We start from the raw sequence: 141,999 nt of genomic DNA, 5'->3' as shown, positions 1-141,999 counted from the left end.
GATTCAAAGTTGGGTTCAGCAACACAAAACACTCCCTTGAATTTGTTCAGTACGAACATTTGTATTTGCATTTGTGCATAATACTTTCTGGCAACAACACCCTCAAAAAAGTAATTTTTCATTGTACTATGTTTGACTGGACACTTGACCTCAACAATATAATCATCAGTGACTGCATCCGGGGAGCCACCGATAATTGGTAATTTGCAACTGATTTTGAAACCACATTCTTTATATTTGTGTCCCAGTTGGTTTGCTAGTACCTTTAACACCAGAGGTTCTAAAAGCCGACCTCGTTGCATAGCCTTTGTGTCTGGAATCTTGGCTGCCCCTAAGATGACTTCAGTCAATGTTCCATCCAATGTTTTGCAGTTAGCTGCCTCGTATAGTTTGGATGCAGTAATTCTGCCATATCGCATTTCGTACCATAACGGGCAGTTAGCCTGCTTTCTTGTTAATGAAAAAACTTCCTCGAAGATATTTGGAGGAATATTTAGATCACATGTAATAAAATTGATGAAATCTGTAGCACTTGTATTGTGCAGGTTTCGTGTTTTCTTAAAAGCAGAAATCATCCTGTGCATGGACAAACAGTCAGTGGGCTTCGGATCCATGTAAAGTTGAGTCAGTTGGCATCGAAGCCCCTCCTTAAGACTCCTTTGGAGTACTGCTGCCAGGAAATCTCCATTACCTTTTTCCACGCTTTTTACTGCGTTCTTGCCAACTTGGGATGCCAGAATGAACTTTTGGGAGGTTCCGACACACGATAACTTTGATTTTCTCCAATAACAGTCGACAGATGTCGACGCTGGTTCTTCACTTCTCCTATGGAGCCATGTTAGAAATGCCAGTGCATGTTTACAGCCACCTGAAAGCAAAATGTTCCAAATATAAATTATTTGTCAACAGGTAGCTGGCAGAGACCCTCGCAATGATTCTGTGTTTGTTACATCACACAAGAGTTTGCTCTTCCCCACATCTCCATAGGGTAGAAGAGTGTAGAGGTTAGAGGAGAGAAACATATTTTACAATATAGCGACATACAGTTCAACTAACCTCTAGAAGCTGCACAGTCTTGACATTCTAAGACTTGTATTTCATCTTCCATCTCATCACACAAAAGTACAACAGAGTATGCTTTTTGGCGGACACGGTGCTCGGGGGTTATTTTTGCTTTCACTGTGCAGATAGGACCTTCTCTTTTTACCTGCACATACCCGATAGCATTATCACCATAACTTTCACGTGCAGACCTTTAAAATATATAATAATAACACGTTGAAAACAAAAGACAGTTGCATATAACTGAATGTTAACAATTGTCTTAATAATAATAATTGACGGAAACATAATATATAAGTACATATTAAATGTTGTCAAAATATATAACATAATATTCGTATATTAGAAGATACAGAAAAAATACTAACCTTTTTGTTTTGACATTTCTAATTTCGCTTCCAATGAAATTCATATTATTACTTAGAAAAGTAGCCATCATAAATGAATCTATGTTCGGCAAATTGTCAGACTGACCCTGAACAAAACCTACTTCAATCATTTCCAAATAATATATGCTTAATTTCTCAACAAAGTTAGCGGACTACAATACAAACAGCCAAACCCCAAACAAGTGTCAATATTCAAATTCACAAGTCGCCGGAAATCAAGGTGTTGCCATATAAAAAAAATAATCAGTGTGGAATTTTACAAAAATTAATTCAATAATATTGGAGACGGAACATTTTCAAGTGGTGACGTCACAAGCCAAAAATAACAGATTTATTTATTTTATTTAAAAAAAACTATACATTTCAAAATTTTTTGAGTAACATTTTCGTAATCTTAGTAGAGAAATCTATCCACTCATTTTTTTCCAAGTCATTAGAAAATCCTTGCAAGTGGCCTATTACTAATCATATAAATAACTTCTTCAGTGACATTGGTCCAAGCTTCGCTAATAATCTGTGCAGTGCTAATAAAACTAGTGAGATGTGTCTTGTGAATGATTTTAAATCTGAACATCACGTTACAGGGGACAATTTTTATTTTAAACCAACTAGCATTTCTGAAGTCACAAATGTGATAAATGATTTAAAAATGTCTTTCTCGTGCGGTATTGATTCTTTAAGTGTTATGGTGTATAAAATGCATGTATCCGAATTAGCTGGTCCCATATCTCACCTTGTAAATATTAGCTTCGAGAGTGGGTTGTTCCCTTCTCATTGTAAGAAAGCTAAAGTAATTCCCCTTTTTAAAGGTGGAGATCGTCTAGATGTCAATAATTACAGACCTATATCCTTACTCAATACTCTTTCAAAAGTAATAGAGAGATTGGCTAAGTCGAGATTGGTATCATTCTTAGAAACATATAATATACTCTCTAGCAATCAGTTTGGTTTCAGAGAGAATATAGGAACAAGTGATGCAGTGTTGAGGGTATTGTCCAAAGTCATTAGTGCGTTAGACTATGGAAACAAAGCTTTGGCTGTGTTCTTAGATCTATCAAAGGCATTTGATACGGTGTCCCATGGATTACTCCTCAAAAAATTATCTTCTCTTGGCATTCATAGTACAGCACTAGGCTGGTTCACATCCTATCTAAGTGATAGAACGCAACAAGTAGAGATAAATAATCATTTAAGCAATAGCAAACCAATCTCTTTTGGGGTTCCGCAAGGTAGTGTGCTTGGACCAATATTGTTTTTAATCTACATTAATGATTTGTGTAATTTAGATATTCCAGGTAACATTGTTAGTTTTGCAGACGATACTGCTTTAATATTTGAGGGTAAAACCTGGAGAGATGCTTTTAACAAATATGACTTAGGATTAAGAGCAGTAAAGAGTTGGCTGAATAATAACATCTTAACTTTGAATACAATAAAAACTAAATATGTGACATTTAGTATATCATCAAAAAGTCAGCCTTCTGGCACTCATAATCTAATTATACATAATTGTCTGCTAAATTGTAATTGCCAACCCTTGGAAAGTGTAGATTGTATCATGTATCTAGGTGTAAAGATTGATAAATTTTTAAGATGGAATGACCATATCGATATGTTAACAAAAAATATCAGGAGACTTACATTTATTTTTAAAGAACTGCGACACATATTGGACAAAGAGAAATTAAAAACTGTCTATTTTGCCTTAGTCCAATCTCGACTTTCTTATAACATAGTATGCTGGGGATCATGTCTAAAGTCCAATGTTGAACCACTAAATATTACTCAAAAATTGATCCTTAAAGTAATGTACAAAAAAAAATTCTGTTATCCATCCAACCTACTTTATAAGGAATGTAATGTTATGTGTATAAAACAGCTATATATCACTCAAATACTTTGTCGATTTTTTATCAATATTAAATTTGCTGAAAGAACACAACAAATGCGGACAACTAGAATTAGCTCTACATTGAACTTTGTGGCTGTGCATACTAAAACTTCTTTTGGTCAAAGAAATTATTTACATCAGGCACCAATTATGTTTAATATTCTTCCAAATCATATTAAGTCTACCAATTCCTTAGTTAAATTTAAAAAATTAATTAAGATTTTTGTATTGACAGACAATTGTCTTAATATTTTTTCATCCTTGTCCTTTCTTAAATAATAAGATTTTATATAAGTCCCATTTACTAAAAACTGAATGTCACCCTATCTGTCTTTATTATCTACTTTGCTTCTTCTTTTGAATAATGATTAGTTATGGTTCAAATATTGTTACAATATACTGTCAAATTACCCATCTGGTAACACATCTAATACTTATTTTTTTCTTTAATTTTGAAATATTTTGTGTTTGTATGTAGAATTAATTTATGTTTGTGATTACTCTTATGTTTGCTTCACTATAGTGTAAATTGTTAACCTCGATACAGGCTCAGTCCTAGTGAGGTTGATTTTTATGCGAAAAAAAAGTGTTTTATGGATAGTGAGATGCAATAAATAAATAAATAAATAAATTCTTCTTCTTTCGTATGGTGGGGGGGTCAGAGGGGGACATCTAGGTCTGCGAGCCAGTCTAGGGCCTCAGGTGTCACCATGTGGACTTCATCAATCCTGCCGGGGAATGAATGGAGCGGGCATTCATTGACCACATGTTAGGTGGTCTGCACCACACCACATTCACACATCGCCGACTCTTTAAGGCCCCATCTGTGCATCATGTGGGCACAGCGGCTTAACCTTAACCTATTGATGGCGGACCAGGTTTTGCGAGGCAATGAGAACCCAGGCTGTCTCTCGGTGGGGTCCTGTATGTGATGGGCATTTCCCACGTTGGCCATTTGCCACTCAAGTTTCCACCTATCTTCTGGGGTGAGAGGTAATCGGAGGAGCCTCTCTCCTTCCGCCCAGAAGGGCTTTCGGGACTTACGGCATGCCGGGTGGGAGACGACATCTTCGTGCAAAGATATTGCGCTTTTTTGCAGCGCCTTCTTGTATTTATTTATTTACTCATTTTCGAGAAATCGACAGTTAACATTAAATCAGTTTGTACATAAGTATTATATGGTAAAATAAAACCAATTATGGATTTCCTCCTTGTGACTTTACCTCTACTGAGACAGCATAATATGGAATAAGTTATTTAAATTTGTGAGAAAAGAATATGAATTAAAAAAAAATTACAAAACAAAAGGTTATATATAACAATACATTTATTCCCTCAGTGTTGCAATTTCTCGCCTGATGTTTGGCGGGGTTATGTTTGCAAGTACGGGGAGCCAAGGGAGAGGAGTAGATTTTAAAGTCCCGCTGATGGTTCGCATTGTGGCATTAAGCTGAACGTCTAGCATGGAAGTGTGGGCGCTTCTAGCCCATACTGGAGCACAGTATTCAGCCATTGAGAAAACCAGGGAAATGGATGCTGTTCTGAGTGTGTTGGCGTCACATCCCCAGCTAGCTTATTAACTAAATTCGACTGACAACACGAAAATACCTTGCAGGCAAAAATTGAGTATGGGAATTGGAGATCAAAAGAAGTGTAATACGCAATAGTGAATCAGCTACACATTTTTTATTACATTATATAAAAATACATAATTTAGTGTTTGTGTGGATTTAAAAGAAGCCGGCCAAAAGTCCCGCAACACTGTTGCACATTTTTTTAATTACTTCATTAGTCACAAATTCACTGTCGAGGATTGCATTACTGATGGCATTTGTTTCTCTTGTGTTACGAGCGTTGATCCAAACCTTTCCGTTCATCCCAACGGTCACCTCAAACGGTATTTCTCTAGCCAAGAGAGTCAGTAGGGGGCATTTCTTGTTGAGTATTTTCCTTAAGAGATTAAGACTGCAAGTGAAGACATTGCTAAGAACTGCGAGCTTTCCGTGGGAATCTATACAAACCTGATCTGGTTCCATATCTTTATTTGCCACCACAAGATTAGCAAAAATAGCTTCACCAATTGGTAAGACAGGGAAGCAGGTTCACTAGCACCAATATCCACCTTGAATATATGTATTGTTTGTGTGGATTTAAAAGAAGCCGGCCAAAAGTCCTGCAACATTGTTGCACATTTTTTTAATTTCTTCATCAGTCACAAATTCAGTGGCGAGGATTGCATTACCGATGGCAATCGTTTCTCTCGTGTTGCGAGCATTGATCCAAACCTTTCCGTTCATCCCAACGGCCACCTCAAATGGTATTTCTTTAGCTAAGAGGGTCAGCAGGGGGCATTTCTTGTGGAGTATTTTCCTAACGAGATTAAGACTGCAAGTGAAGACAAATCCATTGTTGAGAACTCCGAGCTTTCCTTTCTTTCCGTGAGAATCTATACACACCAGCTCTGGTTCCATATCTTTATTTGCCACCATAAGTTTGGCAAAAATAGCATCACCAATTTGTACATCGGGTCTGTTCTTCTTTGTAGCATTTTCAAAGGCTAAGTAAGACAAGGAAGCAGGTTCACTAGCACCAATATCCACCTTGAATATATCTCCGGACTTTTGTACAACTACTCCAACAACATTCTCCCCGCGGGCTGGAACATATCTCTTCTGGTGATTATCGACCCAGAAGGTGTTAGGTTCTTTTTTCTGAAGGACTCCAGCTTTGCACGTGAATATTTTGTCAGAATCTCGCTTCAAGCCCGGCCCGAGAATAATTTTGATTTTTGAAGATAAACTACTAATTTCAGACACTACGTCTCCCGGCAACACAACATCTCCTGGCCGGACGATCATTTTGGAAATAGCTTGGATAAATATACGTCAGTTTGTATGGAAACAAAAGATTTTAAACAATCTCAGAATGTTTTGTAACTCAAATTTGTGCTCGTTCAATTATAGAAATGTCAGATTTTGTAGGTTATGTTTGATTTTGAAACGTTTTCATAGATACAAATTGACATGTAGTGTTTCAAGGAATATTTGACAGTTATATATATGACAGCATAAATATACCACTCTCGTTTTAAGGTTGACCATAAACAAACCACTCACAGGTTGACTCGGTTGACTAAACTCAACTATGACTAAACTTATGAACGAGACTTTCTATGCGCAAATTGGTATTTATAGCAGTTTACTGTGGGTGGTTTATTTATGAGTTTACTTAAGGCGATCCGCTAGTCAAAAATTATTTCGCAATCGGGAGCGACCTGGCGTTTTATGAGGGATTATAGATTATACAATACTTGAAAAGACTTGACGAGGCTTAACAACCAATAAAAGAATGTCCCCGTCAAACCTGTGAACGCCCATAACCGCACACCGGTAAATTTTGTATAAAATACAAAAAATATAATTAAATTAAACAATTATTTAGGATTATCAAAATATACTATAAAATTCGTAGAATGCGTAACTTCCATTTATCAAATTTTTCAGTAGGCACAAAAAACTGTTTTACTACTGTTAACTACACATTATAAATTTTGAAATTTAACACTTTTTATTTTTATGTGACACCTCACAAGAGTGCCTCTGTCCATACAATGTAAAGACGGTATAGCCACCCGTTGAGTAGTGTTGTGGGGCGGGTTAAGGAAGGGATTCATCAATACGGGGTTTTAAGAGGTGCGGAATATATGAAGAAGGTACAACAGTTTCCGGTAGATCGTTCCACATACGACCCGAGTCACACAAAAACGGGTCAAAGAAAAGACCCGTTCTTATGAACCAAGATCAACTGCGAATGGGTATTTCACTGCTGATAGTTTTTTAAAGCAGGATCCATTAAAATACTTGTAAACAGGCTCAGCATGCCTACATTATGGGTGTGCATCAGATATGTTTACATCGGATTGATTCCCAAAAAATTCCCGTCTGCAATGACATTGATCATTTGAACAATAGAAATTTAAAGGTCAAGAGAGCAAAATTTATTCATTCACGTGTGATGGAAAGAATTCAAAATAAATTGTTAAGTTTTAGTACCTTTTTTCATTCGTCTCAATTATGATTATCTACATTGTCAAATAAATTTATTAAAATTATCCGAGTAAATATAAATATACCTACGCATTCTAAAAGAAAAGTTGCTGGCATGAATTCATTATCAATTTGCTCTCCCAGGGAAGTCTTTTTGTAGATGGGTCGAAATCCTCTCCCGCAAAGGACTCCCGCAAGGGTCCGTCTTATATTTACACGATCTGGAAAAATCTATTAATCTCATGTGCAACATACTCCAATATGCTGACGACTTAATGTTTTACCAAACAATGTATTTCTTCCATAACCCGAATGCGACTGGGTTACACTTGTTATCTAGCCATCTTCCCTGGTTCCACATAGTCAATTCGCCTCACTTTGATTGTGGGTCAGAAGACACTCTGGACCATAATTTTTTGAGTATCTTATCAATGACCAATTTCAATATTTCACGCATGAATTGGTAAAACTTGAAATTAAATTACCTACCAGTATACCCTGCCTTCTTAATGTCGACACTCCCCAAATTCACAATTCGTCAGCAAAATTTTGTTCCATAATTAAACAATGTAATATGGTCTAGTAGGTGGCACACGCATGATGTACCTCATTTTGTATTACGGTGAGATATATGCAGTGGCGGATCCAGGGGGGGGGTCACGGTGGTCATGACCCCCCCCCCCCTGGGCCCCAGCCCAGGGGGGTCATGACTACCTAGGTCCTGGGCCCATCGTTTTTGGAATAAATTCAGCATAGGTAGATGCAAGTTATTTATTTTCACCGTTTTTTTTAAAGTCTATGTATCCATAAATTGATGTATCTAATGTAGAATATTTTCATTTGAGAAATTTTAGGTTGACGAATATAATGCTTAAATTCAGTATTGGTAGATCAGAGTTAATATTTTATAAGAATAATTTTTAAATATATGTAGCTGTGAGCTGTTCCTTGAAAATGTCTAATACTGAGATTTGTTTGCCGGGGTTCGAACCCGCGATATCTATTGTATTTGTTTTAATTATGCTCTTTTAGGATAAATTCAGAATAGCTAGATGCAAGTTATTTATTTTAACCTTTTTTTTAAAGTGTATGTATCCATAAATTGATGCATCTATTGTAGAATATATTTAAACCTAGCTGTGAGTTGTTCCATCATCATTTCTAATATTGAGATTGGTTTGTTGATTTGTTTCCAAAAAATTTATTTGTAAATAAATTTTACAAAAATTTTAGATGTGGAAATTTGATAAAGTGTATGTAAATTTGATAAAAGTACATATACCTAGTTTTGTAAAAGAACGTATTAGTTACATTTTGTTAATATATATACATATTATATTTAACTTAATCAAGTTTCTTTTTATTAATATTTATATGTACCTATTAATAATTCACTTTCAGAATATTTTTGTTTGGATTGTAAATAAATAAAATCAATTCAAATTTTATAAATATTTACTTTTATTAGCGTTCCCCATAGTTTGAGGATTGTCGATAATATTGACTACGCTGCCGGCTCGGCCGCTGCTGGCAAAATAGAATGGACGGTATTCATCAGGGGCATTTAACTAAGCTTTGGCCTCGAAACTCATTTGAAACCGCCACGCCCACCTCAAAATTCTTATAGAAAACGAATAATATGGCTAAAAGCTCAGATCTCATTGGTGAGAACAGAAGGATTGGTTTGATCTCTCGCTCTCTACCATAATGACTCGTGTAACAGAAAGAGATGACGGAATTTTTCCGTTTGACAGTTTCAAATCATTCAAACAAAATGAGAGTGGTTTATTTATACACGCGGGTTGTCATTTTCTGCTGAAATACTGTCATTTCCGTCGAAAATATTGCGTGTTAAAGTTGTTCGTGATAAAAATACAATATAAGCCAGTATAGTGTTAGCGAGTTACAAACATATTATATTCAACCTACCTACGTAAGTTCAAGTTTAAAGTGAATTAACAGTTTTAGGTTATTCGTTCGGTTTTTTGAACAATGCTTCATACTTGACATATGTCTTCCTCCACAACGTATAAATGTTATTTATTATATCGATAAACTTATTCATGTTATTGATTAGTGTTATCCTGTATTATCTTATTGTTTTGGTGAAATTAAAGATTTTTAAACATTTGTAACCATGAGTTCATGAGGCTGAAAAATGTCGGAATTTTTCGTCGTACTGTCGGACAATCATGTTTTGGAAATTTTCTTCAGTGTTTTTGCAAATTTCTTGTCATTTTGGGTTTCTTCTTCTCAGATTAACAAGTTTCATCTTAAGGAAATGCACTGTAAAAGTTTATTTTCTTAGTCAGATGAACCTTGCCCTTGGAAAACATTTCGACATTTTTCTGCTTCAAGGACATTTTTATTTTTATAATAGTTTTTTTGGGCTAGTGAATGAATAGAGTAGGCTGAGAGCAATTATGTTGTCTATGGTCGCATCTTTTTTTAAATGGCCTTGAGTTTCCTCTACCTTGTCTACTGCTCTGCTCCGCACGGTAGGTACTGCTTGTATATCTGTGGTTAAGTACTGTATAATTCTGTTGGATACAAAAAGCCGGAAGATATCGATCTAGAGAGTGGTATATTTATGGTATTCATCCACCAGGTAACAAGGTATTAACAAGCGTATGGAAGCATCGGCGAACGGAGATCTCGCTGGGCGCTTCTTACGTATTGCAAGCACCGCGTCATGGCAACAATATTTATTTCAAATTACTTGCCTCGTGCAAATCAGGCCAAAATATGACGGTGCAAGGCGCTCAGTTTTAAAATTTATAAAGCACAAGAATCGAAATATTTCCAGCGTTTATATTCCTCTTAAATATGGAAGTACAGTACTTACATTTATTAATAACATTTGCTGCACACGATTGGTCCTAAAGGAGTTCAAATTTTTAATTCATTCGGCCTCACTATTGAGAAGAGCACGCTGGAAGGCATTATTCTACTCTTCGATAGAGTGGATAGACACTTCATACCTACAGTGAATATTACAGTGGAACGATTCAAATTCTTTACCAGGAAGCAAAGAAATAACGGTCAACAAGCTGTTATTATTTGTCTATTTTGTCGTGACAAGCAAAGTGTTACAATAATAATGTCGAGTCAAATTCTGCAAATGCAGAATGCTACGGATATGGTTGGCGAGTGGAAACGTTTTAAGCAATCATTTCTTTTATATATGATGGCGAATAACTGCAACGAGGAAAAGGAAATTCAAAAAGTTGCAAGATTCCTACACACAATACTATGTTGAAGACACACCTGACACCATGTTATATTGTGGTGTAATAAGAACACGATTAATAATTGTAATCTGTACTGTATTGGTTGACAATTGACATTACACGAGCCTACGCCGCCCGGGCTTGCGGAGCAAAAGACAATCTTAATGATATACCTAGTGTTACCATATCCAACAATACCTACTTTTTACTTGTATATATTATTATCAAAATTAAATTATAACTTCTTGTAACTGTAACTGACCGGACCTAAGTCCTCCATCACAACACAAGCAAGCATTTTCGGCTTTCTGTGGTGGTGGTAGGAGTTATTGTTGGGTTATTCGTAACCCGGGAATGTTTGTCTTTCTTTAAAAAAAAAAAAAAAAAAACTTGACCGCGACTACGTGACCCCCCCCTGGCGCCAAAGCTGGATCCGCCCTTGGAGGATATATGATAGTATTGGTTTGCTCGAGGTTCACATTTTAATGGAGAAAAAACAGTATTTCACAATCGGGCGGGTGAACATATGGAATTTTAAAGAATATTGTTTTTTTGTTTTCCTTATCTTCATCCAAAATTACTTGGTGGTGCGTGCGTGATGCGGATTTCGGCAACTCTCCTTCCTCTCCTTCATGAAAACAACATAACGTAAAGAATGTAATTGTATAATGTGGCAAATTAAGTTATTTATAAATTGATCGTACATATTTCTTTAAAAACTTTTTTACCTGAAAAAAGCCCATGACTCTGTGCAGAAACGGGCGGTCCGTTTAAACTTTAAGTAAAATACCCATAGACATATGAATAAGAGCTGGGTCCAGACATGTTCTTTTCTCCGTACCGTACCTTCGTTTCGTACCAGCGTCGCGATCAAGAACGCTAGTTTGGACGCCCGTTCGGTACGGTACGGTGGTACGGCGTCTCGATACGGATAGAGGTACGCTCCGATCCATCGCGAGTCGGTTTTTCGACCCGTTCAAAGGCGATACGGTACGGGTCTGCGCCAGTCTGGACGTGTTCGCGGCGTGCGACATCTTTCTCTGTTTTTGAACAATTCTAACTCCCACCAACGTCGCCTTTTTTGTTTTTTTTTTTCGTTATATTATTGTGAATAACAATGAAGGACGCGCAAGCAATCGTCAAATTCTCAAACACTTCCGCAGTCGACGACATGGTGGGAGGAAATGAACACGCGATGATCGCAGCGACAGCGACGTTACGGAGATACGGGCTCTTGATCGCGACGTGGATACGAAACGGAGGTACGGTACGGACAAAAGATGATGCGTCCAGAGTTTTTCGATAGCGGCGCTGGTACGAAACGGAGGTACGGGACGGACAAAAGAACATGTCTGGACCCAGCTCAAGTAGACCTGCCCTAAGTGATTAAAAGCGTATTATTCCCCACTCCCCATACCGGTTCCATTGGAGCCGGCTGTGCTCGTGTATGGCCTCAAGTGAATTTAGAAAACGTGACGTCATCATTCTTGTGCGAACTATGGTCGAGGCATCATCGGTTCATTTTACGAAATAACACGGCAAAATGGTGGCTTGTGGTATGAAAACTTGTAAAAATAGATGTGAAAAAGAGAATAAACCCAATTGTCGTATTACATTCCATATATAAGCATTATTTTACTTTATTTTAAGCATATTCACATCGTATAATATGGATCAGTTGTAGAAACATATACTATCACATCGAGATACGTCTGGACGCGAAACACAAAGCTGGTTAGTTGCTGGGAAGTAAATTATGAACATTTATAAAAGTGTCTTAACTAAATACGTAAACGAAATATTCGACTCTGAAAATAGAAGAAATTTATTTTGCGAATTTGCGCTTTGCAAATTTGTTCATAACGTGGCGAGTAATTTGCGCTCCCATGTAAAAATGTCTATTCATTCAAAAGCAGATTTTACTTTTAAAAAGTAAATGGTGATATTATAATGCGAGATGCCTATTTACTGTCAGATTGATTTATTGACGAATCACAGTCAGCCTTACTCCCTTCGTTCTTCAACAGTTGATTTTACCCCTCATCTTTAATTTCTAGTCTATATATTCATATGTCTGTGAAAATACCAATATTTTGTCACGCGTAATTTGATACCCATATCCTATGTACCGGTGACCATATTGTTGAATTATATTCTAATTTACCTGTTTTAGGACAATTGGGTTGTTAATTTAAAATTTCAATCAATTGTTAACAACTATTTATAATGGCTTTATTAAATTTTACCATCAATCTCATTACTTTCACTTTCTTCTTGCAGTGCTATTATGATGGTCAGTTGTACAGGTTCCTATTTTTAGGAACCTTATACCTAGAGATGGCAAAATTTAGCATTAATTTTCAGATTTTTTAGCATTAAAAATTGGAAATTTAGCGTTTTATAGCATTTTGAGGCATAATTTAGCGTTTTGTAGCAAAATAGAAAAAAATGTATTTCCTGAATGTTTTTAGCGCATATTTTAAGTATTTTTTGGTAAAATATATGTTTACCTTCATTTGCAAGTATTTCCATATGAAAGATTATAAATAATTAATTTTAATATTAAATTAATAAGGAAGGATAATAAGTACGGGTCGAACACAAACACAACAAATGCAGATTGCGATTAACATCAATAGGCGTAATTTATTTCGCACAATTTGTGTAATGTCAAAAAGCAATTTTAGCCTACAGTACAAAAATATTAAATATTTACACATAAAATAGTAACAAAATTATAAAAAATCGTAATTAAATATCGATTTTTTGAAATTCTCACATATTATTTTAATACCCGGTATTTTCGGGAAATTCGCGCCTATTTCGCTAAATAGAATAATTTAGCTGAAATACGGCCAAAATCACGTTTTTCGCGTTAATTCGCGAAATAGAAATCACTGGAAACACTTTCAAATGCCTTGAAACGCAAAGAAAACTTATAAATGACCTATTTTCGAAACATAAATATTTTTTCGCGTTTTTAGTTAAACCGAAATTTTGCCATCTCTACTTATACCCTAAGATTTTGTGATCACTAATAACAATAATAATAATAATTTTATTCCAGAATGTGGGGAGGTTAGTGCAAACCCACACGTCCCATATAGATATACATATTTTTAAATAATTATAGATAGGCAATAATTAGTCATCCGAAATACTAATACAAATTGAAAATATCTGCCGAGTAAAAATAAATGCCGCCAACGGGAATTGAACCCGTGCCTTCTGATGTCCGGTCAGGTGCTCTGTATCCACTGAGCTATGTCGGCTTATTTCCAACCCGCCAAATGATTCAATATGTACTAGTACCTCAATCAACAATTACTGCTTATTATATTTTTTCACCTGTAAACAACCAACTTTATTTTTGTAGGAAAGGCTTTGTTAGTGCTAAATTTCTCACTAGATGGCGTCGAGACATATGATATCTTCATTTATTAGTTTATCATTTTATTTAGTTTATCATTAAAAAAAATAATACATATTTTTGTACAAAAATAGATGAAGAAAAATAAATTAGCAATTAAGGACAACTATGTTGGGCGTGGTCTTGAGTGAGCTTGGGCCCAGCACTCACTCAAGAGTGGCGCTTGATGCTGGTAGGCTGCGGTCACTACCGTGGTGGCGGAGGCCATTAGCCGCATCGCTCCAGTGACCCGGTTTCTCATCAGGCCGGCAAATCCATTCATCCTAGTTCCGCGAACATTATCAATGAGCTTCAGTATCTTCTGTATCCAAATATGATTCTGCAGGCGACATTATATAGGATTCGGAGTCGTTCCATCGAGCAAGTTCGGTAGTGACACCATGTCTACAGTATCACGTATACAGGCCGGTACAAAATGCGTTGAATAATAGTATCGCTGCATTTGCGAAATCTGCGGGCAATCATATTAGACACTGTGCTTAGGCTTCTCCTTTGTTGTTCGATATCGCCATCGTCCGATAGGTCCAATCCAATGATCAATAATGAGCTCCAAGTATTTTAATTTCGTACATGTACTTATTCTTGCCTCGTTAAGGTGTATGGGGAGCATCTTACTTGTATCTGGATTTTTTCCTTGGTGGAATGCAATCAATTCCTTCTTCTTCGGGTTGTAGATCATACTATACTGTTTTCCATATTCCTCAAAAATATTTAGCAGTAATCTTAATCCCTTGATCGACGGAGCTAGGAGGATCATGTCGTCCGCGTAGCTTATGTGGTTTATGCATACATTGTTAATACGACAGCCGCGATGTCCATGCGACTTGACAACTCATCCATGTATACATTAAACAGGATGGGGGACATACACCCTCCTTGCCTTACTACTCCTGACCGTAAGTACCTATATCGGCTGGGAGTATGTACTTGTCCACCGTACAACATTTTCCTGCTGGGAGTGCCATCGGGATGGTGTATTTATACACCATCCAGGGTGTATACAGGGTGTCCGGAAACTCGTAGTACAAGCGGGAAACTGGTGAATCTACATCACATTTGGAGTCGATTTTGTAGTATATATTTTTTTGATTTGAGCTTTCGTTATCGAGTAAATCGAGTTAGAAGTTGATATTTTTTTCTTTTTTAATCAAATTCTTATAAATTATTACTGAAGATCAAAGTACCCGACTAATTAAACTATTTGAAAGTAAAACAAATGAAGAAACTCGGATTTGAAGCATTATTTTGAAATCACCCTTCATTTAATCCGGTGTAATCATAAAATATTTCTGCTCTGCAGGGTTAAAACATCTGTTGTTCAACCCTAAACACCAGAAAAAACTTTAACCCTAAAATAGCCGAAAAATATTTTTTTTTGGTTTTTTTTTTTTTTTTGTGAAAATGCTCAAATCAAAAAACTTTATGTTTATTTGGGTTCCCCATGTGGTGTAGATTCTCCAGTTTCCCGCTTGTACTACGAGTTTCCGGACACCGTGTATATGGTAGCTATATTCCTAGCTTTCAATTTCTCCCATAATGTTTTATGATAGACGATCTAGTTTTTCGTTTCTTGTAGAATTCTATTATTTGGTTTGCAGTGTATATTGCCATATTAGTGGATAATCTACATTTAAAACCCATCTGGTTATCTTTAGACATTAATTTATCGTCTATTTAATTTAGAATTACTCTTTCAAATAATCTTGCGGTTATCGTTACTAAGGATGTTGGCCGGTAATTGCTGGAGTTGGTCATGCCAGGCTGTCCCGATTTCAGGATTGGATTTATAATTGTTTTCGTCATTGCACCCGGTAGATGGTTGTGTTTAAGGATTGCATTGAACAGTATTTTTAGTAGTTTGAGTATGTATCTACCTCCGTATCTGATGTGTTCAATACTTAGACTAACTCATGTCCCGGAGATTTGCCAGCCTTTGTGCCTGTTATGGCCTTCATTATATTACTTTCAGAGAGGTAAACGTTTTGTCTATCATATTCCATAATAGCAGGGACAGTCGGTACTTCATTTCCGGAAATATCTGCAAAGGTTCTTCTAAAATTCTTGGCGATTTCCTCCGTGTTTGTGGACCCATCAATTTGGCTAGCGATTCGAGTATTTTTTATTTATTTTTTTTATTATTTATATTGGCTTTCACCCATTAAGAGTGATCTTGGCCATACATTACAACATTTTTCTTATTAATAAATACAACAAATTACAGGATAAAATTGATTACACAACATGACATAACATAACGTAACATAAATAAACCAAACATAACATAACCTAACCTAACATAACATAACATAACATAACATAACACAACATAACATAACATAAACATAACATAACATACTTAACATAAACGGTACAGAGCTGGTAACAGTAGATTATCACAAAATTATAAAAATAGGAACCTGTGTACAATATAAGTGGGCGCTTTTCGTTATTTAACCAAAGATTTTTCTAAAATTAGTAGCGTTTTTTTTTAAACAGAATTATGAAATTGGCAATCTTATAAACAAACACAGCATATGGGAGTAAACAAATGTGATTATAAAACATAAAGATAAACATAACACAAACATACCACGAACATAACATAAACGCGATTCGAGTTAATACCAACTTTGAGTATGTTAAGACACTGTTCTAATTCTAATCATCTGTAATTTTTCTACTCCCATTTGCTGTAGGGTTTATAAGTTTGTCTATACCATTAAGTGTAGTTTTGTTTATAATGTATATATTCTTTTAAACCCTCCAGCGTTTTTGAGTCATATAAGACCGGGCGTCTATATTTATAAAAATATTTTTTATCTTTCTTTCCATCATACGTAATTTTTTTGACGTTAGAAAGAGAAATGATAATTTTTTCCAGTTTGCCTCGGAAATGGATGCCATTTCACACCCTCTGAATGCCATTCATAAAATCCTAAAAAGAGCCTAAATGAATTATTCATATTATGTAACAATAAGTTTAACTTTAAAATTTATGTGGTATTTTTTATTATATGAACGAGATAAAGTGAAGTTACAGTTTTTTTACAAATTCCTCAAACAAAACGAATGTGTTTTCGAAATATCGAGTTCTCTCAATTTTTCTACAATTGGAGTAAAAAATTAAGTAAAAATGTGGTTAACGTTTTTGACAACATTTTTCACGTTTGTCAATGTTTTTACGGAAAATTAAAATGTATATAGCACATTTGAAATACATAGAAAACATTGCAAACTGAACAAAAGTACTGACGGGTTAAATGGCGAAGAATGCCATTATTTTTTAATTATTTTGTGATTGCCTACTATTTTCCAACTCTTGAAAAAATATAATAAGCAGTAATTGTCGATTGAAGTACTAGTACATAAATATTGAATTATTTGGCGGGTTGGGAATAAGCCGACGTAGCTCAATGGTTCAGAGCACCTAACCGGACATCAGAAGGTGCGGGTTCAATTCCCGTTGGCGGCATTTATTTTTACTCGACAGATATTTTCAATTTGTATGGATATTTCAGGCGAGCAATTAATGCTGATAATAATTTGTTAACTCTGTACTGTTTATGTTAAAACACTCTCCTATAATCATCTGAATATTTGTTTACATTAATTTGCTGTACATATTTGTTAATATAAGTTTGTCTATTCCATGTATTTGCAGTTTTGTTTCAAACAAATTTTTGAAAAATCTGTTCTTTTGAATTGTGAAGAATGCCTGCTTTATTATACACAGGTTCCTACTTTTATAATTTGGTGATTACCTACTATTACCAGAACTTTACTGTTATTCACTGCCTGTACCTTTGTTTTCTCTCATTTACTGTATTTTTAAAACAAGTTTGTTTCTTCAATGTAACTATAGTTATATCTGTACTTTATATATGCTTTATATGGCTAAGATCACCCTTAATGGGTGATAGCCAAAATAAATAATAATAATAAAATTATCTGAGCGTAGAATAGTTGAGGATTTAAGTTGTTTATATAAAATCATTAATTCAATAATTAATAAGTATTTATGGTTCAAATATTGTTACAATATAGTGTCAAATTACCCATCTGGTAACTCATCAAATACATTTTTTTTTCTTCCTTCCTTTGAAATATTTTGTGTTTGTATGTAGTATTACTTTATGTTTGTGATTACTCTATGTTTGCTTCACTCAAATGTAAATAGTTAACCTCGATACAGGCTTAGTCCTAGTGAGGTTGATTTTTATGAGAATAAATGTAATTTATGTATAGTGAGATGAAATAAATAAACAATAGCCCTGAACTTCTTAGCGATCTCTTTCCACTTACCTCGCAAACCAACATGAAGGTAATATCTACCGTTTTATTGCGACTTCCCAATTCCAATTGTATACTCCCGTATACTCGTATATTATGTTCGCCGTATACAGAATTTGAGTAATGATTACAGGGATGTTGATGTATTTAACGTATCAATCACTAAATCTAAAAAGGTCTTAGTAGAATTTATACTGGAAATCAGAATAAAAAAATAATTCAACAAACTTATTTATGGTACTATATTCCCATCATGCATGGTGGACTATTTTTGTTTTCCGTTTATGCTCATTTAGATGTTCTTTGTGTCAAAAAAATATAATAAACATGTAAAAGCCCAGCTGGTTATGAAATTCAAAATGAATAAATTAGACTGTAGATTTGTATAAAAACAATATTTATATAAATAGATGATCACCCATATATTGAGATTCAGACAGGGCCTTGATTCCTTCCTCTACCAAAAGACCGGCCGAACAATGCATTGTCGTAAACCTTTCCCGATTTTCAGTATTTCCATGACATGAAAGCTCTTGAAAAGACCTTGTCATATTGTAGAATTTTCCTAATCTTAAAAACTTATTGTTTGTTTGTTTTTGAAGCTTTATTTAGATGTAAGCAAATTTTTTCATACATCTAATAATAAAAAATATAAAATACAAAATAAAATAACAAATAGAATCATAAAAATTATAAGGGAAAAGAACTATACATAAGAAAAACAGTTACCCCGGTTTAAGAAATAGAGTTTTAAAAATACATTTAATTCCTGTTAAGGTGACAATAATATTTGTGAGTGTATACAATTCATAATTTATTTTAAATATATATGGCACATGTTTTACGGAAAGTGTCAACACTTGAGGCTTCCTTTATTTTTTCTGTTATAGTGGCACGCTACTAGAATAATACATAGTACTTCCTATAAAGATCGAGAGTAAGGTGGATTACATGCGGTACCTACGAAAATTATAACGAAGCCGCCAGCTTACCTACTTATGACCTGAAAGGTTCTAGATTTTACCAGGCACATGCGTTCCTTATATAAACGCTGCCACATCGCGGTACCTTCCTACAAAGTCCGTCAGTCAGTTACTTATAAGAGTCAAGGTGCGACTGAGTCTCCGCTTCTTCACCGTCCATCTCCGTTTCTGCAGTATTGACCATCGACCTGGAGGATTCACCATCGATAGCGTCTACCAACTGCGTCAAGCATTGGTCCGGAGTCATCGCATCAACTACACTAACTTCAATAAACACTTTCATATCTACAACCTCTTTCATTCGTCTTACCTTACCATCCCCATAAGTACTGCCCATAGTACTTAACCGCTTCTGTGCCAAGAGCGAGTTTACTCGCATTCTTGGCCGTGCCCAGGAGGCCAGCCATAGAAAAATAGCGAGTTTACTCGCTCTTCTTTGAGCCTCTGTATCATACATATGTCCCGTTTTTTTTTAAATATATTTATCTAAGTGAAGGCAAGCAAAAACGTCGAATATTGAATAAATTTGGTAAGTCATTTAAATATCCTTTTAAGGTGTAATGTTTTTAATTTATAAAAATAAGATTTAAAAATGATTTATTTTGATTAAAAATTCACGGCCTGCTGTGCACATCTACACTTCTACCTACTGGCATTTAAAAGGTTAAGAGTATAAGGGTGGAGACACATTACGCTATATGCATCATGGCTTGGTCTATTTTAGGCAATGGGAATGTATGGCGAGCGATATGCTGAAATAGGCCAAGCCTATTTGAATATAGCGTGGTCTGTCACAGGCTTAAGTACTTATTGAAAAAGCTATTATAATTGGACATAGTTCTGCAAACTGGATCCAACTCACAAAAAGTGCATAAATACTGTTATACCACTGCGAAGAGATTTGTTTTTTCATATTCTACAAATTAGATCCAGACATTTGTATGGTATGTCAGTATAAACTTATGCTTGTGTAAAATATTACCAAGTTAACTATAATAAGATTCAAGAAGTATGAATTTAGTTCGCAAAAATAATATTGGAGTTTTACCTACCGTTAAAACTCTGATTATGTTGCTGTTCCTCAGCCAGAACATATTATATATACAGGGTGTCCGGAAACTCGTAGTACAAGCGGGAAACTGGTGAATCTACATCACATTTGGAGTCGATTTTGTAGTATATTTTTTTTATTTGAGTTTTCGTTATCGAGTAAATCGAGTTAGAAGTTGATTTTTTTTTTTTTTTTTTAATCAAATTCTTATAAATTATTACTGAAGATCAAAGTACCCAACTAATTAAAACTATTTGAAAGTAAAACAAATGAAGAAACTCGGATTTGAAGCATTATTTTGAAATCACCCTTCATTTAATCCGATGTAATCATAAAATATTTCTGCTCTGCATTGTTAAAACATCTGTTGTTCAACCCTAAACACCAGAAAAAACTTTAACCCTAAAATAGCCGAAAAATATATTTTTTTGGTTTTTTTTTTTTTTTGTGAAAATGCTCAAATCAAAAAACTTTATGTTTATTTGGGTTCCCCATGTGGTGTAGATTCTCCAGTTTCCCGCTTGTACTACGAGTTTCCGGACACCGTGTATATGTGTGAGAGATGACATGTAGAATCTTGTCTGTGTGGTCTAATAAATTCTACATCCATCCTTGTTTTGTCAATCCTGGTTGGTGATAATCTATTCATGATTGAATACAAAATAAAAGTGGGGACCAAAGCACATGAATTCAAACGATCCAAGTCACTTGGATTCTTTTAACACTAGGATGCATCGAATGATTGTTATTTTATTAATTTTGCCAATGACATCCAATCAGCATGGATCATTTACAATAATTTACATATATGTATGTATATATCAGAGATGTGCAAAATGGGTACCCAAAACCATTTGAAATGCAAAATGGAAATGGGTCAAAACTTTTCCATTTGAAAATGCAAAATGGTTTTTAGAAAAGCATTTCAAATGCAAAATGCAAAATACCTATTTGCAAAATGCATTGAAAATGCAAAATGGTTTCTCAGGTCAAACAATTAAAATAGGTAATTATAGAATTTTTAAACAATTTTGTCATTTAATAATGGAAATCAATGTAGAACAAACATATTACACGATGGTAAATCCAAAAACACCACGACTACAGATTATGAAAACACAAAAAATTTGCACGGGACTAATGTTGCCAACGTAAAAACATAGAAATCTTACATTTAATATTACAGCGTCATGGCCCCATGTTCAGAATTTGAATCAGTATTTTTTGTAATGGTATCACTCAATTGCCAGGGCTCCTACCAGGGAGCAACTTGACAAATGAAAATTATCTCTCATAGCGAGGTTGAGGACCGACTGATATTTGGGGCTTATGAAAAAAGATGAGTAGAGATAGTAGGAAGAATGTTGAAAAAAAGCATTTAAAATGGAAAATGCATTGAGAAAAGCATTTAAAATGCAAAATGCAAAATGGTTTTTAGAAAAGCATTTAAAATGCAAAATGGAAAATACCCATTTTGCATTTCCATTTGAAATGGATTTATTTGAAATAAAGCACATCTCTGGTATATATATATATATATATATATAGTACATTTGCAGCACTTTCCAGAGTGGTAGATATCTCAGTATTGCACTGATGAAAGACCACAATTCAGAATTAAAACATTCATTTTTTTTGCTTTATTCCAACTGAATAGAATAACTCCATGTACTAACCACCTACTTATAAATAGAATAACTCCATGTACTTACCACCTACTTATAAATAGAATAACTCCATGTACTTACCACCTACTTATAAATAGAATAACTCCATGTACTTACCACCTACTTATAAATAGAATAACTCCATGTACTTACCACCTACTTATAAATCAAAATGTAATAATATTATTTTTTATTTTACTACATCCATATTCTTAAATTTATTTACATTTACTGTGTATCTAATTTAGTAACGGCTATATTAGTGTATTTCATTATCTATACTTTTGTTATCAAGCTATATAAATTTGTTTATTTCTTACTTTATAAATAAAAACTTTCTTTTCTTTACCTTATGTATACTGTTATGGCACTACTCCCCAATTCAAACACGAGAAACGTTTTTCTCAATTGAATTGGGTAGTTACGTTAAAAAGAAAATATTTTATTGTAATTAGTTTCTGGAACCATATGTTTTTCTTCTGTAAATCTGTCGTATGTATGTATTTCAAATAAAAATAATTTTTTTTTTTTTTTGCTTGAAATGGCTTTAGCCATGTTTGGTGACCAGGTATTTCCTACCTTTCTCTCCCACATCTCCTTCCCCTCTCCACATACCCCAATGGGCAATTTTCACGAATACCGTTTAAAACATGCAGAAGGCTTAAAGTTTATTTTTCTGATTCTGATCACTGTACGTGAAAAATGTGTAATTTTAATATTTTCATTCAAAATAATAATTGATTTTAAAACCGATCTAATACTGTATATTCTGATATGGTTCCAATTGGCTACAACATCATTATGTCATAGAAAACGCTACTGTCTGGTAAGACGGCCATTACCGACGCTGGCCGGTGCGATGTCAATAACGCCACAATCACAAACAACAACTAAGAAGTAATTTTGACGGCAAATCAAAAATGGCATATTATTATATTAATCGTTATAGCAAATTTAATCGTCAACATAAATAAAAATGCCTTCATTATCGTAATTTTTTCTGAGAATTGCAACATCACATTACTAGTACAGATAAGTACCTACCTACAACCTGATTTCAGTGTGAAAATTCCAGGACCCAAAGGCTATTTCACACACAATCAGTCAGCGAGCTAATCTATGTAAATGTGATTGTTATTTATTACTTTGTTATCGTACCACGCTACACTCGGTTGCCGAGACTTAAACCATAAATCAAAACAATAAAAGTCCATTCTTCTTTTATCCAATAATTGAATTATTATTTTACTCCTTACATAAGAATACCTGATAATAACAAATTGCAGTCAGCTACAGCACTTGATAACATACTCTACCGGGGTACACGTAAATGAATGTTTTCAATTTGTTCACGGTAGCTTTGGGTTTCTATTTGAATCAGGTTACAAATTTAATTTTATAAATTAATCTAACTTTATTCAACAATATTACGTATAGATCAGAAATGAGGTCAGGCTAAAGTTAATTCTCTTAATAAAATTCAGTCTAGTTCTGTACATTTGATATCTTTGCAATAAGAAGGTTGGTGATTGGAATAAGGTTGTTTAACATTTGTAAGAATGTGTCAACAACGTTTTAACCGTGCACTAACTAATATTTATATTATAACCCAATCTTGTGTAATAAAGTCATTTAATATTAGCGTTCATCAAATAATATTACATTTATTGTAAGACATAAAGCCTGTTCATAGAACAGATAGTGTTACAGGTTTGTATGGGCAGTGTTTAAACAGGTGCATGTTGCTTGCAGTCAGACATATTGTAGGTCATCCACACCACGAAAGGTAAATAAATTGTGTAAAGCATTAAAAGCCTCGGAATGGGCAGTTAAATACCTATTCCATATCAGCCTTCTAACAATGGAAACTACTTGCAGGAATTATCTGAATTTCATGTATCGGCGATCAAAAGCGGAATAAAGTTAAGAATAATAGCAACAGGTATTAAAATGATATTGTGGCAGTTTAGGGCGTACAGCGAGCAGCGACCAGCAGGCAGCAGGCAGTAGAGTATATTATCAGAAGTGATAAAACTAGTTAGGCACGACTCGCCTGCGCCGAAGCACCTCGCAGGAATATAGGTTAGTGATAATATTTCATTGTTGTTTTACTGTTCATTTTACACCTCGGCGTGTCTAATCAGGTGTTTCCAGGCAGATGCTTGGGTCTAGCTCCCATTCTCCAGTGGATAGGCGCACACACGCAGCTAAAGTTCAGACACCTGCGCAAACATACAACCTACCAACCTGCCAACCTGCCAGGCAATCGTTAATTCTAATGTGCTTCATTCCGTCACGAATATTGCTGACAGCAGTGTAGGTTTATAGCCCGTAGGGGCACGCGCAGTGGATTCACCATTAAAGCATTTAACTACTGAATCATGGCTGCAGTCATTAAAGGGCAGATAAGGGGCTGTACAAACCAGCGCCCCCGATCCAACAGCTGCAGTGTCGACTGCTCCCTCAGAGGCCCACCACTCCCGCTCCATGTGGCAGTGAAACGAGACCACTTGGGCTGTCCGATCAGACTTTAACTTTTATCAGTTTGTTCGTTCGGCTCGAGTTATTTTGTTTCACACTAATCAACTGTCATCGCGAGGGAGACCAACACCAACGGGACTTCAAATGGTAAACATACATACATTATAACTTTTTGAATAATTTATTTTAATTCAATATTCTTTACAAGCAGAATGGTTTCATCATAAAGCGATTCTATTGCATATGGCAACAAATCTATATACATATTTTATATTCAACATTCAACCAATTTTGGGTCAGTTTAAAGTTTACTAATCTGTAATACATAACAAGATAAAATTTACTCTGTGGACCACTTTACTTCTATATAAAAAAGAATAAATCATTTATGTTGGGCCCCCGTCAAACTTCCATCAAATATTTCAGTTCATTATTCCGCCATTCTTATTTATACAGTGATGTGGACGTGATATACGTGAACATTCAATTCTTAGAATTAAAACTAACAAAGTGTTTGCAGAATCATCGATTGGCTAAAATTATTAAAATGGTTGCTGCAAAAAAATTGATCACATTTCTTAGTTTTTTCTCAAGACAGAATTGGGAGAAATTAGTTAAAATTTCGGCATGAAGATGGTAAAATAATTATGCAATCGTATTACTAATGAAGTTCACTGAACAAACACTGTCCACATGTTCCAAGGAAAACAATAGGCTTAGTGTTTGTTACATTTGTGTTCATGTCTTCATGCAGTCAGCAGGGAGTAACTTTGACTGGTCACAAGATTCACAACACAATACCAGTTCAATAAAATAATATTATTACTATATAATTACATTAATTCTTTTTCTACATTTAATATTCATACAAATATAGAGGTTAAAATCATGTTAAAATTAAGAGTAGTATGTATATAAGTATATCATTTTGAAAGGAGAGAATATACAGTAGGTGGCCAAATTATTAGTTAAACGTGCAAAAATTACATTGTTACCAGTTTGAAACTGTATAATTTTGTGAATTAGGTATTTCTAATACAATTAAAAATATATTCTTTTATTTTAAATAATACGTATTTCAGAAAAAATACAATACAAAACGTTTAGAAAAATCTTTTAATATTTAGTAGAACCTCTCTTGGCGTCAGTCACAGTTACCCCATTTATACAAGACGACACCTGTTTGTTCTAGCAGAAGTAGTAACTCCAGCTTCGTTTATAATTTTTGTCCTTTGCACTCAAGTTCTGTGAAGGTTTTATTCAAGTTCTGTTATTATTTCAGTTTTGTTAAACAACTGGCCAATTATGATATAATAACACGACATGAATAGAACCTTCACAGAACTTGAAAATCAACTTCTAAATTTGATGAATTGTTCAAATTTTTTGAAATAACCCATTCTTAGCTATAGCAACTCCTTCGTACATTTTCACCAGTTTTCCAGGCAAATTTCACGAATTTGTCAATGATTTCGAGGCGCAGTGAATCGCTTTCCTCATCATTTTTTAGTTCTCTGACTTACTAAGGTATTTTTCTATCAAATTTATTAATAAAATTAGCAATAAATTTATATACAAATTAAAAGCTGTTAATTCTTAAATAATAAGAAAAAAACTCTAGTGTAACTAATAATTTGGCCACCATTTGAAGGAGGTCCTTGCTTGTAATATGTATAATAATTTTTAATCTTTTTGTACATATTATCGAAATATTCTTTGTGTGTTTGTCTGCCATAAATATATTAAAACCAATTATGCACCAGATTTTGTTCAAAGTCTAAATAAATTGTAAATAATTTTTGTTTTCTCTTCAATTTTACCTTTTACTTAATATTTACAGCATATAAGTATATTTTTTAACATAAAATATATTAATAATTTATCCTATTTAAAACACAAAAACAATTCCCACCGAATTAGCCAATCAAATTATTTTCACTTCATTGTGATATTACTGAGTTTTCAAGATACTAATATGTAATTAAATTCATTTACACACGGTGTCCGGGGGTAAAGTGCACTAACTTCAGGAGGTGATTCTACATGATGATAGGAGTAAAAAAGTTAAATAACTTTTTCCGAAATTCCAACTTTTTTTTCCCATACAAAAAGACATAATACCTACTAAAAATCCTTAGTGTGAGGACAAACTTACCCGATAAATTCGCTGTGAGCTTGCCGAGAACGAGGTAGCAATGTGGTGATCGGCCCGTATCCATTGAAACCGCAAGTAAACAATAACATTAGGCCGAGTGTTTAAGTTTACAATTATGCTACAATTTGTATGTTTTAAACCAAATTCAAAAGAGAACTGTACTAATAATTTGTAAAATTTAAAAAAATGTTGTAACACTTTGAACGAGAATTATTTAACTATTAATCACTTAGTAATGTCACTGCTTTTGACTAATTTAACGAATTTTAAAAATGTCCACTTTCTATGTGTATTTATGTCATGTAGCCCGTAAACCTAATGAATGTCTGCCCATTATTTGTGGGTGAAGCCAGACATTGTCATGGTAATTAAAATTACTCGCAAATAAACACAATGTTAAAAGTAAGTCTTTTCGACAGCGCTTGGGCGCGGGACGGTAGATTCAGCAACAGCGCAGTAATAATGCCAGACCCCTACAGCGGACCAATTTTACGTTTTTACCTCCCGAAGTTAGTGCACTTTACCCCCGGACACCCGGTATATGCAAATTTCATTGGAGACCATCATCAGATAAAACTTAGGAATTTATTTAATTTTCAAAGACCCTATTTTCAAAGATAAGCTATTTAGTAAGCTATATCATTCTTACCAATTTATATTACAAAGTACCACAGGAAAAATTAATATTAGTTTTCCAAAACTAACTTCTTATCATTATACATTAGACAAATATACAATGATATATATACATAAATATATATTTATAAGATATTTCAATTCCTCAAAACTTCTCCCCAATCACAATACATAATTAAGTATTTAATAGTACAAATCAATATTTTGGCAATACGAGTCTGTAGAATATGAATTTAATCATGTTGCATTAAAAAAATATATGTAATATCGTTATGATTTGACAACCTTTTTTTATTTACATACATAATTCATTTGTGATATTCAAAGTAGCATTTTAAAGTAATAATTTGATATGGTATGCAAATGTATACATCACATGGATACCTCACAGGAAATGCAAAGATTAGTAGCTAAAGAATAATACGTGTTTGAAAAGAGTGATCAAATGAAAATACAAAGTTAATTCTCCAACCACCAACGTCTATAAGTAGTGCAGCTAAAATGAATTACAAAAGTGAAAAGATTGAAAAACTGTCAGAAGTAGCAACCCAACAACTGTTTTTGCCTTTGCTGAGAGCTGATTGGCTAGAAAAACAAGTCGAGTTTTTCTTTACTCACAATATAAACTATCTGGCCACATCATTTTTTATGTCACAATTTTAGATAACATATTTTAAGTTTTTTTATGTTTTGAGCTGACAGTTATTTTCTACAATCCATCATCAAGTTCAGGACACAACCAGGTTGGACATCAATGAACACGGAATCATAAAAACATCCATCAGCGATATTATCATGATAAAGTCTGGAATGCAGAGCACAAACCTCACTTTTAAAGATTTTATTTATTAGTTTATTTATTAAACTGTTATACGTGGTGGAATTATATTTTTTTTTTTTTTACAGTATTACCGCACAAGAGTCCCAACTGCTCCCGTCTGGAGCCAGTGAGACTATGGCATCCCCAATTGGGGTATGATGTGAGGCTGAGGGTATTGGGGAGGGGAGGGAGATGTGGAAGAGGAAGGTGGGGAAGTACCTGGCTATTCAGATCTGGTCACCAAACACGGCTAAAGCCATTTCAAGCAACGTTTCAATTCTGAATGGTGGTCTTACACCAGGGCGATACTGAGAGTATCTTCCACTCTGGAACGTGCCGCAAATATACTATATATTATTTTAAATTAATTAATTGTGAAATAACACAAATTAATCAAATAAAATTTATTTGCGCACGCCGGGTTCGAACCCGCGACCTTCGGATCTGTAGTCAAAAGCGTATACCACTAGACCACGCCGGCCGTCAAAATTAGTATATAGTATATAGTATTAAAATAGAAAATAAAACATTTTTTAACTTATTTCCACTTGTTTATTTTACTGGTAAAATAAACAAGTGGAAATAAGTTAAAAAATGTTTTATTTTCTATTTTGATTTTATTTATTTACGTTTCTCGCATGTTTATTCCGTGTTTGCCCTATTTCCAGACATACATTAGTATTGTTTACAGAAACCTAATGTATTTTAATGATGTTTGAGCTAATTAGACGCTAACTAGCGCTAATGGTGTGAAATTACTAAGAAAGTACCTAGTTAATTTTTCAGTGTAATTCTCTTTGTTGTTGTTCTGAAATGGTGCAAACTTTTAACAACACTGATTTTAGTATCACTACTTACACTACATTATGACTTCATACACTACTTACTAATAATATAAAGATAAATGTTTTAATTTTTGTTGTATTCAATTTTTCCTAAGATCTGTAAGGCAAACAGTATGGCTCACGGCCATTTTCACGAAAAACTAATCAAGCATTTAACTTTTAAGGAACTGTTTGATTTTCAGTTTGTATTTTCAAGAATCAGGGATTCCTTAATTATTATTGTCTTTAAGTTGGCGAAAATCGCCACCTTCCTGGTTTTATGTTACTGCTGCGGAGAGTTAGTGTAGATCTATTGATTTGTTTGGACACCTAGCTAACTTTTAGTCAGAAAGATTTGACTCCATCATTTAAACAGCAATGCGAACCACAAACAGCGATCTACACTACAATAAGCTTTAAATCTATGTGTCAGATCATTCTTTCAAAGGATTAATATCTACAGTCACAACTATCCTAAAACTAATCATGAATTGTGAACCTAGAAAGTTCAACCACAGTTGTATGAGATTATGGAAATCTGTAAGTCGTCGATTTGCCAGAAGAAGTAGTGTTATGACAAAACCACGCAATCCGGTTGCAAGATTTTGTCGTAATATTGTTTATTTGATTCCACTCGTAGAGATCTACCCACCCACAATTGACAGATATTTTAATAGGCTTTTCTTACCTATATCTTCGTAGAGGAAATCCACGGTTCGTTAAAATCTTCGAAAAATCTTACTTACAAAATCTTCTAAATAAAAACAAATAAATCACTGCTTCAAGTATGTAAATCTAAATCTGTTTATAAATAATAAAATTAAATTAGAGACTAGGAATTCATAAAAAATTGTACAGCGCCCTTGAGGTAATTTTTCACAAAAACGGAGCGATTCAAGTTATCCAATTATCATTATTATTACTCAATTGCCCTTTTTTGAATTGCATGGTTTTGTAATAAAATGGAAATGCCACAGCTGGTTTACACGAGTTTTCGAAAATCCTAATAATGATTTTTACGGAAAACTGTTGTTTTCACAAATAAACTTTCACTTGACAGTAGTGTATAATGTATGCGACGTACAACGTAGTATTAACTGTATGGTTAAAAATATATTTTTTTACGCTGAACAAGATTATACTTTATTATTCATGGAGGTTAATTATTTTTTAGTTTATTTTTCGGAATAACTTTATTGAGTAAAACCTCAAATTGTAATATTTAAATATTGAAGACAATATTAGTGATTTCTAAACGAAAATCTGAAACAGAAAAATCAGAAAAGGATACGGTCACATCTAGGACATTATTTTTTAGTCCATAATGTTATAACCCTTAGGATACGACCAACTACAATAACATAATTAGAGTTAGGTTTTAGAAGTTTTGAACTCATTTCAATATTGTCCATGAAAATTTCTAAGTAAAACGTTGACATTGTAGATGTCTGTCAATTATTTCAAATATAATTTTCAACATTATATTTGGTTTTCAGATATTTACATAATATTAGCCATCTTCTAAGGGCTAAACGTCTTCTGGCATAAACCAACAGATTTAGAATTTATTTTGAATTAAAGAGACTTTTAAATTTTTAGTTTAATCTAATAGTTCTATTTCCTTTTAAGTACAATATGAATTCACAAGAATACATATAAAGCGCAGATTACGAGAGTGATGAGAAATGTGTTCAATTTTCAAAATTTTCTCTTGTGTGTACTGAAATGTGTGCGATAAAATGATTTAATTAAATAATAATATTCAAACAAAGAGAAAAGGATTTACTAGAAATACAAAAAAACTTCATCAGATCAAACTTAAAACTATAATTGACCTACAAACAAGAGTTGGCTGAAAATATTCTTTCACGCCATCAATACATTTGCAATAATTATTAAATAATATAGTTATTTGCGATAATCTTGGTGTTTTATTTTCCTGTACAAGTTTTTAGACAATTTAGAGTGCACATTTATCCTCAATCGTCAAAAGATTGAATTTGTCAAAAAATTTACACTTACAATCTTCCGACAACTGGAAATAAATGTTTTTATTCCTGTATAAATAAAGATACTAATTTAAAATGTACAGAGAATAATACTCCATAAATCTAATAATAAAATATCGGAACTGCTATTTCTATTTAGAAACAGATTTACATTGTTTAACATAAATACTATATGCAGTACTTCACTTTATTTAATAGCTTAATAACCGTATGCAGTAATTACCCAAGCCTACTTTCTTGGTTATCGTTGTCGCCAATATCTTACTTAACCCATCCCGTCCGAGTGGAAACAATTTATATTTCCACGAGCAGAACTTGCCACTGGGATCATTTTTTTCCCGGCAGTATGACAGTTAATTACGTAAATAATGATATCCAATGGCATTTAAAAGTTTATTGAACAACAAAAATTTTATTATAAGAATTTCATTAAATAATTAGAATATTCCCGTAAATTTCATTACATATCTATTAAAATGATTAAAATGATATTAGAATCTCAACAAAAGGGACTTGAAAATTTTGGAATGTTAAATCTCTGTCTAGAAACTGCGAAACGTGCAACGCATGACCTAGACGAGTGCGTGCAAGTAACAGTCGAAATTAATGTCACGCTAATTGAACACTAGGAACACAGTGCGTAAACAGCGCTAATGAAATACAAGATATTGTGGCAGAGTCTTGAACAATATTTTCGTCGGCAATTTAATATGTCACAGTCGAAAGCATAAAATTATCAAAATATATTTTTATAGCCCACCTACCACTGCATATTTAAAATACATTTGATTAAAGTTATAAAAAAAAAGTTATCATTTTGACTATGTCAATATTCATGTTATGTTGAGTACGAAATTAACTCTATTTAAGCAGTTTCCGCTGAAATAACTCAGAACGGGATGAGATAAGTTTTCTTGTGCACAGAATGTCTTGCTGCAGAAAACGAACACCTTTTGGAAAGTAGAACAAATTCTCAGACTGATTCCTGCGACTCTTCTTACTGCAGGAGGTTAAGTGTAGTACCATAGATGCTGTGCAATGTATATTAAACCTAAGTAAAGCAATATTTGTGTAATAAAATAATTTTAAATGCTGTGTAAATACGTATTTGAGTTGTGATTCGGCACGGAGAATTGCCTTAGTATTCGATATAATTATAACCATTTTACTTCTTAACACTAATTACCAAGATGGAATAAAAATAAATTATTTCTGTAGAACTTACCTAGTCTAAATTATACACTATTTCACAGAGTTTATTGCAATCTTTCAGAGGTGATTAACCGATTTACAATCATAACGGGTGATTTACAATTCAAACCACCAACAAAGATAGACAATAGAAAAAAAGGAAGGAGACCGGCATTGAACGAAAAGTGTCAACGGCATTGTTCATCCATATAACTGCAAATCGTATCTAGGCACAGAGAAACCCCGCTTTCGTTTCTAATTACACACAAAACGCATAACTTTCATTGCATAGCCGCTACGATGGTCATTACCGTTTGGTTGTGGCTCGGTGACAACCAGCACGCTTCCATCCCACACTTCCTTTATTTCTATTTATCTATGGCTAAAATGGACAAAACTAAACTGTAAATAAAAGAAAATATAATTAATTTAGATTTGATAGATTCGTTGTCTAGAGCTGACGTGTTTTATTCAGATTCAACACTACGGAAGGTTACTATGACAGGGTTCTAAAGGAAAAAGGCAAATAAATTGATGTTTTGGTATGAGACGGTTGTTTACGTATATATTCGTTACCTAGGGTCAAAGAATTGTACACCATTTTTGCGATTTCAAAGTTATTACATTATATTTTATATTGACGGCTCCAAATTGGACTATGCTAACTCAGATTTTTTTTAATAAAATTAGTTGATAGTGCAGATCCGTAGAAAAATGTACATTCTTTGTTGTGTTAAAAAATTGTAAGCATATATTCGGGAGTTTAGGATCACAGGGGCCTATCTACAAAAACATAGTTTTGAGACAAACGCTAATAAAGACTGGAATGCTCGTACGCCCAACTGTATCCCTTAACCGTTTGATTGCCAATCGTCGACTTTCGTCGATTCGTGTTTTAACGAAGATTGCCGATCGTCGATTTCCGTCGATTGCGTCAGTTGTATTCTGATTCGCGCGTACGTCGGGTGTGGTGCTGCGGCGTTGGTAAATATTATCTTAATAGTTGTAAGATCGTAGTAAACCGTTTAAATTTCAGATTCATTTATTATTTTCTTTATTTTAAATAATTGAAAAAATATAACGTCGAGGGCGTCCTCTGAAATGTCTGACAGCGGGAGCGACGATTTCCACTCCTCTAATTCAAGTTCGAGTAAGAGTAGCTCTGATGAGAGTGATGTCAGTGATGTCATACCTGTGTTTCCCAACCGCAGGATGCGAATTTCCAGTAATTCTTCGGATCGTGACCAAGAAATGGAGAGTAACACCGGAAATTACTCATTTTCAAATGTACCTCCTGGAACCAATTTTTCTACTGAAAATTCTCATTTTTTCGAAACGCCTGGACTTCGGGATCCTCCTCCGCGTGATTCTAAACCAATATCATATTTTGATTTATCGAAATCCTTGAAAATTCAAAGTTTAAAAAAAATATATAGTTTCATAAAAAATAATGTTTTTTTTGTGGCATTTTACAGGCAAATGTATGAATTTTTTGGCACTCAAACGGTTAAACGGCTGTATTTACAAGATAGACCTTTGTGTCACTAATAAATATGATTACGGCATTACAGAAATCGACTTAAAACACCAGTTTTTGTAGTTACGCCCCTGCGATATTATCAATGTAAATCTTCATAGTATGCAAATTGTATACGAAAATAATTTTATTTTTACAAATTAAATAATTTTTTTTTGAGATGTTTGCAGTAACTTGAGAACAGATCAATCGAGACTGTTTAACATTTAGATTTTATATTGTATCAGGACATTTTTTAACAGCCAAATATAAGTTTATTAAAATCGCAAAAATGACTTAATGTTTCTTCGAGGGGCCGAAAGGCAACGAATCTGTAAGGCTTATAGAATATTAAATTCATTTGCAGTATACCATCCTCCGCATTAGCTTATCAAGCTAAGAACGTGCGTATCAAACGTGAAGATGCTTGAGAGCACCCTGTTAAAGTAACCTTGCGCATAGCCAAAAGTAAAAATGAGATTCGACTTGTCTCCAAGTTGTTTGATTATTGGGCTAGACCCTGCGGGGGCCCCGAGGCGTCAGGGCTCATCGGGGAGCGGGGGCGGAGCCGGGGTACTCCCCGACGGGCCCGCGCATCATCTGGATGGGCAGGAGCTGGGGCACGAGTGGCCGGACAGGGCGGAGAAGGCGCTGGCCCCCGATTGCAGGCTGCACATGGATCCCCTAAACCACACAATACGCGCACTTCACAATTCTAATCATAAAAAGATGAAGAATTACCACTGAAGAGGTAATATCTAGAAATGTGATATACACCAATTTAAAAGAAAACCGATGTCGCCACTTTACATGTACCTTTTGACTCCTAGGCTCCAGAGAGGCCTACGAAACTGATAAACTGCTGAATAATGAAACTTCATAGTAAAAAAATAATATGAAATAAAATTTGACATTACTTTGGGTAACGCAAAATGGGGTGACTTTGTTAATTTTTAACATTGAAACAAAAACAAAAAACTTCTTTATAAAACCATTTGTGTGGGAAAATTTTATGTCATATTTATCGCACATATTTAAATTACCGATGTAAATGTAAAAAAACAATTGTATAATGTGATTTGGGGGTTAAAAAAAAAACATGGTGACAAATATAAGTCACTTTTCAGAGTGGGGGCATTAAGTGATATAGCATTTTTTATAAGTTTATTACAACGGGACGCCAACCACAAAAAAATGCGAGTTTGAATATTCTAGTAATTATCTTATTATATTATTTATCGATAGACACTGATATACATTATAAAATAAATGACATGATATTATTATAATTGTTGAGAAATTTATAAAATATATAATATTTTGTCTGTCTGAAAAAATCTAAAAAAAAAAAATTACAATAAAATCAAACCATCAATATGTTTGAACATAACTAAAATTATAATTTAACATTATTTTCGAAGGTTCATTGTAACCATGTTGAAGGAAATTTAAAAAAAAAAAATAAGAGAGTAATTTCTGAATGGTAGTGATAATTATGCAAAAAACCAAGATAATCAAAGTCACCCTTCGATTTCAAAGTCGTCCCATATTACGGTACACCAAACATGCACACAAAAAATTTCTATCACTTTTTCTCTTCAGTGGGATTCACTAATCAACCTGATGACAAAATGAATAAGCTAGGATCCAATGCAAAAAAATGGTCTCTCAGAATTATGACAGAGTAAAATAACAGACAAGTATATATACTGGTACATAGTTCTGTGAACAGTAGACCTTGCGTACAAAAGAACATCGTTTTAAATTTTCTCTTATTTAATAAATCATCATAAGATTTGTAAGTAGGTACTTAAATACCTACCTACCGAATTATAAACCATTTTTTTTTTAAATTTCAAATAAGGAATTACACAATTTGTCCAAATAAATGTGAACATCCCAACGACCATTCTTTTTTCAAACTTTCTTCAGACTGGTAATACCACCATAATATTGAAAAATGCTAGTAAGAAAGTCGAAATAAACGCAACAGTTTCACATTTGAAAAAATAATCTTTACTGAACCATTGAAATGGCCACCCTCTAGAACCGGAATCACAATGTACAAAAAATGGAATATGATCGGTTTAAAACAGGACTTTAAACAGAAGAGCTACGTTCAGTCAAATTATAATGGTAGATTGTTTACCTATAGTCGTGAGAGTTCAGCACCTCATAGAAGTACATGAGCTGGGCCTTGGTGTGCGTGAGCGAGTCCATCAGATCATGGTGGTGTGGGTGAGGGGTGGGTGGCCCGTGTTGCCAGCGCCACTGCAGCACGTAGGCGCCTGTGTCCGTCATCACATGAGAGCCCTAAATACATATTACAAATCAGTCAGTTAGGTACAGTCCACTTCATTTGTTTAATGATTTAGTTGTTTCATAATAACATATTCGCAGTAACTAACCTGTATACTTTCCCCATCGTGGCAGATGATGGTTGGCTCCACACGGCGATACTGCTGCCCCTCCGTCCAGGACTTGTCCAAAACTGTGCGATGATGGTCAACATCATTGGCCGTCTGGAGACCACAAGTTCCTACCGTAAACAATTCAATAATAGTAATTAATTTTTAACATTTCGTATAAGTTCCATGTGCTAAAAACAGAGTGTCACCCTAGTTGTTTTTATGTTTACTTTGTCTGTTCTTGGGAATAATTTTAATGGTTTATTTATGGTTCAAATATTGTGGACTCATGAAACATGTTTTTTTCTTCTTTCTCGTTGTATTTATGTATGTAGTGATAAGTTTATATTGCAACACTCAAATGTGTAAAGTGTTAACCTCGATACAAGCTATTGTGGGTTAATTATTATGCGAAAAGTTAGGCTTTGTGTTCTGTGAGAAGCAATAACTAAATAAAATATACAACATAATCATTGAACTTGGTGCCTACTCAACTGCGTTTTAGAGAAATGATTTTAGGTAGATACTTGAATTATTATTAAAATGGCAACAATATTTTATTTTAATTGCGTCATAAAACAATTAGATGAAAAGTTCAAAAGTTGTGCTATTTAGCTTTAGCAAATACTGCGGAATAGTTATAAATGTCTCAACTTCTAACATTTCCCATACATTCTCATGGCAGTATGCTACACTAGCGCCTCCTATCGGCGCGAGTTGTGCGGCCTGGTTATCTTTCATACATTTTAGTGGATTTTATGTGAAATATTTACTTTGTTCAACTTTGCTCATATTATATTAATGATAAGCCTACCGACACTACATATTACTATATAAATTCAATTATTTACTGCCATTGTCAGGAATGCATCATGCTATACTAGTAGTCCAAGCGATGACCGTAAAAATCCCATCCCATAGGCCACATGAACCAAATTAGTTCTGGGCTTTAACCCCAAATAAGATTAGTAAAAAAACACATTCATCCAGATTTCGGCCCTGGAGAAGTCCTGGAAAGCGACGACTTCCGGTGTAATTTTTGGATGAAAATATCCGACGTGCCACATTACTAAAACTAACGGCAAAAGTTGATTGCAAATTTGTTATGAAAAAAAAAATCTATTTATTGTTTTTGTGTTTAATTCGTAGAACTCCATTTAATTTTTTTATAAATTTAATTTAGATTAAATTTGATAATATTATAAAAAAAAAAAAAATAAAAAAAATTAAAAAAAAATCGTTCGGCCAACTTTTGTGTGGGGAGAAGTACCTAACAAATGACATTGTAGATATCCTCCAGATGCGGCAAAATATCTCATCAGCCACATGAATGAAATCGATGTCAGAATTTAGATAAAAATTCCCTGTTTACGAATATGTCGTTCGGCCGAAATTCGGCCGAGGAGAACCTTGTGGTCTACGCAATTATTCGAGCGAAAAATACCTTTCTTCTAGCGACATTTTTAAATTGCCCGCGTAGACCACAAGGTTCTCCTTAATATAACGAGATATTCATTCATGTGGCCTATGGGATGGGATTTTTATGGTCATCGCTTGGACTATAGTGCCTCTAGCGCAATACAAGTATGCAAATACTGCCAAAAGAGTTGGGCGTACAGTCAATATTCTAGGGTACGTATTTGGTTTTAGTAGCTTATTTTTAAGTTTATTGTTTTCAGTGCACAAAGTCATATTATATTATGTATTAAAGACATGTGGATTACCTTTGTCTTCTCCCTCGATATTGGGCAATGCCACGTTGGTCTTGAAGACTGTAAAGGCAATATCCTGTCGCATGACATCAAAGTCCCAGGTGAGGACACTGCACGGATCATCATTTTCCACCACTACCTCATGGACCTGTAGATACAACATTTCATTTTTACTTCAGCTTTACCATACTCTTTACCACTCTTACCTTACCAATATAAAACGAAACAATAAGTCAAGCAAAATAATATATTTATAGATCAAATGGAGAGAAGTACAAGGATTATTTTCAAAAATACCAAGAGCTTTGAGAAACCAGCAATATGAAGATAGAGACTCAAAGAATTAAGATTGCCAATAATAAAAGAAAGAAGAGAAAGTGGTGACTTGATTGAGACATTCAAAATTTTATCTGGACATTATAGTTGCTATGGCATCCAAAAAATCTTCACCGCCAACACAAACATAAATCTCTGTGGACACTCAAAAAAAAAAAACCTTTTGCATCCAATCCTAGGAAACGCATCCATTTGAGTAGTGGATGCATCGAATAAACTTTCACAACATATCATCGATGCTACTATTATGAACCAATTGGATTCGATAGAAGATGGAAAGAAGATGAAGACAAGAAAGAATTAACTTATTTTACAACTCAATTACTGTTAAACTTATTGTGAAAGCAGAATGCTGCCTGCTTATTAGATTATAATAATATACAGTAGAACCCTGTTAATTCGTACCCAGATAATTCGAAAAAACGCGTAATTCGAAAAATCCACAGAATTTTTTTTTTATTTGAAATGGTTTTTAATTCTAATTTGTTAATTTTTGCGATAATAAATGATAAAATTTCGTAAGTCTGAATCTAAAAGACTGCCGTGGCGGAAAATGCCAAAAAAATTTTTTTTACGTGGTTATACATCGTCCTAATTTGTATTATTATTTTGTAAATGTGAATCGATTTACACTGAAATGTCGTATTTTTTCCAATTTATTTCGAATATCTGAATTTCAAAGAGTATCGTATTTTTACTAAATTTATAAATTAAGGCCGGCCGCTGAGAAGAAAATTCGATTTACGCGGAAATATATCATATTTTTACAAATTTACATAAAATATCTGAATTTAAAGGGTCGGCCGCTTAAACATATCGCATTTTTACGAATTTACTTTGAATAACTGAACTTAAAGGGCCGACCGCAGCGGTAATCAGCTGCGAAAATTCGATTTACACGGGAATAATTTGTATTAATACGAATTAGCTCCTAAGATACCACCCGAATTTGAAGGGCAGCCGAGCGGGGCAATTTCAAATTACGTGGGAATTCGTTCATTCGAAATTTAAATTTTGATGTCCCGTGGATTTCGAATTAACGAGGTTCTACTATATATTGAATGAAAATTAACTTTTTAAAGAGAAGGAGGTTTAGAGTTTATTGGCTATATTCTGACATACATCAAAAGATGGCCGCTAAACTATCTGTTACTGAACTAGGAGTTGAAAATATCGACAGTGAATGAGGCATCATGCAAGTGAATTAAGTTTGGTAACATTAAGATGCAAGTATTACGCTTGCCTAGTAATTTGTTTTATACTTTTAACTCAACCAATGCTATGGAAGAGTTAAAGGTAGCTTACACCCAGGATGATGGCTCTTGGACTATTTAATAAAAAATGGTAGATATGTGATTTAAAGTACTGACCTGGCCCTTTGAGAGGCTGACGGAGCGATAGATGCTGTCCTCACTGAAGGGCCCCCTGTCCGTAGCGGCAGTGCTCATGTACAGGCTCTTGGGCACCAGGCCACCCTCCTGCGTAGCGCACTACGCATCCAACACAATACGCAAGATTAAACATCATCCTAGTACAAGGTATACTTGACGCCATCTTGAAGGGAAGGTGCTGAATCTAGTCAAACTTCATACTACCAATAGGGGCGATGTTACAGCCAGTTTGAGGTTGGACCAAATTAAAATGAATAATTAAAAATGGTTATTATAATATTATTGTCTATTGTGCAATTTTTTGTGATAAATATAACCTCACCTACATTATAATGTGTCCAATTTTTAAATCAGTTACTACAGAATACAGAGTGGTAGATTACCGTCTTGTTGAGATAATAAAACATAGTTCCATTGCAGGCAAATTTAAAATAAAACTATTAATCCATAACATCAGAGTGTCAAAATCCTAAAAAGCGTACAAAATCTTAGTGCTGAAATTGAAACATTCTTTGTAGGTAAATTTGAGAAAAGAAACATTGTGCCCAGTTTAGATTGTGTGTAACAAAATTAACAGAAGATTAATTAGAAGCTGTAATTGCTAGAAAAATATTCCTAGCTGCTTTTTTAATGCTCCCTGAGTACAAGAATACAAACTATAATTGTATTGCCGTGTAATCTTTTGATTAGAAATTGTATTCTTTACAAGGAAAGCGGACTTTGCACTGAGAAGAAGGAAAATTTAATATGAAAATGATACGTTCCATTTCAGTGAAGTATCATTTTCATAATAATGTATATCTCAAATGCGGCAAGAATCTATCGCTCTGTAAAATGTGTTTACTGCGTTTTTAATGACCATTAGATTGGATTGGATGAGAGGAATGTGCGATAATATGAATATACCGCAGGGTGTGACGATACTTAGTAATGAATCTAGCTATACAACTTGTGACTTACAATAATATTATGAAAGTTGTATTGATCTCCATCGTAAAGCACATAGAATGTAACTAACGACAAGTGTAATAATCGGTTGCATCAACAATGAGTGAAGGGATGAACAATAGATGACTTCCAAACAGAGGACTTCACTTGCCGTGCAATACAACATTCTGTAGACTATTGTAATAATGATGAGACAACGGTGAGACACATAGCTATACGGGAAGATACATGGTGCGGATATGTATTAACTGCTTGCTGGTTTCCAAACTGCGGGTCATTGAGAGGATGTTCCTACCGGGGGACAGACACAGCTCGAGGTGTTCACACACAGACAATACACATGAGACGGATGTTTCCTTACATTGTCTAAAGAGCCGAATTCGTCAAAGTGACGGTAAAAATGGTGCGGCACCGGACTCCATGGCTCTACTATATGCGCCTACAAAATTAAGTTTGTTATCAGGTTTATGTCATAAAAGGAACGGAGTTGGTAAACTGTTACAAGTTCAATTGAAACAGAAAAGGTACGAGGATGTTAAACTAGTTTATTCCCAGGTTTATTGAATCATAAAAAGGTATGAGGATTAGGGTGTCCCAAAAAAATTAAAGTTGTTATTTTTGAACGCATACCCTCTAATTTTGTTTTAATAATGACAAAACACTTATAAAAAAAATTTCGTTTACTTTGGACAACTGCAACCCGTGCCGACTTGCATCGAAAGATGTCAGTACTTGTACATTAAGACGCCAGCGAGCAAACGTGTTGATGAGCTTGTAGTAACTTGCTATTTTGTTAGTAAACGAAAATCACTCGTTCAGGCAAGATGTTGTTAGATTTACGCACTTCTAAAAAGAGTATATTTTTAATAGGAGTCGTAAAACACCAAATATCGGGTTCTAAACTGCCATCTAATGGACAAGTTCTTGAAGTTTTGTTCTACAATATCCGGAAAGTGAATTTAACTGTCAATATATACCAAATATAGCCATAGTTAGTTTTTTAAGGCTGTGTTTGAAGTAAAAATCAGTCAAGTGACTACAAGCCCTGACATTCCACTCTTCAAAAAGTTTCGAGATAACTGTAAAAATGTTGATCCCGATAAAATTCAGTGCTACAGAGAAAATCTCAAATTGCACCTAACCGCTTCCGAAATCAATGATTTGCTTGACTTTTACCGTACTGCACTGACAACAAAAATACTTTTAGATGACTATTGAGAGTTTTAGAGCTCTGTGTGATAGTTTTAGGAGGAGATACAGCGAGAAAATTTAAGATTCGGCATCCAGGTGCTCGATGGATGGCAAAGGCGCTTTATTCCTTGAAAATATCATAAATTTGTGCGCAATTTAAAATAACCGGTAAGGATAAGGCGGCACTTTTAGACGTTTGCCTGTTCATAGTAACATCCTATGTCAAGCCATGGTTACAATGTATTATAGCAGTTAAAGCACCTTACCAGGACTTGTGCTTTTTGAAATCGATGAAGGCTTAGGAAAAAATTGATGAAAACATCTCAATGGCAGCTTTATTTCTGTAAGCAGTTATGGTATTTGACCGATGAAGGATCTATTTTATCGCTTTTTGACGACGCTGTGGATCAAACAACTAAAATAAAAATGCTCGAAATATCAAAAAAAATAATTTATCAACCCATGACAGACGTTACATCCCATCGAAGGAAGATCTTGATGGTAAATTGTATGGTAAGTTTATTAAGTAGTTTAAATTATGTTTTGTATTGAGGTTTTTGTTCATATCATAATTTAGTGACTTTTGGTTCAGAGAAAAATATTTACGACTTCATTTCAGTTAAGAGCAAGTATTTGTTTGATCGTCTGAACACAGACGCCAGTTTTCTTAACGAATTCCCTACGATGTGGTCAAATAATGCTTCGTATCAAGAAGTCAGAAAGAAGGTGTCGCCGCTGAGGGTAGTGAATGATACAGCTGAAAGAACTGTTAAGTTAATGCAAGATTTTCATGGCTTAATCTCACGGTCAAAGAGGAACAAAAATATTTTTTGTTACGATGCGTTCAGGAACACCGGAAGATTTATCCTGACTGTAAAAAACAAACTATGAAGAAAAAATTTAATCAATAAACCATTTTTAAATATAAAATACTACATAATTGAACATTTGTGCAATTTTAAATTTTATTTATCCGACAAAAATGAAAGTTGAAAATCCTTCCGTATTAACTCTGTACCATATGTTTGGCATCAAGTCGGCACGGGTAGCCGGTGTTTAATCAAAATAATATTTATTATATGAGTTATTGGGATCAAATGGAATAAAATAAGAGGGTATGCATATTTAAATTCATGAAAAAAAAATTCTTCCTTATGTCCTGGGACACCCTAATGAGGATATTAAACCAGTTTATTCCTAGATTTATTGAACCATATCATGACCGCTCAGTAGCTGATTTGGCTTCCCGTTTGTATCCCATCCAGGCGTCGCACGTTCAATTCCTCGGCTGGCTAAGTCCCTATCACAACACAAGCAATATTTTCCGCTTACTGTGGTGGTAGTAGGAGATTTTCAAATACTGTCAGGTTTGTTCGTAACCCGGGAATGTTTCTTTTTAAAAAATAAAAGGTATGAGGATAGTGAACTAGTTGATTCCCAGGTTTATTGAATCATAAAATACATGAGGATAGTCAAACCAGTTGATTTTCTGGTTTATTGCATCAAAGGTACGGAGAATAAAAACTGGCTGATTGTACCTTATGAGTTGCTTAATTAGTAAACTTGATTTCCAGAACATCACAGAAGATAGTAAACTAGTTTATTCACAGCTTTACAGCGTCATAAAAGGTACGGAAATTGTAAACTGATATCTGGATTAGTATCACACAAGGCAGGGAGATCCAGGTTTATACACATTATCACAGAAGGTATACAGATGCCAAACTTTTCAATTCCCAGATTTATGGAATGGAGATGGTAAACATGTAGATTCCCAGGATTATTATATTATACAAGATACATAATATTTTATATAATATAATAATGGCATATATTGTACCTCGCAAGGGCCCCCGAGGAAATCAGGAACAAATTCATGTGGGATATAGTCCACTAGCCCTCCAGGACTCTGCAGATAGTCCTTGCCTCCGTAGAATAGGAATTTGCTGCGAGTATTCTCGTCTGAAACAAAAGCGTAGAAGTTGTACACATACCATAATATTATATAATATTCCTTTACCCAATATCCTGACGCATATAATTCAAGTTCAATCCACAGCAGTGTACCAATTCAGTGTTTAGTTATGGCTAAATTTTGATCATTAGGATTCATTACTAACCAAACTGTGCATGGTAAAAGATATTTTACAACAGATCAATCAGATCAAACAGATCAATCAAATGAAAATCTAGTCTCCTTCAACGGAAGCAATCTTCCGAACAGGCGTTCCATTGATATGCTTGGTATAACTATAAGTGACCAGCTCAGGTACGGGGGCTCCATCGAAGCCAGAGTAAAGTTGGCCTCTCAGAAGCTGGGCGTACTGTACAGGGCCCGCAGATACTTTAATAATACACAACTGCTGACCCTGTACAAATCGCAAGTGCGCCCTACTGTCGAATTTGGCAGCCATCTCTGGTCCGGAGTCCCTAAATACCTGAAAAAAACCCTTGACTCTGTGCAAAAACGGGCTGTCCGTTTGATAGATTCCCCAATCTTAACAAACGGACTGCAATCTTTAGAGCACAGGCGTCAGGTAGGTATGCTGTCCTTGTTCTATCGGTATTACAATGGAAGATGCTCTGAGGAACTAGCGTCATTGATCCCTTCGGCACCGGTGCGTAGTCGGGATACACGCCAAACGCGCGCCCAACATTTGTACACAGTTGACATTTGTCACATGAGAACGGGTCGCTTCTACGATTCGTTCTTAAGTTCAACAGCTCGGCTGTGGAACGAACTGCCGGCCTCTGTGTTTCCTCCCTCCTACAACATGGGACTCTTCAAGACCCATGTTCACTCCTTCCTCTCCACAAAAAGACCCTCCACACAGCATCCCCAAAGATGACATAGGCCCTGAGGGAAATTATTTTCTTCAGGGCCTCCTGTGTGGAGTTAATATAAAAAAAAAAAGATGGAAAAGAGAATATAATGAAATTGATTATATCTATAATGAAATTGATTTCTAAGCTTGTATAAAAATATATTTGAATAATTAAATATAGTTTACATATTATTATAGGATGTAGTGACAAAAAAAGTGGTAGCATGACCAATGTGCATTTGTATTTACAATATTACAGCATTGTTGTACAACGCAACTTTTTTAGTAGCCGACACTAGTACCTTTACAAGTATACAGAAAATAGGAACACGCTTAATATGCACATTTTGATTTTAAAATATTTTGTAGCAGTAAGATAATAATGAGAAGTATTTCAGTTTCTGGAAATGGAAAATAATGCTGTTAACACATTGTCGTCGGGACACGGCTTTTGCCGTTTTTCGCGGACTGTCGGTCAACTGCGGGACACGGCAAATGCCGTTTTTGGCGGGAAACGGCATTATATGGGTTTGTTATCAGCGTGAAATACTATGATTCATAAGTGGAATGGGCTCTTCAATTAGGCGAGGCAACCGCAAAAGACTCTTTTTGACAAGAAGCAATTAAACATATAAGTTATTGAGTGTGCGTCTTCGACCTTAGGCGACACTGTTAGATTTACGCAATCAGATTTCACACATCCAGCGATTGTAAAATTGCGGGCACGGCAAATATATATTATTATTTATTATATAACTATATGATATGAATAAACATGTTATCTTTTACTTGGAATTTTCAAATATTGAATATTGAATGCTATTTACTGAATTAATATCAGGTTTTTATATTCAGCTTTGAAATGTGGTGAAATTATGATGTATTTTTGTTATTTGTTTTTGGGGTGTTATGCCGTGTTGCGCTAACTCCTTCTTTAGCCAACGTTTCGGACAGCATTGCAGTGTCCATCATCAGGGCATCATCATATAACACATCTGCCCTGATGATGGACACTGCAATGCTGTCCGAAACGTTGGCTAAAGAAGGAGTTAGCGCAACACGGCATAACACCCCAAAAACAAATAACAAAAATACTTTTGGCCGTGAAAATCTTAAATCATAATTAAATTATGATGTAATCAAAGCAATTATAATTTATTTTTTATGATCAAATTCTTCTTTGAAAATTTCAATTGAAAATATTATTTGGTTTAGAAATTGTGTCAAGTTTAGGAAAGCAATAGAATTTCTATAAAACATAATTCCCCACAAAAAAATGAGTGCTCCCCACAAAATATTTGAAATCCATGGGGGGGGGGTTGTTACAGAACTTCGCTGAGAAAATATTCCGCGCACACCCAAAAACATCATATGTGATTCCCCACAGGATTCAGCTACAGGATTCCATTTCGGACACGCAAAAAATATTATATCAAAAACCGGTGTATTTTTGTTTAACAAGTAAGTTCAACAGGTTAGATTTTTTCGTTGCTGATTCTCGTTCTGAGTAGCCTAAATAGCGATAAATCGCCTTCGTTGGCAACACTGGTGACCGCGCGCAAGCTGCATTGTTTGTTTTACCGCGGGCCCGCGACACTTTTTCAAATTGGCGGATTGGCGGATTTTTTGAAAATGGTTCACGCGGGCCACTTATAATTCGTTCGCGGGCCACATTGTGCCCCGCGGGCCTGGGGTTGGGCAGCCTTGGGCTAGAGTCTATTGTTTGAAGCGCCCGAATACAATGTGTTAATAGTTATTTCGCTAAAATTGAAACTGATTTTTACTTGGTGGCAATTTTTTTTTTTTTTACATTAACCCCACTGGCCCCGAGGAAAATAATTTCCCTCAGGGCGTATGTCATCTTTAGGGATGCTGTGTGGAGGGTCTTTTTAAGGAAAGGAAGGAGAGCGAGTTCTGGGAAGGAAAAAGGTAGGAATCTAGGGATCAATGTGTCTAGGAGTGACAGACTTATGAATCTATCCCTCCGCTGCAGTGCAAGGCCATCGTTCATCGGTAAAGAGAGACCAGTTGAAGAGGTCAAAGGGTCTCCCCAAACCAGCCTCTCCCGATCTGGCACACCACGCAGCTGAACAATCCTTACACGATGAACCCGGGCACCCCTGCTAAGTCACCAAACGTAGCGAACCACTTGCGTTGACCTATAGCAGAAGTGTTGGTTATCCAATAAATGGTTCCCGGGGAGGCAGTACTCGAAACCGCCTCCCTAATTGAAATTGTTATTGATGTCTAAGTTTCAAGGATAGTTTTTTTACTCGTCTTATTTAACCTCTCAGACAAAGACTTTTATTTACTTTGTGTTCCTTTGCGAACAGTCAAAACGTGAAAATTTTTGTGTTATTCACGAGTTTTGTTAAAAGCTTCATAACTCACGTTTTGGGAAACGTAGCCTCATTCTAAAAAATGTTTTGGAAAGATTATTAAATTCACTATCGTATTGTTTTGTTATACGTAAATATTTGCGTTTCTAAATATACATTTTCTGAAAACGTCAAAAATGTAAAAATCGCTGACCATTATTTCAAAGCTGTGAAAAATGTACTTTTTTCTGAGTATCATAAAGAAATAACACTTTATATATTGAAGAAATATAATTAAAAACTATTAGTCACCTCAAAATATTAACCGTCCAAACTAAAATATTTTTAATAAATTATTTAGAAACGCAATAAATTATGAACGAACCTTAGATAATGCACCTCTACATTCCATAGATATTCCTGAATACAGACGCGTAGCGTTATTCATTATCGATACTCTGTTTTTTAAATCATGGCAATCCGTATACTAGTGATGGAAATAAATCGATGTTTGTAAAATCTCGCGCGTTTACGTGAAAAGACGTTCTAATGTCTTGACCGCTATTATCATATTTACGTCTTTTGACGTTCTAATGTTCTGAGTGGTTAAACCAAAGTCAGTTTGGGTTTAATTAAAACATAAATAGCCTAAAAAAATAATTTGTTTGTTAACTATCTGTTTTTTTTTTAATAGCTACTAAAAAGCATTATTTTCCATTTTCGGAAACTGAAATAATGATTTCTCATTCTTATCTAACATATATGATATGCAGTGATTTTTCAATTAAAAGTGGATACTATCCGCGTCCCTATTTTCTGTATATTTAGCAAAAATGTCAGCAACCTTTCTCAACAGATCTCAACTTCAAAAGTATATTTGTTCACAAAGAGTAATTCTTTTATTACTACGCATGGCAGCCATTTACCTCTTTGAAAACTTTTAAAAAAAGTATTGATTTTATATTAATCAAGAATAGTACTCTCCCAGTAATCTGCCGCTCGAAAATCTGACAACTATTATAATCCACTGTTATTTTGACTAGTTGAGTGCACAAAATCAAGTTCTACAATTCGCCGGTATTTGTGTGTAAAATTCATTATTATTTAGTAGTTGGCCGTGTTGAGTGTTGTGTTGTCTGATTTAATATTTCACTTCATGTTTTCTTATTTATCATTTTAAAATTAACTTCATTTGTTCTTATCTCGATATGTAAAATCCTTTACATTAAATTCGCATCTGTGTGTCACCTTTCCTTTCATCTTTTCTATTTATTGTATGTTTTGTCTATGGGTTTTATGTCAAAACAACGGGATTGGTTAAAATATGCAAATCACTGTCATATTGTATTCTTAACATTGACAAAATTAGCTTCATTGGACACCTTAAAGCCTCTGAGTTAACAACTCGATATCATTGCAATTCATCTGAATTAAAACGCAATAAATCAATCCATTAAAACAACAAAGTGGGGGCTCAAAGTTTGGTAGGGTCACGGAGACGCATTTTTTGCTGGGAAAAATGTGTCACTCATCAAATACCGTGTAACGCCACTGTTGCATTCCATCAGCAACACTACCAATAGTCCTACTCCTAGCGTCCACGAGTGGTCTCTTAAGCCCCGCGAGCCCTGGGCAATGTGGCCAACGGCAATACCATCAGCCATAGCAGATAGGAGAGGATGAATGGCGAATCTCCGGCGCCATAAAACCGGAACCCCCCAGCTAAGGGATGGAAACCCCTTCAGAAAAACCCTGGCCCTCCTGGTAGGGGGTTGGGCGAGAGGCTAATAACCTCTCCCTGTAAAAGCAACGCTATTACGAATCCTAACACAGAGCCTCGGACAACAACTGAACTTAGGAAAAGACCCGGCAAACGAAATAAGGACTTGAAAATAGCTACCTGGAACGCAAGGACGCTGTATAGAAGTGGAGCCCTAGGAGAGATCACTAGGGAGATGGCGAAATATAAAATTGACATAATGGCGGTGCAAGAAACCAGATGGATAGGATCTGAGCCATTTGACACAAGAACGCATACGATACTGCATAGTGGAAATGAAAGACATCATAAATTCGGAGTGGCCTTCATAGTGGACCGGAAAATGGGAAAATGCATATTAGACTTTAAACCCATTAATGAAAGAATGTGCAGCTTACGCATAAAAACGAAATTTTTCAATGTAACATTGATCAACGTACATGCTGAAACGGAAGATAAAGAGGACATAATGAAAGATACATACTATCAGAAACTCGAACAGGTCTACGACACATTACCATCGAACGACATTAAGATGGTAATTGGGGACTTTAACGCCAAGATAGGACAGGATCCTCTGCTCCAACACATTACAGGAATGAACAGTCTACACAAGCACGCTAATAATAACGGAACCCGAGTGATTGATTTCGCAGAATCAAGAAACCTAATAGTGGCCTCGACTCAATTCCCAAGAAAAGACATACACAAACGGACCTGGACGTCGCCAGATGGTAGACACCATAACCAAATTGATCATGTCCTGATAGAAAGAAGGGGGGCAACGAGCATCACAAACGTAAGGACGTATAGGGGTGCCAACTGTGATTCAGACCACTACATGGTGGTGGCCACCTATAGGAGCCGAATTGCAAACAACAGGACACGAAAATCACCAACTTTTCCAAAAATCAATACGGAAGCTCTAAAAACACCAGAAGGCAAAGAGCAGTATCACAACGCCCTTGTAAATAGCCTACCAGATCAGATCACTGAGCAGAACTCCCAAGAATCACTCGAAAAAGATTGGAATGATATAAAAGAAGCAATTGTAAGAGCAGTGGAATCAAGTGTCGGAAACATGCCCAGACAGCCCAGGAACCCGTGGTTTGATGAAGAGTGTGAAAGAAAGATAGCTGAAAAGAATATACTCAGAAAGAAGTACTTGGAAACGTCAACAAGAAACAAAAGACAGGCGTACGAACAAGCGAGAAAAGAAACGAATAAGCTGATACGGGGAAAGAAAAGAAAATTCTTGAATGATATACTGCTAAAAATGGAACAGGACTTTGTCAATAATAATCCTAGAGAAGCATATAGGGGAGTAAACTTCTTCAAGAAGGGTTTCAAACCGAATACAACACTATGCAAAGACGCTGATGGATCAATTATATCAGATAAGGAACGAATAAAAACAGTGTGGAAAAACTACTTCTATAAACTTCTCAACCCTAATAGCGACCTGAGAAGTCACCCTATCAACATCCCCACTGAATCAAGTAATGAAGAATCAGCGAATCCACCAACAATGCAAGAAATAAATGCTGCACTAAAGAAACTTAAAAACAACAAATCACCTGGGAAAGACAACCTCCCGGCAGAGTTGTTCAAATATGGAAATGAGCATCTGAGAAATCTGCTACTCAATTTAATAACTAAAATATGGACACTGGAAAAAATCCCAGAGGAATGGCAAATAAGCATAATATGCCCAATTCACAAGAAAGGTGACAAATTAAAATGCGAAAATCATAGAGGAATATCACTTCTATGCACAGCATATAAAATCTACACCATGATACTGAAACAAAGAATTGATAAATATGCAGAAAACCTACTGGGAGAGTATCAGGCAGGCTTCCGCACCGGTAGATCCACAACAGACCAACTGTTCACCGTCAGACAGATCTTGGCAAAGTGCTGGGAATTTGACATAGACATACACCAACTATTCATTGATTTCAAGCAAGCATATGATAGCATAGATCGGGAGTGTCTATATGACATACTACTACAATTCCAGATTCCACCTAAATTGGTTAGGCTCATAAAAGCCACAATGTCAGACTCAAGATGTCAGGTCAAAATAGACGGAGAATTGTCGGAAGAATTTACAGTATCACAGGGACTTAAACAGGGGGACAGTCTGGCTCCCACTCTCTTCAACATTGTGCTCGAACATGTAATACGAAAAACACTAATAGACACTGGCTCCAATATTTGTTTCAAGAGCAGTCAAGTTGTCGGATATGCGGATGACATCAACATTGTCGGAAGATCAATTTCAGCCATTAAGGAGGTCTTCGACCCTTTAGAAACAGCGGCGCGGGAAGTAGGACTGCGAGTTAATGGTGACAAAACAAAAATGATGGTACAGAGCAGGAACCCCTCACACAGAAGAAGAAGTAGTGCACTATTTAAAGACAACTACTCATATGAAGTGGTCGATCAATTCACCTACCTGGGCTCCAGCCTGACAGAGAACAATGAGGATCCAGCAGAAATCAGAAGGAGAATCACAGCAGCCAACAAAACATACTTCTCTTTGCTGCCAGTGTTTAAGTCACGTAGTGTCCTCAGAAAAACCAAAATAACCATATATAAGACCATTGTAAGAACTGTATTGGCATATGGATGTGAGGCGCTGACACTGACGGTAAAGATGGCTGAAATGCTGGATACTTTTGAAAGAAAGGTGCTGAGAAGAATATGTGGACCCGTGAAAGAGGGCGAACAGTGGCGTATCCGGCACAATATAGAATTGTACGATATATATAAGGCCCCTAGCATCTCTGCACACATGAGACTCCTCAGGCTGAGATGGGCCGGGCATGTACAGAGAATGCCGGATACACGCGTCCCAAAAAGAATTCTGACTGGTCACCCAGGTGGAAAGAGAAAAGTGGGAAGACCCAGACTGAGGTGGGAAGATGAGGTAAGAGGGGATGCAGCACAGTTTCTCCAGGTGACAAACTGGAAGTCAGCCGCTGAGGACAGGAGGAGTTGGAGGCGACTGTTGCAGGAGGCCAAAGCTCGATATGGGCTGTAGCGCCATCGAAGAAGAAGAAAACAACAATCTCATATTCATCCATCTCTCTGTGTGCGTATCCCTGCGCAAAGAAACGAAGGACTTCAAGAAAAGCAGCTAACCTTACAACCGACAGCAGAAGTCCTGGAGACGAACGCAGGGACCGTCCAGGTCGCGTGCGTAGACTCGAGCGCCAAACTTTGTACACCGATGGGTTGCGTTATCTTACTCTTACAAACTCAGTTACTTTACCGCCGTTTAGCTTGCTAGAGCTGACTATTTTACCAGTCACCTGCGCAAGCGGATACACAAACAAGACACCTTAACATTAAACAATTAATTGAAATTTTACAAAAGATCGATAGTGGTCATTATTTGATTTTATGAAATGCCTATTTTCATTTTTAGCATGTTTTGTATGTATGCACCCCTTGGACACTTGCCCGGTTTTGGGGGTGGCGAATTAGTGAAAGAGTACTGTAGTTATCACTACTACTATGAAGGCCTCCTTGGTCGAGGGGTAAGGCTCTCAACTAGCAAGCAGGAGGTCACGTGTACAAATTCTGGCGTGCGCAAGTAAATCTTATTAGATTAATTTGTGATATGTCACAAATTACCCATTTAAAATAATAAATAGTATACTTTCACCTATTTGAAAAGTATACTCTATATTATTAATATGAATGTGCTGTATACAATATAATATTTGAAATAATACATAGCATACAGCACGCTCCAGAGTGAAAGATACTCTCAGTATCCCCCTGGTGTAAGACCATCATCCAGAATTGAAATGTTGCTTGAAATGGCTTTGGCCGTGTTTGGTGACCAGATCTGAATAGCCAGGTACTTCCCCACCTTCCTCTTCCCTTCCCCGCTACCTTCAGGCTCACAACATAACCCACACAACATAACCCAATTCGGGAAGCCATAGTCTCACTGGCTCCAGAGGGTTTGGGAGCAGTTTCACATTAAAAAGATTTACTACTGTTTTTGTGAATGGCCTAGTGTCAGTGTAGTACTGTACCTATGAACGTGGAGACAATGGTCCACAGTATGGGGAAGACACGGGGCGCGCGAATGATGAGCACGCGGCCCATGGTCTCGGGGTAGTTGGCCTCAACGATGGTGATGATGCGCAGCAGGGCGCGGATGCCAGGCCTCCACAGGTGGCGCATGGTCAGCCCCTCTAGGTCCACCAGCAGGCACCAGCTCCACACGGCGCGGCCCAGCGCGGCGGTGCGCTCCTCCATGCGGGATAGCCCCTCCTCACAGATGTGCAGGGTCTGAAATCACATCAAATACCAATCATTCACTGCTTACCAACTCATTGTTAAATACGCTTAAGTATGTACTCACCAGTTTCAGTAATCCATCCTCTCCGATGGACTTCAGTAGTCCCTTGACATCCATCTGTCCCAGGCGCAGTACGTACAGTGGCCGTCCCTCTGAAATAAATATTAGCCTTCATTTAAGAGAGTTTACACAATTTCAGTAACACAATTGGCTCCCTCGATGTTGTTGTCATTGTGCTTTGGAGAAATTTTGTTAGATGTAAATGTACTTAAACATACAATAAATATATGGCTTGAAAAATGTGAATTGGCAGGCCGCACCGCAGAGGAAAAATATTATAAATGCAACACCCTACTAAACCGAAAACCAGAAGGAAACAAACAAGAAGGGTGTAATATGTATTTAAGATTTCAGTTTCCGTCACTGTGCCTAGATGCCTCTGGTTGTAGCAGTTCACTTTTGCCCTGCCACTAATTGTCAAACATCTGACAAGACCTCTGAGTTATCTATGTGACGTGTGCTCTATGGGCCGTTCTAGAAGGGAGCTCGGGAGACCGTCAGTACCAAACGGGCAGCCAGCCGGGGTGGACGCGTCTACAGAGAAGATACGAGCGAGCGCTCCAGTTGACAGACTTCCGGGTGACGCGATGACGCAATCAGCTAGATAAATTAATTCGCTGGTCATCGGGTTGTTCCTCTTCAAAATTTTGCAACCCTTTCCTAAGTGTTGCATGGCGCCCTATTCTCGTTTAACAGGTTAGATATTTAATGTCTATACACAATGTCACACTTCATAACTTTTGCTACCATTATAAATTCCATCCGTGCGTTCAATACTTCGTATTGCCGTTCACCCCTGAGTTTAATCTAATTTTGTTGTAAGAGAGATCTCTAGCTCTATGCGATATTGAATTAAATGTAATATTGAACTTCTTTTCTCTTTTATTTCATTATCGTAGCAATTCCCGATGTTGGTTATCCATACATGTTACAACTGCTGGTTGAGATTGTACATGTGGTTTTGAATGACGCAGGCTATATTATTACTATCTAATAAAACCTGTTACATTGTGACTGTTGTATATTATTCTCCTCAATCTTTCTTGTGTATTTCCTCGACAAACAATCGATTTCCATAAACTAATTCTCTTTTCCAAGTTTCAAGACGGTTCTTGAAGTCTTTCCTTCAGGTAATATAGATTTCGGTTAAGGTTACATATACGTAAGTACGTCTTTTATTAAAGATTCCCAAACTCACAAGTTTGACTCAGATTTCATAGTGCCCCAATAAATTCTTCTACGGTTTAGTTTCCATCTTCGGATAAAAAAACTTTCTCAAGGAGTCTCGCCACTTTTTGAACTTCGTTTTCTTCTTTATAGCTGCTTGCCATCATATAAATTAAAAAGGATTGTTTTCTTCTCCACTCACTCGCCACATTTGCAACAATCTGCATTTGCAGAATAGTACTAGACGTTTTGTTGTGACAATTTGTTTATAGTAATAAATTATTGATATTATTTCTATTGACCAGGGGGTATAACTCCGATACAAACCAAAACATTGTGACGTCATATGATTGCCTAACTATATCCACCAATGAAAAACTCTGAAAGTCTACAGAATAGACTTTCAGAATTTTTCATTGGTGTATAGAATAATGAGTAGGCTCCGTACGAGAATTTTACTGTTGGCATATCTATGGTTTTTTAGAACCAATTTGTTTCATACAAAAAGCCCGAAGATATATCGATCTAGTGAGTGGTTTATTTATGCTATTGACTGTAGTTGGCTTGTCGACTGTTCTTCACTTCACTAATAATAATATTTATTTAAAAGACACCCCCGACACAGTGTTGTCAGATGTGTGATGTATTGGTGTCAGATACGGGGTGTCAACAACAACAGTGACAGATAACAGTACATATTAAGTAACTAGTCGGTAAGGTAGACCGCTAGTTCTTCAGTTGATATAGCATATTATCGGCTTAAATCGTAATAAAAAAGAAGATTTTAATGCCAATTGGTGCTAAAATTAGTCCGGCTTCGAATAGTAAAACTCCGATTCCTAAAAAAAAACACTTTCTTTTAAAACACAAATTAGTAAAATGTCCATGGCACCATTTTGCAGAATTAAGTAAACTTCCTAACTCTGTTTTAAAACAGAAAGCATTAAATTACAAATGTTTAATGATCAAAAACAAATACAGAAAAATATGCTTTATTCTGAATATAAATTAAAATAAACAAGTGTCTTTAATTTTTTTCCCTGTGTGATTTTTGTACCTCCTATCAAATTTGACAAATAGTAGTTATCTATATATAAATAGGCATTCTACGAATTAAGCCAACGAAATGAACTCGTCTCAAGGTCAGAGATTTTAACATTACAACAGACTGAAAATTGCTTCCCGCTGTCCAATACACTCGTCATCTTTGTAAAAGAGTGTTACTGTCTACATCAGGCATGCCCAATCTGCGGCCCAATCGAAGATTTTTTTTAGCCGAAAATGAAATTTTCAGCTTTGTATGTTTTGAATTTTGGTATTCATACAATAAAATATATTGTTCTCGTAAATTTATATCATCTATATTATATTTTGTGAAATTAGAAGTATCTTATTATTAGATATTCTAGATGTTCTAGGACTCTCGATGGGGGTTTTGAATTATTGTTTGAAAAGCACTAGAAATTTGTTTTCACAATCAATTCAAATCAGTGTATTGCAACTGTTTGTATTGTTTACTCGTGTTAGCAGTGATGCCATTCCTACCGAAATTTTGGTAGATCTACCGACTTTAGCAAAAATCTCCCGATATTCGTAGAAAATCTACCGAAACTTGTGAATTTGTGAAAATCAACAGATTTTTTTTTTAATTCTATCGAATTCAGTTAAAATCCATCGGTATTCACTAAAATGTGCTGAAGTGCTTATTTTGAAACCAGAGTTAAAACTCCATGATTATTTTTATTATTATTAAGTGGAAATAAATTTAAAAAGAGTAATCACAAGAAAGACAAGAAGTTAAGAAGGAGGCTTGTTTATGCAGCAACGGATAAACCAAACATAAAGCAATGGTGGGTAAAGAAGAGTAGAGGTGTCACCTTTGTCACTGTGGTGCCACCCGCCCGGGAAGTAATCCTGCACCACCTGCGGCATGCGATAGTCAGCCAGGATGCGGCCCACTTGGTGCCGCTTGCGCCACAGCAGCGACTGCGACAGCATGAGACGCGCGCGCTCCACGTGGAAGTCGCGGGCGCGCAGGAAGCGCAGCAGCGTGGCGTCGCTGGGCAGCTTGCCCTTCTGCAGGTCGGCCACGCACTGACGCAGCTGGACGAGGCGCGACTGCTGCATGGGGGTCAACTCGCCCAGATGGCGCCGGATATACTCCGAGTCCAGCTGGAAGTCTTCTGCAAGAAATAAGCATGATAAATTATGAGAGAAGAAACAACAACTATGTATTATCAACCTACTGATAAGTAATTTGAATAAAACTGTTTGGATAGTTTGACAATGAAATTTAATGGTGATAACAACTGGTAGATAAAAGATAGACAAGAAGAGGTCTCCAATGTGACCTAGAATAAATCAGAAAAGATAAATGGAGGCCTACAATAAGTCATAGAAGGTAACAAGTGGATGATAACAGATGGATCATTAATATAGCTCTCACCATTGCTTGGTAAGCTTTTGGTCTTCAACCCCTCAGGCCTCTTGTATTTTCTGTCAGAAGGTCGAGTATTTCTGCTTTGCAATAAAATCCTAATGAATGGAATATTTCTGAATGTTTCCGAAAACTAAAAACTGTTTTTGAAAAGTGATGAAATACGTTTTCTAATTTTATTATTAGAAATAAACATATAATTTTGAAATATTAAAATTTTGAATGTAAATATAAAAACATTAAAAAAAATGGCTCGCCTTATATTTTTACTGGACTAAAATAAATGATAATGAAAAAAAAACACACACACACACTATTAGACAACATATTATTAACATTAGATTCACCTCACTTTTTTGTAGTTTCATATAAAAATAATTAAAAATAATTTCACAAAGATTCATAATTTTCATAAATTCAGAACCTTTGGTTTCATAGTACAAATCGTTTCTACAATTATTTGAGATTAATAAATAAAATAAATAACAACTTACAAAAAAGAAATATATAGCACATTTAAAATGCTTCGTAAATATTCCGAAATTATCAGTTTAGTCAATTTTAGTATATTAGTAAGGTTTTTACATACACGGTTGTTTATCAAATGTATAAAATTTACATTACGTTTATTAGTAAGGCACCTAGGATTCTTGCTGTAGAGTCTCCATCTTCTATCCTTGTTGAACGTCACAGCGGTGCTGCCAAGGTCTGGTATCTATGTGAGGATATGGTGTCAGCGCTTTATTAGCAACAAACACATACCTGGATGGATGACGAACCTCGTGTTGGCACTGTTGGTGGACTCTCTCGCTGCAGCAGCTGGTCCAGTTTCTTCATCACCTAGGATTCTTGCTGCAGAGTCTCCATCTTCTATCTTCATGTCACCTGTTCCTGTTCATTTTACTTTACTTAACTTCACTTTATTTTGGTAATATTTATATTTTTTGTAATACTTGCATCAACTGTAAAGCGCCCCTGAGGTGATAACTCGCAAAAGCGGCGCTATAAAAATTGTCCAATATTATTATTATTATTATTAAGGCTGTCAGTGTGTAAACAACAACAACAAACTTACCTTGCTTAGGCTTGTGTCCCTTGAGCGAAGAGTTGCGGCTGCGATCTGGGGGCGCAGAGGTGGCAGCCACTTCCGGGCTGTAGATCTGCACCACATGGTCCTGCCCCGCGCAGATGAGCCCCCGCACTAACAAGTTAACCTCTTCGTTCCCCTCCTTCCAGGGCTCTACTGTCAGTATGCCCTCGCCACGAATCTCCTCGATGAAGTACTCAATAATTTCTTTACCTGAACGAGAAAATATTAAAGATCAATTTTATAAGCTGTCCAACAGTGGTTTTATTTATTTAAATTAATTTAATTTAAACACTATTCTATTCCTCGCAGGGGTATGCAGAAAGGCTGGAACACCACAACTCTGTTATGGCACTCACCTCATATTTCATTCACATTCGTAAATCGTTTCGTAAACACTTTTCTGTTATTCCAACTCTTGACATGATATGAGTTTACCATTTTAATCATTTAATCACACACATTATTTTGTTTATATGTGACATCTCACATATAAACAATACCCTGTATGCACAGTGTAAAGACAGGGGAACTATGTCACCACCCGGTTGGGCAGCGTTATGAGTCGGTTTAAGGTAGGGGCTGTAAGAAGATATTTGTTAAGAGGCCCGGATTATATGAAGGAGAAAAAACAGATGCCGGTAGTTTGTTCCACATACGAGCTGACTTACACAAAAAACGAATCGAAGAAACGACCCATTCTTATGAAGCCAGCTTCGACTGTAAACGGGTGTTCCGCTCGTGTCCGTCGAGTTTAACACATGTGCACCGAAGATCAATGCTGTTAGCTCCTTAGAGCATGCGTCATTAAAATACCTCTAGAACAGAACACGTTGCGCCTGTGCATTAGAGGTGGCAATCGGTTTGTAACAACGGATTGTCAATCAGACGGACTGCCCTCCATTGCACAGAACCAAGTAGATTTATCAAGTATTGTGGGGCTCAAGCCCAGAAGAAATAAAAATGAAATAGAAAAATACTTGTCGAAAGAAAGACACGGCAAACCTTTAGAAATATTGGCCGAGTATTGCTTCATGGCTATTTTCTCAATGGCATTCTCGAATCCATAGAAGTTCTTCACGTCCAGAGTGACAGTCTGCTCAAAGCACGTCCATTCCGCATTCTCGGGGTGAACCTGAAATGACAACAATTATATACAGATACATAATGGCATTATAAAATAATAATATCCGCCCAGCAAATTTAACTGTACTAAATACTATATTTAAATTTAGAATTGGGAAGCCATTCAAGTTGGCCTAAATAATCCCACGAATTGGGGAAATAATTTCACTAATTTTGTATGTCAAATTTGGCAAATGACATTATGTAATAATGAATATCTATTTCTGCACCATACATGAATTGAACCCAAAAGCAGAAAAAACAGCATTATTGAAATAACATTGTTTTTGTGCAAATCCATTAAAATAATGCACCATATATGCATCGGTGACCTCTGATCCATCCATCAAAATGACAGTTCAACACACCTACAAAAAGTGAAATAAAGTCATGAAAAGTGAAGAAACAAAAACTAGGTTAAATAGGTTACGTAAGTAACTATTTAACCTAGTTTTTTTTGTCATCACTTTTAAAGGAGTGTTTAATTGTCATTTTGATGAAATATCATGGAACCAACCAAATGCGTCATGTTCACGCCAAAAATCGTTTTAAAATCTCATCCATAGATGGCACTACAAGGCCTAGAGTAATGGCCGGTAGCACGTGCTCGTTCTTTTTCCATGCAACGGTCAAGTCAAGTCAATTTAAAGCTGATGAATTATGTGGTCGGCGCTTGGAATATTTGTCATTATTTGAACTTTTTCTGAGAAGCCCAATAGTGCCAATTGGCTGAAAAATATATTGCAGTTTTGTCCAATCACTAATGAAAATGATTTCTGACTTTCAATGTGTATATGCTCGCTACAGTCAAATGAAATGTTCAACAGCCCGTATTTCAGAACACACTTTTTCACACAACACTTTTTTTCCACATATATACCGAGAAATAATTTTTTTTTATAAACATATATTATTTTTATGTTTCAAAGACCATGGTTAATAAAGCAGATGAATTGATATTTGAAAAATATTCATAATTTGGTCACTAGCAGAGTTAGAGAAAAATCATTGTTAGTCACGCCACTTGGCAAACAAGATCACAAATGAGCATAATTATCAATTAGCATATAATGCACACGAGACGTTCGGTAATCGGTCATGGTTCTATTAAAAACGCAGCGACAAGATGATAATTAGCATACTTATGTAAAGAAGGTTGAAACACGTCGGATGAGGATATTATGATTATTAACACACCTCAAAAAAAAATGACAAAAAGTTTTTATAAATTCAGAAATATGTACTTAAATCAGTGACATTACTCTGACATATAAATATGTCTCTAATCTACATAATATGTGATCTTGAGCATTGCAACAAAAAATAAATGAATAAATAAAGTGGATATAGCAGGTTAAAAAGAATATTTTCTGAATTATTAAAATGCCAACCATCTTAAAACGGAATGCACAAACAAATTTACAGACAGACGAAATGCCAAACAGTTGAGTTAAAACAGGACTTTGCTTTGCTCAGTAATTATATCCATACTTCTTAATAAGCAAGACTCACAAAATATCTGCACTTCTCGATGACCTGCACCCTGCTGCTGAAGCTCTCGTTGGTGGCCTCGATGTACAAAGACTTGTTCTTCCTGTCCAGATGATTCTTCTGGATGAAGAAAACTGTGTCCACTCCAATCATCTGGTAAAACAAACGAATCTACATTCAATAACTTTATTAAAAATAAAAATAAATAAAACAGATTAACTCGTTCACAAACGTTGAGTGGTTCAATTTTGACATTTTAATTTTTCATTCTTCTTCGCAGTTCTGGATAAAGACATTTCTTAGGTCATTACCTACACATTCTGCAAATTTTTAATTTGAATTCTGGATGCCAGTCACACACATATGTGACAGCCTAGCAGTGGGTTTGATTTTCCAAATCACACATGTGCGTTATCCATTGTTAATCCTTCCCTTACAGTGTTAGAAAATCTCTCAAGCTCCGTTGGTATTCAGTACATGGGGTATATGGTAATTTTTAAGTTGGATACAAATTAATTTATCACTTAACCTCTGGAACACCGATCGTGCACCAGTTACAAAAAAATTTTACCGCTGACAAACAGATTGTGCAATGGTGACATTGGAATTTTCCCGTTTTGAGATGCTATTTAAACCTCTATTCCGTGAGAAAGTGTATGAAAAAATATATCAGAATCGCTTGCATATATACCAGAATTTCAGGCATCTAGCCCCTCGGGCAGTTCACGTAATAAATTATCTATGACTGTCATAATTAAATTTTAACTGATGTTTGCAACTAAATTTGCTTAACTAGAAGATTTCAAAAGAGTATCAAAGTCTTCATTTCTTTGAAAACGCCTTTCACTTATTTTTTCGTGTAGGGTATTTATTCAGGTTTACGTAGAAATAATAAAACCAGTGTTTATGTTCATATAAAATGAGTATTTTTTTTTTTTAGATAATGTAAGCTTCTGGGTAAACATCATACAACATAAACACGAAATATACAAGTGGTTTAGAATCAAAGGCAGAACTATTCAAAATCGATGGAAATCTAACAGTACTGCATTCGATTTTACATATGAGTTGTTTAGAATCAAAGGCAGAACTATACAGAATGGATGGAAATCTAAAAGTTCTGCATTTGATTTTATATAAGAGTCGTTTAGAATCAAAGACAGAACTATACAGAATGGATTGAAATCTAAAAGTTCTGCATTTGATTTTATATAAGAGTCGTTTAAAATCAAAGGCAGAACTATACAGAATGGATGGTAATCTAAAAGTTCTGCATTTGATTCTAAATTCGTGGAGGGTTCTAACTTTGATGCCGAACATGATTATCAAATCATTTTTAATACAACAGAGACACGATTTAGATAACAAATTTAACATTTTTACGCACATTATGACCTAAATATTAATATGGCATATTTAGTTTATTTTGGTAATTTTTTGGATAGTTCTGCGTTTGATTCTACACGACTCACATATCAATAATAAGATACATTATCTGGTAAACAGAAAACAATCACAAAAAAATAAAATAACAGTTTTTATTCCGATATTTGAGAAAAACTCATCCAAGGGAATTTTGGCCAGTGTTAGAGGATATCTGAGGATTTACTGATCCAGTATTCCAAATGTTAAGTAAATAATTTTATTAAAATTAACCAGTGGAATGCCGATGGGTCTCTGGAAAACATGCGAGCATTCTAACATGATCCTTTTTAGAATAATTTGTGATGCGATTTTGACCTTAATGCTTTGAAAAATATAACAAAACAAAATCAGCATTGTTTGGGCTAATAAAACTTTAGGTTCCACTAATATTTTTTCTGTTTTATGCTCCGGCCTTCAGCAGGTTAAATATATAAACATGGAAACATATTAAATATGGAAACATGGGCATAAGTAGAATAATAATTATTAGCGCTGCAAAAAGGAAAAAATATCAGAAATGCATAAAACCCATGATATGTCCATTACAGCCGGCAGACCGCAGGCTACTACTGACAACTGTGGATTACTTTGTTGCAACTCATCCCTTTCAATATCCCTTCCCGTAGACTGAGAAATAATGATTTGCTATTCCTCAATCAACAGTCTACAAATTATGGATACCTTTCACCAATGTCCAGAATGACCAGACTTGTCAACTTAAATCAGGACCTTGAATTTTTTGGTGTAAGCCTAAATGATTTTTGTCAGTCATTATGCAAGTAATATCTTGTATTGATATGACTTTAGTTGTGAACTCAAAACCTTGATCCTGTGACTTGACATTATCTCTTTTGTTTTTGTTCCCTATTTTTGTCATAGCATCTTTTTTGCAACATTTCTGTTGTATTAACTTTGTGTAATATATAATAATATATAATGTGTTAATTGGACTTGGTCCATTAGTAAATAAATAAATTACTATTGCATCACTCGGATAGTTATCAATGTATATTTTTAATGAATCTTCTAAAATGTTACAATCTTGTAATAATTAATCGGTCATAAAATAATGTAAAAATTAATAAAATTTAAAAAATAAAAATTATGTACATTGTTTCTCACAAGTTATTCAGAAATAATCAATACTATGCATACAGTCAAATGATATTGTTGTTGTTTGAAATTTGGCTGTGGAAAGGTAACTGACACTTACGAAAGTGGGCACTTTACGTAAGGCAAGTGTCGAAATGAGGAATTTCATGTTTTAGGAACAAATGAAAGTGTGCAAAAACGCAAATTAAAAATTTTCCATTCAGTTTTACAATGGAGTTGGTGAAATATTTTTTATACCTCAATCATTCTCTAAAAAGAAAGAATACCTATTTAATATATTTTAATTTAAAATGAAGTAGAAGCCATATCTCCTCAAATCATTGTATTAAATATGTAATAGCATAAAATTCCTTATTGAAACTCAGTTCAAGTGGTAGATACTCTCAGTATCGCCCTGGTGAAAGATCGCAATTCAGAATCGAAACATTGCTTGAAATGGATTTAGCCATGTTTGGTGACCAGATCTAAATGGCCATGTTCTTCCCAACCTTCCTCTTCATCTCCCCGCTACCAATATACATAGTTTTTAGATTTCATAGTCCCACTGACTTTTGTGCGGTATTCACATAAAAAGCGGTATTTTTATTTTTGGAATAACTTAACCATTATGAGACGGATGCAATTTAGTAAATTTATAAAATCCAAATATAATATTGAAAATATTAATAGAAATAATAGACACACTTCTACAATGTCAACTTTTTTGGTTTGGAATTTTCATTGACAGTAACGAAATACATCCAAAACATTTAAAACTTAGCTTTAGCTTTACACTGCACACTGCAGTGCACCTCAAAGTAGTCATTATTTCACTGGTCTGCAAATGTAGCCAGCCGCACTAAAGCGGTTAGTGAATAAAACCTCAAATTGTAATAGACGATATTAGCGATTCTATTATCGCTTCTAAGAATTGAACCCAGGCACTTAGTCTTGCTGGGGCACTGCTTAGCGCTGGAAGAATATTGCGATCATACATAAAGATAGCAGCCAATAAAAATATGTGTTAAGAAAATGTGTAGTATATAATCATATATATTATAATGGTAGTTCTTAGTTAAAGTATGATATGGTTAAGTATGACCGGATTAGCTCAGTGGTAGAGCAGCGTCCCGGCAAGACTAAGGTCCAATTCCAAGGGTTCAATTCCTGAGTGCGACCCTATCTTTTTGTGATTTTTCTGTTTCAAATGTTCATTATAGAATGGCTAATATTGTAATTTATTGATTGATACAAGTCCACTATACTAGTTCTTCATCTGTCCTCGAGTCAATTGTGATAATAACTGCATTTTTCTATTATTTATACAACAATCTGTTTTGTATTTCCATGTTTACAGTGGTATTTCAATAATTTACAACGATTATCATCAACAACCAGTAGCATTTATATAAATTGCATCTAATTTTCTGTTTTATTTAATAATATATTATAAACTCATATTATTGTGTGGGGAGGTATGTTAATCATTTTATAAATATATCTATTTCCAATCATGTTATCAAATACTGGAATACAAAACTAATTAATTCGTACAGCATTTACCTACACCTTTAACGTAAACCTCTTGCATTCTTTTTTTTAAATGTGAATACAACACAAGAGTCCCAATTGCTCCCAGCCGTCTGGAGCCAGTGAGACTATGGCTTACCCAATTGGAGTATGTTGCGAGGCTAAAGGCAGTGGGGAGGGGAAGGAGATGGGGAAGAGGGAGGTGGGGAAGTATCTGGCTATTCAGATCTGGTCACCAAACACGGCCAAAGCCATTTCACGCAACTCAATTCTAAATGATAGTTTTATCTTCCACTCTGGAACGTCTCGCAAATATTCCATACATTATTTTAAATTAATAAATTGTGAAATAACACAAATGAATCAAATAAAATTTATTTGCACACAAGTACCGGGATTTGAAACCGCGTACTCCAGATTACTAGTCGAAGGCTTTACCCCTCGACCACAGAGGTCGTAAACAACTTCTACAATATAAAGATTTCCATTTATTATATTGTGTAAATTTTTCAATCTTATTCTTATAATTAAAAAATGGAAATTTTAAAGCTTCATGGCACATGATGGAAATTATTTTGCAAGCCTCATATTATATCGTCGATCTATAAATTTTTACCAAATAAAACTGTACAAATTTAATGTTGACAGAACTCACTTCTTGCGAGTTTTTATAGAGACATACAAAAAAATTACGTTCAACTGTTTAAATTTTATGACAATTGCTTATCTTGCAAAAAGTGTGTATAACCTTCGGTCATTCAGACGAATTAAAATAATTAACTAATTAACCTAAATGTCGAGTTTTATTGAAATTTCTTTATCAGAAAAGTGATTATTTTAAAAAATTAACTATTTCAGAGAAATGCGTATATGTCAGCGTTTGTGTACATGATTGCCACCAAAAGTTGATGGTTGAAAAGTCATCTATCTTTAGAGTTTATTTAAAAATACAAACATTCCCGAGTTACAAATATCCGACCAATATTTGAAAAACTCCTACTATCGTAATTATAAGCTGAAAATTTTGCACTTAACCCTCAGCGTGCCAGTTAAAAATTCTGAGCAGCTCACCATGCGATCCATTTCAATGAAATTTTGTGAATGTGTATGGTTGGTTTAAGCTTGAAATATAGAATAGTTTTGGACCCGTTAGGTGGAGATTTTTTCCAGATTTATCATCCAAAAATACATAAAACAACAAATTTGAACTTCCCTACACAGGAAGCGGTCTGAGACAACGCCTTATGTTATAAAATGCATTCCAAATGATTGAGTTAAATTCCAAATGGTTTCTAATCTTAATATATAAAAATTCTGCATGCGTATGTTTGTGCTCGCTAAACTTGATAAGTAGTCGACCGATATCGCTGAAAATTTCAATGTTTGTTGAAAGGTTAATTAGTTAATTTAGTGCCAAGAGTGTTTAGAGATGTTTAAATAATAGAAGAATTTGGGGACGCCCGAGGAATACTTAACGCAATATCTCTGCACCGTAATTAGATAATGAAGTCGAATTAAAGTCCATGTAATGTAGGTTTTTAATAGTAACATCGTGATATACAGTAGTGATGGTAGAAAAGTCGGGATTCACTAGTATATATATATATTATAGTTTCCCCAAGATAGGTACTTATATTCAGAGAAATGTTGTTTTTCTCTGTCTTCTTTAAGAAAATAAAATATAATGAAGAAATACAAAAATATTCTAGAGTTTTATTATATTTTCCAGCTAAACGAGCGTTTTTCACAATAAAAAATAAGTCATATGAGGCTTTCCTGTAAATAAATACAAGGGCTTTTGAAAATGAAAAATTATGTCACTCAACAGGGAATTCGAGACACGCTTTTCACAGATAAAATATCAATATTCGCAAGTGACGAAACGACAAGCTAGAATAATATTGCGAGACATTATTTCCCTGCAAAGCGAATAAAATTTATTTTAGTACGCCAGGAGCATTTTATATGGTTCAAAATACCATAAAATCGAGGAAAGTGCGGTGAGTTTCAGGTCATTCCAAGGGAAGGAATTGAGCCCACGACGATTGGGTGGGAACCCAACGAAATTGTCCACTCGGTTAAATGGAAAGTAAAGTTATCCCTTGTTAAAAGTTTGACGGCTTCTTCAATACAGGTACAGTTATTCTTTCTAGCTTAGTCGTATGTACAACTATTGATTCATTCTGTACCTATTGATTAATTTAACATTGAATATATTGATGACAAAACTATTCTCATTTGAGGGGTGGTAATTCTTGCTACAATTTTCACACATTAATATCCACTCGAGCAATTATTGGCATATTATACCAAGTTTGCTAAAACGGTTTGAGCGATTACTTGTCATAATATGCCAAATTTACATAACCTAAAAATATGGAATTAAGGGTGAATTCTAGGTGGATTCATTGGCTTTAAACCGCTGTGAGGAGTTCATGTTTCAGTATTGATATTTTGATAATAATATGGTAAATGTATTTACAGTTTTTCAGATCGATTTTTAGTGGCTGCTATTTTGGTTTGGATGACATTTGACAGTTGGCGTTTGAAAGTCGTTCAGAGTTGTCGATAAAAATTTACTATGGAGCATCTAACGCTGCAATAACGTGTTGAAATTATCAAGACATTTTATTTAAATAATTGTTTGGTTGCGATTGCGGAGAAAATTACGTGACTAACCGAATAATGTCAAAAAGTGGTAATATCGACTGGCCCCCACGATCCCTTGATTTGACCTCTCAGGATTTCTTCCTATTGAAGGGAAAGGTGTACACCAATAAACTAACCACAATCTCGATGCCTAAAGATAACATTCGAAATGAAATTTCTGAAATAACGCCGGAAATCTGCGAAAATGTTCTTAAAAGAGCTAGCCTTTGCGCCACGGCCAGAGGTTTGACCGATATCACATTCCATACATAATGTTAAAGACCATATAATCAATCAATAAATTATAAAATAGTATTTCATTTAAAAAAAACATCGACCTGGAACATAAACACACTCTCGAGTTGACGTGAAATTAAAAAAATAATAATAATGAATTCAAGAAGTGATAGTACACAAACTAGCTACATTATTGACCTATAAATAATAATACAATGTTGGTAGATATAAAATTAGTAGGTTGCTTTAGAAGTTTAATATTTCTTTGTGACAAATAGGTTGATTACTAATTCATTGCAATGCCAGGTGAATGTTCTCATCAATTAATCAATATTTCAATGAGGCCTGTTGCATACATTTTCAATGAGGTTTTCGTTTTCCTAAAATGAAATTTCATGTTTTTTTACTATGTATTTTATATTAATTAGAGCTGGCTGAGGATAGAATATTTTGAATTTTTGGAAAATACTAAATAGTACCAAAAATATGAGCCCTCAAAATTTTGATATTTACACCCGTCCAAAAACATGCGACATGACGGTACATGTTCACCTCGAAAGCTCGTGACTTAGCCATTTTGGGAGATATGGAAAAACTAATTTTACTAATCACCTGCCATAACACAGGGGCATCCCTAGCATGGCGGTTTAAATAACATTAAAAATGTATCATCCAATGCACATTTTCTTTGAAATAAAAAAAAATTAAAAAAACTCTAAATATAAATACATTTTCATCCAAATTAAAAAAAGTGCTTATTTATGAAGATGAGATATCAAGTTGCCAACTCCAATCCTCTATGAGCTGGTCTTACAGTATAATTGAAAAAGGTTTTCTGCGTTTAGTTTTGGTGTAGCAGTCAATGACACCGAAACTAAATGCAGAAAACCATTTAAATTATATAGTATATTTACGGTATCGCATCTACATATATAAGCACACTTCGCAACAATCTTCGATTAGACATCTGTCTTGATGATGGGCACTGTAATGCTGTCTAAAACATTGGCTAAAGAAGGAGGTAGCGCAACATGGCATAATACCCCAAAAATAAATCACCATAATACTTTTGGCCGCGAAAATCTCAAATCATATCTGCCTTAGAAAACGTTAATAATAATTCTTGGATAATTTGCATAGCGCCGTTTTAATGAAAAGTCGCCTCAAGGGCACTGAAATGAAAAAAACCATTGTGCAAGTGGCTCATTGGAAAGTGTGCATTTTATTCTAACAGTTAAAACTTCCAAGCAGAAGAAACGCAGGTTCGAAAGGTGGGGAGGGACCGAAGCAAACTGCTATTTCCCACTGTCGTCCTCACCAACAGATGTTGACCTTTCCCATACTACGCCTTACGTAGCCATTTATTATAATTATATTATAATATAATTTATTCTGCTAAGCATGGATGAATATGAATATTTAATTTTAACTAAGCAAAATATTTTCAAGGATTTGAACTCAGATTTTATTTTATTTTATGAGAACTTAGAACGAGAGTTCCAACTGCCCAAAGTCAGTGGGACTATGACATCCCCAAGTGGGGTGTATTGTGTGGTTGGGAGAGTGGGGGTGGGAAGGAGATGGCACTAGAGATTGGTTTATTAGAGAGTGGTTTGAAGTGGTAGAAGAATTCGGGGACACCCCAGGAATGAGATACGGAGTCAAATTAAAGCCGATGTAATGTAGTTTGTTAACAGTAACATTGTGGTATACAGTAGTGAACAGTTCAAGAAGTCGGAGACGCCCAAGAAAGACATTAGCAATAGCGAAACATTGCAGGGTCCACTAGTTAAATATTATTTTCCTAAGCTAACAGCTGTTTCATTTAATTCTTCCATCCGACACACTATAATCCGAATGCTTCGCGATTCCGAACAGGCGTTGTTTTTCATTAGTTCAGATTATCAAAGCTTCTACTGTACGTACCGAAAATAATAAGAATTTTTTTTTTTCTTATTAGGTTAATTTCATACTTGTATATACACGGTGTCCGGAAACTCGTAGTACAAGCGGGAAACTGGAGAATCTACACCACATGGGGAACCCAAATAAACATAAAGTTTTTTGATTTGAGCATTTTCAAAAAAAAAAAAAACCAAAAAAAAATATTTTTCGGCTATTTTAGGGTTAAAGTTTTTTCTGGTGTTTAGGGTTGAACAACAGATGTTTTAACCCTGCAGAGCAGAAATATTTTATGATTACACCGGATTAAATGAAGGGTGATTTCAAAATAATGCTTCAAATCCGAGTTTCTTCATTTGTTTTACTTTCAAATAGTTTTAATTAGTTGGGTACTTTGATCTTCAGTAATAATTTATAAGAATTTGATTAAAAAAAAAAAAAAAAAAATCAACTTCGAACTCGATTTACTCGATAACGAAAGCTCAAATAATAAAAAATATACTGCAAAATCGACTCCAAATGTGATGTAGATTCACCAGTTTCCCGCTTGTACTACGAGTTTCCGGACACCCTGTATATCTTTTTCCTTACCATAAAGGTAAGAAAAAAGAGACTTTTTCAATGAAAAAAATTTAATTTTTTTTTTAATTTTATTTAATGTACCGGTGCCGCACTGTCATCAAATTGTTTACGATTGGCGAATTGATGGTCATCAAAGGTGTGAGAGTTCCAACATTTACTTTCCATTATCCACGGTGACCGTCTGATTAATACAAAATAAACAAAAGAACAAAGGATGTCACTTGGAAAGTGAAATTGAAGTAGTGACGAAACTGTTACATGGCTAAAAGACACCTGTTGTACGAGCCGTTATATCATTTTAAACAATTAGGATTACCATGAAAGGACCAATGGATATATTCGATTGGCGAAACATCCCATTGTTTACCTACTTGGGCAGTTGTTATGTTGAGGAGAGCGACATTCCATAGTATATGTGATAATGAGGTCGCCCCTACAGTTAAATTTCATATTTTTTAGAAATGTATCATATTAATTAGAGCATTCTGAGGATAGAATTTTTGTAAATACCGAATAGTAACAAAAATATAAGCCGTCAAATTGTTGATATTTGCGACTGGCCGAAAAGCATGTGAAATCACGGTACGTACGCGACGGAACTGCAGCACGGCCAATCGAATTATGAATTGTACCGAATTGTGTCTCGTGCGAAGTCATGAGAAACCGTTGCATGTTTTACACAAGTTCACTTTGAAAGCTAATAACTTCGTAATTTTTGAAGATATCGAAAAACTAATTTTACTGTCGTTATTAACACTTCAAACACATTATAATACATTTTCATCAAAACAAAAAAATTAGGAGACACTACTTTGTTACAGAAAAGTAATTGACATTAATTATTATTTCAAAGGGATATTTTACCAACTCTGGGTAAACTGTTGAATAACACTGTTCATTGACCAACATAAATTATCTGTTTCACTAACTCTGAGTAACGCTATCCACAAATAAATGTCTGTTTAAATTACTCAGCGCTCAATCCTACGGTTAAGTAATTGGGAGCTACATGACGGTGTTGAAACGGTAGCCGGTTAATCGCCATGTTGTTAATCCTTTGATTAAAGTTACTTAACAAGTAGTGCTCAGCTGTCTGAGGTGGTGAAATTGCCCCTCTAAATATAAAATCTTTTATTATTATGACGTCAGAAACACAAAACAAATTTGACCTTGTGGTTAGCCCCGGTCAGTGTACAAAGCATACTATCTTATTACAGTCATACAATCTAAATTAGAAAAGAATCAGGTCAAAGGGAGTCTAAATGACTTACAGATAACAGGTGGAACGCAAATGTTATTCAACAGCAGCCATAGGCAGGCTAGGTAAAGAAAGAGTGGCAAAGGTCGCATGCAAATGATATGGGCTGATGGCCTTAACTGCCAAGTTGGGATTGACAATAGCAAACAAGAAACGGGTAAGACTTGAAATATTGAGGAAGGCATATTTTAAAAGGGGGATAAAAAATAATACTTAATAACCGATTTCTTCAAGGTGTGAAACCAGTTTGATTATGGTCTCCATCTTAAGATGGATGTCATCGTACTGACGGCTGATGAAGTCTCTTGTACTTCTGGTTCCTTGATTTTCATCATCCATTTTTTTATTTTTGCTTGTTTAAAAACTTCCAATTTTTTCCCATCTTCATCTCCATTTTCTCCATCAGATTGTCAATGTTTAAAGCGTAGGGCTCAGATGTAAGGTTAGTTGCTGTCGTTTGCCCTTTGCTTCTCAGATTTTTTTCTGAATTTGCCATTTAGGTAGACTCTGTGGGTCAAACACTGCCTCTATTATCCTTTTGGTTGACTTGCGATGTACTGTTAATTTTTTGTTGTTAAAATACTGATTATTATTTATTCACTGGTCAATCACAGACAAATTAAACACTGACTAAGTCAGTGTTTAATTTGTCAAACCTAACAATTCTCATCGGATCTGACACATCCACGGGAAAATTTTCTCGCTATCCCAAATTATTAACTATTTATTTCGGGAGCAGATCAAAGCACAGCTGTCACTCGATTATAGGTATTGTTGTATAGTATTAAATAAAAACAATATTTCGATTCTGAACTCTAGTCTTTTCCCAGATGATAGTTATGATAAAATTAAAAACCCAATTTCAGACCAAGCCGACATATAGCCTGCAGTACCTAAATTCGATAATTTTCATTTCCTTTTTGCATTATTGAATAAATTTAAATTTTCTGCTTTTTCATTTATAACTTTATCAATGGTTAATTCCGCAAATCTGAACCCTCTCACAGATGGTGACAGCTATAAATAGCAGTGGCAGCTAGCTCTAAGGAGTGTTGGAGCAACCGCATTTCGAAAACTTCAGTCAATATAAAAATAATAATTATCCACCGATAGTAATATCATCAAAAATCAAACCAAATATGAGTAAAATAGTAATAAAATAAAATGAGTAATACTATGAAAGTATTAAGTTAAATTCAACCGGCTGTCATAAGTCACGTGGTGCGAGCGAATTCCATATCGCTCATAGAGAAACGTCACCCGGGAACATTAATTATCTATACGCGCAGAGCGTGAATGTCGACCATAGTATTGAAATTTCTCCGAAACGTGAACGGTGCTCGCCAATGCCTCTCAAACTCTTCAGTGAGATGGCGCCACTTTAATTTATAGTTTGCATACCGATCATTCTAGCAGGTTGGTATAAGCTTAAAAATTGCCAATAGGGAAGTTGAGTACGGTCATGTAGATCATGTAGGTCATGTGATTATAAAAAATAATATATAATTCTATATTTTTATTCTTAAAATTAATTAATCGTTCTTAAAAAAATGCTTAAAAGGCCATAATATAATAACGCTTCATGATTGGTCGAAAAGAACTCCGACGTCAACTGAATGCCGGTATGTCGGTTTGTGCGATGTAATACCGGAACTCTTTGTTTATGGTATCTCTTTCTGTTACACGCATACATTTGGCAACAAGAGGGAGAGGTTCTATAGGCTGAAAAGTTTTGTGTGGTTTTGCTTGCTATCTGTTTACAAACGGTTGTCTTTTTAGTATTAACGATCATTTTAAAGTTTTAACTCAAATTAGGTAAATGTATACTTCGTGTCCGTAATATATTAAATCTATTTAAAAAAACTACACAGCATGTCTGTAATCGGATATATTCAAGCGCAGTCCGACAACCTACAAATCGTTGATTCTGACATGTTGATATTATATTTAAAAAATAACACAACAGTATAATACAATAATATTATTACAATAATATTGTAATATTTCCAGCAAATATTTAACAGATAACTTAAATTAAACTGTCGTACTTATACCAAAGTGATCTTCGCAGCAATATCTAGCGGAATTACAAGACAGAACAGAATTTCACTTATCACATCTCTTCTTTGCGGTACACCATTTTTTAAGAAAAACAGCATTCCTGGGAACTGGGATAGATTGCTTATCGGGTGTAGTAATGCCTGTATTTTTACACATCTGCACCATGCAATAATAATGCTTATTACAACCAGACATTTTTTAAGGTTTTGTAGAAGGCTGGCTAATGACGGCCGTTGAACTGCTGTCCGCTAGTATGGCAAGGACCAAGGGCAGCAGTAGATTTGACGGGACAAAAAAAAATAATTTTCCTATGAAATCTTACTATACCCTTGATTTAGTTAGAATGTGAAAAAAAATGTTCTGAAATTCCTTAATGAAGAATAAAAAAAAACTCCATAAAAAATGATACCGACAGAGGTGACATGAGGTACCGCTTAGAGCGCTCAGATGACGTCACGTACACCCCCGCCTCTTACCGCTCGGATTCTGGCCGTTTTGGCGGGTTTAAAAAAATTCAAACTTGGAGAATTAATTTGACTATGAAAACAAACTCTAAAAAAAAAATAAGAAAATACTGGTATTTTAGTTTGAATTTGATTAAAAATAATAATAAAAAAATGGACTCAACTTCCCTATTGCTAGTATCTACTACCATTGTGGTTCAATAAAGTTCCCCGAGGATTTCCAAAAGCGCTGCCATTTTCTTCTCACGAAGAAAGGTTCGCAACGCTCCTAAAGATCACGTCTCCATGTACGACCATGCCATACCTTAGCAAAACAAAGTTAAATATCTTAGAGTTATACTCGACCAAAATCTCACTTAGCACACACACATCAAACATACAATTAAAATAAAAAAGATAACAAAAGCAGCTGCAGCCCTTTACCCGCTTTTACATTATAACAGTCAAACCACTACATAACGAAATACTCATTTACAAATCAAATTTTCGACCCGTCATGACCTACAGTCGCACCAATTTGGGCTACAAGCAACACTAAGAGACTGGAATCCTTCGAAATGTCTTGCTTAGATGATTCACCAAAAGTCCTTGGTTCATCTGATGCAACATTATTAGTTCAGGCACGAAAATCCCTCCACTTAAAAAATACACATTAGACCTAGCCGAACTTGCTTTAAATCCGAACTCAAGTATCTCATGCCTCGGGCATTCAAGTCCCGATGACAACCCCCTCCACCGCCTACCCATATACATCCTTCACCCCCTTTGATGCACTGAGATAAAAAAATGCATACATTATCTCTAAATAGTATAAAATTAAGTCGCTATCCGTATCTGTCCGTTAGTGCTTAGTGCTTCTAAACTATGCAATGGATTTTGATATGGTTTTCACTATCATTTAGAATTTTTTTTCCGGAAGGTTTGTGTATATAAAACATTCATATTATATTTATAAAAAGTAGAGAAAAGTCGTTGTTTTGTAATCGAGTCGTAAATAAAATATTTTCAGGAGCTTACATTGCTGACGCTGGCTAAACCTTGTGAGATACATCAAAATAATGTACTACGGAATTGTATATCTAGAAAAAGCCTACAAAAAAGTCCACAATGGTATACGTCTACCTCCTAAGGATAACCCCCAGCAACGCCAGGTACACGTCAGCTAGTGTAATACGAGGCGTATCCAGAAAGTAAGTGTACTGAATTTTTGTAGGTTACAAATTTTTTTATTGAAACATAAAAATTACATGGTTACCGTAGTACATATGTAAGCTATTTTTCGACATAGTCGTCATTCCTCTCAATGCAGGTGGTGAAGCGGGGTATCAACTTTTTGATGCCTTCCTCTAAGTAGTTTCCCGCCAACCCCTTCGTCCGCTTCTCCACCTCCCCCTTTACCTCCTCGTCGGTTGAAAACCTTTTTCCACCCATGTACAGCTTCAGGGAGGTAAAGAGATAAAAATCTGAAGGTGCTAGGTCAGGTGAATGCGCGGGGTGGTTTAGGACATCCCATTTAAACGAAGCAAGCAGTTCCTTTCTTTGCGTTGGCCGTGTGTGGTCTGGCATTGTCGTGCAGCATGCTGACTCCCTTTGTCAGCATGCTGACTCCCTTTGTCAGCATGCCTCTCCTCTTGTTTTGAATTGCCTTCCGCAATTTTTTTAGGGTCTCACAGTATCTTGCAGAGTTGATGGTCTCCCCTTGAGGCAGATATTCAATCAAAATTATGCCTTGACAGTCCCAAAACACGGATGCCATAATTTTCTTGGCTTAAATTGTGGTTTTGAACTTTTTGGCGAAGGGTGAAGAGGTGAGAACCATTTTTAAACTCGCGATACCACTTGTACATACTCGTACGATTCATAGCTTTATCACCATATGCAGTTTTCACCAAATTATAAACCTCAAACGGAGGTTTTCCCTTCCAAACGAGATAACGGATGACGCCGCGTATTCCGCACTTGGCGGGAGATTGGATTGACATTTTTCACGAAACGTGTTGTCGCGTTGACACTTCTCAACGTACTGACCTTGAACCGGTCTCGTTGCGGAGGGGAAGAGTCAGGCTACACGTAAGTGTAGCCAACATGTCGAAAATAAAATTCATTCGGTCATGAGAGCCTCAGTACACTTACTTTCTGGATACGCCTCGTATATTATGGTATTCATTTTATCATATATTTATATACATGCATAATGTATGAATATGTCTGTATATGTGTATATATTTATATACTGTGTTTACCACATAAGGAGATTTTATTAAGGCCCTTCATCTTGCCCAAGGCAGTCCGTGCATCAGCTTAAAAAATCCATCGGGTGACATTACTACAGTTTGCAAGACAGAGGGATTAAATTCTCCCTGTAACTTGTTAAAAAACTAATGGATACTTGCTATGTGGTATTTTTCACCGCTGGGATAGATTGGCAATATTTTTAGTGCACTACAAGCCACGACTGATTAGTAGTTTTTTGTTTATTTCATCTGTGCGTAATCCATATTATTATATAAGCCACTGACAATCTATGAAACATGGTTATAAGCCAAAAGTAATAAGTTATAAGTCTAAGTGATAAGTTATAAGTCTAAGTGGTAGGAATAAATTGAACGCATAAATTAAGTTGTTACGCGCCCTTGAGGTGATTTTCTATGACGAAAACGGTGCCATACAAATAATCCAATCATTATTATTATTATAAAGGCAAGGTTGTATAGTTTGAAGTGGTAGCGCCTTTGAGGTGTTATTTAAAAAAAATGATATTGCAAAAGTTAGCCAAGTATTAATGTTATTATCATGCAGATCCTAATTACTCTATGATGTAGTAGTAAACCAGATGAATTTATAAGTAGGTTTCATTTAGCAATCTATTGATATTAACGCTTAGCCTATTTACAGTAAAAATTACAATACATAATAAAATGGAGGTTGCAGAGGTTACACAAGTCGTAACTTATCAATTTTACACATTCATATTTCAATTATTGTCACATCTCATATTAACATATAAAGCAGTGATGGGCAAAGTACGGCCCGCGGGCCAAGTCCGGCCCGCCAGGCTAGTCAATCCGGCCCGCGACATTGTTTTGAATAACCCTACCACAATTTACCAATTGAACAAAATGTATTTTCTACGTAGATAGAATAGAATACTTAACGGTTTCCTTCTCATTGTGTTTTAAGTACGGTATTATTCAATCAATTTTTGTTACTTTTTCACCATTTTAGCATATAATGTACTCAATATTATGCATGATGTAAAAATTAAAAAATAAAGTACTTATATCACTTATAAAAAAATATTTTATTAAATTTTTTTTCCGGCCCGCCTAGATAATTTTTTTATTTTATCTGGCCCTTTCCTTAAAAAGTTTGCCCATCTCTGATATAAAGAGTAAAATCTTACTACAAAACTTTTCATATTGTCATAATATTTGAGCAAATTTTAGCAGCTTCCTATAATATATTACCCAGCCACAACAGACGATTCAATTGTGATAGTAATTTTATTTAAATTAGTCGTTTTTGGTGACCGTAACTGAGTAGCCAGGTAATTCCCAACCCCAATTGGGGGTGCCATAGTAGGGACTCTTGTACGGTATTCACAATTAACTCCTCAGCCCTCAGGCACCATATTTTGACAGAAGGTCGGAGTAATTGCAATAAATTCAAATAAATATTTCTGAACGTATCCGAAAACTAAAAATTGCTTTTGAAAGGTGATAAAATAAATTTTCATATTTTAATATTAGAAATAAAAATATAATTTTTGATTTATTAAAATTTTGAATGCGATAAATAAAATTTAAAATGGCTCACCTTACGTTTTTTGTAACTAAAATTACTGATAATGAAAAAATATATAAAAAACACATGCATTTTATTAGACGAATGAATTAAAGACGTTATCATCACCTGATTTTTTTGTTGTTTCATATAAAAGTAATTAATTAAAAATTCACAGAGTTTCATAATTTTTTTTTCAAATTGCATTTGGAACCTTTGGTTTCCTAAAGGTGGATATTTTAATTCTTCTGTGGTTAACTTCTAAATTTGAATATAAAGCATGGTGTTTTCCCTTTAGATCATACTTCACACCATGACAGTAAGGTAGATACAAGGATTTCTATGAGACCTATATGAATTATCCTCAAAAGCGAACAAATTAGCTTCCTTTTGGTTGATCATTAGTTCATTTTGCCATCTTAACAATAAAGCACAAAATATGTTAATACGTAATGGCCCCGTCGGCGTCAACTATATTCAGCTTGCTATGTCATTTCCATCATGAGCTTTAGATCAATATTGTTTTTCCATATTTTTGAACTGTTAATAAAAAGAAAAAAATCAAGTAACCAAGTTTTTTTTTTACTATAATACATCTATGTTTATTAATAGAATAATAAATTTTTTTGATTTGACTGATGATAGAACCTTGCTTCCCAGGGAATGAGTCAATCACGCTAACAAACTGAGCCAAATCTTGTTTGGGTAGGACTGACATTGATTTAGTATATTAACTGCTGTAATGTCATCAAATTTCAGAGAAATGTGTAAAAGTCCGCATGTGTATGCGTGATTGCTACCAAAAGTGGATAGAATGCATTGTCATTGACAACGAGTATATCTACTGAGTTTCAGCTCGATCGAACGTCAGTAAGTGGGTTAATATCCACTTCCAAAATGTGCATTAATTCATTCCGGAAAACAAAAGTGTAATTTAAATAGATGTATTTAAAACGTGTTAAAACTCAAGCAAAGTTTCATTGGCATCTCAAACTTAAGCGCCGTTTAATGGAACATTCACCCCAAGGACAAATAAGATTAAAATCCAGTTTAAGAATTCTTCTTTGTTTATACAGTAAGCCGCCATCACAAACTTTTTACATAGAAATAACATATTCAAAATGATAATATAAAACGCAAATTCTGTTCATAGGTCACTTGAACAAGAGATTGTACGTCTTGTATTGTGTTCCTCAACGCGGTGTACCTTAATAACCATATTTTAATTGTGGTTTATGAATATATTACAGGAAACGACTTATTATGAGATTATACCAATGTAAAATACTTGGTTGAGTTGATCGATGAAATACTGCAATTAAACCAGTTTTTACTCATTTAAAATGTCACATGAGAAACTCAGAAGCAGAAAGGATTGTGCATTAGTTCTGAAGCAGAAGGTTTTATTTCAAGGTCTTATTCGTTAGCAATCCTAACCTTTAGTCTTGTGTGATTAAAAATAATGATGGTCAACCGTGGAACAAGTTTATGAATTTTTAATTATAAGACTAAATGCAAATTTTCTACTATGTATCATGTATTATGACAATTAAATGGAGATATGTACATACAAACGACTCGAGTTTTGTGCGCGTAGCCTACGCACCGCTCATGAGTATCCGCCATGCTATTTGCTAGTGTTCTTACACGAAGCGATGCGTTGACTACAGGTTTTCCGTCAGCTGCACGCTTCTGACAGTGCTGGTAGCACACTACGCGCCATTGACAGAAATGATGTCCAAACATGACTTGAATGTTAAATTTGTTTTGGAGGTGGGAAAATATTCATGTCTATATATTTATATATAATTGCAATAAATTGTTCCACCACCATAATACAGCCATGTGCTTGGTTCTGTGGTAGTAATTTAGTAATTTATTATATTCCATAACTATTTAATTAATCACAAATATTTTGAGTTGAACCGTGACCATTAAATTCGTAAATACTGGATAATAGAAAGCGAGAGAAAAAGATTCCACATTTGAGTAATGTTGTGAGACTGAAGGAAGCGAGGAAGGGAAAAAAAGAGAAGAGAATGTATAGTAAGTAACTCTCAGTCCAGATCTGGTCACAGCAGGAATTATTTCAAGCGATTTCGGATGAGCGCTTTAAAAATTCATACGGCAAAGGCACGGCGCAACAGCATTTTTTTTCTTTAAAAGTCTGAAGGAGATGCATAATAATGATTACATTTTTCCTTTGGGGGAAGCCGACATAAGTAAACTGTTTGTTTAATTTTAACTACCTACTGTAATTTAGTGTGTAAGAAAGAGCTTCATCATATTTTGATAAAGAAAATACGCTTTATGTTTTGTTCGTGCCATTGTCGGGCTGTTGCCGTAAGAATTATAAAAGCGTCCAATTATAGTATGGAGATGTAATGGAGGGCATTATTGAGAGCATCTGCGATTGCGATTGTTGTTGCCTTATATTATTGTGTACTATAATTTACCAGAATATGTTAAAAAGGATTTAGCGAAACAAAGGATAAAATATGGGATGTGCAAGGTGCCTTTATGAGTGGAAGTGGGTGCATGGACCAGATCTTCTCATTGCGTATGCTCACCGAGAAGTTTCTGGCAAAAAACCAGAAACTTTTCTGTGCCTTTGTAGATCTACAAAAAGCATACGACCGAGTCGACAGGAAAAAGCTATGGAAGGTGTTGTTTATATATATATTTTTTTTTTTTTTTTTTTCAATGAAAAGAAAAATGTAATTAACATAGTACACACAAAACAAATTACTCAACGACGCGATTTTTTCATATAATTTAACACCCAAATAATTGTGGACTTAATACAACCCTGAATTAGAGACAAACCCAAAAAAATAACCCATACGTCTAAAGTTTTTTGCGCGTATCAAGTAAAAACGCGTGATTTTAACCAACACATCAATAATCATCAGCCAGGCTCGTGCCATGTCGTATTGTTTATATGTATTCGATAAAAGTGTATAACACACTGCATGACGTCATGATTGTGACTAGTTTGAAAGATGACGTCAGAAAATTTACTTGTCGATAGTGAAATTCTATTAATTTCTGATATTTGTTAATGCGCTGCCTTCAAGCTTTTAAATTACCTTATCTGTAAGGTAATTATATTTTTTTGTATTCAGATAGCTGATTACATTTTCTAAAATAAAGTCCGCGATAGGTACAATCTAAAATATTTGGAACTGGGTTATTTTTGTGAAAAAATGAACTTGGCCAGCCATAGCTGGGAAGCAAAATAAGTAAACTCTAGACCAACAAAAGGCAAAACGCAATGCACGGTGCCCATTTCGCATTGCGACACAATGCGTCGGCCTTTTCATAAATGTGCACGTGAACCAAACCAAAATTGTGTTGAGGTCATTTTTCGGTCAAAACAAACACGGCATGGCATGACAACGAACACGGCACGACAGACACGGCATAGACATGCCGTGTCTAGTCTAATTTAGTCTAGTTAAATTTAGAAACCAGCTTTAAAGAGTAAGCGTAAAATGTACCTACAGTGTTGTAATGATGTCCTATGTATTTAAAAATAAGCTGCATTTCTACTACAAAACTTCAAATTAGGTTACCAGATAAAATTTTAGTTGAAGATAAACATAAATTATCAAAAAAACACCGTTAGAACCTGCTGTATTGTTGTAATATGCATTTAGTATGTTCCGTTGCAAAATAACTCATTGAAACATATATGAATGGTTCAAAGGAATGATTTCGAAAGTTTGCCTGTATAATCAAATAAAAAATTGATGAAATACATTTTGGCCAAACAAAATTATCATTGCTTTCTTATTACTGGAAGAAAGCCGTCCACCACCCCTTAGATCTCTCCAGCGCTCCCGGGAAGTGGAGGAGCAAAGACCCCCACTCGGAAAATCAACAGATTAGAGGTAGATCAAAATAAAATAAGACAATACCTTCTTGAGAAGATAGGGGGCGTCCACGTGCAGCTGGCATCTCCTGGTTGTGTGGCGCTGCGACCAGTCGGCGGCCCAGCGGTCCTCCGTCACCACGCAGTCCAGCACCACGGGGATCTGCGGGCAGCGGGGGAAGCGCCGCTCATAAGCCTAATAACAAACTACAGATTATTTCTGAACAGAAAGACTTTTTTAGATTGTGGCGGGATGTAGCCTACTACTCAATGTTCTCCACTGACTTCTACTGCATTCCCTCCCCTGCATCCTGCTTCAATCCACTTCACGCAGTCTATCCAACTCTTTCAAGGTATTTTTTATATTGTATCTTACACCTCACACAACTATATTTTCAGCCGGTTGGGAAGCTTTGTGAGGCGGTTTAAGGTAGGTGTTGTAGGAAGGGATTTACTAATGGAGGTCTTGAAGAGGCCCGGATTACACCAAGATGCTGGAGCCGTTAGCTCTTTCCACATGCGAGTTGAATTACACAAAAACGAATCGAAGGAACAACCCGTTCTCGTGAAGCCAAGATACGTGCACCGGGACATAGGCGATCAATGCTGCTAGCTCCTTTGAGCAGGCTCCAATGAAACACCTGCAGAACAGACTCAGCATCCTAAATCAATCAGATGAACCGCCCTCCTTTGCGTAGAATCAAGTAGATTTATCGGGTGTTTTGAGGCTCCCGGCACAGAGGCGACTTCCAAATTTGACTGTGGTGGACGTACTTGAGATTTGTACAGATTTGTATTTCAATTCATTCCTCAACCAAAATCCAAAATCAAAATGTATAAAATATGATAAACTGACATTGAAATTATTGCATACATACTTTTCACTACAAATTTAAATGCTTAGTTATGAATTATGGAATTTGGGTAAAAACACAAAACCTTAAACTGCAGCTAATGATACTAAATAAATTTTAGATAAGAAAAAAATTAACACCACACATAATTAATCAATAACTGGAATTGATGCACAGGTTTTTAGTGGGGAATTTTTTTTCACCTGCCTCAAAACAGGTTATTGTTTACCAAGTTAGCTAGGTACTATAATCAACACAATATTTTTGTTTCAAATATGTCAATATTATGTTTTAAATTTATATATTTACTGGAATAACTACCTACAGTAACCATTAACCAAGTAGTTAATAATATATGAACAATATATGTATTACATTACATTGATTACAAAAACACATTTTGTTTGTGTACAGCCTGTTATCACAATAAATCTGTACCTCAGAAGTCAAAGGTTGTCACATTTTTTAAATCGTTCAAGAGAGAGGAAATAATAATTTTTATGTTGACCTAACTTAGTTTCACATTATCGTAGGACAACCGGCTTTATACCTCTGTGTAGATACTGAAAAAACCATAGACATATGAATATTAGTAGACCTGCCCTAAGTGATTAAAAGCGTATTATCCCCACTCCCCATACCGGTTCCATTGGAGCCGGCTGTGCTCGCGTATGGCCTCAAGTGAAATTTGAAAACGTGACGTCATCATTTTTGTGCAAACTATGGTCGAGGCATCATCGGTTCATTTTACGAAATAACACGGCAAAATGTTGACTTGTACTATGAAAACTTGTAAAAATAGATGTGAAAAAGAGAATAAACCCAATTGTCGTATTACATTCCATATATAAGCATTATTTTACTTTATTTTAAGCATATTCACATCGTATAATATAGATCAGTTTTAGAAACATATTATACTATCACATCGAGAAACGTCTGGACGCGAAACACAAAGCTGGTTGGTTGCTGGGAAGTAAATTATGAACATTTATAAAAGTGTCTTAACTAAATACTTAAACGAAATATTCGACTCTGAAAATAGAACCGAATTTTTTTGCCGAATTTGGACTTCGCAAATTTGTTCATAACGTGGCGAGTAATTTGCGCTCCCATGTAAAAATGTCTATTCATTCAAAAGCAGATTTTACTTTTAAGAAGTAAATGGTGATATTATAATGCGAGATGCCTATTTACTGTCAGATTGATTTATTGACGAATCACAGTCAGCCTTACGCCCTTCGTTCTTCAACAGTTGATTTTACCCCTCGCCATTATCTTCTCGTCTATTAATTCCTATGTCTGTGGAAAAAACTAAAAAGGTCTCATACATAACTCATTTTCACTAAAAACTGGACAACTGATACTTGACTTCTGAGGTACAGAAATAGGTATACACACAACTTTTATTGTAAAAATCCACACTTGGAAAAAAGCCTATTTATTATCAGTACTGAATAAAATCTATAATTATGTATTATTATAACAAACCATCCCGTTATTATGCAGATTCAGAGCGTATACTGATTAGTTCTTCGATCTCAAATACATTCTCATTCCCGCATCGCTTTGTCTCTTAGTAATAAGGACGAGGGATGCTATTGGTTGTCCCTGGAAGGGACATCACAGTTGTTATAACCAATGGTCATGTTAGGCTCTAGAAAGTTAAGTTACCTAACTTCAGCTACCTCTGGCAGGTCTGGCCCAAGAGACACTTTCTAAACCGTCTGCTGAGATCAGCTAAGCCAGAGAAACAATACTCATTGAAACCCTTTTGATAAAACAAATGGTTAAGGGAACATAATACATTCCTTTATGAGGAACGATACAAGTGTAACCTATTCCTCGGTGAACCCATGAAGTGGTTATGTTAAGTTATGACAGTCTTCCTATTGTTGAACTGTTATAAATACATGTCATACTTGCAAATTGATTGTACCCAAATTAAAGACAAATTGTGTTCGCTGTAAAAATTGTGCATTTATTTAGTAATTCTGTTATATTATCTCTTTTGTTATTTTATTTCATCTCATTTGTTTATTCATGTACTATGTATCTTCTTTGGTTTAAAAGTATCTTTTAACCAAGATTTTGTGATTGAATAGTGTTCACTCATGTGTGAACCATCTGTAACAGCCTTGTATAATAAATCTAAATAAATATAAATGTTTATTTGTTCAAAATCTTAAATCTCCGAAACTTCTTCACCGAGTGCTTTGAAATTTTGATATAACGTTGCATTTGAATATGCGTGTGTTTTTATGTAATCTATATTATATAGTTGTCACCTGACAGGTAAAAAGATGCTTTTATGAAAATGGCGCCTTCTGTCGGACAAATATGCTTTTTTTTTTTAAGCGCCATCTGTTGGACGTAAAAACAACATGCGCTATTGTTTCTCTATCTACACAGACAAAGTGAGTCACAGCATCGCATGGCGGGGTACAGCTAGTAAATAAATATTATGGTGTAAAATTTTATAAAACTTACAAAACACCGGTAGCAGATATGTCAGATCTATCCCAATTATAATTGAAAATATTGATAAGGTGCATGTTCAGGAAATTAACATTTTGTTATTGTTCCCATAAGTGAATAACCTTCATGTCTTATCAGCTATCCGGCCTGAGGTAGCAACCGTTATTTCATTCTGCATCAATTTAATCAATACAACATTATCATTTTCAATATTTCTAATTCTTCTCCTTAGGGATAAATTCTCTTAATAGTCTCAAGTTTCTCTATGAACTGATCGGATCAAACGATTAACCAAATGGACGGCTGTAATATTTCCCTAACCGCCGCACTTTTAATGGTCACAGATTATGGAAACTACACTTAGTTCTAACTTAATCTACAAAATCAACTATTTATGTCGGGATAGATGGTAAAAGATGCGTTACAATTACATTTTTCTTCAATTAAAGTTCAAAATAAAACGATTAACGACCTTAAAAAACGATGCCTTTGCTGCTATTTTGTAATTTTTGTATGGAGTGAGAGTTTTGTTTCAATCTAAATACGCATACATTACTTAATTAACCCCAACTAATAACATAATAACCTATTTTATGCATGAAAATAGTTATTTCTTGAAGTAATTGTTGAAACAATGTGTAATTTCCAAAATATGTACGTAACAGTGCGGCGGTTGGGGAAATAATTACTAATTTTTATTTTCTGAGCTATTTCAGACTGTTGTCTAGTGCAAAAATTTATTTAAAAAATCGTTCTTGTGAAAAATTTGACAGTACATAATATTTGAAAGATTTTCCTTCAAAATGTTTACCAACAAAGTATAAAATACAAGGAATGGGTTCCAAAAAATACAAATATTAAAATAAATTTCGTAAAATAGTGATTAATTACTGAAATAATGCAGCGTTTTCTGTAATGTTTATTGGCTTCTGTGGCAACTTAGCTTGCACATTATGTGGTGTTACTTCACTTCCTTTACGTCCAAAAACGCGAGAAGCATTGCGAAATAGAATTGACGCAAAAAATATAATTGCTAAACAAGATCTTTTTGTTTTCGTTGATTATTTAACTTCCCGATAAAAAAACAGACATATTATAATATTGTCTAACAGCAAGATAATGTATTATTGAGAAGTAAAGAAAATACAATTCACCCTTTTCATTCATTCGAAATGTCAATAGTGGAGAAATTGTGTGTACCATCGGGATTGTTTTATTGCTTTGGACTTACCACCATAACATCTTCGAAGGGGTATTTGTACACCCTCATGGGTGACTGGTAATCCTGCACCATTATTCATAAATGTATTAAAATGGTCAATAAATGAATTGTTCAAGCGACAACGACAGAACAACACCGCGACACTTTCACTGGACAATTCGGGCAATTATTCCCGACCACTACATTCATAAAAAAGTGACCACCGCTAACTGCGCCTGCGGTGCTGCGATTGACTGAAAGTGTAGAGATGTACAGTTGATAGCGATATTTGGATTCGAAACATTACGTTTTCCCGACAACGGAGATCAAGGTGATGACTAATTAGCTAACCATCACGTTTTTTTAGATCAGGGCTAAGCAGAGAGGCATTCAACTCTGCCATGAAACACTCATTCATTCACAATTATACATAGCTGTATGTTATTCTGACTCTACATGACCCGATTCAATCCATATTGATTGACTTGATCATAATTATGTCAAACACAAAAACTGCATGGTGCAGATTTATCAAGACCTAAAAATGATATAACTGATGACATCCGCGTTAAAGCCAATGTTTCTTGGCTCCGGATCCACAAGGAAAGGATTCGAATCCCGGCGATGACAAAAAAATACAGGTAGTATGTGTTTATCCATGTAGGTGTAAAAAACATGAGGAATATTTTTACCTCGTTTCGGAGCAAGAGATTTTTTATTAGGAAAGAAACTATTTTACAGAATATTAGAAATTTGACTGTCCAATTAGGACATTTCCGTTTTAGGACAGTCGAATTGACAATCTTAGTTCATGTATGGTTCATGTTCATATTATATACAGAGCTGACAACATTCGAAAAATTTCAAGAGCTATACAATAAGGCGACAACAATAGCAATCGCAGATGCTCTCAAAAATGCTCTCCATTACATTACATTACATCTCGATACTATCGTTGGACACTTTTATAATTTTTACGGCTACAGTATGACAATGGCACGTAAAAAACATAAAACGTAGATTCTTTATCAAAATATGCTGAAGCTCTTTCTTGTACACTAAATTACAGTAGGTGGTAAATTTAAACAAACGGTTTACGTATGTCTGCTTCCCCCAAAGGAAAAATGTTTTCATTATCATGCATCTCCTTCAGACGTTTTAATGAAAAGAAAAGCTGTTGCCGTCGCCGTGCCGTTGCCGTAAGAATTTTTAAAGCCCTCATCCGAAATCGCTTGAAATAATTCCTGCTGTGACCAGATCTGAACGGAGATTTACTTACTAAACATTCTCTTTTCTTTTTTCCCTTCCCCGCTTCCTTCAATCTCACAACGTTTCTCAAACGTGGAATCTTTTTCTCTGACTTTCTAATAACCAGTATTTATGAATTTAATTGTCAGGGTTCAACTCAAAATATTTGTAACGACAACGTTATAGAATAAAGTATATTACTAAATAACTACCCACAAAACTAAGCACATGTTCGTATTATGGTGGTGAAACAATTTATTGCGATTATACGATGAAATAAAAAAAACAAAAAAGTAGCACTAATTGATTAGAGTGAAAAATGCAGACGGGATAAAATATTATATGTCTCCGTTTTAAAAGCTGCCCTGTGCTTATACAAGTGCTTAACCTCTTGATTTGTCCAATAATAACTGCCCACGAAGCAAAATATTATGAATTAACTAAATTAAACTAAGTGTTTCGAATTAATTTCAATTCATAATTCAACATTCGATTATTGTAGAAATCGATCATTTTGAAATAGATCATATTACGTCCATCACTATCTAACACTCAACATCTGATCGATGAAACCATAGAAAAATGAACTAATGTTGGAAAAGGGGCGGAAAAGCGGAAACCGGGAAAGCGCCGATTGATTTGAAATCAATCTCTTTCATTGTTGTGTCATCACAATTTTATTACTAATTGGGCCAATTATTAGGATGATAAGTTCACGCTACACCATTAACTCTTTTCCAATCAAATTTCGGATACGTTGTTTTTTGTAAACAGAAGAAATATTATTATTAAACAAAAAAGACAATATTTCCAAAATGTCATAGCATAAAATAAAAATAAAACCTACACGTAACACACAAAACCAATATAAACACACATCACTCACAAACACACAAGATTATTTTCATTGCATTACTTTTTAATTTTAAATGTATTTTTATTTCGTATTTTTAATTTTAAATGTATTAGATATCAGACAGAAGAGTGTTATCTAATAATTTTATATACTAAATCAAAACTATAATTTTTCCCAAAATTGTTATGAGATGTCTTACTGACAGCCCTGATTCAATAGAATCTCACAACGTTTCTCAAACGTGGAATCTTTTTCTCTGACTTTCTAATAACCAGTATTTATGAATTTAATTGTCAGGGTTCAACTCAAAATATTTGTAACGACAACGTTATAGAATAAAGTATATTACTAAATAACTACCCACAAAACTAAGCACATGTTCGTATTATGGTGGTGAAACAATTTATTGCGATTATACGATGAAATAAAAAAAACAAAAAAGTAGCACTAATTGATTAGAGTGAAAAATGCAGACGGGATAAAATATTATATGTCTCCGTTTTAAAAGCTGCCCTGTGCTTATACAAGTGCTTAACCTCTTGATTTGTCCAATAATAACTGCCCACGAAGCAAAATATTATGAATTAACTAAATTAAACTAAGTGTTTCGAATTAATTTCAATTCATAATTCAACATTCGATTATTGTAGAAATCGATCATTTTGAAATAGATCATATTACGTCCATCACTATCTAACACTCAACATCTGATCGATGAAACCATAGAAAAATGAACTAATGTTGGAAAAGGGGCGGAAAAGCGGAAACCGGGAAAGCGCCGATTGATTTGAAATCAATCTCTTTCATTGTTGTGTCATCACAATTTTATTACTAATTGGGCCAATTATTAGGATGATAAGTTCACGCTACACCATTAACTCTTTTCCAATCAAATTTCGGATACGTTGTTTTTTGTAAACAGAAGAAATATTATTATTAAACAAAAAAGACAATATTTCCAAAATGTCATAGCATAAAATAAAAATAAAACCTACACGTAACACACAAAACCAATATAAACACACATCACTCACAAACACACAAGATTATTTTCATTGCATTACTTTTTAATTTTAAATGTATTTTTATGTATTTCGTATTTTTAATTTTAAATGTATTAGATATCAGACAGAAGAGTGTTATCTAATAATTTTATATACTAAATCAAAACTATAATTTTTCCCAAAATTGTTATGAGATGTCTTACTGACAGCCCTGATTCAATAGAGCTAATGGTTAGTACACACGCAAAGCTCACATCAAAAGTTAATGTACAGCGCATCATCTTTTCTACCGACACACGACGCTATCAAATATTTGTACCTATGGTAGGAGAGGGGGTCAGTTGAATTCGAGAGCGGCCGAGGAACATAATTTCATCTGTCAAAGTGACAACTTTACTAAGGGAACACGGAACTTAGTTGGTAGCTCCGTAATTAAAATGACCCCCTCTCCTTTTTGCGGCGGAGAGGGGGACGCATAACTTTTCAAATATCGCGTCGGGAGCGGTTACGTAAAATAAATTCGGTTAGCGAAGTTCAGAACCACACTTATAGCGCGTTATCTTTTTACGTGTGTCGGGTCTGTATGGGATTGTATGGCGAGCGCTATTGTGCTTTATATTATCTGTTGATGTGAGCTTTGCGTGTGTACTAACCATTATGGTTAGTACACACGCAAAGCTCACATCAAAAGTTAATGTACAGCGCATCATCTTTTCTACCGACACACGACGCTATCAAATATTTGTACCTATGGTAGGAGAGGGGGTCAGTTGAATTCGAGAGCGGCCGAGGAACATAATTTCATCTGTCAAAGTGACAACTTTACTAAGGGAACACGGAACTTAGTTGGTAGCTCCGTAATTAAAATGACCCCCTCTCCTTTTTGCGGCGGAGAGGGGGACGCATAACTTTTCAAATATCGCGTCGGGAGCGGTTACGTAAAATAAATTCGGTTAGCGAAGTTCAGAACCACACTTATAGCGCGTTATCTTTTTACGTGTGTCGGGTCTGTATGGGATTGTATGGCGAGCGCTATTGTGCTTTATATTATCTGTTGATGTGAGCTTTGCGTGTGTACTAACCATTACTCTTAGTTCTCAGCAAATTCAACCAAATTCAATATTGAAGGTAACAATAACCTCAATACTAAACTACTGTACGGATTGAAAATAAAAATGCTAATGTACCTATGTATACCAGATTTTATTTTTGTTTAATTTTCAACATAATTTCTCAGTAATTATTCTGTTTAACATAATACTGTTTCGCTCCTGTGAACCACTGTAAACATAAATCATGTATATTGTAAAAGCCTTTTACGGCGTCTAAATAAAATAAATAAATAAATTATTTTCTTTTTAAATGTATTATTTTCTTTTTAAATGTATTATTTTCTCTTTAAATAATATGTAGATTATATTTTTATATTATAAAATGAAGGCCTCAGCACGGGCAAGCCACCCAGTGAGGCCTACATTACTGGAAAACATAAATTGTAAAAAATAATGTACCAAATAAAAAAAAATTTACTGAGGTACAATCGATGGATCACTTCATTATTCAATATTATCATTAGTAATTATTTTCAGTTTAAGCATAAAATTGTTTTTTTATTGTTATTAATTTAATTGGCATTTTTAATTTTTTATAAAGTTAAATTTTAAATTAGAGCCAACCATTCCAGTCCCGCCATTATTTTTTTGGTTTTAAACATGATGAAATTTAATGTTTAAAATATATCTTATAAATAAAATAATTAATATTATGCGCGGTGATTATTTTTTAGCTGAATGATTGGGTGACGTATGTACCATTATAATATGGTATATAATGTGTACACCACAAACACATAATAGAAAAGGGAGAGTTTTTTTTTGTTTTTTCTTACTAGTAAATAAAGAAATAAAGCTTATTTCACAAATGTACAAAATGTGATTTTATAAACGCCCGCTTTATTTTGTTCTGAAATTTATTGTAAGAACTGAAAATAATTTGCAATTGGCTTTATATTCTCAAGGCAAAATATTGTTTTTTAAATTTGAAAATAGTCCTGTGAGAAGACTATGTGGTTTTGAACATTTTTTTAACTGCTTAATTTCTACAATATCAACAAATTATTGCCGTCAAACTATATTTACTGCATTTTGAAAAAATAAAATTAGTCAAAGTAAGTACTTTTTGCATCCTCCAAGTATTGTAACTGGCTTCGTAACATTCCATTAGTTATCTTCGTAATTTGTTTTGCGAAAAGGGAAAATACAGAAGGCTGTGGTAATTTTTTATTGGCCGCCGATTTCGTAGCGTAGTCTTGCAGTCGGCAAGGGCGGATGTATTCTTTTGTGGGTATTGAAAAATTTATAGTATTGTTTAGTTTAACATTAGTGACCGAAAATTGCAAACTATTGCGAGCCTTTGTGCCCGATGTCTAGTGCTGAAGTCGCCGATCATTCCGTTGACCCTCCGGCGAAAAAGCGGAAGCTTGGTACAGCAGACTACAGAGCCAATTCTTCAGAAATGGCGAACAACGGATCTCGCGTTCATGAAATCGACGAGAGCCTTTACTCCAGGCAGCTGTACGTGCTGGGACATGAGGCCATGCGGCGTATGGCCTGCTCCGATGTCCTCATCTCTGGAATGGGGGGACTCGGCGTGGAAATAGCCAAAAATGTTATTTTAGGCGGTGTGAAATCTGTCACCCTACATGACCGAGCAGTTTGCTCAGTGTCGGACTTATCAACGCAGTTTTATCTGTCAGAAGCTTGTATCGGCAAGAATCGTGCTGAAGCGTGTTGCTTCCAGCTTTCCGAGCTTAATCATTATGTGCCGACGACCGCGTACACGGGCCCTCTGTCCGAAGACTTCCTCAAGAAGTTCCGCGTCGTGGTGCTCACGGGGAGTACTCGCGAGGAGCAGCTTCGCATCGCGGAGTTTACGCACGCCAATGACATCGCCCTGATCGTGGCTGACACGCGCGGAGTGTTCTCGCAGGTGTTCTGCGACTTCGGGGAAGGGTTCGCGGTGGTGGACTCCACCGGCGAGAACCCTATCTCCGCCATGATCGCCGGAGTCTCCAGGGAAGCTGACGGAGTGGTCACCTGCCTGGATGACACCCGCCACGGCCTGGAAGACGGAGACTACGTTACTTTCTGCGAGGTGAGTTTCTTTTGGTTGAAAAAATAATCATAAGATTCTACTAACATTAAAATGTTTGAAATTGATAAACTAATGATGACTAATGACTAATTATTCAATAATGATGTCAGTGGCACTAATAAAATAGCTCAGGTTTGCGGAAAACTATTTTATAGATATGTTATTTCATTTTTGTGGTTTTCAAATTGATCAATTTTTTGTGTAATATTTAGGATGTCAAAGTTACAGAAATCTATTCTATCCTATTTCGATTTTTAATTCAAAGCAATATCATACAAAATATTAAAACAAAATGATACCCTCCTATAACAATTTCATTACTATTTAATATTTTTACACATTTTTAATATATGATACCCAATAATGTACCAGTAGTTCTGTGAACAGTAGACTTGTTGTAATGTTGATTACTCCAACTTGACAGAATAAAAAGGTAATATCAAATACGGCTACCATCTTGACAGGATTGACTGGACATGGAACATTCAAACAAATTTACAGACAGATGAAATGCAAAGTGGTTGAGTCAAAACCGGACTTTACTAAGCCCAATCAATAAACACTGCGATTCAATGAGACGCGTAATAAAGAGATATTCTGACAAATGGAACATGGCATGAATTTTAGTTATCAAATTTGTTTTTTAAGTCACACAAATATACCTATGAAATTTACTCACCTTAATAAATTAATTAAAACATTCTAATTTTTCTGGAAACCATAGAAATGTGATGCATATTTATTTGTGTATTTTTACTATTTCTCTGAACAGATTTTCGAGGTCAATTGACAAAGGGGATGATGTACCATTTTTGCTGGCGAAACAAAATATATCAAAGAATATGTGTGAATATATATGTTCCAAAGCATTACTTCTTTTATATTTTAGCCACCATTGTTTGCTCACCATCGTTAAGGTGTGAATATTTAAAATCGGAATTGCGTACATCTGGGCTTGATAATTGGAGTAGCGAGGAAAGAGGGGGGGTAAAGTCACTGACCCTGAAGCGTCCAGAATTAAAAAAAACACTAGTACTAACTGTTTCGCTACTGCATTGAGTTTGCGTTTGAGCATTGTTTGAAGGAATCGCCGCTTCATTGTTAATCAAAATATTGAGTAGATCTTAACCTCAAATTGTAATTAAATTGCTGTCGGAATATTTGCCATTGTTAAGGAAGGTGTTCGAGTAATACTTGTCACATACAACAACTTATGAATTGATAAAATTGGATTAAATTTGAATTGGACAAAATAATCCGGAAGTCGAAATTGAAGGATATGTTGATTGCTTTCTTTGATATTTGAGGAGTTTTCATGGTTGGATGGATACCACCTGAGGGTCGAACAGTTAGTCAATAGTTCTAAATCTAAGGCCATTAAATTTAAAAAATAATGTAAGCAATAAGACATAATGATTGTTGAAGAGCAATGCATGGCTTCACCATCGCACAATACCCTCTCAATCAGACAATTTTTAGTCAATACGTTCCAATACTCGGTGATCCTTCGCATTTCGTTTAAATTCAACTTATGGAACTAAATTGTCATCTGAAAGTAAAAATTGTATTTTCAGTTTGTAAATGACGTGAGTTCGACAATATAGATTTTGAAGACAACCCGATCAATGCTACCAAATAATTAATTTCCAAAACTAGGCCAATCCAATATACACATGATGTCATGTAGACTATCAGACATTACGATAATGTGAATGCAAACTTGGATTTTTTTAATATCTCTTAAACGATTGTTCAACAAATTCTAATACAGTCAAGTTTAGTTTGTAAAAACCGAACTGCTTTGTAACTGTTTTGTTTCCTCTTTAAACAGTATCATTTTTCAAGAAACTAATTGCCAAATTGCCAGGAAAAATGATTATTTTTTTAATTGCTTGGTTTGGTCATCATTAGTCATTTGGATTATCAGGTGTCTTTATGTTCAATGATTCACCTTTTCCACCGTGAATCAAACATATTATTTTTACTTATTTCATAATCATTTAGTTGAAAGTTTTCCTTGCATTTTAATCATATTATCAATAATAAAATATTATTACTCTTGACATTGGAATAAACTTATTACTTCTCACTTAGTAATGTATTCAAGAGATATATTTTTATATGCACAAAGCTGATTAAAAATATGAATCATTAATAATTATCACTTTCTGCCTTGTGTGTCTTCGGTGAAAATAGAAATTTTCCACGAAAACGGTTGCTAACAGCAATAATAATTTATTTTTTTCCAGGATGTGGGTAGGTTAGTGCAATCCCACACGCCCCATATAGATATACAAATTTTTTTCACAATAGATATGTGAAAATGCAAAAATGGATGAAGAAAACTAAATTATCAATTAAGGACAACTATGTAGGGCGTGTTCTTGAGTGAGCTTGGGCCCAGCGCTCACTCAGGAGTGGCACTTGGTACTGGTAAGCTGCGGTCACCACCATGTTGGCGGAGGCCATCAGCCGCATCCTGGCTCCAGTGACCCGGTTTCTCATCAGGCCGGCAAATCCATTTAGTCCTAATTCACATACAGACCACAGAATGCATTGAACAGTATTTTTAACGGTATTGCTGCATTTGCGAAATCTGCGGGAAATCATATTAGACACCATGCTTAGGCTTCTCCTTTGTCGTTCAATAGGTCTCTATTAATAATGTGCCCCAAGTATTTTACGTTTGTACATGTATTTATTCTTGCCTCGTTAAGGTGTATGGGGAGCATCTTACTTGTATCTGGATTTTTCCATGGTGGAACGCAATCGATTCTGTCTTGTTCGGGTTGTACATCATATTGTGCTGTTTTCCATATTCTTCACAAATATAATAAATATTACTTTTGACAGTAGCCATTTGTGGTTATCCATTATAAATAAATAAAACAATGGTACTTTGTTTGAACCACTATATTTTATTACGTACGCCAACGGTTTCCCAACAACCGTTCCTTCCACAGTGCAAAATGTACAAACATTACGAAACAATGGATAAACATAATATATTACTAAGTATTAAAGTGGGGGTGGAGGCGAGACCAGGGATGAATGAAGAGTGGGGGGGAAGGAGACGATTGGTGAAAGGGAACCTGTCTAAGATGGGACTGTAAGATAATGTTTTTTGTTTATTGATAATAGACTCATTATTAGTATTTAGAATGTTTGTCTAGGTTCTAGACTCTAGAAGGATAATCATCTAATACAACATCTCAAGCTTTGTTCACATTATTTAATGATATTTTTCAAAAACCCTTATGCGAAAAAACAGCGTTATCGAAATAACGTTTTGTGCGGATCCATTCAAATTTCGCGCCATATATCCAACTATGTTCACAGCAAAAATCGTTTTAAATTCTCTACAGTGCAAGGCCTATCTATGGTGACGGCTAGTAGTGTGCTCTGAAGACAAGTCGGCCATATTTAATTGAAACTGATGTTTTGTGTGATCACCTCTTAGTATATTTGTCATTATTATGTTAGTAAATTTTTTTTCCCGCATTGTGTTATTTATTAAAACGTTGTAATAATTATCGATTTTTTTTCAAATTTTATAACCATTTTTGTTGTTGAAACGAAAAAATATTGATTTATGAAAGAATGGCATTATTTTTTTTTTCTTTTACGTGTAATGTAATGTAAAACTTTTGAATGAATTGTTTAAAATACATGCAACGTGTTGTCTATTGATTGCAATACCTAATTATATATGAATATATTTGACTTTCAAATAAATTACATACAATCAAACGAAATCTTAAACAGCTCACGTCTCAGAACTCACTTTTTTACGTAAAGCTGTTTTTCCGCATAAAGACTCAATTACTTTTTAATTGAAGTGATAACATTACATACTAAGTAATCGTTTGATTAATAATTGTGAATTTGTGAAGTCAGAACATTTGTCAGAATCGATTATCTTTTTTCTAGAAGTACCTATATGTGGGGGTGGGTGTCTTTAGGGGAAATTTTCAATTAATAATGTATACTACTGCTAAAAATTATTAAATGGTATACCAAAATAGAAATTCTGGATTTTCTCTGTCTGTTCAATCGTTATTATCCTTTCCAGAGACGATATGTATTATGTTTGAGCTCTGCCATTTTTTAAAAACTGAAAAAACAGGGCATTTTCTGCATTTCATATAATATTTGTATACTGAAAACTTGGTAAGGGTAGAGGTTAGAAAGTTGTTACTACTTCACCAAATTTGATAAAGCCAGAGGTCACCTTTTAAATTTATCATTCAAGAGTTTTTGATGCTTCGGATAACAGATTTATATTTTTATGGTTAAGATTACGCACTGTAATAAATTGATTAATAAATTCAATAGAAATTCAATAACAGATTAATCTACTTACAGGTAATTTTTTCGACCAAATTATATGTTCATTATTTTTAAACATTGATGTCATGAAAAAAAAAATTGTACATTTTCTTTATCTTGATTTTGGGTCTACTTTGGGTTTGTGAAACACTCCTGTGAAGAAAGGCAATAAAAATCACCTTTAACTTCAGTTGTCACGATTCCTATGAAATTCCTGTAACTCAAATAGATAAATGATTATTCCAGGTCCAAGGAATGGTGGAGCTTAATGGTTGTGAACCCAAGAAAATTAAAGTCCTCGGACCGTACACCTTCAGCATTGGGGACACCTCCGAGCTGTCGGACTACCAGCGTGGTGGGGTGGTGACGCAGGTGAAGATGCCCGTCACCTACAACTTCCTATCGCTGGCTGATGCCCTGAAATCCCCGTCCTTCGTGGTGACAGACTTTGCCAAGATGCACTACCCCGCCCAGCTCCACGTTGCCTTCACGGCGCTCCACGCTTTCATCGAGAAAGAAGGACGCGAACCGAAACCTTGGGATGCTGCAGATGCTCAAATTCTAGTTGATCTAGCACGCATTTCCAAATCAGTATGTGGATTAGAGGAGGATCTCGATGAAGGAGTTATTACAACCTTCTCTAATGTGTGTGCTGGTCAATTGGCTCCCATGTCCGCTGTGATTGGAGGCGTGGTTGCGCAAGAAGTGATGAAGGCTAGTTCGGGCAAGTTCAGCCCGGTGTTCCAGTGGCTGTACTTCGATGCGGTGGAGTGCCTGCCCGCGGAGCGCCCCGTGCCTCCCCCGGCCGACAGCACCAGCCGCTACTCCCGGCAGGAGGACGTGTTTGGAGCGGACTTCCAGAATAAGCTCGGAGCGCTGCGCTATTTCGTCGTTGGTATGTCTCGCTTGGTTCATATTACCGTAACACAAGGGTTCTCCATCTTTTTGGGGTTGGCAGCTACCTTTTATCTTATTTTTCAAAGAGATTGACTTCTAACAAGAATCTTATGCTTTTCGTTCTTCAAAACGTTAACCATTAAATTGCTTCTTTAACAGATCTAGCGATAAAGCATGAATCTAGCAAAACCAATTTGTCCTACGACTAGGTAATGTTATTGGGATCGTTGATAAACCCTTTGCCTAATACATATTATTATTATTATTAATAAGCTCAACCCTTTATTGTTGAGATGACTTTAATTCGTTAAATGTTAGGAAACAAATTCATTTAAAAAAAGATTTGCAAAACTCTCGTTTCGAATCTATCACCGCATAATTAATTATTAACTCCTTAGGGTTCAGGCCTATTCTGTCAGAAGGTCGGAGTATTTCTGCTTTGCAATAAAATCCAAATGAAAGGAACATTTTTTAATGTATCCGAAAACTGAAAACTCTTTTTGAATGGTGATGAAACATGCTTTCAAATTTAATTATTACAAATAAATATATAGTTTTTTGAAAAGTTAAAATATTAATGTTGAAATAATAATAAAAAAATTAGAATGTTTCAGTTTACGTTTTTTGTAACTAAAATTATGAAAAAAAAAAAAAAAAAAAAAAAAACCGCTTCTTTTACTATAAAAATGTATTACAAAAGTTAATGTCACCTAACTTTTTGTCTTTTCATAAAAAAATTATTGATTAAAAAATTACACAGCCTTATATTATTATTGTGGACGAAACCTTTAGTTTCATAAAGGTGCATATTTTAATTCTATTGTGTTTAACTTCTAAATTTGAATGTAAATCATGGTGTTTTCTCTTTCTAACACCGTTCATATCACGTATCTCACCACAACAGTAAGGGAGATACAAGGATTTCTGTGAGTTGTTCCCAAAAGCGAACAAATTAGCCTGAAAGGTTAAAGTAATTTTGAAATGCCATTTTTAAACAAAGAAACAAAAAGTAGAAATGAATTTTGAATAGATTTTTGGGAACTGTCCTATAAGAACAAGAGTACGGACGGAAATGGCTAATGTGCCCCAAATTCATGTTCTTTCCTGGAAAGTGGCCAAATATCACTGAGCCGAGGTGGATACAAATCATTTATTCAAGCCATTACATGAAATATGCAAGTCTACCTGTACTACCTAACCTATAGGTTATCACCACCTTCCTTTCATCTTCTAAGGGCTTCTCAACCTTGGCGGTTGACCTGTTTTTTGCTATTTATCATTCATTGTCAACATTATTATCTCTTGATATTTTCTGCTAATGTTTGAGAACAACGAGAATAGTCTATACCGGTCATAATGTAAATATTTGATTCCTAACCACTGAAATACATAACCAAATCATGTTTCAAATATGCACAAAAAAATAAAGAATGTATTTTGAAAACGCGACGATTACTGTCAAGTCTGTTTAACTTACAATATTTAATCAGCAATCATTACTTTTCATAAATATAGTTTGTTTTTTTTTTTTTTAAATTTTTATTAAAATAATGCCCAATTATTTGTTATCCTTTTTGCTATGCATAAAACCTTGTCTTGCAAACATTAGTTTATCATTAAAAAAATAACATTTCTTTAAATTTAAGAATATAAACTATGCTAACGACAGGCATAAGTTTATCAGTCAATTAATGAAAATGTGTGCAAATGCTAATTAGAAAACATTAGTGTTATGCGACATCCAGAGGTTGTGTCATTTACAAGTAAGTACCTGAAAATCAAAAGGTACTTAACCACCATTTCTCCTTTTTTTTCAATTTTGAATTCGACTGTAGAAGATTGAACGATGTTGGCTATGATAATTTCAATGCAGAAAATTATGTATAGTTATATAAATTTTGAATTTCTAAAATGATTATTTCGGAAGTAATTGCTTGTTAAAAATGAACTTTAACACCTCCAGCGTTTGAGGGTTATATGTGACCGGCCGTCCATATTTTATAAAAGTATTTTTATCTTTTTTTCCATCACGCAGAAATACATAATGTTAGAAAGAGAAATAATAATAAAATCCTAAATATAGCCAAAATTAATAATTCATATTGCGCCCCGCGCTATCTTAACAATTGGTTTAACCCATAGACATATGAATATTAGTAGACCTGCCCTAAGTGATTAAAAGCGTATTATTCCCCACTCCCCATACCGGTTCCATTAGAGCCTTGTTCGAACTAGCGTCGAGCTATGGTCGAGGCATTTTACGAAATAACACGGCAAAATGGTGGCTTGTGATATGAAAACTTGTAAAAATAGATGTGAAAAAGAGAATAAACCCAATTGTCGTATTACATTCCATATGTAAGCATTATTTTAAGCTTATTCACATCGTATAATATGGATCAATTGTAGAAACATATACTATCACATAGAGATACATCTGGACGCAAAATACAAAGCCGTGTGCATAAGAATCAGGGATGTGCCTTTGCCTTTTGCGCTTTAGGTACCACGTGTTAGGTACGCGCTTGTTTCGTATGTACGGTACTGCTGGAACGAGAAGGAGTGCATATCACGTAATGCGCTAGGTTATACCGAGTGGCAATGTGTGATAGAAAATCATGTTTTTTGTTTTTAATTGATAAAATGTCATCGGAAGGCAAAATGATGTCCAAATTTTAACTCCAAATACTCTTAGGAATCGCTGGTAAATCTGTGTGTATATAATTTCATTTGTTTTTTTAGTTGTTTTACTTTTCTTTCTTAAAGATTTCAATATTTTATTATTAATAGGAACATAGCGGTTGTGACAACCCTCCAACATTGGTCGAATGTAGCGATTCCCAAGTGTGCGCATCGTTGTTACTGGGAAGTAAATTATGAACACTTATAAAAGTGTCTTAACTAAATACGTAAACAAAATATTCGACTCTGAAAATAGAAGAAATTTTTTTTGCCGAATTTGGACTTTGCAAATTTGTTCATAACGTGGCAAGTAATTTGCGCTCCCATGTAAAAATGTCTATTCATTCAAAAGCAGATTTTACTTTTAAGTACTAAATGGTGATATTAAAATGTGAGATGCCTATATACTGTCAGATTGATTTATTGACGAATCACAGTCAGCTTTACCCCCTTCGTTCTTCAACGGTTGATTTTACCCCTCACCTTTAATTTCTAGTCTATATATTCATATGTCTGTGGTTTAACCTAAAATTTTTTTTTTTATTATATGAAGAGATAAAAGTGAAGGTAAAGTTTTCTTATAAATTTTCCAAAAAAAACGAATGTGTTTTTGAAATATGTATCGAGTTCTTTAGATTTTTTCTATGATTGGAGTAAAAAATTAAGTAAAAATGTGGATAGCGTTTTTGACAACATTTTTCACGTTTGATATGAATATTTTATTATTTAGAAATAGTAATGTTTATTTTAAATGTACATGTACACCGGAAAGATAATTTTATCTAGTTTCTAAAACAGTATGTATTTGTTTTTAGGGAAAATTAATTATATACATTATAAGATGTATATAGTGCCTTTGAAGTACACAGAAAACATTGCAAACTGAACAAATGTGATGAAAGTACTGAAGGGTTAATTTGAAAATATACTAACGATATTTAAGGCTACACTTTAGTCACACTTCCTGAATATTAGGATTTTGGATTTAGTTGACGGCCGGCATAGTCCAGTGGTAACGCATTGGACTGCCATTCCGAAGGTCGCGGGTTCGAACCCGGCGTGCGCAAATAAAAATTTTATTTGATTAATTTGTGTTATTTCACAATTAATTAATTAAAATATAATATATAGTATATTTGCGGCACGTTCCAGAGTGGAAGATACTACCAGTATCGCCCTGGTGTAAGACCACCATTCAGAATTGAAACGTTGCTCCAAATGGCTTTAGCCGTGTTTAGTGACTAGATCTGAATAGCCAGGTACTTCCCCACCTTCCTCTTTCCCTTCCCCACTTACCTTCAGCCTCACAACATCTCCCAATTGGGGATGCCATAGTGTCACTGGCTCCAGACGGGAGCAGTTGGGACTCTTGTGAGGTATTCACTATAAAAAAAAAAAAAAAAAAAAGTTATTAATTCCAAAGTTATTGCCTGTTAAAGGTCAGCTTTAATTTAAAAACCTACTACGCAATGATATCAAACAGTTTTGTCGCTTTTGCCGAATATTAGGTTTTTGGATTTAGGTACCAGAAGAGAATTAGGTATCAGAAACTCAAGTATACTTTTGATTTTTTGTAATATAAATATTTTGTGTTAAGGTGCTGGCGCTATTGGCTGTGAGCTTCTGAAAAACTTCGCCATGATGGGGATTGGAGCCCGAGGGGGCCTGATCACCGTCACCGACATGGATTTCATTGAGAAATCCAACCTCAACCGTCAGTTCTTGTTCCGCCCCATTGATGTGCAGAAACCTAAGTCCGCTACTGCTGCCAAGGTATGTAAACTGTTTCTGGTGTGTCTTGATTCTTGACATCTATTGAATTCCACAAAGTGTTATAATATTTGTCTTTTGACAGGTTATTAAGCGCATGAACCCAGAGATGAATGTGCTTTCCCAGGAGAATCGTGTGGGACCAGAAACTGAGAATACATATGATGACAAATTCTTTGAGGCCCTGGACGGCGTTGCCAATGCTCTGGATAACATTGATGCTCGCATTTACATGGATCGCCGCTGCGTATACTACCGCAAGCCCCTCCTGGAGTCTGGTACCCTGGGCACAAAGGGCAACACCCAGGTGGTGGCGCCATTCCTCACCGAGTCCTACAGCTCCTCTCAGGATCCCCCCGAAAAGAGCATCCCCATCTGCACTCTCAAGAACTTCCCCAATGCCATCGAGCACACCCTTCAGTGGGCAAGGGATGAGTTCGAGGGTCTGTTCCGTCAAGCTGCCGAGCATGCGGCGCAGTACTTGCAGGACCCCGCTGGTTTCCTGGAGCGCACTTCTCGTCTGCCAGGCGCCCAGCCTCTGGAAGCCTTGGAGAGTGTGCACAACGCACTGGTCAACAGGCCACACTCCCTGGAGGACTGCGTCGACTGGGCCCGCCGCCACTGGGAGATGCAGTACTCGAGCCAGATCCGTCAGCTGCTGTTCAACTTCCCCCCGGACCAGAGCACCACTACGGGCCAGCCCTTCTGGTCCGGGCCCAAGCGCTGTCCTGAGGCCGCCACCTTCAGTGTGGATGAGCAGGTGCACTTGGACTATGTGGTGGCTGCTGCCAATCTGCGTGCCCAGGTCTATGGTCTACCCGTCTGCCGCGACGTTGACAAGATTGCTCAGATTGCCGCTAGCATAAAGGTAATAAACACTTCAATACATATTGAATCATAATCTCATTCCCTTTGTCCATTCTAATGAATTGTATTCTTCTCCCTTCAGGTACCAGTGTTTGTTCCGAGGTCGGGAGTCAAGATTGCCGTGACTGATGCCCAGCATCAGTCTAATAGTGAGGAGCTGGACCATGATAGGACCAGTAATCTGATTGCCGAACTCCCTTCCGTAGATAAGGTGGCAGGTTTGAAGATCCTGCCTCTGGACTTTGAAAAGGACGACGATAGCAACTTCCACATGGACTTCATCGTGGCTGCCTCCAACCTGCGAGCCATCAACTACAAGATTACCCCGGCCGACCGTCACAAGTCCAAGCTTATTGCTGGCAAGATCATCCCGGCCATTGCCACCACCACCTCCGTGGTGGGCGGGCTCGTCTGCCTGGAGCTGTACAAGCTGGCCCAGGGCGCCGAGACCCTGGAGCGCTTCAAGAATGGCTTCGTCAACTTGGCCCTGCCGCTGTTTGCCTTCTCCGAGCCCATCGCCGCTCCCAAGCTGACCTACTATGACAAGCAGTGGACCCTGTGGGATCGCTTCGAGGTGGAGGGCGAGATGACGTTGCAGGAGTTCCTGGACTACTTCAAGAAGCAGCACAAGCTGGAGATCACCATGCTGTCGCAGGGCGTGTGCATGTTGTACTCGTTCTTCATGGCCAAGGCCAAGTGCGTGGAACGGCTGGGCCTGCCCATGTCGGAGGTGGTGGCTCGAGTATCCAAGCGCCGCCTGGAGCCGCATGTGCGTGCGCTGGTGTTTGAGCTATGCTGTAATGATGAAGATGGTAATGATGTGGAAGTGCCGTATGTGCGATACACCCTCCCTTGAGGGAGAACTCAGTGGATTAGCATCGAGTGAGCGGGACAGGGGTGTAGTTGTGTCTGTTGTATAAAATGCAAAAAAAAAAAATATATTTTTGTGAATTTACTACCCTACACGAGTTTTGAATTATTTACTTGTATGTATTTTTTTACTTGGCTAGTGTTAAACAGTGATTGATTTGATACTTTGGTCAGTGCGTGATTTGCGATGTTTAACTAGCGTGAACTGTAGCCACTAGCGGCACTTCACCGGCACCTCTGCTGACTACTTATATTACATAATGTTCCCCTTTGAGGCAATCTGAGTTACACAAACGTTTTTTGTATGTTTCATTTAACTGAGCTTTATTTCTGAAATTCAACTCTTTGTATTTAATGAAATAATATAAATCTTCATTATGTTTTAGTTTGAATTCACAACAGTTGCCTATCCCATTTCATAAGGTTTTAAATAAATAATTTATGCTATCATTACTCTTATTAACCAGTCCTCAAAAACCCTTTAAACACCAGTGCAGAGAAATATTATGAAGTCTTGAGTGCCGCAGAAGCGAAGTATTACAATTCACAATACTAGATTTCAGAGGAAGATCCTTGGAACAATCTTTAGAGTCATTCAAGAAAGCAGTCAAGGTACAACTATCAACTGTTTGAAGAGTTGCCAAAATCAGGATCTATAAAACCGGAACAACTATGTTGGTTACTTTTTACATACCGAAGATAGAAAATGGCCATTCATTTTAAAGACTTCAGTAATAAGCCCGCATGATGAAGAGGAAACATATTTTAATTTTGTATATAACTTTGTATTTTTCTCCTCCTTAGGCATTGATTTCAGACAGCCTTGCGGTGTCAATCATAAGGGCATCTGCAACACAACATAATACCCCAAAAATCAATCATGATATGTACGAAGTATCAAATTTTTAATTTTGCCTCTGATTTCACCAAAATAATTGAGAAATAATATATTGGCTAGGCGAGGTAAAAGCGAAATGTTTTGAAACTACGCTATTAGTTGTAATGGAGTTTCCAACCTCTTTGGGTGTCACAGCTCGCAACCTAAATGCTGCTCCCATATAATGGGTTCAGACGTTTCAATTTTAGTTGATCAACTTTTATTGAATGACAAGATTTCTAACTACTTGATCAACTCTGTTGAAAGTAGGTTAACACTAAACTTGTCATTATGATTTCAAGTGTCAAGTTGATCAACTAAGATTGAAACATTTGAACACGTTATTAAATATATCATGATTTTCAAATTCTATAGTTACAGTCTAATTCATATAGAAATTTGGAGGTTCAAAGGTTAGATAGCCAATATACCCCATTCATAATAATGCTACATATTATTCTTAAATACATATAGGTAACTTCTAATGATACGTGAGAGGGGTTTTCAGTACCATTCCTTCCTGTTACCGGAGACCAGTGGCGGTTCTTCCCTTAGGTCAATTGGTGTTTGACCCCCCAAAATTATAAGAACAATAATAATCAATTATGTGCATCAAAACAACTGGCTGTATTCTTAATTTATCTAAAATGTAATGCGAATCAGCGACTAGCAGTGACATCTATTGTCTCTAATAGAAGCTTTCATTCTCAAGTCCACACGATTCGCTGGGTCAATTTAAAGAATGTCCACTTTGCCATCTTCTATCCGTGCGCCATAGAATAAACGTGATGGGACTATATTTTTCGTCGAAATAAAAATTAGGTACCGAAGAAAGCTTAGGGACGCTTAGGTCATGACCGTGAGGGAGACAACACGATGAACATTATATGTTTTACAGAGATGGTGACATAAACCTATGTCGGTTTTTCATTTCACACGCTTGTAGTGTGTGGGACAATGATTGCTTTTCAATTGGATAGTTCGGGAAAGGTTTTGAATAATTATATATGTTGTTATCGATTTAGAATGAAACAAATCAAAAAACGTAAAAGATTATTGTCAAATAGAATCAAACTCTTATTTTATTTACTTTAATGTTGTGCACAACTACATTAAAACTTAATATCTTAAAAATAATCTACCCCAAGTACATGGATTGTGTATTTATTTCCAATTTATTATATCAACTTTAACAAATGATATAGATGATAATATATGGGCATTTTTCACAATATCAAATAAAGATTAGTCGCACATTTTTTTCAAATGACCTACCACAACTGGATCCTTAGAGCCGCCTCTGCTGGAGACTGATGTGGAACGGGTTTTTTATTCTCTCCAGACGGACCGATTCGAGAACAATTTGAAGCCGCTGGGTGAGGGGAAAGATGTATGGAAAATGCCAAAACCTACTTCATTTTTTTAATGACATTTCATTCCTTGTCTCATCAAATACCCCAAAAAATCATAAGCCTAACTGCATTAACAACACAAAAAGAAAACAATAACTGCAGTTCATTATGCACCACTTTGCGCACAAATCAGTTCAAAAGTTAGTCATACAAGATGGCTGCCTACAAGGGAATTTCCCTTCACCCTAGATTTGACTTCAATGGCATTCATACAAAATCACACTAATGCTCTGTCCAGGGCTTTTTAAGTCTTCAAAAGGGAAAAGCCATGGGGGGGAAAGGTTAGCTAGAGAATTTGTGAAAAAAAACGTATTCTAGGGGAGGGAGGGGGTGGCTAGAGAAATTTTAAGAAAAAGAAGTTCCTCAAAATATTTGTAATTTTTGATGAATATTCCAAAAACGAGCCAGTTTAAAAAAAAATATCGACGATTCCAGTGACAGCAAAGGAACCGGGACAGTGTGATGTTTTGAATATCCACAAAAATAAACGATAAATAATAAACGAACGTGCTCTAAAAATTTTTTTTTGTCTAGACTAGCAACATGGGATAGATTATAGGCCTTGAGTAAACAGATTCCCACGGGAAAGGAGAGATCGGAGGGCAGTCGAGTCTTGAACTTGGGTACGTCGACAGCTCCGAGAATTCAATACAAATCAGAAGTGTTGTGTGAGATTACAGTTAATTAGTGAATTCAGATGGTGTTAGAAAGCTTTGTTGGTTTTTGAATTAAAGTGAAAGATTATTGAACCGGTGTTTGTGAGAAGTGAAAGTGGTTCGACTCAGTGAGAATACAATTAATAATAATGACAATAATAATAATTGGATAATTTGTAGAGCGCCGTTTTGTGAAAAATCACCCCAGGGGCGCTAAGGGTTGGGCGATCGCGATTATAATATAAAATGTGTTAAATTAAACGTGATTTCGTAAATATGTAGTTCAAACTAAGTGACTTGTCTTAAAAACATGGAAATGATAAAAATAATGATTGCGTTTTTAAAACAGAGTGAACATATAAAGGCAGGAAGTGTTTAATCGGGCTAGGTTATTGATTTGGCGAGATGGCATTCTATCCACGGAGACCGAAAACCAGAGAATCAAATAGATTATTAACTGTGGGTTCGAATCCTGACAGATTAGGGAGGTACAATTTTATTTACAGGAATATTTAATTACCCTTTTATAAGCGTAGGGAGGAGATCGAAAATTAAAGTGATTTAGCTATATAGTGTAACCAGGTAAGCTTCACGCTGAGAATGAGAGGTGACTAACTGGGTGAGTTTTTTATATTATTTATTAAATTCCAGAGGACCCCTTTTAAAAGACGGATACAACCGAGGTACAGGAACTAAGTTTACGACACCTGCCGCCCAAATAATGTTATCATTAAAAGGAATACCCTAGACGGATTGTCAATCAGCTGTGAGTGAGAGACAGGCCAATGACCTTTTCATATATAGGCCGAGAGGCGCGGTGTACAGTCAGTCAAAGGGGAAGTTTTGCTAGCGTATGACCTCCCGAATTGAAAGCGATCGGATGCAACCAGACGGAACAAAATGAAAACTTTTCTTCTGTTATTTGACTTTCTAATTTAATACTTTTCATCTATTGTTTGACTTTCTAAGTTACGAATTGGGATGCACAAAAACATATCTAGAGGCAAAAGAGGGAGATGGTAATCTCCGAAATAAAGCTACCAACCGAACAACTTTTCTCAACAGGTACCTTTCGAGAGGTAGGCAGCCTCTTTAAATTAAATGCAAAAATCAAACCAATTATCCGTTTATACCTACCTGAGAGGATAGGTATCCAGTAGAAGTTACCCATACCTAATACACGAGGATGCTAGTAACCTCATAAAATAATTACTAGAACCAAATATTAAAATACAGAGAGTCCTCATCCTAAATTTGGCATCTCGAGTAGACCTTACATATATCTCACATGATAATTGGCTGAATGGGTAGGCACACAATCTATCGCTAAAAAGCAGGCTAAATGTCGACAAGATTGTCGTGTTTTATCTATGTTATTGACCTAGAAAGGGATGTAAATCCCCGACGACGAGGGAGTTACAACGTTTTCTAGAGGTGGCACGTAACTTAGGACCTTACGTGTCACATTTTCGCGACTAGATTCGTGACAAGGGATGTCATGGCTTTCCCCTTCTACACTCAGTAAAGTAGATTTCCTGGAGGTGTTTGAGGTTGGGGCAATTCTGAAATTGGTGATGAGACCTGGTTTTCTTTATTCTGGCGTGACGGTTGCCGATTTGGAACAAGGGGAGACCCGGCCGGTTGTGATATCCAGACACGCAGATATCGATCGCCTTGCTCAAATTATCATCCATCGGTTTTGTTTGGTAAAGAGGAGGAGCCAATCTTAGCTTGAAAAAAAATTCATTCCCTTTCCTCTCCTTCCCCTCCCAAAATATATACATGGATGGCGCCGACAACTAACACCATAAATTTATCTTATGTATATCACATATATAAAATCTAACACTTTATTATACTCACATAATCCTATGACAGGTAGACTCACGTAGCTAGTTTGAAGAGCAGGCGACTCAGAAAAATCAGGTTTATGAGATGGCTTTAAAACACAGCGGTAATGAATTCAACTCACTCTATCTCAAAAGAACCAAGGGATACCACACATACATAGATAACTAGGTTTCTAAACCGAGAAACAAAAAACCAACACAACGTTCGGTGAAGCCTTTTTATACTGATCCGTCACGTGAAATGAGTACGTTCAAGGTCGTACGTCACGTAGACAAACTAGGATGTACACACTTGAAGGGGTGTGTAATAAAGAGAGAGGCAAGGGATTGAAAGACGGCAGGGAGGACCTTCCTACCCCGGATATATACATAACCAAAGCCTTATGGAAAAGTTACCTATGGGACTTAAAGAAAATTTATCGTAGAAAGAAGAGAAGAAAAAGTTGAAGTAAGAAAGGGCAGATCATTACAACAGGAATATCGCCCGTCTCTACCTGCTAGCTTTTAGCGGGTTAAGATGTTTCAATTTTAGTTGATCAACTTTTAATGAACGACAAGATTTCTAACAAATTTGATCAACTCTGTTGAATGAAGGCACACTCATCAATAAGCTTTCAAGTGTCGAGTTGATCAACTAAAATTGAAAAGTCTGAACCGCTATTAGGGTCATATGCTAGCCTGTGATGATTATAATAAATCCTTCCCAGATAATATACAAGTTGGTAAAATTTTTTTCGCCGACGTTTTTTTTTAAATAAAAAATATCAATAGAAAGGGATAGGGAACAAAACAAACAGCCAGCACGCTAATGCCGCGTTCTGAAATTTCAGTTTTAGTTGATCAACTTTTATTGAATAACAAAATTTGATCAATTTTGTTGGAAGAGGGTTCACACTAAAATTTTTAATGTGCTTTCAAGTATCATTCAACAGACAGTTGATGCCAGGGCCGGCCCTGAGCCAAACTGGTGCATAGATATGCCACTCACATTAGGTGTTAGGTCTTATCAGCGCCTTGGCGGGTTGGTGCCCGGAGCGGACTGCTCCAATTGCGCCCGAGTTGATCTAAAATTGAAACATTTGAACATGGCATAAGCGCGCTAACATACTGGCGCTTGAAACCGGACGGTTATGTCAACGAGTAGGTATAATATACCACACTGTACCGGCTGCCGGGCGGCCTATTTCCTTTTCCGTGTTCAATAAGAGGCAGTGGGAGGCAGTACTGCCTTGAAACACGCACTGGTTTGTTACGTTAATTCTCTTTCTAATTTCTAGTACTGCCTTCTATTGAACACGGCAAAGGAAATACTCTGTCGGGAGGTTTCGCCATTTCATCGGCTGTGCGTTCGCGCCCAAATTCGAACACATACGTTAGAATCATTGTATATCGAATGTTATTTCTAACAAAATAATTCAAAACTGTGTATAAGGATATCAATCCCTATCGATGACAAACAAGCTACAATAATACATTTATGTAGGTAAGCTTCAAATGAGATCACATTAAAAGGTCTCCGAGATTGAAAACAAATGATCATCTTTAAATGGAAAAAAATATTTTGTAATGGTGTATTCCAACCTAATCTATTATACCTATGGTATATTTCATAAAATCTTTGAAATAGATCAGTGAGACCAGGATTTTTGTGCCGTAGAACGCCCGATATAAATAGATACCTTATGTTGAATTAACTTCAACTTTCTATTATTCTTTATATTTGTTCTATTATGTACAGAACCGAATCGACCATAGAATATACCTTTTCAGACGTGGCAATTTTAGTTGATCAACTCTCTGTTGAATGACACTTGGAAGCTAATCGACAAGTGTGAACACCCTTTTAACATAGTTGATCAAGTTTTTAGCTGAGCGACTAAAGTTGAAAGCCCGTCTACTTTTGCTGTTCAAGTGTGAGTCATGGTTCGAGTTGTACACCAAATCGACACTTGTGAACCTATATTTCAACTCGCTTGCGATTTTTAATTCCTTGCGTCCTTGGCGAAAGAAGACGTTTCTGTTATGATTTAAGATTTTCAGGGCTAAAAGTATTATAATGATATATTTTTGGGGTATTATGGCGTGTTGTGTTTCCTCCTTCTTTAGATAACGTTTCGGACAGCATTACAGTATCCATCAGCACACATCTGACCTGATGCGCTGGCTAAAGAAAGAGGTAGCGTAGCACGGCATAATCACAATAAGACGTTTCTATTCAAGAACATGGCATATTCGTGAAAAAATGTTTGTAGTGGTCGGATGACATAATGTTCAGGTTTATTGATCTGTCTTTGCGATCAAAAACCTGAAATTTTAAAAATAAAAATGTGAATAATCTAATATTATTTTTGAAACGCCATCTTGATTATCAATATCGGTTAGAGTTAAACTGAAACGCCTGAAGGATATCTTGTTCAATTTTTGTCATTCAATAAAAGTTGTTCAATTAAAACCGCACCGTCTGATACCGCCAGTTGAGTCGCGCGCGACAGTTGAATTTAGAAACTGACATGACTTCTCGCAGCAAGTTGTGCTGTCTCGTTAGTTGTGCTCCAAAAAATTGATAATTTTTACTACATTTTTAAGAGATAACGTCCCAATCTCTGATTGACTGGTTCTATTCAAGAAAACTTCATGAGACATATAGTCTTTTTAACAAAATTTCATTAGACGAAGGTTAAGTTTAACAAAGCATATTATAGACTCGTACTCTTTCATAACAATATTTCAATAGACGAGGGGCAATTTAAAAAAAAAATAATCTAGCGACTGATGGTCTTTTTAACAAAGTTTCATTAGACGGAGGGTAATTTTAACAAAGAATCTAGAGAATCTTAACAACTCTTTAAATAACCTTAAAATTTTTTGGTATATCTAACTTAAAAACGTTATCTTATCATTAAAAAAATAAATTATACTGTAAATGGATAAATAAATAATCTGTCGAAAAATAAAGAATTTTTTTTAAATTTAAAATTTCATAAAACAGAGGGTCATTTTAAAAAAAGCATCATGAGACAAAGGGTCATTTTAACAAAACATCATGAGACAAGGAGCCATTTTAACCAACTATCATGAGATAGAGGGTCATTTTAACAAAGTGTCATAAAACAGAGGGCCGCTTTAACAAAATGTCATGAGGAGATAGAGGGTCATTTTAACAAAGCATCAAGAGACTTGTTGCTATATTATTATATAAGATAATTATTTTATTTTCAATATGAAACAAACGGGGCTTATCACACACATATTTTGCATCTATTCCTACAATTTCCATTTAACAATTTCCACTGTGACATATGACGCTATTGATAAATGTTTGTTTTTGGGAAATGATTCCTTTACAGTTACCTAATCATAAATAAACCACTCACTAGATTGATATCTTCGGGCATAAATAGGCTTTTTGCGCTTTTTGTATGCAACAAATTAGTCTTTGGGGATCTGGTTAGAGGCACAAAATAAAAGAGGTCGATAAGGTCACAGAGTTTTATTGAGTCAGGTAGCCGTGATGAGAGTTGACTTATGACTGATGATGTACACTCCGGATGCAGGCGGTGATGAGCTGGTCAAGCGCGGGTCAGTGAGTCGACGCCGCTGCTGGTGACCGGACTCGTTGACGGTCAGGCACTGGCGAAGAACGTGGGTCTTCAGGTACTCCAGTTCTGACAGGAAAGCCGAAGGTGCGGTGGATCTTGTAGGCGGTTGAGAGGGAGGTGCGTAGACCAGGGAGGACGCCGCGTGGTCTAGGTGCATGCTGGTCCGGTGTAGCGCTGGCCAGGGAAGGTGGCCGGGGCCAAGGCGCTATGATGATATCCCGATGGAGTCGATGGTTGGACCGAGCAGAGCCGGGAATATTGTCCTAACGCGCGGGAAGAGGAGCGGTGCGCGGGTTATCACTCGCGAGACTTGCAAATTGTTGACGGCTGATTGATGACTGACTGTGACTGACTGACTGCTCGCTGCTTCGGGCTTATTTATACAGAACGGCCGACGGCAACAGTAGGTAGGCGAGATCACAAGTAAAACGGAGACACTCGCTCAGTCTGGGTCCTACTGGAACTTTCTTTGGCGCTGCTATTACGCATAGGCGATAGGGTAGAACCTTCTAGTGAGTTTGCGTAATGTGCCAGACCAACTGTCGTATTGTCGTAGGTAGCTCTAGACGTCGCGAGTAGGTAGTCACTCGCAAGTAGATAGGTAGGTCGAGTTGTTTACAATTAGCGAGACAATCAAGATAATCTCTAATCGCCACAAGTCCTAAAAAACCATAGATATGCCAATATATAGACAGTAAAAATCTCATTTGTAGAATATTTATTATACTATAACTATACACCAATGAAAAACTTTGAGATTCAAAGGAATAAACTTACAATGAAAATATGAAAGTTTATTCCTTTGACTTTCAGAGTTTTCCATATATAGTTAGGCAATCATATGACGTCACAATATTTCGGGTTCAATTTTCGATCGGAGTTATACCCCGAGAATAGTTTATTTATGTATACTCCCCAATGCCGTGAATGCACACAGTGGTGGGATTTGGCACTCACCAGTGATGAAGGTCTGAGTGGCAGAGGACAGGCTGGCCAGCTGTTGCACCTTGCTGGGCGTATGAGGTGCAGGGGCCGGGGGACCTTTGAGAGGCGTGTGCCCCCGAGGCTGGTGCCCCCGCTGCTGCTGCCCGAGGTGCTGACGGCTCTCACTGCGGTTGGTTTCACGGGCTGCAGAATTTAAGATATTATTTTTTTGCTGATCGAGAAAGCGAGACATGTTGTCATTTCGCTGATCAAGCCAAGGATGCATCAATCATCATAATATCGTTAAACAAGTCGCACTAATCTGTACTCAAATTAAGTTTGAAGAGAGTAACCGGCTGTCCGATTATGGTAAGCGGAAAACCCTTATATATAAAAAATGACAATTTTTTCATTCACAAATTACTCTTGATGACTCAACCTTTTATTGTTTCCACATACTTCTGATAATAAACGATGGATAAAATAATGCCGTTTGCCACATATAAAGTTACAAAAAAAAAAAAATATATATATATATTGTTCTTGCAGTTAATTTTTAGTGTCCGGGTTCTTACCCAGTTAGATAAATAAAAGTAAGTAGGTACCCATAAATATATGAAATTGTTTACGTAAACCACATAAAATTATGAATTATGTATCGAAATCAACACGAAAACCTTTGAATTAAGCATTATATTGCGTTTTTACAAATAAATGGTGTTAATTATGATTAAAAAATCCATTTTACTCAATTTTGTATGAATTGTCAAATTCAAAATAGTTGGCGCGCATTGAATAAATAAACATGATTTTGATGCGCCTGCGCATTTGTTCAAGCATACGCGACCAGCTCTCAAATAACTTTTGTGGTTAAATGCTAAATAGGCTCTATAAGCTTTATATTTCGTTGAGAATTATTTAATTTTCAAGAAAAAAAGTATCTGATAAGGTTGTCAACCATAAGTCAATACGTCTCTGTTATATTTCAGATACTATTTGAATGTATCTGGTTATTGAATATAAGCGGCTTTCGGTAGCCATCTTGAATAGGAACAAAGCTTCAGATGTGTAGTTTATCTGTTTATCAATATAAAATTGTGCATTTTTTACTGTAAAAATATTGTATGATCGGGATATGTGCGAATCATCTCTCCACATGTGTACATAGCCATGGCTGCGACGAGGAAATTGCAAGGTGAGACATCTGATGTCGCTGTCAGGTTAAGGTTTGCCCTATATTTGTGGCTATCGAACCTCGTTTAAAATCCTATTTTACCCCTTCAACGCTGTCTATTCATTCCATCCTTCCGATATTTTCGGTTTATATTTTCAAAGAGGCTATTCCTATTCAGTTTAATACAGAATATTCCGGTTCGGACTACGCTGTCAGTGACAGTGTGATCTTGTCAAAAGTCCGGGTGAAATATATCAGATTGTTAAATTTTTTAAAATAAAGCCTCTTATTGCTGAACAGAAGGTTTCTATAGTGCTGTAATATTTATAGCTGACAGTCAAAATTCCCACAAGTGTCACCGCTTGTATTATAATTTAAGGCTACGAAATTGTTGTTTTTATAAAAGGTTATTGTTTCTTCAGGTGAAATAGATCGCTGCCTAAAGAAAGTGACGGAAGGGGTCGAGACGTTTGAAGACATCTGGCAGAAAGTTCACAATGCCACCAACAGTAACCAGAAGGAGAAATACGAGGCGGATCTCAAGAAAGAGATTAAGAAACTGCAGAGGTTACGCGACCAAATTAAGTCGTGGATTGCCTCTGGGGAGATTAAAGACAAGAGCACCCTCTTCGACTACAGGAAGCTCATAGAAACGGTGAGTGTTCTCGCTTCTGTCTGTTTGCAGATTATCTGTTCTGTTCTGGTCCATGATATCTGACTCTCTGGTTCTGTTTGTAGCAAATGGAGCGCTTCAAGGTGGTGGAGAGAGAAACCAAGACCAAGGCGTACAGCAAGGAGGGGCTGGGCGCGGCGCAGAAGCTGGACCCGGCGCAGAAGGAGCGCGAAGAGATCTCCTTCTGGCTCATCACTTCCATCGACGCTCTGAACCTACAGGTCAGTCAACTCTCCCGCTTCTATATTCTACATTATATCCACCACCATCTTATCGCCACCTTCACTAACTGCTTATCTCTTTACAGCTGGATCAATTTGAATCGGAAATAGAATCTATACTGGTTAGTAAAAAGAAGAAATTAGATAAGGACAAACAAGACCGAATGGAAGAACTGAAGAATAAGGTTGAGAAGCACCGGTTTCATATAAAGAAGTTGGAAACATTACTACGGATGCTCGACAACATGTCCGTAGAGGTTGACAAAGTAAGGCACATCTCCTTTCCCGTAGCATTACATAGTCTCCCGTCGGGCGCCCAATCATACCATCCTGTTACTTCGCAGATCAGGCGGATAAAGGACGACGTGGAGTACTATGTAGAGTCGTCTCAGGATCCCGACTTCAACGACAATGACTACATATACGACGACATCATCGGCATAGACGAGATAGAACTCTCTGGAGCTGGGCTACCTTCGTCAGCCACTACGGATAGCAACAACAGTGATTCACGAGGATCTCCGACCAGCGTGACTTCGGGTTAGTGTCCTGTCCTACAGCTGCTTACTACTACTGAAATACTATCCATACCTCGACAGCTATACTCATGTCTCTTCATGTTTCTTTCAGGCACCAGTCCTCCCGCCTCGCCCGGGGTCAGCCTGCTCAACCACTCTACAGACTCCGTTGATCTCATGGAGAAGAAGAAGAAGATGGAAGAGATTCTCACCAAGGTATGTGTCTTTCTCTGTTAGCGAGCATTAAACTAAAGTCCCGCTATCGCTATTGCAAGCCCAATGTTGGCTGGGGAATAGATGTGGGTTCAATTCACAACAATTTCTTGTTATTATGTCGTAAATTGACATAGCTATAAAATAAATACTTAAAACTCCCTTATGTAAAGTACCAGATAGCCCACTCTAAGGTTAATGAACTTTGCATAAATAACTGTATAAATGGTGTGACATTGGCAGATTAACAATTTATATTCATTGTAAAAATAAAGCTCTGTCAAATCATCTAGGAATTGTTACACATAATACACGCCATCAATTTTATTCCTTTCTTATTTCTTTTTTTTAAAGTTTTGTATGTTTGTGTAGATAAATATGTAATAGATTTTAGAATTGAAAGCATTCAAAAGTACCGTTCTTACGGGGCGAATGTGATGTTAAAATTTTTTGAAAATAATACGATTTTCCATTCACCATAATCGGGAAGCCGGGCGCTCTCTTCAAACTTAATTTGAATACAGATTAGTGCAATTAGACTTGTTTACCGATATATGAAATTATGATGATTGATGCATCCTTGGCTTGATCAGCGGAATGACATGTCTCGCTTTCTCAAGCAGAAAAATAATGTCTTTCATTCTGCAGCCCGTGAAACCAACTGCGGTGAGAGCGGTCAGCACCTCATCCAGCAGCAGCGGGGGCACCAGCCTCGGGGGGCACACGCCTCCCAAAGGCCCCCCTGCACCTGCCCCCCACACGCCCGCCCCCCATACGCCCAGCAAGGCGCAACAGCTGGCCAGCCTGTCCCCTGCCACGCAGGCCTTCATCACAGGTGAGTGCCAAATCTCACCACTGTGTGCATTCACGGTAAAGGAATCATTTCCAAAAACAAAAATTTATCAATAGCATCATACAAATTGGTACGAATAGAAATATGTACGACCCAAAATTCCAATTGTAACTTTGTATGTGGCAAACGGCATTCTTGTATCCATTGTTTATTATCAGAAGTCTGTGGAAACAACAGAAGGTTGAGTCATTAAGAGTAATTTGTGACGAAGCAGCAGCTTATAGGTAATTGTTTCTGTTCTTGTAAGATGCAAAATATTTGTGTGATAAGCCCTGTTTGTTTCATATTGAAAATAAAATAATTAACTCATATAATTATATAGCAATTTGTCAAGACCTGAATATTATTTCCCGTTAATTGATTTTCATAAGCGTTTTCCATTTGTTGTAAATTTTACATGGAGTGACCCAATGAATTTACATGATTATTGTTTTTCATTGCAATATGCCTGAATATAGCATATATACATATTCCTTTTGCGGTCGCTGTGTTAAAATTATTGTACTGTTTTTGCGAATGCCTCATTTGCGGTGAATGCAGTTCAGCATGGAATCATGAGATCATCCATCATATATACCTGTATTAACACACTAACCTGTCATACTGTAATAACACTGTGTATGTGGTGGTACCAGCTACCACTCATGTACTCCCCCCGCCAGTAGGTGTGGGCTGCCCCGCGCCCCCTGTCCACGCCCCCGCCCTCCCCGCAGCCGCTACTAACCCCGCACCGACGCCACATAACAGTGAGTCTAACATCCAAACAAACAAACAACCATCCTGCAAGCCAAATAAACTATCAACTAACCCACCAATCAATCCCACTCTCCCTCTGTGACCTGTCCACAGTGAAGAATTTAGTAAAACAATGAACACAACATAATATAACATCCCTAAGGCTGCATATAAACGGGACAAAATGCATGAACCGAAACACGAATTATGGGAAAGGAACGAAGCAACTGCACACAGTGCGAAACGCCACTTGCCGTTGCTTCGTTCCTTTTTTCCTTAATTCGTGGTTCGGCTTGCGCAAATGTTGTCCTGTTTATACGCATCCTAGTAATAGAACAACTTTCTTAATGCTTTGTTAAAATGACCCTCTGTCTCCTCATGACATTTTGTTAAAGTGGCCCTCTATTTTATGATACTTTGTTAAAATGACTCTCTACCTCATGATGTTTTCTTAAAATGACCCCCTGTCTCATGATGTTTTGTTAAAATGACCCTCTATCTCCTGATGTTCTGTTAAAATGACCCTCTATCTCATGATGTTTTGTTAAAATGACCCTCTGTCTCATGATGTTTTATTAAAATGATTATTTGTTAAAAAGACAACCAGTCTCATGGTGCTTTGTTAAAATGACCCTCTGTTCTATGAAATTTTAATTCTTTTTTCTTTCTTTATTGTTTGACAGATTATTTAATTATCTATTTACTGTACAATATAGATATTTTTTTAACGATAAGATAACGATTTTAAGATAGGTTTAATAGTTGTTAAAATTACCCTCGGTCTAATGAAACTTAGTTAAAAAGTCTACCAGTCTCTAGATGCTTTGTTAAAATTACCCTCGGTCTAATGAAACTTTGTTAAAAAGACTCAGTCTCTAGATACCTTGTTAAAATTACCCTCGGTCTAATGAAACTTTGTTAAAAAGACTATCAGTCTCTAGATGCTTTGTTAAAATTACCCTCGGTCTAATGAAACTTTGTTAAAAAGACTATCAGTCTCTAGATGCTTTGTTAAAATTACCCTCGGTCTAATGAAACTTTGTTAAAAAGACTATCAGTCTCTAGATGCTTTGTTAAAATTACCCTCGGTCTAATGAAACTTTGTTAAAAAGACTATCAGTCTCTAGATGCTTTGTTAAAATTACCCTCGGTCTAATGAAACTTTGTTAAAAAGACTATCAGTCTCTAGATGCTTTGTTAAAATTACCCTCGGTCTAATGAAACTTTGTTAAAAAGACTATCAGTCTCTAGATGCTTTGTTAAAATTACCCTCGGTCTAATGAAACTTTGTTAAAAAGACTATCAGTCTCTAGATGCTTTGTTAAAATTACCCTCGGTCTAATGAAACTTTGTTAAAAAGACTATCAGTCTCTAGATGCTTTGTTAAAATTACCCTCGGTCTAATGAAACTTTGTTACAAAGACTACCAGTCTCATGAAGTTTTCTTGAATAGAACCAGTTATCAGGGATTGAGACATTATCTACTGTGAAATATGTAGTAAAATGAATGAGAATAAAACCGCTAATGTGAAATGCCGTATTGAAAAGGTTTTCTGCCTCATTAAACAAACTATCATTCTCAACTTTGTAAAACCGTCTGCCTCATGAAGCCGTGATTGTGACTTATGAAACTTTTTTGAAAACACTAACTGCCTCTTTTATCAACTTACCAACTACTTAACTTGCACTAATTACAACTTTCCATAAAATGAGGTGACTGATCAACACCTTTTTTATAAATAAGTTTGTGTCTGTAAGATTTTATGTCTCTATCGAAATATATTAAAAACAATGTAAATGTGTTTGGGGAGTTGGAAAACAAAAATGATAGACCAGCCAATCAGGAAAGGGGAACTTATTAATAAATTAACCCAACAGTGTACAAGCAACTTGCATTGTAATGATCACTATTGTCCTTGAAAATAAAATTTGCTCACGAATTACTAGTCCTTTCAACAATGCCGCTCAAATTGCTGGCTGCGTAAAAAAACTTTACTACTAATCCAAAAGCGGATAAACAAAAGTTCGCGATCGTTTCCAATATTTTGTTACACTATTTAGTTGACACTTACAATGTGTTATAATTTACCCACGGCTGCAACCGTTACGGAATTTTACTTTTCTGTGGAAGGTCTTGTTATTTTAATGTTCACTCGTCGGTGGTCAGTGTCCGAATCATAATGATGTCATCGACACCATAAATTTAATATTGCACACCTAATATTTATTACAAAATCAGACTTTGTTTAATTAAATGTAGAAATGGGACATGGTAAAAATACACTACCTTTTGATCAAAATCATTAACTAGAAATATATACAGGTTCGACAGTTGTAGTAAACTGAATAAATAAAGCAAATTAATAAATTTGCCTAGTAAAAAAATCTACCCGTAAAAAATACATCTATTTTTATTAATATTAATATATTTATACTTTTTTTGGTTGGACCGGGGATTTAACCTTCCTCCCTAGGGACTGGAGACAACTGCGCTAACAACTAAGCCAAAACCCAATTGGGTAGGGCCGGCATTTATTTAGTATATTAACTGCAGTGACGTCATGCAATTTCAGAGAAATGCATGTATTTCCGCATGATTGCCACCAAAAGTTATGTAGAATGCTTTGTCATCGACAACGAGTCTATCTGTCGAGTTTCAGGTCTATCAGATGTCGGGAAGTGGGTTAATTTCCACTTTATTCATACATTCATTCAAAAAAACAAAGGTGAAATCCAAGTAAATATTATTTTAAAAATATATAACTTTCCAATATTTTATTATGAATGAAATCATCATAGAATATTGATAAAAAAGTGTAACAATTGGTGAAAATGTCCAATTATACATATTTGAAATTCAACTCTTTAAAATTAATTAATATCAATTCAGAATAGATATGGTTCAAACCGGTTTGAACTAATAAACTAAGCGCAAGTATGACATAATTTGAAATTTTCACGGCCAAAATTGTATTGATTTATTTTTGGGGTATTATGCCATTGCGCTACCTCATTCTATAGGCACATCTGCCCTGATGATGGACACGGTAGTGCTGTCCGAAACGTAAGCAGAACCGTTTGCATCATTGGAATTGCTCACTCTTACCTTTTTAAATTCTTGCTATCCATATTTTTCATCCACAAATTATACATTTGCGTATGTTACAGTTAATTCAATATTAATTAATGAGAGTGTCATCAATGTTTTTCTAGTATTACCCGTTTCAAGCTGGTTTAAACTCAATATTTGATTACTTTGGATTAAAACTGTAAAATGCGAATTTAAATCAATTATTATTTTTATTTAAAAATATTTGTGAATAATGATTATGATGGTGATAAGGCACACGGTAGGGAATTATTGGGGTAGCCTCAGTCTGGAGAAACTGGAAATTTTCAGAAAATTTGAAAGACTAATGTTTGGAATTTTTAAGTATTTTTTTTTTGTAACTTTTTGTTTCAATTTTTCCAACAATGATAATTAGTCGTTTTAGCAATTTCTTTAGATCCAACGTTAAAAAATATTTTTTCAGATGGCCAAATAGAATATTGATAGCAATAATAATATACTCCAGAACCATTATTAAAATATCAGGAAATTTTAAAATCTGTTTCCTTTGTCCACCGTGATTATAGAAATTAGTTTAAAATAAATTTACCCAAAACCATGTTGAAAAAGCAACAACTTGCTTACGGAATAATATGTGGCTACTATTTTTGTAGAATGAGATCACTTACTTGAGAAAGTGTTATAGCAACACTGGCCGGGTGATGACAGTTGCCACTGTTCAGCTGTTCGTTCAACAGGGAATTTAGTTTAGTGCAAAGGAAGTAAATTGGCTCTGGGCCAAGTCATTCAGTCAACAAGTCTTGTTGGATTCGCTCCAAATACACACAAGCGGGCAGACAAAGCCACAACTGTCACTGAATATATTTGTTTAACATATTCTAGCAAAAACTAAGTTTTCCATTCAAATCAATTGTTCCACTGATAACACAATAACACAGGATGGTGGCCTAGCGGCTAGCGTGCCTGTAGAGAGATGCTAGCAACATGGCCCACGGTAAAATTCCAATAAGCAAGGTGTTGTGTCTTGTATCGTATGTTGGTTGCCAATAATGGTGAGTGGTGCCAAGTGGACTGTGTTGTTGTATAACACTGTGTTATTGTGTGTGCAGATGTAGTGGAGAACGGTCCCGTGGCAGTCCGGCAGGACATGAGTCCGCCGCCGCTGCGAGCCATCGCGGCGCAGGCCGTGCAGCGAGCGGGCCTCGCGCGCACGGCCTCGCCTCCTCCACCCTCCCCGCCGCCCCCGCGTGCGCCCTCCGCCCCCGCGCCCCCGCCCTCCAGCGCGCACATCCCTCCACTGCTGGGCGTCACCCCGCTGGGCTCCGTCCCGCTACTGCCCGAGCACTGTGTACAGTTCCAGCTGATGGAGGCGGCATTCTTTCACTTGCCGCATCCCTCGGACTCGGAACGAATGCGCAACTACCTCCCCCGCAACATCTGCCAGACCCCGCTGTATTACAATCAGGTAGGCACTGTTTCTATTTAAAAAGCTGGAACACTGAGGGCATTCTCAAGGAGATAGTCCAAAGTGCTCCTAAACTGCCCAATATGGAATGAAAGTCGCTGAGAGAGCTCATATGACTATTAACAGTATACTGTCATATCAGAATACACACCTACAGCTGTAGTAGTCATGTGAGGAGGATGAAAAATTAATTCACCTTTGATGCAAATGTCCCTCTTTGACGAGAAGAAGGTTCAGATACCCGGGAAGACAGTTGTGGAAGCAGGAGACAGCCGAAACTCCACGATAACCCCGGTGAACATCATTAAAGGGAAGGGACTGGGCTAATCTCAAGAGAATAAAGTGAAATTCTAATTGTATGTGGTCAAGTTAATTTAAATTAATTGCATTTCAATAGTCTTAATATATATGTATTAAGAATGCATGGCCTCTACGCAAGGGGACGACAGACCACGGCTTCAGTTTCACCTCCACTCCGCAGCCTCGTTAGAAGAGCACAATACACAAACTCAAATGGCGCGATCGCAATGCATATTTGTGTGCTCTAACTAGTGCTGTATCAAAATATAACTAGCCATTGGAAATAATATCTAGATGTTGTCAGCGTCCAACGCTATTAACAAAAAAGTGTTGAATTTATTTGATAATATAAGTAGGAATATTCAACACAATGTCGCCGTCATATTACGTATTGCTTAGCGTTTATGAAAATGTTGGCATTCTGTTTATCAATATTTGGCTCTTTTTACTAGAAAGTCTGCTGACCTCCGACCTGTACCATCAAAGTATAACATCTGTTTGCACATTAACAGATGTAATTATTTTACTTGTGGGCTTTCATTTAAGTACTACATTTCTATCTACACCATATACAATTTTACAACGATGAGGTGCTTTATTGCAACAAACAATCTTGTATGAAATTTGCACTACTTTTTTTCCTGGAACTTGTAGGCCAAAGCGACAATTTTTAGCTTCTGTCATTTCCATCATCAGTGAAGTTTTTAAATAATCATTTAACTATAAAAAAAGAAAGACAATGCACCATGTTGTTCATTAACTCATCAGATTAATGCAAAGTTATGGCTATAGAATGTTGGCCCTGTTGAAGGGGCATTAGATATGTTTTGCGATGAACTGAAGAAGTACAACCATTAGGTATGCCAATTACTTCAATGGCGTCAATAACAAGATTGGTAAAACTGGGATGAAGGGACATTGGATATGTTTGAGATGATTCGAAGAAGTACAACCACGAGGTTTACTAATTGCTTCAATGGCTCTCTTGTGGGGCCTTCAGGGAACCAAGGGGGATTGGAGAGGAGAGATGAGACATGGGAAGACATATTGTGGAACCAGAAGACATATCCAATAACAACCCTGGTGAACTTTATAGAAGGGGCCGGGTGACTGTTAAAGAAATGAGGTAAAATGGGAGATAGCACGATGGGCTCGCGGGAACTATATGTAAACCGTCTCTGTTCTGTAAATAAATGGCGTCAATAAAAAGATTGGTAAAACTGGGATGAACAGGCATTGGATATGTTTGAGATGAACTGAAGAAGTACAACCAAAAGTATACCAATTGCTTCAATGGCGTCAATAACAAGATTGGTAAAGATGAGACGAAGGGATATTGGATATGATTGAGATGATTCAAAGAAGTACAACCACGAGGTATACCAATTGCTTTAATGGCATCGATAACAACATTGGTTAAACTGGGATGAAAGGGCATTGGATATGTTTGAGATGATTCGAAGAAGTACAACCACGAAGTATGCCAATTATTTCAATATCTGTCAGTAACAAGATTGGTAAAATTGGATATGATTGAGATGATTCGAAGATGTACGACCATAAGGTACACCAATTGTTTCAATGGCTGTCAATAACAAGATTGGTAAAACTGGGACGAAGGGGCATCGGATATGTTTGAGATGATCTGAAAAATTACAACCACAAGATATACATATAAATAAAGCTGGCATGAAAACAGTGAATCTTATTCAATCAAAAGACTTCAAGCTCTTGGGTATGTCGTTCTGGAGCAGGCTCGACCCAGAGCTACGGAACACTCTAATAATATATCACATGTAAATCATGGGGGTGTCGTGATAATAGCCCGACAAGGACTGTGGCTTACCAGGGTCGAAAATGGTACATTCAGTACATTTGAGTACATTGGCTGCCGTGTTTCTTCTGCGGGATCGTCATTTATACTATTAACACTGTACCGACCCGGTTCAAAAACGATATGTGTAGAATTTTTTAAGGAGTTTTTGTGTTTTTTGGAATGGGTCTTTCCGAAACTCTCATCATCACGGGTGATATAAATATTCACCTCGAGCGCGAGACATCACCCAACGCTATCAAATTCATCGACTTACTGGATAGTTTTGGACTCCGGCAATGGGTCAACGAACCAACTCATGATGCTGGTGGAATTATAGACATTTTTGTATCCATGTGTAATAGCCCACCACTGATCGCTAAAGTCTGTGATATAGGCTTATCAGATCATCGACTTGTCCGCACCGAAATTCATTTCAACCCGCCAAAAGTGTCATATAAAACAATAGAATCGAGGGAATGGCGTAAATTTAATTTCGAAAATTTCCTTGAAGATCTCAAAAATTCTTCTCTATGCAAAGAAAGCAACTGGGAAATTAAGACGACGACAGATCTCATCGAGGAGTATAACACCACTCTTTCAAATTTATTAATAAAATATGCTCCAACCACCTCGAAAACGTGAAAAAGAGTGCCGAAGCCAGAAAAGGCGAATGAGGAAACTAGAGAGGTCATACAGAAGAAACCCCAATGTTACTACACGAGATGAGTGGATAAATGCACAAAATGAGTACAGAAGCAGAATAAGTGCCAAAAGATCAGATTATTGGATCAATAAAATTGACTCTGAGCGGAAAAATCCACGACGTCTCTGGAACTCGGTCAAAACTATCATCGCTGGTAATCTGGTAATACTGTTCCAACTGCTACAGAAATTACACCGCAGGCTTTCTCTAAGTTTTTCTGTGAACAAATAGAAACCATACGCGCCTCCACATCTTCTGCCCCTCCGCCAAGATTTACAGCCAATTCCACAAGGATACTGTCATCTTTTGAACCTACAACGCTGGAAGAAGTAGGAAAGTTGATCCTTAGTTCGCCAAACAAACAATGTACTCTTGACCCTATCCCAACGTGGCTTCTCAAGAAATGTTGCAGCGTGTTATCCCCTTTCCTAGTTCACGTGTTTAATAAGTCCCTAAGCACAGGTGACTTCCCGGAGCCACTTAAGTCTGCTGTAGTTACTCCAATTATTAAAAAACCACAACTTAATGCTGACAACCTGGGTAATTATCGACCTGTATCAAATCTACCTTTCGTAGCTAAACTCCTAGAAAAAATTGTGGCTTCTCAAATAATCTCCCACTTAAATCTGAATAAATTAATCACCAATCGTCAATCTGCATATAGGAGGTTCCACTCAACAGAAACCGGATTACTTCGTGTCCTGTCAGATATAACCCTTGCCATAGAGTCAGGTAAGTTAGCACTTATTTCACTTTTGGATATGAGCGCTGCATTTGATACCATTGACCACGACTTTCTCATTAAGAGACTAGAAGTAACGTTTGGTTTACATTCTAACATCAAATATTGGCTAGAATCCTATCTATCCAATCGCTCGCAAGCAGTAAAGGTTGGAAATAAACAGTCCAACTTCACAAAACTCTCTTCAGGGGTACCCCAGGGATCCGTTTTGGGTCCACTTCTCTTCATTCTTTTTACAAATGACGTCGCAAAAATTATCGAGTCATTTGGTCTTTTATCTCACTGTTATGCTGACGATCAGCAAATATACTTTTACTGCTCACCAAATGAGATCGACGGCCTAAAAATTCGCACAGCTGAGTGTCTAGAAGCAATCAATCTCTGGATGTCCTCAAATAAACTTAAGCTAAATCCTTCAAAAACGGAGTTTCTCTGGGCAGCCACACATAGACGCCAACATTTAATAGAAAACTCACCAATCGCTATTTCCGGCAACGACGTAACTGCTAAAACAACCGTCAAACTTCTGGGAGTTTATCTGGATTCAGACCTTTCTTTAAAAAGTCAGGTAAATAAGACCGTTAGCACGGGGTTTTTCTACCTTAGACAACTTAAGTCAGTTCGTAGGAACCTTTCAACAGAGGCAACTAAATTACTTGTGAACTCATATATAGTATCACGTCTTGACTATTGCAACGGCATTTATGCAAATCTTCCTAAATGCGAAACTGATAAACTACAATCAGTGTTCAACGCCGCAGCAAGGCTTATCACCGGGGTACCCAAGTTTTCGCACATTTCGGAGCACCTCCGAAATCTTCACTGGCTGAAGTGTCCTGAAAGGATCCAGTACAAGCTATGCTGGATGGTGTTTAAAGCTATCAACGAAATGGCGCCACCGTATATTACTGAGCTATGCATTCCGGAAAATACTGGTCTAAGGCAGTCAAGTCTTAGATCAGCGAAATCATCTGCAATTGGAAGGTTGAAAGAGCCTAAGCGAAATCCGAACACTAAGTTTGGTGATCGTGCATTTGGAGTATCCGGCCCTAAGGCTTGGAATAAACTTCCTATGGAATTGAGATGTATAACCAGCCCAACAGAATTTAGATCCAAACTAAAAACTCACTTTTTCAGACACTCATTTCCATAAATCTGTCATTCTATCCAAATATATATATTTTTTTTCATTTTTTATACTGTAATTGTTACATTATCTAGCGATTCCGTTTATTCAATTTTTCTATTAACTTGCCTACCAATGGACAATGGACAATATCAGCGGGAACATAACAAGTCAATCGGTTTAATTGTTGGCAGATGAATCATCTAAATGCGTTTAAGATTGAAGATTGATTTTATTCACTAATTTCATTCATTTAACATATATATCCAGCTAACAATAAAACACCCTAATATAATGGAACTTCCTTCTTCTTCTGGCGTTAGTAAGATTAGATTGTTAATATTAATTTTAGTTGTAAGTTGCTAAATATGTAAATACTCGTATATATGTCGTTAAGATAGTAGTTATAGGCCTTAGTCGTAAGTCACTAGATATAAGTCTTAGAGATAAGTCAGTAGTTCTAGTATTAACTATTTAAGAAATATATTTGTACAGCGCCCTTGAGGTGATTTCTCACGAAAACGGCGCTATATAAATTAGCCAAATATTATTATTATTATTATACCAATTGTTTCAATAGTCGTTGATAACAAGATTGGTAAAACTGTGACGGTGGTGGATTTACCCAAACTAAACTAAATTTTTAGTTTTTGAGTGCAAATATTTAAATAATTTTTTGGACCTACCCAGTGGAATGCTTCTAGAAGCAAAACAATGAAGAAATGGTCTGACTGTGGCAGAGGACCAGCACAGGATGGAAAGGCCCAGGAATGGGGAAGAATGTCTGGGGACTGAAGCCAACAGAGAGCATTTGGTGAAGAGGCCAAATCTCATCCTTTTTATAGAGAAGATAAATATTGGATACCAAAGCCAAAAAATGCATAATACTTATTGTCCGTGACAATCTTAAATATCCAAGAAGATAAAATAATTTCCTCTTTGGGTTATCGACTTCTCCACACAGGAGGCCCTGAGGAAAATAATTTCCCCCAGGGCCTAGGTCATCTTTGGGGATGCTGTGTCTAAGCAGCGGTACCCATAACCACCTCCCAAATTGAAACAATCAAAACTAAACTTCAACTAATTCATTCTCAAGATGTATCAATTTTTTGAGAAATGGACGTATTCATTCTGTACATACTTACTTGAAAGTGTAGAAAGTGATATATACATTGGTCAAGTGTGAAGTTTCTATTTGTCCTTGTCCCAGGCGATGCTCCCCCACTCGGACACGGTGGACTTCTTCCAGCGCCTGTCCACGGAGACACTGTTCTTTGTGTTCTACTACATGGAGGGCACCAAGGCGCAGTACCTAGCCGCCAAGGCGCTCAAGAAGCAGAGCTGGAGGTTCCACACCAAGTACATGATGTGGTTCCAGCGCCACGAGGAGCCCAAGATCATCAACGAGGAGTACGAACAGGTAACACACGTACCTTATCTCTTTGATCACACTTAATAGAAACAAAGGGAGATATAGCATTTGTACTAGAATGTCTATTTCTTCAACTGTTAATACTTGGTGGAATTCCATCTGCAATCACGTCCATCTTCAGACTACTCTGAAGATTGACCTGATTGTCTGAAACCGACCGAACGGTCAGAGCAATAAAAGTGGAATAAAGTTTAAAAAATTGGTTTACTTTCAATGACTGTATATCACTTTTCAAGTGTTCTGATTTTTCATGTTAATAATACCTACATAAAGTTTCCAGTCCTGTTGAGTTTGTTACTCCTGTAGCCTCATGTCCGGGTCGAGCAGTAACAGTAATGTGTGTTACATTGCGTACCTACATAAAGTTTCCAGTCCTGTTGAGTTTGTTACTCCTGTAGCCTCATGTCCGGGTCGAGCGGTAACAGTAATGTGTGTTACATTGCGTACCTACATAAAGTTTCCAGTCCTGTTGAGTTTGTTACTCCTGTAGCCTCATGTCCGGGTCGAGCAGTAACAGTAATGTGTGTTACATTGCTTACCCACATAAAGTTTCCAGTCCTGTTGAGTTTGTTACTCCTGTAGCCTCATGTCCGGGTCGAGCAGTAACAGTAATGTGTGTTACATTGCGTACCTACATAAAGTTTCCAGTCCTGTTGAGTTTGTTACTCCTGTAGCCTCATGTCCGGGTCGAGCGGTAACAGTAATGTGTGTTACATTGCGTACCTACATAAAGTTTCCAGTCCTGTTGAGTTTGTTACTCCTGTAGCCTCATGTCCGGGTCGAGCAGTAACAGTAATGTGTGTTACATTGCTTACCCACATAAAGTTTCCAGTCCTGTTGAGTTTGTTACTCCTGTAGCCTCATGTCCGGGTCGAGCAGTAACAGTAATGTGTGTTACATTGCGTACCTACATAAAATTTCCAGTCCTGTTGAGTTTGTTACTCCTGTAGCCTCATGTCCGGGTCAAGCAGTAACAGTAATGTGTGTTACATTGCGTACCTACATAAAGTTTCCAGTCCTGTTGAGTTTGTTACTCCTGTAGCCTCATGTCCGGGTCGAGCAGTAACAGTAATGTGTGTTACATTGCTTACCCACATAAAGTTTCCAGTCCTGTTGAGTTTGTTACTCCTGTAGCCTCATGTCCGGGTCGAGCAGTAACAGTAATGTGTGTTACATTGCGTACCTACATAAAGTTTCCAGTCCTGTTGAGTTTGTTACTCCTGTAGCCTCATGTCCGGGTCGAGCGGTAACAGTAATGTGTGTTACATTGCGTACCTACATAAAGTTTCCAGTCCTGTTGAGTTTGTTACTCCTGTAGCCTCATGTCCGGGTCGAGCAGTAACAGTAATGTGTGTTACATTGCTTACCCACATAAAGTTTCCAGTCCTGTTGAGTTTGTTACTCCTGTAGCCTCATGTCCGGGTCGAGCAGTAACAGTAATGTGTGTTACATTGCGTACCTACATAAAGTTTCCAGTCCTGTTGAGTTTGTTACGCCTGTAGCCTCATGTCCGAGTCAAGCAGTAACAGTAATGTGTGTTACATTGCAGGGGACGTACATCTACTTCGACTACGAGAAGTGGGGCCAGCGCAAGAAGGAAGGCTTCACGTTCGAGTACAAGTACTTAGAGGACCGCGACCTCAACTGAGTGATATAGTGTCAGTGTGTGAACTGAGTCAAGTGGGAGCGGAAGGACAATACCGCGGCCCGCCAACCCAACAAACTGTCGATAGTTTTCACTTTTGTAAAAAGTTTATCGAGAAAGTGGTTATAAATAATAATTTAAAAAACAACATCTGTACAGATCTATTTGTATAGAAATAAATAATTATTAAATACAAACGTGTTGTGATTTTTTATTATTATTATCTCTCGCCTATTATTATATAAGTTAATTTTATTATTTTTTTTTATTCATACAAATTATTTTTTATTGTTTGTATAATAAAATATGTAATTTAAATTTGAAGGAGAGGATGTTTGATTTAATCCAAAGACCCGAGTTTTGTATAAGATTTATTTATTAAATTGTACAATATTCCTAATTAATGCCTTCCTCTTTTGGCTCCTCTGCCACCTCCCCCTCTTCCACCGCCTCCCCCTCTGCTGCCCCCACTACCACCGCCTCCTCCCCCCCTACCGCCTCCTCTGCTGCCACCCCCTCTGCCGCCACCTCCTCTACCGCCGCCCCCTCTGCCGCCGCCCCTCATCCGCCTGCGCACACCACTGGCCTCCTCCGTGTCGTCATCCTCGTCCTCGCCCGCGTGCCTTTTCTTCCCCTTGCCGCCTCCCGTCTTGTCTGATAATTCCTTGAGTTCCTGAAAAATTGAACAAATCAATGGGTGTCACGCTTTTTTCATATTCAGCAGACAAATTATTCATCTGTAGTGAAAAGACAACAGTTTTATCAATCTCTTTGCTTGAATAGTTATTGAGGTCAACTTGTAGATATGAAAGTTTGGTTAGAAGTAGTGCCGGCCCTGAACCAATCGCCGCCTGGCACTACTAGTAAAAAAAAAAAACTCTAGCGCTGTGTGAGGTGTTAGATATTATCAGCGCCTTGGCTCCTTGATGCCTTGGCAAGTCAGCAACTGGAGCACACTGCTCCAATTGCACCCGCCCAGGGCCAGACTTAAGCGTAGCTAACATCAGTTTAGTGACATTATTCCAATTTCCTATTTGATCCAACAGTTGTCAAATATCATTTTAACACCTAAGGCTGATTCGTTTTCTTTTGGGAACAGCTCATATGGTCTCATAGAAATATGATCTAAACCATAGTCTGATAATTTCTGCCCACAACGATTCCCCCCGATAATTATTCGAATCCATGGGGGGGGGGGGGTTGCTCGATATATGATTCCCCACAGTAATTTTTCCAAATCCATGGGGAGGGCGGTAGCTAGAAAATTCCCTGTCGAAAAATTCCCCACATTTTTTCACATAGACCGCAATTTGTAAAAATTATGAAATATTGTGAATTTTGTTGAAATGGAAAAAGTGAAAATAATTTTTAAGTCACATTATTTGTCTAATAAAATAGTTTTTTTTTTCATAGCAGTAATTTTAGCCATTTTTATGATTGTATTCAAAATTTTAATATTTAAAAAAATTATTTGTTTATTTCTAATATGTAATAAAATTTACAGCCGTATTTCATCAGCTTTCAAAAATAGCTTTTAGTTTTCGGATATGTTCAGAAATATTCTGTTTACTTGGATTTTGTTGCAAGGAGGAAATACACACAAATTCTGACAGAATATGCCAGAGGCCTGAGGCTTAAAAGGAGGATACTTACAATTTTAGTGAGCCTCTGTGCTTCTGCCACACGCTCCTGCAACACCATGACTTCCGCCTCCTCCGAGGGGTAGAGGGGGAGCTGTTTGCCTATCAGCTGCTCTATCCTCTGGTACAGCTCCACGTCATACTGGACAAAACACATTCATTTAATAACTTTGCTGAGCCACTCAATCGCCCCCATCCACAATACGGCCCCTTAGGGTCAAAAAAACGTATCTCATTTTTCTCTACTTTACAGGAGAGCAAGAAAACATAGTTCTCAATTAATCAGTGTTGTATACTTTTAAACAAACGAAACATATTAATAATTTCTTCTCATTTAGTTAAATGATGGTATTTTGTGCTTCTGAACCATCTTTTAAATATAAAATAGTAATTCATTTTACCATCCGTAACTCAGAATCGATAAAAAATTGAGTTACGTTTTTTTGACTCTAAGGGGCCGAATAGTGGACCTTCGTGAGAACAAAAATAGAGTTGAGATTGCACATAACAACCATCCTGAGTTACTCGTTAATTTATTTTTACTTACAGCTCAATAGAAATTAAACTTCTTGCACCGTATAGGCACCGAATTCTGCTTTCTTTTAAATAAAATTTAACAGTGGCAACACTGATACTTTGAGTTATGACATTTCAAAATTCATTGACTTTTTCCGGGTTTTCGAAAATTATATAAAAGTACATACATACTCAACTTATGTAACATGTTTATATTAATATTATTATGTTAAATTCTTACTTGTTCTTTACTGCTTCCATTTGTAGAAAACTTATGAATATACATTGTATATATAGTGAACACTGTCAATAATAACGTGTAACAAAGGTGACGGATTCTCTCCAATTTGTTATTGTTGTACCTGCGTAAGAAAGGAGATGCATTCTCTTCAATTTGTTATTGGAAGTAAATTATGCATACCTGTGTAACAAAGGTGATGGATTTGCCGGCCCTCCCGGCTCTTGCGGTGCGACCCACTCGATGAATGTAATCCTTGCTATGCATCGGAATGTCAAAGTTCAGCACCACGTCCACGTGGGGGATGTCTAGACCTCTGTGGAGAACAAACAAAGGTTAATAATAATTATATGCAGAAGATAAAGAAAAAGATCACATAAATAATATTTTTTATCTAAAACTCTTTTGTACACAAATATATGATTGAATGGAGAGACATAAGCACTTGAAGGAAATTTGAAATATTTAATCATGTGCTCTCTTCCTTATGTGATAAGAGAATCCTTGACACCCCCACCCATGATTCACACTTCCCTTCACTCCTTCGGATGAGATGCCCTGTTAAATACCACCTTCGACGCAAAATTAAAGAACCATTTTCCATTCCCACCAGCCTGACACTCCGATTCCACTGTTACCTGTCTAATTTTTATACTCAGCAAATTTCGGTTGGTTGAAATGACACGCCATATAATATAAAATATTTGATTTGGCTCATTTCAAGCTGGTTGTCGTTTCCTTGTATTGAGATTCTTCAGTCATTCAAAAGCATTCTTGCGCTGTGCATCATCGGTGTGCCCCCGGAAGTGGTAGAATTGAAGCTCCGTGGTTTGCAATTAGCTTGGTTAATTAGGTAGAGTAAAAGAAAAGAAGGAGACCCACCTAGACGCCACGTCCGTACAGATCAATATAGAGCGGGCCTTGTTCTTGAACTTGCCGAGTGCGGCCAGGCGCTTGTGTTGAGACATCTGGCCATGGAGAGGCACCGCGGCCAGGCCAAGGTTCCTCAGCAGCAGGGCCGTGCGTAGAGTGTTGCTGCAGGTGGAGCAAAAGATGATGAAGGAATTTCCCGCCATCTCGTTGACTATGTGCACCAGGTACACGTCCTGGAAAGAGAAGTACCACATTATTATTTATTAAACTAGCTCCAGTATTTTACCTCTTATTTTGAACATCTTGTGTGCAAATTTTCTTCAAGAAGTATCAAAATTCTGCTTTAAGGGGTGGGAAAAGGGTTTTTACTCTTGTTTTAAAGGTTAAGTGTGCAAAATTTCATCAATCTCGGGGAAAAAACTGTAGATTTGTATTAAAATCAAATCCACGGTTTGTCAGACCGGCCGCCCTCCTTTGCACAGAATTAAGCAGGTTTATCAAGTGTTTTGTGCTCCAGCCCAGACGTGGCTCCTGAATTCAATTGTTGGACTATTTGAGATTGTACAGGGTCAGCAGCTAGTAAATCTGCTAGCCATTCACAAGATGTCCAGTTTCTTGGAAGCCAGATTTACTCAGGTATGAAATTTTGCACATACAGAATGGCTTTCACTATGTTTAATTACCAGAACTGAATGGTTAGGCTCTACATTACCTTTCTTCTATTCCAACACTTCCTACAGCCGTTCCCAAATTCCCAAAGGATAGATTAGTTACCTTATACTTGACAGGGATGAAGAGATAGTACTGCTGCAACTTCTCCACGGTCTGGTACTTCGTGGAGACTTCCACCTTGACGGGGTCTTGAAGCGAGGCCCGCTGCAGCTTCTGCACCTTCTTGGTCATGGTGGCGGAGAACAGGAATGTGCGGCGCTCTCGCGGGATCACTTTCAGGATCTTGTCCACCTCCACCTCAAAGTCCATGTTCAGGATCCTGTCTGCCTCGTCCATTACCTGAACACAACGGAGAATGGCATCTTAGTAAAGTGATAACTGCTTGGAACCACGCGACATGGTGAACTTATTAAAGGGACAGGGGAGATGAAATATGGGAGTGATTACAGAAGCTATGCACACCGTCTCATTATCAATAGTAGTAAATAAAAAATCAACCTGTAAAAAGTATTTTTTTACTATAATAAATCTATTTAAAATCCTACATTGGGCAAATATTTGTATAACGAAAGGCACTTCTTGTGTTATTCTTTATTCTATAGTTATTACACAAAATGTGGCAATTAACAAACACACTTACGTTTCCAGTTTCTTAATTCAAACATTCGTTCATGTATGACAGAGACAGACATTCAACGAAGATGTGTGTATGAACAAAATAGATATAGGACCGAGCAACATTTATGTACTTAAAAGTTGTATCAAATACTACATTTTATATCATGAGTGTGATTGAGATGAAAAGATACGCTTACTCACTTACACTAAGATGAGTACAGAACACTGTATGAGACGACCTACTGCCAATAGGTTGTCCTTATACGTAAGTGTTAATGGTGTTTAAAATCTTCGGGAAACAATCATAAATAAAAATCATATATAAATAAATATGGAAATGTTCGTTTGTTCAAAATCTTAAATCTCCGAAAGTTCTTAACCAATTGCTTTGACATTTTGACACAATGTTGCATTTGAATACGTGTGTTATTATATATACTATATAGATGTCACCTGTGACAGGTAAAACAGGCTTTTTTGAAAAACAGCGCCATCTGGTGTACATAAAAACAACATGCGCTATTGTTTCTCTGTTTGCACAGACAGACTGAGCCACAGCAACGTTGGCAGGGTAATGAGATAATTGATAATTTATATTGCATGAGTTGGTTTGGTAGCTTCAATCTAGGCAAGCAGGTAAAATTACCAAATTTGACCATTAACTGTGGCTGAGGGTTCTACCCAATCGCTATCAACGCATCCTTTTCCTACGAACCTTTTCAAATATGTATAATTACAGGGTGTATCGGCACGTACCCGACAAACTTTAACCAGCTATTCCTTAGCACATTTGGAGTAAAAAATGTTATGGGCACTTTGCTGTCCAGTAACATTGTTTTTCAATTACAAAAAAAAAAAAAAAAACTCCGTCACTGTCATTGGAATTGCTTCTCGTGTTCAACAGCTGTTGTTAGCAAGTGTGTCAAAAAGTGTCCTCGCTCTTTCGTACACACTAAATAATAATAGTTAAAAATGAGACGAATGGTGCCGTGCCATTTCGTTGTGATTGTAAAAGCGCGCCAACGTAGGTACGTACGTACATTATTCAACGAAACTCGAACAAAATATTGCCAGACGGGTTTTCAAACTTTGACAAAGGATAAAACAGTGGTGACATGTGGTGAAAATATGAATAGTAAATTTTTTATTAAAAAAAAAATGTTACCGGACAGCAAAGTGCCCATAACATTTTTTACTCCAAATGTGCTAAGGAATAGCTAGTTAAAGTTTGTCGGGTACGTGCCGATACACCCTGTATATTCCAGAACTTAATTTTCGTTTATTTATATTATAACATTTCTCGTCTTCTGTACTTTTATCCTGCACACTCTATATAAAATCTCTTTAAAAATTTAACAGTCTTATTGAGACCATGATAAATAAATATTGTATAAATAAGGTCACCTGTAACTAACTGAGGGTTACACAACTACTGAGTTGTGCCACAACATCAACCAACCACAACTGGAATAAATGTCAGGATTATAACACTGTCTTCTTACCAGAAATTTGATGGCTTTGAGATTGAAGCCCTTGGTGTTCTCGAGGTGATCCACCAAGCGGCCGGGCGTGGCGATGATGATATGCGGCTTGCGGGACAGCTGTAGCGCCTGCGCCACCATGTCCATGCCACCCACCACAACACAACACTTCACTCCTATACTGGCACCTGAAAAAACAACAAAAAATCAGATATTAATATAATTTAGCTTACAGAATTAATCTATCTTCAACCTAGTGTTGAATTAACTTTGTTGCACTTTTAACAAAGTATATTAAATAAATCAACGTCTTTGATTTATTCAATACTCCTTTATCTACCGGAGCCCTAGGCGCCCACAAAGTGGAACGCCAGAAACCTATAATTAATTAATTACAAAATATTTGAACGAATGTTCGTGAGTTGCAAGCTGAGATAATGCTTTCACCGATAATCAATAAATGGCAGTAAAACGTTTCCAATGAAATTAGCAACAGTAGAAATGTCAACAAACAGATTTATTTTTTTCATGGCTTTCGAAAATCTCGTAGATGTGTTCGTTATTGAATTCTCCAAAGTCCAGGAATTAAAAATAAGGCACGAAATGTAGTTTAGTTTGCACCTGTCAGAGAATTGCTGTTTTCGGAGCAGCGTGTTTTTCACTATACAACAGGTGTAATATTATAATCTGTGCGGTTTTTAATATTAATTCAGTTAGAGGGATTCAGATTCTTAACAAGGAAACAGATATAATTATTCTAGAATAATTTTTAGTTTTTGGTAAAGTTTGGTTTTGCCCCGTTGCCCGTTTGTCGAGTTTGTAATTCTGGGTGATTTCAATGTTCACAATGAACGATGGTTGAAGTTCTCGGGTTCAATAAGCTCGGCCAGTAGATCAGCGGAATCCTTTGTTCTTATCCAAGAACTAAGCCAACTCGTAGAATCTCTGACCAGAATACCTGACGTATCGAATCACATCAAGTCAACTTGCTCAATCTGTTTCTCACCAGTGAGCCACTCGGGTACAGAGTGGAGGTTACAGCGCCTTTAGGATCCTCCGACCACTGCTTGATTACCACTTCTGTCCCATTCTCAATGGACATGTAAAGAGGAAGGTATGGAACTATAGGGCAGTAACATTGGACAGCATGCGGTCATTCTTCAGCACCTTTCCTTGGAGTGCAGTCTGCTTTAGCTCAGAGGACCCATCAATCTGTGTACGCGAGATGGGAGAGGTAATCACATCAGCGATGGATTGCTACATTCCCTTCTCCGTTAAATCCTTTATTTGGGAGCCACCTTTGGGCTGGAGGCCCACAGTACTTGATAAACCTACAACTTGGCTGTCATCCCATACAACGAAAGCGAATTTTCATTTTACGTAGTTAAAAATTTCCCAAATGTAGTCAGTTTTCTTTTATAGTAATTAAAGGTAAATCAAAAGATTTTATTTAAAAAAATATTTATAAGTGTGGCCAGCGATCCCGAATAATTACCCATATTTATAACTATGACGGTAAGATATGAGATCATATGAACTTTTCCCAAAAGCCAATAAATTGACTCTATGGAGAATAGCTATTTGTTAAAAAAACTGAACAAATTAGCCTGAGGAGTTGAACAATTTCTGTTAACAAACAAAAAAATTCATGCGTTTGCGAATTTAATGATTAATTTTTATATAACTTACAAACATAAAATAAATTATGAAATATTGGTGACTGTTAGCAGTTTATCTGTTTTCGTATCAATATTCGGAGGTATGATTTCTTGAATGAGAGTGGGCGAATCCAAAACCGATCGTACGAAAATCCCTAGCGCTCAACGCATTGTTTTTGTAAATATCTCGGCGCTCCAGTGAATAAACCAATCAACTTCGGTCTTATGATAATATGATTAAAAATGCCCGAGATTATACCACAAAATAAGTGATGGTGTGCTCTTCAACAATAATGTTTGTTTACTTACCTAAAGCTTCAAACTGTTCAGATATCTGGAAGGCTAGTTCTCGGGTGGGTGTGAGGATGAGGGCGAAGTAGCGCTGCGGGTGCTGCAGCAGGGCCTGCAAGATAGGCAGCGCGAAGGCCCCCGTCTTGCCGGAGCCCGTTTCGGCGAGCCCAATGATGTCTCTTCCTTGCAGCGCCACTGGGAGTGCTTCCTTCTGAATCTTTGACGGAACATTCCATTTCAAGCCTATGCACGCTTCGATTAACACGTCCACCAATCCCTGTCAAATAAAACCAGCATTCAGCATGTTAAAAATATATCAACATAACCTAACTTTAAACTTTGACTAAGTTACTTTTCAAGTACAAACCAATTCTTGCCAAGTAGTGGTATCTTCTTCAGCCGGGGTAGTTGTTTCTTCTTCCGCTTCTTCGACTCCTTCAATTTCCTCCTCTTCAACTTCTTCCTCGGAGCTGAGAGATTTTTCTTCTTCCGACATTATTTATTTGAAAATAAAACACGCGCTATTATTCCATTTACACATGCCGGATATCTTTTGACAACTAAACTGACAGCTCGTTTGCATAGACAAAAATGTGTATGGCACACACACGCACGTGGTAATAAACTCAGTGTTGCGCATGCGATATCACAAGAACCTAATGTGAGTGGTTCTAGATTGCATTTAGTTTGGGAAGAATCTTGCGATCATACATAAAAGATATCAGTAAAAAAAAAAAGCCTTAAGAAAATGAAGTTAATGTTGGTAGTATGATACAGTTAAATATGGTCGAAGGAAATAGGGTCAAATTATCTCAGTGGTTAGACTAGAGGAGTGGTTGATTTATGAAGTAGGGCCCCGGCAAGGAAAAGGTCCTGGATTCAACTCCTAGATGCAACCGTATCTTTTCCAATTTTTCTGTTTCAAATTTTTGTTTGAGAATCTTTGTCTTCAATGTCTTCACAAATCGTTCAAGGCGTCGGTGAATCATTTTTGTACATTTTTAAAATCCAGATATATTATTTTAACTTTTCGTGTGTTCCTCGCAGCTTCAATAGGAAAAATGTTATAACAACTTACAATGGCAAATGGCAACATTATTATAAATGTCAAGCTTGCCCCGCGTGAAAACGAACATAAACGAATGTTTACCGAGTTTTGTATTTTGTTGTGATTTCACTCGCTCGATAGGAGTATTGAGGGTGAAACAAGTCTTATATCATAAGTTCCATTTAAATTAAGTACCAGAATGGCAAAGCACCACCCCGATTTAATTTTCTGCAGGAAACAGCCCGGTGTCGGTAAGTCTGATTTAACCACATTCATGACTTGTTGGGTATATTTATTTGATATTGTGAGTAAGTAATATTGTTTATATTTGCAGCTATCGGACGGTTATGTGAGAAATGCGACGGCAAATGTGTGATCTGTGACTCTTACGTGAGGCCGTGCACCCTAGTGAGGATATGCGATGAGTGCAACTATGGATCGTACCAGGGCCGCTGTGTCATCTGCGGAGGGCCAGGAGTGTCGGACGCTTACTATTGCAAGGAGTGTACCATACAGGAGAAAGACGTAAGCTTCCATTGTATATATTCATTCGATATCTAGCTTGCATCCGTAAAAGAAGAATTACGTACAATTTGAAGCAAAACTAAAGATTTATTCAAAACTATTATTTGTATGGTTATTTATCATTTATGCTTGTACTTTCATTTTGAAATCACCTCCCGAAGTTACTGCACTTTACCTGCGGACTTCTTGTGAAATAATCCTAATAGTTGATCATTATTTTGTTTCTTTCAGAGAGACGGTTGTCCGAAGATTGTCAACTTAGGAAGTTCAAAAACAGATCTGTATTACGAAAGAAAGAAATACGGGTTTAAAAAGTTCAACTAGTACAAATTGTATAACCACTGTCTTTATACTTCTCCCGCGAGTTAATACTACGACAATTGATTATGCTTTTAAAGAACTGATTGTGAAAGTGTATTTTTTTAATATAATATTAAATTAAGTGACCACGTTTTTTGTGATTTATCTGCTATACTTCTGTCTTGTGAATTTGTATTTTTCTTGTTGGTTTTGGTAAAATTTGACAATTCTGTCTCATTTTTAAAACATATAAATTATTGAACTAACATTTCTTTTCAACTTAATTACTATAAGGAACAATTATTTACGTTGGGGGAGATGGAAAAAAACATGCAATTAAATTCATATTTGTAAAATCTTATAAGCGGAATCTGTCGTTAGAATTGACGACATGTTTAATTTTGCAAAATTACAATTTAAATGCATGTCGCATCTCCTCCCATATTAACAGTTGTTTATTATTGTAATTAAGTTGAAACAAAGTGTTATTTAGTTTGTTTGTCCATAATCAGACCTGTTTCCTCAAATTTTGTAATTAACCTGTGAGTAGTGGACTCGTTAAAGGATTGACACCAAAAATTCCACAACTTTTGGAACAATCTTCACAAAACTTTCGCCACATTTGTTAAGTTTTTTTAACAGTAACAAATACATTGTTCTTTTGCATAACGATAAATTCTTTCTAACTTCAATAACTACATATGACAATATCCGATTGGCCACCCTACATTATAACATTTTATACCTGCTCTATTTTCAAAACTTGTCAAGCTTCTAGTTGGGCCAAAGTTGGCGCCATCGTGTGAACGCTGTTGGCGCCAAGATCCTTTGATGTGTGCATGAAAAACCAACAATAATGATGACTAGTCAGTGGCCGAGTTGGCATAGTGTTTGGGTCCCACCCAGGCGTAGTGTGTTCAATTCCTCGGCTGGCTAAGTCCTCCATCACAACATAAGCAACATTTTCCGCTTACTGTGGTGGTAGTAGGAGATTTTCAAATATTTTCAGGTTATTCGTAACCCGGGAATGTTAGTCTTTCTTTTAAAATAATAAAATAATCAGGTCGGTCGTCCAATGTTGGCAGCCGACGTGTGCAACGACCGATATATGCCAAATGGTCCTGTACTGGCAGGATATTACTTTTATATCTTTACGTTAATTTATGTTCTTTGATTATTTTCATAATTTTTTTGTTTTGCTTTTTCCTTTAGACCATGGTGAATAAACTGTATAACATAAATAAACCACTCTACTATTAAAATGAATAAATAAGAAGAAAATGTAATGAAATAGAAAAATGAAGCGTTGAAAGAGGTGACCGGGTATGTCATCAAAATGACAATTCAACACGCAACCAAAAAGTGATATAAAGTCATGAAAAGTGACAAAAACTAGGTTTAATAGTTACCCACACAACCTATCGTAACTCTATATCACTTTTTAAAGGTGTGTTGAATTTTCATTTTGATGAAATATCATTGAACTGTTGAAACCATCATAGCCATCCAAATTGATGTACTTGCTCTAACATAAAATCTGGGTATCATTTCTACGAGCTGGAGGCAAACCACGTATTTTTGGCACCAGAAGGGTTTGAGAATCCTTTGAATATACTCAGAAATCAGTCGTACGTTGGCTGCCGAAGAGCGCACATTGAAATTATCAGACACTGCACAGAAAAGTAATGTTCGCTAAAGTAAGGCAATGATTCGCAGTGTAGTCCATCGTGGGACTTTTCTGCGCAGGATCTGAATGTTGGTTTTTAACTGAACCGTCTACAAATCGGGTCGCATAGCGACGCAAAACTGAGTGAGGTGAGTAAATTATAACACATTTGTAAAAGTGTATAACTAAATAGTCTAACAAAATTTTCTATTCAAAGTTTTGTTTATCCAATTTGGAATTTGCAGTTAAGTTTTTTTACGCAGCAATCTACGCCATTATAAAAAGGACTAGTTATTCTTAATCAGATTATATTTTCAAGGACTAAATAGTGATATTAAAATGCGAGTTGCCTGTATACTGTCAGATTCACTTATTGACAAATCGCAGAAAGGAAGATGGTCACGCCACCGCGCAACGTAGGTTTGTTCCTCTTTCCCAGGGTGGTTAAACTGGTAGGTAAATAAAGAAACATGTTCAAACAGTGATATATAATATATATTTATTGGTGTATTGCTGCGTAATGGGGGTGATGATGTGATTTAGAGGGGGGGCGGGGGGCTCAGCTGCCCAGTCGGGGGTTGGTCCACACATTGGGGACACTGTCGGCCTCGCTGCCCGAGTAGGACAGGCCCAGCAGATCCGAGGAGAGAGTGGGGCGCGCCGGAATTATTGGCGAGCGGCAGCACACCCTGGAACAAACAACGCAAAACAAACTTATTACAAATTTTAATGACATGCAATCCCTGGACACGTCATTTGTTTTATGTGAATAATGCAGAAGAGTCCTAAACGCTTTCTGCTATTCGGGGCCAGTGAGATTGGCATCCACAATTGGAGTATGTTGTGATGCTGAAGGGTATAGGAAGGGGAAGGAGATGTGTAAAAGTAAAATGGGGATGTATCTGGTTATTTATAACTGCTCACCAAACACGGCTAAGGCCATTACAAGCAACGTTTCAATTATCAAATCGAAATATAATTAATCGGTCAGTGGCTGAGTTGGCACTGCGTCTGGGTCCCACCCAGGCGTCGAGAGTTCAATTCCTCGGCTGGCTAAGTCCTCCATCACGACACGATTAACACTTTCCGCTTACTCCGCTCGATGGTAGAAGGAGATTTTCAAATTATTGTTAGGTTACTTATCTCCGCAAAC

General features: G+C 36.2%; 6 protein-coding genes across 9 annotated transcripts; 3 read left to right on the top strand and 3 right to left on the bottom strand.

Moving 5' to 3' along the window:
• Positions 1 to 5,348: 5,348 nt before the first annotated feature.
• On the bottom strand, positions 5,349 to 6,384 carry Rrp40 (exosome complex component Rrp40). Its single transcript, XM_089636030.1, has one exon. The coding sequence runs from the start codon at positions 6,198 to 6,200 to the stop codon at positions 5,493 to 5,495; it is 708 nt and encodes a 235-aa protein (XP_089492156.1). The 5' UTR covers positions 6,201 to 6,384; the 3' UTR covers positions 5,349 to 5,492.
• A 27,368-nt stretch (positions 6,385 to 33,752) lies between these two features.
• retm (real-time) lies at positions 33,753 to 85,876 on the bottom strand. 2 transcript variants are annotated; one of them, XM_089636429.1, is made up of 14 exons: positions 85,671 to 85,876; positions 81,154 to 81,303; positions 60,272 to 60,403; positions 58,640 to 58,769; positions 57,623 to 57,847; positions 55,988 to 56,293; positions 52,947 to 53,035; positions 52,615 to 52,873; positions 43,498 to 43,619; positions 39,498 to 39,617; positions 37,804 to 37,939; positions 36,080 to 36,210; positions 35,821 to 35,984; positions 33,753 to 34,355 (listed from the first exon to the last, which is right to left on the bottom strand). In XM_089636429.1, exons 1-14 carry the CDS (start codon positions 85,731 to 85,733, stop codon positions 34,268 to 34,270), a joined length of 2,115 nt encoding a protein of 704 aa, XP_089492555.1. In that variant the 5' UTR covers positions 85,734 to 85,876; the 3' UTR covers positions 33,753 to 34,267. The 2 variants fall into 2 exon arrangements, with proteins under 2 accessions (XP_089492555.1, XP_089492556.1); XM_089636430.1 differs by having other exon boundaries at positions 55,988 to 56,290.
• A 5,124-nt stretch (positions 85,877 to 91,000) lies between these two features.
• Positions 91,001 to 103,766, top strand: Uba1 (ubiquitin-like activating enzyme 1). The gene is made up of 5 exons (XM_089636029.1): positions 91,001 to 91,901; positions 96,477 to 97,125; positions 101,407 to 101,582; positions 101,665 to 102,447; positions 102,529 to 103,766. The coding sequence occupies exons 1-5, from the start codon at positions 91,170 to 91,172 to the stop codon at positions 103,300 to 103,302; spliced, it is 3,114 nt and encodes a 1,037-aa protein (XP_089492155.1). The 5' UTR covers positions 91,001 to 91,169; the 3' UTR covers positions 103,303 to 103,766.
• A 9,709-nt stretch (positions 103,767 to 113,475) lies between these two features.
• Positions 113,476 to 129,468, top strand: Not3 (CCR4-associated factor Not3). Of its 3 annotated transcripts, XM_089636027.1 has the most exons (11): positions 113,476 to 113,829; positions 114,231 to 114,463; positions 114,547 to 114,702; positions 114,789 to 114,968; positions 115,047 to 115,242; positions 115,333 to 115,436; positions 116,082 to 116,268; positions 116,922 to 117,032; positions 121,201 to 121,556; positions 127,454 to 127,663; positions 129,225 to 129,468. In XM_089636027.1, exons 1-11 carry the CDS (start codon positions 113,805 to 113,807, stop codon positions 129,321 to 129,323), a joined length of 1,857 nt encoding a protein of 618 aa, XP_089492153.1. In that variant the 5' UTR covers positions 113,476 to 113,804; the 3' UTR covers positions 129,324 to 129,468. The 3 variants fall into 3 exon arrangements, with proteins under 3 accessions (XP_089492153.1, XP_089492152.1, XP_089492154.1); XM_089636026.1 differs by having other exon boundaries at positions 114,789 to 115,242; XM_089636028.1 differs by lacking the exon at positions 116,922 to 117,032 and having other exon boundaries at positions 114,789 to 115,242.
• A 252-nt stretch (positions 129,469 to 129,720) lies between these two features.
• Positions 129,721 to 137,977, bottom strand: pths (probable ATP-dependent RNA helicase DDX47). The gene is made up of 8 exons (XM_089636314.1): positions 137,675 to 137,977; positions 137,326 to 137,584; positions 135,380 to 135,546; positions 133,362 to 133,598; positions 132,597 to 132,820; positions 131,898 to 132,030; positions 130,974 to 131,102; positions 129,721 to 129,993 (listed from the first exon to the last, which is right to left on the bottom strand). Exons 1-8 carry the CDS (start codon positions 137,801 to 137,803, stop codon positions 129,721 to 129,723), a joined length of 1,551 nt encoding a protein of 516 aa, XP_089492440.1. The 5' UTR covers positions 137,804 to 137,977.
• Positions 137,978 to 138,414: 437 nt separating this feature from the next.
• Positions 138,415 to 139,331, top strand: Phf5a (PHD finger protein 5a). The gene is made up of 3 exons (XM_089636025.1): positions 138,415 to 138,606; positions 138,690 to 138,880; positions 139,112 to 139,331. Exons 1-3 carry the CDS (start codon positions 138,555 to 138,557, stop codon positions 139,202 to 139,204), a joined length of 336 nt encoding a protein of 111 aa, XP_089492151.1. The 5' UTR covers positions 138,415 to 138,554; the 3' UTR covers positions 139,205 to 139,331.
• The last annotated feature ends 2,668 nt before the right edge of the window (positions 139,332 to 141,999 follow it).

Source organism: Hesperophylax consimilis, chromosome 10 (genome assembly GCF_061612785.1).
Source record: "Hesperophylax consimilis isolate HC1 chromosome 10, BYU_Hcon_1.0, whole genome shotgun sequence".
Classification (NCBI taxonomy): Eukaryota; Metazoa; Arthropoda; class Insecta; order Trichoptera; family Limnephilidae; genus Hesperophylax; species Hesperophylax consimilis.
Note: the sequence above shows the minus strand (reverse complement) of the source record. Positions and strands in the feature narration are given on the sequence as shown.

Coding starts and splice junctions, on each gene's coding strand:
- Rrp40 (XM_089636030.1), bottom strand. CDS start 6,200: ATGATCGTCCGGCCAGGAGATGTTGTGTTGCCGGGAGACGTAGTGTCT.
- retm (XM_089636429.1), bottom strand. CDS start 85,733: ATGGTGCAGGATTACCAGTCACCCATGAGGGTGTACAAATACCCCTTC. Junction 56,294..57,622: donor GGGACACAAGCCTAAGCAAG/GTAAGTTTGTTG, acceptor TATTTCTTGCAG/AAGACTTCCAGCTGGACTCG. Junction 39,618..43,497: donor TCCTCGGGGGCCCTTGCGAG/GTACAATATATG, acceptor TTGGATGCGTAG/TGCGCTACGCAGGAGGGTGG.
- Uba1 (XM_089636029.1), top strand. CDS start 91,170: ATGTCTAGTGCTGAAGTCGCCGATCATTCCGTTGACCCTCCGGCGAAA. Junction 91,902..96,476: donor ACTACGTTACTTTCTGCGAG/GTGAGTTTCTTT, acceptor TGATTATTCCAG/GTCCAAGGAATGGTGGAGCT. Junction 97,126..101,406: donor GCTGCGCTATTTCGTCGTTG/GTATGTCTCGCT, acceptor TTTTGTGTTAAG/GTGCTGGCGCTATTGGCTGT.
- Not3 (XM_089636026.1), top strand. CDS start 113,805: ATGGCTGCGACGAGGAAATTGCAAG. Junction 114,464..114,546: donor ACAGGAAGCTCATAGAAACG/GTGAGTGTTCTC, acceptor TTCTGTTTGTAG/CAAATGGAGCGCTTCAAGGT. Junction 117,033..121,200: donor CGCACCGACGCCACATAACA/GTGAGTCTAACA, acceptor TTGTGTGTGCAG/ATGTAGTGGAGAACGGTCCC.
- pths (XM_089636314.1), bottom strand. CDS start 137,803: ATGTCGGAAGAAGAAAAATCTCTCAGCTCCGAGGAAGAAGTTGAAGAG. Junction 131,103..131,897: donor CCATCACCTTTGTTACACAG/GTATGCATAATT, acceptor TGTTTTGTCCAG/TATGACGTGGAGCTGTACCA. Junction 129,994..130,973: donor CACAGAGGCTCACTAAAATT/GTAAGTATCCTC, acceptor TCAATTTTTCAG/GAACTCAAGGAATTATCAGA.
- Phf5a (XM_089636025.1), top strand. CDS start 138,555: ATGGCAAAGCACCACCCCGATTTAATTTTCTGCAGGAAACAGCCCGGT. Junction 138,607..138,689: donor CAGGAAACAGCCCGGTGTCG/GTAAGTCTGATT, acceptor TTATATTTGCAG/CTATCGGACGGTTATGTGAG. Junction 138,881..139,111: donor GTACCATACAGGAGAAAGAC/GTAAGCTTCCAT, acceptor TGTTTCTTTCAG/AGAGACGGTTGTCCGAAGAT.